We start from the raw sequence: 134,486 nt of genomic DNA, 5'->3' as shown, positions 1-134,486 counted from the left end.
CCTGTGCCTGGACGCTCCAACAGGGGCCAGACACAAGCAGAAGCAGAAGCAGCAGAAGCAGCAGCAGCACCACCTTTTGTTTTTTGGCTGCAGCAGCAGCAAGGCCCACAGGGCTGGCTAGCTGGCTAGCCAGCAAGCAGGTAGCAATGAAAGTAGGAATCTTTCTTTTTAACCCTGTAAGGGGGTGGTGCACTGTACCCGAAGATACTGCCATATCGGGTCAATGCATAGGGCGACGGAAGCAAGCTTCGAAATCGGCCCCCGTTCTCAAAAATCCATTTAATATATGGTCCCCAGATAGGGGACGTATCAGATATTAAACTGATAAGAACAGATACTACACTTGATCTTAGCCAAAAGGCCGAGAAGCGATAACCGTGAAAGGGGCGGGCCCAACAAGGTCCCCTTCATGGGCACTATCACTGCTTGCTGTCAGGGAGGCTGCCAGACAATTTTCCATGCACACTCTGGGCTGGGGGGCAGTTAACCACCAGTACACACAGCAGAACCTAAACCCATACCATTATTGCTAAGCAGCAAGACAGGGGCCCATTGCACTCCCACGGGGCCTTTTTAAATGCAATCCATAACCCGGATTTGCCAGGAACCCTTCTTACTCCTCCTACTTGCATGTGACACTGGGCTTAGGATCTGCATAGGAAACACACACACAAGCACACACCTACCTTTGTTGCCTGCAGATGCCTCCTTGGCTGTCCCCAAACGGTATCAAACCAACACCCACGGGAAGCTGTAAGCATAGAGGACATGCCTGCACCCCATTGGACTGACCTGTGTGGGTTAAATCCGGGTTATTTGACAACCTATGGCGGTGATGGTTCTGCTCAGGCAGAGCAGTGCTGATGCTCCTCATAAAGCTGTCGCTGCTGTGAAGGTTCTAGGTGACATCACAAATCCCTTTGGTTACATACACAACAAAGCTGGGTTGTTGTTGTTTACACTCTGCAAGGCCTGTGGAAGTGAGTGACATCATAGCACTGTAGTTCTGAGGGTTCAAGATGGATGCAACAATCTCCTGTTGCTTCTATGAAGGCCGTAATAGACGACATCACCAAACAGCTCCATAGTCACATACACAGCAAAGGAGAGATGTTGTTTACACCTAGTGATGTCAGTGGTATTGAGTGACATCACAGCACAGTGCTAAGGCTCCTGGGCCTGGACACAGCAGCGGCTGCAATATCTCAACGGAGAATACGTTTATATCTATGTGTGTGTGTGCGCATATATATATATATATATATATATATATATATATATATATATATATTTCTCCGCCGAAATCACTTTTAAACCCATTTCCACCTTTTTTTCCCTTCTCTTCCTCTTACTTTTTTTTCACGTTTTTTTACGTTTTTCTCCTTTTCGCCTCTTTTCTGGGCGTATTATTCTTCTTTTTCTTCTTTTTTTTCGTCTAATGCATACCCCATCAGTGCAGCAATGCTTATTCAATACCGCCAGCAGATGGAGACACTGGGGGATAATTTTCTAAGGATTTATACTGATTTTTCCTGTCTGAATTTGTCGCACAGAAAGTTGCAGGCCAAATATGTGTGACATTTCTGCGACTTTAGCTTCTAGAGCATTTTTACAACATTATACATAGGTGCTGAATACATAAAAAGCGACTGTTCAGCGACAGACAAGTCGCATCGGCTGAAAGTAGGCCAGAATGTCAGTCCATGTTGGAGCAGGTTTAGATACAGTCTAAAGCATAGATCTCAAAGTCTGTGCACAGAATTTAGCAAGGGCCTCGCACCTTCTGATGCATCAGGTAGGTGCACAATAGCATAGCCTAACCCTCTGTACTTTGGTCTATATTGATGCGGGACATAGACAGCCAGCTGATGACCAATCCATTAGTGCAATGGATGGCTGGAAGCATTTGTCTTTGCCTTTGCAATACCACAGAAGCAATGCATGGTCAATGTACAGCAATGACACACCTGTGTGAACAGCCAGGAGACCCCCCCCCCCCCCCCCCATGTTATGTTACATAGTTACATAGTTAGTACGGTCGAAAAAAGACATATGTCCATCACGTTCAACCAGGGAATTAAGGGGTAGGGGTGTGGCGCGATATTGGGGAAGGGATGAGATTTTATATTTCTTCATAAGCATTAATCTTATTTTGTCAATTAGGAACATTCAGCACCCACCCGCTATCAAGGCAGCTGCCTATCATGTCATGCCCTACCTGCACAGGTGTGCTGGCTACTCAAATGATCCAATTAAGGAGGCCATTTAGTCAGCAGCAGCAGAAGTCCTGTGCCTGGACGCTCCAACAGGGGCCAGACACAAGCAGAAGCAGAAGCAGCAGAAGCAGCAGCAGCACCACCTTTTGTTTTTTGGCTGCAGCAGCAGCAAGGCCCACAGGGCTGGCTAGCTAGCTAGCCAGCAAGCAGGTAGCAATGAAAGTAGGAATCTTTCTTTTTAACCCTGTAAGGGGGTGGTGCACTGTACCCGAAGATACTGCCATATCGGGTCAATGCATAGGGCGACGGAAGCAAGCTTCGAAATCGGCCCCCGTTCTCAAAAATCCATTTAATATATGGTCCCCAGATAGGGGACGTATCAGATATTAAACTGATAAGAACAGATACTACACTTGATCTTAGCCAAAAGGCCGAGAAGCGATAACCGTGAAAGGGGCGGGCCCAACAAGGTCCCCTTCATGGGCACTATCACTGCTTGCTGTCAGGGAGGCTGCCAGACAATTTTCCATGCACACTCTGGGCTGGGGGGCAGTCAACCACCAGTACACACAGCAGAACCTAAACCCATACCATTATTGCTAAGCAGCAAGACAGGGGCCCATTGCACTCCCACGGGGCCTTTTTAAATGCAATCCATAACCCGGATTTGCCAGGAACCCTTCTTACTCCTCCTACTTGCATGTGACACTGGGCTTAGGATCTGCATAGGAAACACACACACAAGCACACACCTACCTTTGTTGCCTGCAGATGCCTCCTTGGCTGTCCCCAAACGGTATCAAACCAACACCCACGGGAAGCTGTAAGCATAGAGGACATGCCTGCACCCCATTGGACTTACCTGTGTGGGTTAAATCCGGGTTATTTGACAACCTATGGCGGTGATGGTTCTGCTCAGGCAGAGAAGTGCTGATGCTCCTCATAAAGCTGTCGCTGCTGTGAAGGTTCTAGGTGACATCACAAATCCCTATGGTTACATACACAACAAAGCTGGGTTGTTGTTGTTTACACTCTGCAAGGCCTGTGGAAGTGAGTGACATCATAGCACTGTAGTTCTGAGGGTTCAAGATGGATGCAACAATCTCCTGTTGCTTCTATGAAGGCCGTAATAGACGACATCACCAAACAGCTCCATAGTCACATACACAGCAAAGGAGAGATGTTGTTTACACCTAGTGATGTCAGTGGTATTGAGTGACATCACAGCACAGTGCTAAGGCTCCTGGGCCTGGACACAGCAGCGGCTGCAATATCTCAACGGAGAATACGTTTATATCTATGTGTGTGTGTGCGCATATATATATATATATATATATATATATATATATATATATATTCTCCGCCGAAATCACTTTTAAACCCATTTCCACCTTTTTTTCCCTTCTCTTCCTCTTACTTTTTTTTCACGTTTTTTTACGTTTTTCTCCTTTTCGCCTCTTTTCTGGGCGTATTATTCTTCTTTTTCTTCTTTTTTTTCGTCTAATGCATACCCCATCAGTGCAGCAATGCTTATTCAATACCGCCAGCAGATGGAGACACTGGGGGATAATTTTCTAAGGATTTATACTGATTTTTCCTGTCTGAATTTGTCGCACAGAAAGTTGCAGGCCAAATATGTGTGACATTTCTGCGACTTTAGCTTCTAGAGCATTTTTACAACATTATACATAGGTGCTGAATACATAAAAAGCGACTGTTCAGCGACAGACAAGTCGCATCGGCTGAAAGTAGGCCAGAATGTCAGTCCATGTTGGAGCAGGTTTAGATACAGTCTAAAGCATAGATCTCAAAGTCTGTGCACAGAATTTAGCAAGGGCCTCGCACCTTCTGATGCATCAGGTAGGTGCACAATAGCATAGCCTAACCCTCTGTACTTTGGTCTATATTGATGCGGGACATAGGCAGCCAGCTGATGACCAATCCATTAGTGCAATGGATGGCTGGAAGCATTTGTCTTTGCCTTTGCAATACCACAGAAGCAATGCATGGTCAATGTACAGCAATGACACACCTGTGTGAACAGCCAGGAGACCCCCCCCCCCCCCCCCCCATGTTATGTTACATAGTTACATAGTTAGTACGGTCGAAAAAAGACATATGTCCATCACGTTCAACCAGGGAATTAAGGGGTAGGGGTGTGGCGCGATATTGGGGAAGGGATGAGATTTTATATTTCTTCATAAGCATTAATCTTATTTTGTCAATTAGGAACATTCAGCACCCACCCGCTATCAAGGCAGCTGCCTATCATGTCATGCCCTACCTGCACAGGTGTGCTGGCTACTCAAATGATCCAATTAAGGAGGCCATTTAGTCAGCAGCAGCAGAAGTCCTGTGCCTGGACGCTCCAACAGGGGCCAGACACAAGCAGAAGCAGAAGCAGCAGAAGCAGCAGCAGCACCACCTTTTGTTTTTTGGCTGCAGCAGCAGCAAGGCCCACAGGGCTGGCTAGCTGGCTAGCCAGCAAGCAGGTAGCAATGAAAGTAGGAATCTTTCTTTTTAACCCTGTAAGGGGGTGGTGCACTGTACCCGAAGATACTGCCATATCGGGTCAATGCATAGGGCGACGGAAGCAAGCTTCGAAATCGGCCCCCGTTCTCAAAAATCCATTTAATATATGGTCCCCAGATAGGGGACGTATCAGATATTAAACTGATAAGAACAGATTTTTTTTGATTGAAAGAGCTTTATTTTCCGTTCAGTCATTACAAGTCGTACAATAAATTACAGTCACACAAAGCATGATAGTACAATACACAGCAAAGGTTCCCTAAGCTATACATCGCACACCATGCTACTCTAACATTCAGCTCAATCCTGCAATAGAAAAGCACAAGAGATCAAACAAAAACCAAATAATACAATCTGTGATCGGGGTAGGGGTGTGGGCGACTATGTGGGGGTAGGGAGGGGGCGGATCACAGGGCCAAACTGTTGGGCTGTATCTTCAGGGAGACATGGGAGAAGGAGAGGGGTCTTCACTCCTCTTCTTCCTCATCAACGGCCGAGCTGTCCAAGATGGAATAGTCTCTAAGCAGGTTCTTGATGAACCTGCGGCAGTCCCGGACGGACATGTTTTCCCTGTTGATCACGAGGCGGTTCCTGGAGAGCCACACTGCGTCCTTAAAACAGTTCATAAGGCGCCAGGCCTCCTGGATGGCCTCCACGTCGTGGGTCCCAGGGAACAGGCCGTAAAGCACCGAATGGTACGATAGGCAGCTCCTGGGCACTGAGTCTCTGAGTTCCTGTTCTAGGGCGTCCAACAGACCCTGTGCAAAGGGGCACTGCCAAAACACGTGGAAAGATGTTTCCTCCACGTAGGGGCAACGGGGGCAGTACCGGGTCTTGCACAGGTTGCGGGCATGCATGAATGACCTGAGAGAGAGACCTCCCATGACGGCCATCCACGACAAGTCCTTGTGTCCATTGGTAAGCCGCTTTGAGGCCACATTGTTCCAAACTGTCTCTGCAGTGGCTGCGGGGAGTCCCGGAACCAGCTCGGTCGAGTCCTTAGCTCGGATGAGCTTGTGGATTGTCTTTGGCTTCCATAGGTCTGGTTTCAGTCCTTCCAGCTGGTGCTCCCTCACAAACCGGACAACATCCCCATAGAACCAGGGAGTGTTCCAGTTGTAAGGGATGGAGCTGTCCCACTTGTCCCAGCCCAGCTGTCTCCAGAGGGGCATGAGAAGCAAGCGAGACATGGACCTGCCCGCTGAGCCAGTCTTTTCTACAAGAGTCCGCTGCACCGTGACACATGCAAAGGAGGCCCTCAGCAGAGCGGGGATGTCGGGTATTCCCTTCCCACCCTTGCGGGGTTCCTTGTACATCACGGTCCTCTTGACTCTGTCCATTTTGCCCCAGACGAAGCCAAATACTGTCCGGGTGATGGCCTTGCAAACGGTGGTATGGGGAGGCCAGGCCTGTGCGGTATATTGGAGCACAGGCAAAACTTCACTCCGCAGGACAAGTGCCTTGCCTTCCATCGTGAGCTTTCTGGAGCTCCACAGTCCGATCTTTGAGTTTATCCTTCCTAGTCGGTCTTGCCAAGACTTAAGGGCCGCTCCTTCCTTCCCGAACCAGACTCCAAGAATTTGAATGAAGTCCGGCTTAATAGTAAAGGGGAAGGGGGCGGAAGAAGCCAGGTGCCACTCCCCGAAGAGCATGGCCTCCGACTTCCCGCAGTTGACTTTTGCCCCCGAAGCTCTGCCGAAGTCCTCGCAGGTCTGGACGAGTGCAGTCACCGAACGCTGGTCAGCGCAGAAGACGGTCACGTCGTCCATGTAGAGCGAGCACTTGACCTCGTGGCGATCTGGTCCTGGTGCGGTGATCCCTCTGATCTCTCCACTCTGCCGGATAGTCTCAGCGAAGAGCTCTATAACACAAACAAAAAGGAGAGGTGAAAGAGGGCAGCCTTGTCTAACCCCTGAAAGAATGGAAAAGGGGTCAGTCTTCCAGCCGTTCACCAACACCGTGCTGTAAATGTCAAAATACATAACGTTAACAAAAGAGCAAAACATCTTCCCCAGACCCAGCCTGCGCAAAACCCTGTCCATGAATGCGTGGGAGACACGGTCGAACGCCTTCTCCTGATCTAAGCTGACCAGGGCGGCGCGGCCCCCGCGGTCCTGGATGTAATGGACCGTGTCTCTCACAAGGGCAAGGCTGTCGGCAATCCTGCGGCCAGGAATGCTGCAGGTCTGGTCCGGATGGACGATCTGCCCCATGACAGGTTTCAGCCTGTTGGCCAGCACCTTGGCGAGGATCTTGTAGTCCACGTTCAGGAGAGAGATGGGACGCCAGTTTTTCAGGTCACATCTCTCCCCCTTCCGCTTATACAAGATCGTGATCATCCCTTCCCTCAACGACGGAGGCATTCTGCCCCCCACCACCATCTCCTCGTACACCTCCAACAGGTCCGGACAGGTCAGGTCACCCAGCGCTACGTAGAGCTCGGCCGGGAGACCGTCACTGCCCGGGGTCCTGCCGGGCTTAAAGGATTTAGCGGCAGAGAGCAGCTCCCCCACCGTCAAGGGATCGTCCATAGCCGCCGCACCTGCGGGATCAACAACGTTAGTGACACCTGACAGGAACCTCTCGGCGGCTTCGGGGTCGGATGACTTGGGGGCGTAGAGGTTGCTGTAGAAGTCGTGGACGACCCCCATCACTTCCTCCTTGCCGCTCCTCATGTGTCCGGTCTCATCTCGTAGCTCAGTCAGGGGCGTGTGGCCGGCATGGAGCTTCCTGAAAAAGAAAGAGTTACATTTCTCACCCTTCTCCAGGTTCTCCACCTTGGAACGAAAGACGATTCGCTTGGATTCCTCCTCAAAGTGCCTTTTCAAGCTCTTTTTGGTCTCCTCCAGCTCCTCCCTGCCGTCCCAGCCACACTGGAGCAGGTCCTGCAGGGACCGCAGCTCGCGCTGCAGTTTCCTCAAGTCCCACTTCTTCGCACACGCCTGTTGTCTGCCTTTTGCCTGAAAGAAACAACGGAATTCGACTTTAACATATTCCCACCAGTCGCTGATGCACTTGAACAGACATTTGTCATTTCGCCATACAAGGTACGCATCCCTAAGTTCCTCCATGACCTCCCTCTGCTCCAACAGGGCACAATTCAACTTCCAGGAGCCTGGGCCAGGTGGGAATCCATGGCCCAGAGTCCCCCGGAATCGAATGGCCCTGTGGTCAGAGAAGAAGCAGGGGACCATAGAGTACGACACCTTTCTGACTGCTCTCGAAGTGAAGATGAAGTCTATCCGAGAACGGAGCGAGCCATCGGGGCGGCTCCACGTATAGTTTACGGAGCCGTTCCCGATGGACCCGACAACGTCCTGCAAGGATGCCTCCGTCACCATCTCAATCAGCAGTTTAGACGTCACGTCCAGGTTGGCGGATGTGCCAGAACTGCGCCCGTCCACCTCAATGGGGCAGTTGAAGTCACCACCCAACACTACTGCCCTAGTGGTGGCGAGTTCAGCCCGCAGGGCCTGGAGAACCTCCAGTCGGACATCCCTCTCAGGGGAGGCGTACACGTTGATGAGCCGCACGGGCTCACCCGCCCAGGAACCGTCTGCGACAAGAAGTCTGCCACAGACGAGCTCCCGGACGGAATCAAGTGCAAAGTTACCTCCCCTGATCAGGATGGCCACCCCCGCAGACCTATTGTCGCCCCCACCAGACCAGTAGGAAGGGCCGTGAGGCCACTGCCTGGCCAGATGGTTGTAAGACCTAGAAGCAGACAAAGCACATTCCTGCAACATGTAAACATCACACCTCTGGGAATCTAAGAACGTAAGAACAGTCTGGAATCTAAACCAAGCTCTAATACTCCTCACATTAATGCAGAAGATGTTGAGATCAGCCATGGGAATAAAAAAGAGAGGTTAGTTCTGATACTAGTTACCAGTCTGGTCGGACGGGTCCTCTTCTCTGGCGCCTGTCGGCTCGTGTGGCTTCTCGTAGCGCCCTTCCAAGAACTCGTCGTAGACCGTGTTGGACGGAGTGTCCAGGATTTTCTTAACCTCTGGGTCCTGCAGCAGCTCCTCCATAGATTGAGCTTGGACTGGCTCTGCTTGGACCTGCTCCACTTGGGCCTGCTCCATCACCTCCTCTCCTTCTGAAGCCTCAGGGCTCTCGCAGACCTGCTCCATCTCCTCCTCCTCATCTGAAGCTTGAGGGGTTTCGCAGGTCTCGATTATCTTTCTTTTGTGGGACTCTTCTGATACGTTGTCCCTTCCTTTCCTCTTCCTCTGTATGGTACCTGGGGGAGGAAGCACAGGAAAGTCCTCCGAAGGGCGGGCACCAGCAGCTGGAGGGGGGTTAGGTGCTGCTGGGCCAGGAGAGAAAGGAGGCTGGGTGGGGCGGGGGGCAGGAGAGAGTGCCCGGGCAGGGGAGGACGGGGCAGGGGTGGGCCGGGCAGGGGAGGACGGGGCAGGGGTGGGCCGGGCAGGGGAGGACGGGGCAGGGGGGGGGCCGGGGTGGGGTACGGGGGGCAGGGGTGGGCCGGGGTGGGGTACGGGGGGCAGGGGTGGGGCGGGATGGGGCAGGAGGGGTGGGGGTGGGACGGGATGGGGCAGGAGGGGCAGGGGTGGGACGGGATGGGGCAGGAGGGGCAGGGGTGGGACGGGATGGGGCAGGGGTGGGACGGGATGGGGCAGGGGTGGGGCGGGATGGGGCAGGAGATGGGGCGGGAGGGGCAGGGGATGGGGCGGGAGGTGCAGGGGAGGGGCGGGACGGGGCAGGGGTGGTGGCTTTCGCCTTCTTACCCTCCTTGGTCGGCTTGGCCATCCGTGGTGTTGGCTCCGGAGCTGGGGCTGGCTTCGGTGCTCTCGCTGCCACAGATGCCCATGTTCTCTCCCTCTGGGGGCAGTCCTTGTAGCTGTGGGCTGCCAGTCCGCAGAGGTTGCAGGTCTTGCTCTTGGGGCAGTCCTTGGTCGTGTGACCTGTCACACGGCAATACCTGCAGGCATCCTCCGTACAGTCCTTGCCCTCGTGGCCCATCTTGCCACATCTCCTGCAGGTCTGCGGCATGTCCGGGTAGAAGATAAGTCCTGTGGAGTTGCCCAAGGAAAATGTCGTTGGCAGGTGCTGTAGTCCGTCTGGAGAAGCAGGGTTCTTGTTGAGTCTGACGACCACAGACCACTTGCAGGTCCAGTATCCGAGTGAGTTCAGGATGCGGGTGGGCTCCCTCACCACGGTGCAGAAGCGCTTCAGGAAGGTCGAGATGTCCGTGCCTGGGGTGTGTGGGTTCCGCATTGAGACCGTCACCCGCCTCTCCTCTCTTTGAATAAGGCAGTTGCCCACAAAGCGAGAGAAAGGGGATTCGGGACTCGCCGCTTTCACCACCTCCCAGTATCTTCTACAGGTCCCAATGGTGGCAAAGGTGATGTAGAAGATTCCCGAAAAGAAGGTTGCTATTCCCAGGGTGTCAGCCGTGGGGAAGCCTTGATCCGCCAGCATCTTCTTGCAGAACACGTCGTGGGACATGTCCGGCACCCTTCCGTCCACGGGCTTGAGCTTCAAGGCAACAGTCTGCCTCATCCAGGGCTCCAGGGTTGGAGCTTCCAGGTTAGGAATTCTGCCGCCCTTCTGCCTTGCCGTGGTGGAGGTTGAAGCTTGCTGTGGTTGGGGCTGGACCTCCAGGCCTTGCCCTGCAGCCTCCTGGGTGGACTTGCTGGTTGAGGCCATGGCTTCTTCCAGCAGGCTCTTTTCCGCTTCCTTGCTTGCTTGTGGAGAGAGGCTTCGCAAAGTCTTCTTTCCCGGGTGGGAGGAGCTATGCAGATCCGGTCCCGGTGGGAGGAGCTATGCAAATCCTTCTCCAGAGGCAGCGAGTTTCTTCGAAAAGATTCTGCGCCGCCTTCCTCTTCGCCGCTGTTCCGGAATTCACCGCCGATTCCCTTCTTCCAGGTTCTTCGTCGGCTTCTTCCGGAGCTGCAGTCTTCAAGATCTTCTCCTTCTTCAGATGTTCCGAGGCAGGCAGGAGACGATCTTCAGGTGGTATGCTCTAGAGAAATGCGGTTCTAATAAGAACGAAAAGTACTGCAATCGTACTACGCAAAATCTCTACCACAATGCTTGGAGTTCTTCAGACCGTAGCGATCATGGTATCTCCCCTGCCAGGTAAGTAAGAACAGATACTACACTTGATCTTAGCCAAAAGGCCGAGAAGCGATAACCGTGAAAGGGGCGGGCCCAACAAGGTCCCCTTCATGGGCACTATCACTGCTTGCTGTCAGGGAGGCTGCCAGACAATTTTCCATGCACACTCTGGGCTGGGGGGCAGTCAACCACCAGTACACACAGCAGAACCTAAACCCATACCATTATTGCTAAGCAGCAAGACAGGGGCCCATTGCACTCCCACGGGGCCTTTTTAAATGCAATCCATAACCCGGATTTGCCAGGAACCCTTCTTACTCCTCCTACTTGCATGTGACACTGGGCTTAGGATCTGCATAGGAAACACACACACAAGCACACACCTACCTTTGTTGCCTGCAGATGCCTCCTTGGCTGTCCCCAAACGGTATCAAACCAACACCCACGGGAAGCTGTAAGCATAGAGGACATGCCTGCACCCCATTGGACTTACCTGTGTGGGTTAAATCCGGGTTATTTGACAACCTATGGCGGTGATGGTTCTGCTCAGGCAGAGAAGTGCTGATGCTCCTCATAAAGCTGTCGCTGCTGTGAAGGTTCTAGGTGACATCACAAATCCCTATGGTTACATACACAACAAAGCTGGGTTGTTGTTGTTTACACTCTGCAAGGCCTGTGGAAGTGAGTGACATCATAGCACTGTAGTTCTGAGGGTTCAAGATGGATGCAACAATCTCCTGTTGCTTCTATGAAGGCCGTAATAGACGACATCACCAAACAGCTCCATAGTCACATACACAGCAAAGGAGAGATGTTGTTTACACCTAGTGATGTCAGTGGTATTGAGTGACATCACAGCACAGTGCTAAGGCTCCTGGGCCTGGACACAGCAGCGGCTGCAATATCTCAACGGAGAATACGTTTATATCTATGTGTGTGTGTGCGCATATATATATATATATATATATATATATATATATATATATATTTCTCCGCCGAAATCACTTTTAAACCCATTTCCACCTTTTTTTCCCTTCTCTTCCTCTTACTTTTTTTTCACGTTTTTTTACGTTTTTCTCCTTTTCGCCTCTTTTCTGGGCGTATTATTCTTCTTTTTCTTCTTTTTTTTCGTCTAATGCATACCCCATCAGTGCAGCAATGCTTATTCAATACCGCCAGCAGATGGAGACACTGGGGGATAATTTTCTAAGGATTTATACTGATTTGTCCTGTCTGAATTTGTCGCACAGAAAGTTGCAGGCCAAATATGTGTGACATTTCTGCGACTTTAGCTTCTAGAGCATTTTTACAACATTATACATAGGTGCTGAATACATAAAAAGCGACTGTTCAGCGACAGACAAGTCGCATCGGCTGAAAGTAGGCCAGAATGTCAGTCCATGTTGGAGCAGGTTTAGATACAGTCTAAAGCATAGATCTCAAAGTCTGTGCACAGAATTTAGCAAGGGCCTCGCACCTTCTGATGCATCAGGTAGGTGCACAATAGCATAGCCTAACCCTCTGTACTTTGGTCTATATTGATGCGGGACATAGACAGCCAGCTGATGACCAATCCATTAGTGCAATGGATGGCTGGAAGCATTTGTCTTTGCCTTTGCAATACCACAGAAGCAATGCATGGTCAATGTACAGCAATGACACACCTGTGTGAACAGCCAGGAGACCCCCCCCCCCCCCCCCCCATGTTATGTTACATAGTTACATAGTTAGTACGGTCGAAAAAAGACATATGTCCATCACGTTCAACCAGGGAATTAAGGGGTAGGGGTGTGGCGCGATATTGGGGAAGGGATGAGATTTTATATTTCTTCATAAGCATTAATCTTATTTTGTCAATTAGGAACATTCAGCACCCACCCGCTATCAAGGCAGCTGCCTATCATGTCATGCCCTACCTGCACAGGTGTGCTGGCTACTCAAATGATCCAATTAAGGAGGCCATTTAGTCAGCAGCAGCAGAAGTCCTGTGCCTGGACGCTCCAACAGGGGCCAGACACAAGCAGAAGCAGAAGCAGCAGCAGCACCACCTTTTGTTTTTTGGCTGCAGCAGCAGCAAGGCCCACAGGGCTGGCTAGCTGGCTAGCCAGCAAGCAGGTAGCAATGAAAGTAGGAATCTTTCTTTTTAACCCTGTAAGGGGGTGGTGCACTGTACCCGAAGATACTGCCATATCGGGTCAATGCATAGGGCGACGGAAGCAAGCTTCGAAATCGGCCCCCGTTCTCAAAAATCCATTTAATATATGGTCCCCAGATAGGGGACGTATCAGATATTAAACTGATAAGAACAGATACTACACTTGATCTTAGCCAAAAGGCCGAGAAGCGATAACCGTGAAAGGGGCGGGCCCAACAAGGTCCCCTTCATGGGCACTATCACTGCTTGCTGTCAGGGAGGCTGCCAGACAATTTTCCATGCACACTCTGGGCTGGGGGGCAGTCAACCACCAGTACACACAGCAGAACCTAAACCCATACCATTATTGCTAAGCAGCAAGACAGGGGCCCATTGCACTCCCACGGGGCCTTTTTAAATGCAATCCATAACCCGGATTTGCCAGGAACCCTTCTTACTCCTCCTACTTGCATGTGACACTGGGCTTAGGATCTGCATAGGAAACACACACACAAGCACACACCTACCTTTGTTGCCTGCAGATGCCTCCTTGGCTGTCCCCAAACGGTATCAAACCAACACCCACGGGAAGCTGTAAGCATAGAGGACATGCCTGCACCCCATTGGACTTACCTGTGTGGGTTAAATCCGGGTTATTTGACAACCTATGGCGGTGATGGTTCTGCTCAGGCAGAGCAGTGCTGATGCTCCTCATAAAGCTGTCGCTGCTGTGAAGGTTCTAGGTGACATCACAAATCCCTATGGTTACATACACAACAAAGCTGGGTTGTTGTTGTTTACACTCTGCAAGGCCTGTGGAAGTGAGTGACATCATAGCACTGTAGTTCTGAGGGTTCAAGATGGATGCAACAATCTCCTGTTGCTTCTATGAAGGCCGTAATAGACGACATCACCAAACAGCTCCATAGTCACATACACAGCAAAGGAGAGATGTTGTTTACACCTAGTGATGTCAGTGGTATTGAGTGACATCACAGCACAGTGCTAAGGCTCCTGGGCCTGGACACAGCAGCGGCTGCAATATCTCAACGGAGAATACGTTTATATCTATGTGTGTGTGTGCGCATATATATATATATATATATATATATATATATATATATATATTTCTCCGCCGAAATCACTTTTAAACCCATTTCCACCTTTTTTTCCCTTCTCTTCCTCTTACTTTTTTTTCACGTTTTTTTACGTTTTTCTCCTTTTCGCCTCTTTTCTGGGCGTATTATTCTTCTTTTTCTTCTTTTTTTTCGTCTAATGCATACCCCATCAGTGCAGCAATGCTTATTCAATACCGCCAGCAGATGGAGACACTGGGGGATAATTTTCTAAGGATTTATACTGATTTTTCCTGTCTGAATTTGTCGCACAGAAAGTTGCAGGCCAAATATGTGTGACATTTCTGCGACTTTAGCTTCTAGAGCATTTTTACAACATTATACATAGGTGCTGAATACATAAAAAGCGACTGTTCAGCGACAGACAAGTCGCATCGGCTGAAAGTAGGCCAGAATGTCAGTCCATGTTGGAGCAGGTTTAGATACAGTCTAAAGCATAGATCTCAAAGTCTGTGCACAGAATTTAGCAAGGGCCTCGCACCTTCTGATGCATCAGGTAGGTGCACAATAGCATAGCCTAACCCTCTGTACTTTGGTCTATATTGATGCGGGACATAGACAGCCAGCTGATGACCAATCCATTAGTGCAATGGATGGCTGGAAGCATTTGTCTTTGCCTTTGCAATACCACAGAAGCAATGCATGGTCAATGTACAGCAATGACACACCTGTGTGAACAGCCAGGAGACCCCCCCCCCCCCCCCCATGTTATGTTACATAGTTACATAGTTAGTACGGTCGAAAAAAGACATATGTCCATCACGTTCAACCAGGGAATTAAGGGGTAGGGGTGTGGCGCGATATTGGGGAAGGGATGAGATTTTATATTTCTTCATAAGCATTAATCTTATTTTGTCAATTAGGAACATTCAGCACCCACCCGCTATCAAGGCAGCTGCCTATCATGTCATGCCCTACCTGCACAGGTGTGCTGGCTACTCAAATGATCCAATTAAGGAGGCCATTTAGTCAGCAGCAGCAGAAGTCCTGTGCCTGGACGCTCCAACAGGGGCCAGACACAAGCAGAAGCAGAAGCAGCAGAAGCAGCAGCAGCACCACCTTTTGTTTTTTGGCTGCAGCAGCAGCAAGGCCCACAGGGCTGGCTAGCTGGCTAGCCAGCAAGCAGGTAGCAATGAAAGTAGGAATCTTTCTTTTTAACCCTGTAAGGGGGTGGTGCACTGTACCCGAAGATACTGCCATATCGGGTCAATGCATAGGGCGACGGAAGCAAGCTTCGAAATCGGCCCCCGTTCTCAAAAATCCATTTAATATATGGTCCCCAGATAGGGGACGTATCAGATATTAAACTGATAAGAACAGATACTACACTTGATCTTAGCCAAAAGGCCGAGAAGCGATAACCGTGAAAGGGGCGGGCCCAACAAGGTCCCCTTCATGGGCACTATCACTGCTTGCTGTCAGGGAGGCTGCCAGACAATTTTCCATGCACACTCTGGGCTGGGGGGCAGTCAACCACCAGTACACACAGCAGAACCTAAACCCATACCATTATTGCTAAGCAGCAAGACAGGGGCCCATTGCACTCCCACGGGGCCTTTTTAAATGCAATCCATAACCCGGATTTGCCAGGAACCCTTCTTACTCCTCCTACTTGCATGTGACACTGGGCTTAGGATCTGCATAGGAAACACACACACAAGCACACACCTACCTTTGTTGCCTGCAGATGCCTCCTTGGCTGTCCCCAAACGGTATCAAACCAACACCCACGGGAAGCTGTAAGCATAGAGGACATGCCTGCACCCCATTGGACTTACCTGTGTGGGTTAAATCCGGGTTATTTGACAACCTATGGCGGTGATGGTTCTGCTCAGGCAGAGCAGTGCTGATGCTCCTCATAAAGCTGTCGCTGCTGTGAAGGTTCTAGGTGACATCACAAATCCCTTTGGTTACATACACAACAAAGCTGGGTTGTTGTTGTTTACACTCTGCAAGGCCTGTGGAAGTGAGTGACATCATAGCACTGTAGTTCTGAGGGTTCAAGATGGATGCAACAATCTCCTGTTGCTTCTATGAAGGCCGTAATAGACGACATCACCAAACAGCTCCATAGTCACATACACAGCAAAGGAGAGATGTTGTTTACACCTAGTGATGTCAGTGGTATTGAGTGACATCACAGCACAGTGCTAAGGCTCCTGGGCCTGGACACAGCAGCGGCTGCAATATCTCAACGGAGAATACGTTTATATCTATGTGTGTGTGTGCGCATATATATATATATATATATATATATTAATCCGCCGAAATCACTTTTAAACCCATTTCCACCTTTTTTTCCCTTCTCTTCCTCTTACTTTTTTTTCACGTTTTTTTACGTTTTTCTCCTTTTCGCCTCTTTTCTGGGCGTATTATTCTTCTTTTTCTTCTTTTTTTTCGTCTAATGCATACCCCATCAGTGCAGCAATGCTTATTCAATACCGCCAGCAGATGGAGACACTGGGGGATAATTTTCTAAGGATTTATACTGATTTTTCCTGTCTGAATTTGTCGCACAGAAAGTTGCAGGCCAAATATGTGTGACATTTCTGCGACTTTAGCTTCTAGAGCATTTTTACAACATTATACATAGGTGCTGAATACATAAAAAGCGACTGTTCAGCGACAGACAAGTCGCATCGGCTGAAAGTAGGCCAGAATGTCAGTCCATGTTGGAGCAGGTTTAGATACAGTCTAAAGCATAGATCTCAAAGTCTGTGCACAGAATTTAGCAAGGGCCTCGCACCTTCTGATGCATCAGGTAGGTGCACAATAGCATAGCCTAACCCTCTGTACTTTGGTCTATATTGATGCGGGACATAGGCAGCCAGCTGATGACCAATCCATTAGTGCAATGGATGGCTGGAAGCATTTGTCTTTGCCTTTGCAATACCACAGAAGCAATGCATGGTCAATGTACAGCAATGACACACCTGTGTGAACAGCCAGGAGACCCCCCCCCCCCCCCCATGTTATGTTACATAGTTACATAGTTAGTACGGTCGAAAAAAGACATATGTCCATCACGTTCAACCAGGGAATTAAGGGGTAGGGGTGTGGCGCGATATTGGGGAAGGGATGAGATTTTATATTTCTTCATAAGCATTAATCTTATTTTGTCAATTAGGAACATTCAGCACCCACCCGCTATCAAGGCAGCTGCCTATCATGTCATGCCCTACCTGCACAGGTGTGCTGGCTACTCAAATGATCCAATTAAGGAGGCCATTTAGTCAGCAGCAGCAGAAGTCCTGTGCCTGGACGCTCCAACAGGGGCCAGACACAAGCAGAAGCAGAAGCAGCAGAAGCAGCAGCAGCACCACCTTTTGTTTTTTGGCTGCAGCAGCAGCAAGGCCCACAGGGCTGGCTAGCTGGCTAGCCAGCAAGCAGGTAGCAATGAAAGTAGGAATCTTTCTTTTTAACCCTGTAAGGGGGTGGTGCACTGTACCCGAAGATACTGCCATATCGGGTCAATGCATAGGGCGACGGAAGCAAGCTTCGAAATCGGCCCCCGTTCTCAAAAATCCATTTAATATATGGTCCCCAGATAGGGGACGTATCAGATATTAAACTGATAAGAACAGATTTTTTTTTTTTTTTTTTTTTTTTTAATAAACCTTCAGGTTTAGACTAAACACCACTTAGATAACGCGTCATTTTTGACTCATGGTGAAGTCTAACTCATCATTAGGTCATTCTTTATTTGTTCAAAGCAAATTCAAAACAAATTCAAATACCATCACCATTACACCCTTACAACATGTCTCCACTTCAAAAATTTCCATATCCCCTCTGCATCTATTTCACCTAATTTCTTTTTATCATGTAAATAAACGGTGTACAACCTATCCAGAATCATTCTTAAACTTCCTTCCACAGTCACATCTTTTCTCTTAAACACATATAAATTTCTAACATCCCACAAGACTTCCTTCACAATCGCCAACAACACAAACAACACTCTTTCATTCTTTCTTCCAATCATACTAAGACCAAACATCACAACCTCATATGACAACCTATTTATCCCAGTCAACTCCTTACACAACGGACCTATCCCTCTCCATACATTCTGAGCCATGTCACAATTCCAAATCACATGCATCACACTTTCAACCCCACTACAATCTTCCCTCGGACATATTTCACTCCTTCCAATACCTCTATTCCTTTGGAACTCTCTTACTGGTAAGGCTCCATGCAAACACTGCCATCCTATCTCTCTCTGTCTATTTGATATTCCATCTGTCATTAAACTCTTCCACACCTTAGACACATCCTGGCCTCTTACCATATTAATCGGACACTCCACCTCACTTGCGGCGACATACCCAAACACATTCTTCTTACTTTCAAACAACTCCTTTCTCACACCAATCAACCTATAACTCTCCAAAAACTTTTCCACATACAAATACCAACTCGGGCACACAAAAGCATAAGGCACTCTCAAATCTCTCTCCAGCCAACCTAATTTGCATAACACACGCCCACCTAAATATCTCAACATACATGCAAAATTCTTTTCTCCTCTCATCATCCTTCTAACCGCAAACACCACATTCACCCCCAAATACACATCTAGATTTGGAAATCCCATTCCACCCTTACTACCATCCTTCATCACAACTTCTCTCCTCACTCTTTCCACTTTTGTACCCCAAAAAAACACAAACAAAATTCTTTTTAACTTCCTTAAAACCATATAACTTGGCGGAAACACTATTGCCACATACAATAAAATAGGCAATATTACACTTTTCACAACCAGCACTTTCCCAACCATAGACAAATCTCTCAACCTCCAAAGACTCAATTTTTTGGACACTCTCTTCTCTACATCATCCCAACTTTCTCTCCCATCCAATCTTTCATCCATTTTAACACCTAAAACCTGAATACCACCTTCAATATTCTTCATACCCACATCCTCACTTCCTTGCATACTACCAAAACATTTATACTCACTTTTGTCCCAATTCACCTTAAACCCAGACGCTCCACAAAACAATCCAACTAGTAACTTTGCCCTTCTCATAACAGCCACAGACTCTCCCAAAATACACACATCATCCATGTAGGCCAAAACTTTGACTTCTCTCCCACCACTCCCTGGAATTTTTAACCCTCTAACACACTTATCCCGCCGCAACATCTCTAATAATGGCTCCATAGCACATATAAAAGCCATAGGGGACAACGGACAACCCTGCCTTACACCAGAACATACTTTCACCTTCTCAGACATCCAACCATTTATCAAAACCTTACTATATACTCCATCATACAGCATCCTTACAACATTTACAAAATCACCCGGGAATCCCATTCTCACTAATACTCTAAACAAAAACCTATGTGACAGACGATCAAACGCCTTTTCAAAATCTATCGACATCACTCTAACCTCCTGTTTCCTACTCATACTATCCCATAACAAATCTCTCAACAAACACAAATTTTCATTTATTCTTCTCCCAGGCACTCCACACACTTGTTCTTCTCCAATCACCTGCTCAACCACATCTCTCATCCTATTTGTAATTATTTTAGCAAACACCTTATAATCTACATTCAACAAAGTTATCGGCCTCCAATTCCTCACATCATTCACATCACCTTTCTTATAAATCAACACAACCACTCCACTCTTCATACTTTCCACCATTCTCTCATTCCTCCACATATACCTATACACTTCCACCAAATCATCCTTCACAACATCCCAAATCCAAGCATAAAATTCAACAGGCAACCCATCCTCTCCAGGCGTTTTATTTCTTGACATACTATCCACAGTCCTCTTCACTTCCTCCTCTCCAATCTCTCTCATCAGAGTCCCATATTCACTACCATCCACCCTCTTATCAAGCACTCTCAACACTTCATCCTGCAAGTCCTCTTCACAATCTTTTACCGCATACAACTCTTCATAAAAATTTTTAACCACTCCCAATACAGCTTTACCTTTAACCAGACAGCCATCATCATCATACACTCTTACCATATCCTCTCTCTTCCCAATAGCTTTTTTAAAGAAATATCTCGAACATTTCTCATCTTTCTCTAACTTATCAAGTTTTGCTTGATACATCAACTCTTTACCTTTCTCATTCAACCAATTTTTTAGATCACTCTTCACAACCTCAATCTGCTCACCCACACTCCAGCCATACTTCTTTAACTTATTGAGAAACACCAATCTTTTATTCAGCCATTCATACTTCTTCTTCCTCCCAGCATTCCGCTTATATCCCTCTCTTTTAAAGAAAACTTTTGTTTGACCCTTAACCCATTCCCACCAACACAATATATCAGGAAAATCATTCTTTTTCTTACACCAACCCCTATACTTATTAACATATCTATCATACACTCCTTCCACTTCCAACAATTTAACATTTAATTTCCATACACCCCTCCCACTCACACAATCTGCATCCAATACTAACTCACAACACACATACTCATGATCTGAATATCCTACTTTTTCTTGCATATAATTCTTACATAACACACCCTTAGACACAAAACACATATCAAGTCTGGAACTATGACTTCCACTATCAGAATAATATGTATCTAACAAAGGACACACTCCACACGCTTCAGCCACATCCTTTAACTTAAAGTCACACACCATACTTTTAAGAATATTCCCAGATACATCCACATTCCCCTTAATTTCACAGTTGAAATCCCCCACCCACACCAAAGGTATTTTACCCGGCAGAAACCTCTTAATTACCTCCAACAACCCCACCCGCTCCTCCCTCCTTACCGGCGCATACACATTTATCAACCTAAATTTAACCCCCTGCACCTTAACCTCCACCATGATACACCTCCCCTCCTCTATTACCGCATAACTACAAACTTCAAACTTAAAGCTCTTAAAAAGCACCCCTACCCCATCATTCCTATTATGCCCAGACACCGACCAAACAGCAGGACCATAAGCCCATTCTCCCTTCCCCGGAATATCATTTAGCCCACATTCCTGCAAACAAATAATGTCCGCTTTTTTCCCTGCCAAGTCCTCCAAAATTACTGTCCTTCTGACTTTACTTCTAAAGACTCTAACGTTTATAGAACCGACTAAAAAAGACATACCACCATCTTAACAACCCTAAGGAAGAATTTGACAGAAAAGAAGAAAGTTATTTAGGTAGCTTTCCTCAGCGGTGTGGGAGAAGCTTCTCCCGCAGAGCACGCATCCATGTCGCTCTCAGATAGCGGTTGATACCGATTGTCCGTAGCCACCAGCGTCGACTCCATCTGTCCACCAGAAAGCTTCCTGGCCGTCTTCTTGGGGGGACGAAAAAGATCAAAGTCATCCTCTCTCTCTCTATGTCTCTCCTCACGGTCTTCACCCTCAGAAGAAGACCACTCTTCAATTTGCGGCGACTCCTCAGCCGGGGGACTGGGAGCATCCTCAATCTCCCCTTCTTCCACTTGCACCGCCATTTGCTCCTCCTCCACCACCACTTGCTCCTCCACCACCTTCACTTGCTCCTCTACCACCACAGGACTCTGTACCTCTCCAATAATAACGCTCTCTCTTGCAGGAACCACTGCAGCCGCAGCTGCAGCTGCCCTCCTCCTCTCCACCATTTCCTCTTCCATTCTCCTCTCCTCCTCCCTCCTCTTCAACACTGGACAGTTCTTGTACACATGGCCAGCTTCCCCACATAGGTCACAGGTCCTCGGGTGTGGACATGCACCCGCCTCATGCCCCGGTTGCTTACAGTTCCTGCATTTCTTACTGCCAGGGCAGGCCTCCTTCACATGTCCAAACAATAGACAATTTCTACAGAAAGATGGCTGTCCGTAGTAATAGAGATAACCTCTGAAACCAGCAATGGTAAAGTTCGCCGGAGGGTGCTTAACGCCTCCAATGCAATCTCCATCAAGCCGCAACTTCACAAAGAACTTATACGTGCCATTAAATACACCAATGCTGCTTGTCTGCTTAGTACCACCAGCAATAGACTCACAATAGATGCTCAAGAAGTTCTTAATCATAGAGACATCAACAAACGGATTGTACATGTGGATAAACAAAGTCTTTGTCCCCATTTCAAAAAGGGGATAAAAGGACACATCCCGCAAAACCTCACTTCCACTGTTCCGTTTTAAGCACTCATAAAAGTTCTGGCAGTCAGCATCATATAAGAAGGACACGTCATAAATACCTTGGCGCTTGTTCTCCTGGACACAAAAGAGGTCGCTCAAGGAAAATCCTGCCAGTCGCTCCACAATGGTATGGCCGATGTATTCAATGCTGTTTCTTAGACGATCCGTGGTTAGCACCTTGATGCGTACGGTCTTCTCCACTGCAGACATGTTGGATCCAGCCATCTTTCCAAATCTGTCGGTAACGAGTACCACAGTCTTGATCACCTACGCAGCTAGTCGCGGCGCAGTTCACTCGCACCCTCAGCGCCGATCGAGGCAATAAACCCCGATCTTAGCCAAAAGGCCGAGAAGCGATAACCGTGAAAGGGGCGGGCCCAACAAGGTCCCCTTCATGGGCACTATCACTGCTTGCTGTCAGGGAGGCTGCCAGACAATTTTCCATGCACACTCTGGGCTGGGGGGCAGTCAACCACCAGTACACACAGCAGAACCTAAACCCATACCATTATTGCTAAGCAGCAAGACAGGGGCCCATTGCACTCCCACGGGGCCTTTTTAAATGCAATCCATAACCCGGATTTGCCAGGAACCCTTCTTACTCCTCCTACTTGCATGTGACACTGGGCTTAGGATCTGCATAGGAAACACACACACAAGCACACACCTACCTTTGTTGCCTGCAGATGCCTCCTTGGCTGTCCCCAAACGGTATCAAACCAACACCCACGGGAAGCTGTAAGCATAGAGGACATGCCTGCACCCCATTGGACTTACCTGTGTGGGTTAAATCCGGGTTATTTGACAACCTATGGCGGTGATGGTTCTGCTCAGGCAGAGCAGTGCTGATGCTCCTCATAAAGCTGTCGCTGCTGTGAAGGTTCTAGGTGACATCACAAATCCCTATGGTTACATACACAACAAAGCTGGGTTGTTGTTGTTTACACTCTGCAAGGCCTGTGGAAGTGAGTGACATCATAGCACTGTAGTTCTGAGGGTTCAAGATGGATGCAACAATCTCCTGTTGCTTCTATGAAGGCCGTAATAGACGACATCACCAAACAGCTCCATAGTCACATACACAGCAAAGGAGAGATGTTGTTTACACCTAGTGATGTCAGTGGTATTGAGTGACATCACAGCACAGTGCTAAGGCTCCTGGGCCTGGACACAGCAGCGGCTGCAATATCTCAACGGAGAATACGTTTATATCTATGTGTGTGTGTGCGCATATATATATATATATATATATATATATATATATATATATATATATATATTTCTCCGCCGAAATCACTTTTAAACCCATTTCCACCTTTTTTTCCCTTCTCTTCCTCTTACTTTTTTTTCACGTTTTTTTACGTTTTTCTCCTTTTCGCCTCTTTTCTGGGCGTATTATTCTTCTTTTTCTTCTTTTTTTTCGTCTAATGCATACCCCATCAGTGCAGCAATGCTTATTCAATACCGCCAGCAGATGGAGACACTGGGGGATAATTTTCTAAGGATTTATACTGATTTTTCCTGTCTGAATTTGTCGCACAGAAAGTTGCAGGCCAAATATGTGTGACATTTCTGCGACTTTAGCTTCTAGAGCATTTTTACAACATTATACATAGGTGCTGAATACATAAAAAGCGACTGTTCAGCGACAGACAAGTCGCATCGGCTGAAAGTAGGCCAGAATGTCAGTCCATGTTGGAGCAGGTTTAGATACAGTCTAAAGCATAGATCTCAAAGTCTGTGCACAGAATTTAGCAAGGGCCTCGCACCTTCTGATGCATCAGGTAGGTGCACAATAGCATAGCCTAACCCTCTGTACTTTGGTCTATATTGATGCGGGACATAGACAGCCAGCTGATGACCAATCCATTAGTGCAATGGATGGCTGGAAGCATTTGTCTTTGCCTTTGCAATACCACAGAAGCAATGCATGGTCAATGTACAGCAATGACACACCTGTGTGAACAGCCAGGAGACCCCCCCCCCCCCCCCCCCCATGTTATGTTACATAGTTACATAGTTAGTACGGTCGAAAAAAGACATATGTCCATCACGTTCAACCAGGGAATTAAGGGGTAGGGGTGTGGCGCGATATTGGGGAAGGGATGAGATTTTATATTTCTTCATAAGCATTAATCTTATTTTGTCAATTAGGAACATTCAGCACCCACCCGCTATCAAGGCAGCTGCCTATCATGTCATGCCCTACCTGCACAGGTGTGCTGGCTACTCAAATGATCCAATTAAGGAGGCCATTTAGTCAGCAGCAGCAGAAGTCCTGTGCCTGGACGCTCCAACAGGGGCCAGACACAAGCAGAAGCAGAAGCAGCAGAAGCAGCAGCAGCACCACCTTTTGTTTTTTGGCTGCAGCAGCAGCAAGGCCCACAGGGCTGGCTAGCTGGCTAGCCAGCAAGCAGGTAGCAATGAAAGTAGGAATCTTTCTTTTTAACCCTGTAAGGGGGTGGTGCACTGTACCCGAAGATACTGCCATATCGGGTCAATGCATAGGGCGACGGAAGCAAGCTTCGAAATCGGCCCCCGTTCTCAAAAATCCATTTAATATATGGTCCCCAGATAGGGGACGTATCAGATATTAAACTGATAAGAACAGATTTTTTTTTTTTTTTTTTTTCCTCAGTTACAGACTTGTTCAAGCGATCATCAGGTCACCTACCAAAACTCATCACTTCTAAACAAAGTCTGAAAAAACATCATGCGGAAAAATATCTCAATAAGAAAACTATAAGAGAAGCACAAATTCAAAACCTTGATCAGGATACTTACAACTTTCTCCATTCCTTGTATCTCCAAATCTTTTCAGCCTCTTCCTCTCCCATTCTCTTCTTGTCAAATAGAAAAATAATAAACAACCTTCCAAAAAAAAGTCTCTTCAACTCCCTTGGAGAAATACACACATTTTTAAAAACAAGCAGGTTTCTAGAATCCCATAAAACTTCTTTAAAAACAGAAAATACAATCCAGCTTTCACGAGTGTCCTCTCTCCTGCTAAAATCCTGACCAATAAAAATCTTCTCAAAATTAAAATCAACATATCCCGTGATTGCAGAAAAAAACCTCTGTAGAAGCATAAAAAATTCTCTTGCATAAAAACAGTTCCAAAATAAGTGCACTGTATCCTCCCTGCCTCCACAACCCTCTCTTGGACATTTCTCACTCACTCTTATTCCTCGTCCATTCAGGAAAGCTCTGGTTGGGAGGCAGCCATGAAAAGTCATCCAGTTTACATCTCTCTGTCTATTCGATAATCCTCTAACATTAAAAAGATTCCAGATCTTCACAGACTGAGCAGTAGTGCAGAATGGTACTTCATATAATCTCTCATTTTTTCTTATTTCATTTTCAATTTTCTTTTTCTCAGGTTTTCCCAGGGAACTCAAACCAAATTGATCACTGAAAGACCTGAGAACCACATAGAAGGTAGGTATAACTTGCGCTATTGGTCTCCTCAGATCCTTCTCACACCAGCCCCATTTGGAAAACAACCATCCTGCCAAATACCTGCTCATGTCTGCCACCCAATTATTGCACTGAGACACTTTATAAATTAAAAGAAAGTAATGAGTCTTTAAAAACAGATTAATATCCGGGAAATTATATCCGCCTTTCTTCACGCTCTTCATCACTTCCTCCCTCTTCATCTTTTCCATCTTTGAACCCCAGAAAAAAATAAACAACTTCCTTGTCATCCTTCTGGTCCATAATTTGCCGGGTGGGAAAACCATTGCAGTATATAATAGTAGTGGCAAAATGACTGCCTTTAAAATCAGAACTTTACCTTTAAGAGACAAGTTTCTCAATTTCCAAAAAGATAATTTCTTCTCTATCTTCTCCTCCAACTTCTCATAACTTTTCCCTCCTTTTAGATTTTTTTCAAAAACAACCCCTAACACTTCAATATCTTCCTTCTCATCCACGCCATCCACCACCACTTTTCCTTGCTTTCCAAAATTACTCAATTGGCACTTCCCCCAATTGACTTTCATACCAGCAATACAACAAAAAATCTTTACATGCAAATTCACTCTGTTAAGATCAGCTTGGGAAGTGCAAGTAAAAACCACATCATCCATGTAACTTAAAACCTTCAAATTCCTTCCATTACTTCCCGGGATAAAAACACCACTCACACATTTGTCCTTCTGTACATTTTTGAGCAAGGCCTCAATGACACAAATGAATAAAATTGGGGAGAGTGGGCATCCCTGTCGTACTCCTGATAAAATATTAAAACCCGGCCCCACATGTCCATTGACTAAAATCTGACTTGTTGCCCCATAATAAAAACTTTTAATCACAAACAGTAGCTTCTCAGGAATACCCATATGCTTTAAAACCATAAACATAAAATCATGAGCAACTCTGTCATAAGCTTTTTCAAAATCAATGGATTCCACAAAAAGTGCATTCTTATTAAAATTACTATAATAAATAGAGTCTCTTAAAACTAATAAATTATCAGTTATTCTCCTATTTGGCACTGCACAAACTTGGTATTCTCCAACAAGGTGCTCAACTATGTCACTCATCCTGTTCGCCACAATCTTTGCAATGATCTTATAATCTGTATTCAATAATGTGATCGGCCTCCAGTTTTTCAAATCTCTTTCATCACCTTTCTTATGTATCAAGGTAATAACTCCTTTCTTCATAGACTCCGCTAAAATACCTGAGTTAAAAACATATTGCACCACCCGTGTAAAATCTTGCTTTAAAATATGCCAAAAAACTGAATAAAACTCAAAGGGGAGGCCATCACAGCCCGGTGTCTTCCCTTTCGCTGTCATGTCCAGAGCCTGCTTGATCTCCCCTTCACAAACTTCCTCAATTAAAAATGCACTTTTTCCTTCAGGGACATTATTCTCTAAAATATTACAATAATTATTCATCTCCGTCTCACTGGCTCTGCTCTTATTACTAAAATGTGTTTCATAAAATCTGCCAATCTCCTTCACCATCTCATCACCAACAACTTCCCCTGTAGGAGTTAAAACAGACTTAAAAACACCCCTAGCATTAAAACATTTTTTAAAGAAATATCTTGTACATTGTTCATTTTCCTCCAAATGTTGAACTTTGGATTTAAAAACAATATTTCTACCTCTTTCCAACAACCTGTTCTTCATCTCAATTTTCACCTTCTCAATTTCCTCCTCCACCTCCACACCAACATGTTTAAACTTAAAGAGAGTTTCTAAACGTGAGATAAGCCTTTCATAACCCCTCCTCTTTTCTTGTGCCCTCCTTATGCAAATGAACTTAAAATACTTAGCAAACTCACTTTTTGCCCAATCCCACCAAGCTAAAACATTACTAAAAACAGATTGTTTAGAAGTACAAGATAAAAAAAAATCTTTAAAACCGGCCATTACTTCTTCATCTTCTAATAGACTTACATTTAATTTCCAGAGCCCTCTACCAAAATGAAAGGACTCTGCAATACTTATTTCTGCCGACACCATCTTATGATCTGAGAAAGTTGACATCATTTGATTGCACCGGACCACCTTAATCCCCTCAGAGACAAGAATGTAATCAATCCGGGATTTACAGCGGCCACTATCTGATATATAGGTGTATCTTTCATCAGTGCTAACCATCAGTCCCACATCAGAATAATGTAAGTCTTGAATAATTTGGTTTAAAACATTTGAAGTAATATCAGTTCTAACCTTAGCAGAGCTCTCACGATCATTGACGGATCTAATGCAGTTAAAATCACCAACAATAATAGTACCATCACGACCAGGAATAAAAAGTTTAAGAGACTCTAAAAATAACACACGTGCCTGTTTTTCTGCTGGCGCATATACATTAAAAACTCTCATTCTCTGGCCTAAAAACTCAAAATTTAAAACCATACAACGACCTGGTACTAAAACTTGGCAATTTAAAACTTTAATGTCCCTGTTACACAATAAAATCCCCACACCTTCATTTTTATTCTCTGTGCATGTAGACCAAAAAGACTGCCCTCTCTTCCATTCATCTACACAAGGTGCAGACTTAATTGCACACTCCTGTAAACAAAATATATCTCCCTTCACATTCTCCAAAAAATCAAAAACTGCTGCTCTTCTGATGGTTGTTCCTATACTCCGAACATTAAGAGTAGCCACAACCAATGCCATTAAAAAGGAAAGAAGGCAATCCATTTTCTTAACATCCATTTTAACTAGAAGTTAGTATTCTGACCTTCAACCTTCCTTAGCAGCATCCCATAGCAATCAGGCGACCCCACTTGAGAGTCCCTGTCCATCATTTCCTCACCTCCATACACAGGATCCGTCTGATCCCCTGACCAACTCCCTTTCTTACACCTTTTACTTTTACCTTGAAAGCCTCCATTTGCATCTTCATCTTCATCTTCCCCCTCCTCCTCCTCCTTCTCCTCCTCTTCAGATGTTACATTCTCCTCCCCACTAATCACCCTCTGCCCAGGTGTTAGGGATCTCCCACTCTCATTCTCCTGAAACTCCATCCCCTCCTCTTCCCCCACCACTGGGTTTGGGCATTCAAAATCCTCAATTGTTTCTTCACATGGGGGAACCTCCCTACACACAGTCTCCACACTCTCCACCACTTTCTCTTTTTTCCCTTTACGTGCTTTCTTCTTACTGACCTCAGTAAACTCTTCACCAACACCAGTCTCCTCACAATGCACACCAGTGGAGTCACCCTCCTCCCCTTTTCCAGATTTTTCCTGAGTATTCATGTGCTGCACTGTCACACCTGCTGCACTCCCTTTTACAGAGTTCTCGTCAATCACCTGAGTCACCTCAGCATTCACACCAAAAACACGTGGAAATGGCCTTTCTCCTCTTTCCTCTCTTCTATTTCCTGCTGCGTCAGCATAGCTCATTTTCTTTCTATACCATAAACTGCATCCTCTAGCCAAATGCTCCTCACTACCACAGATATCACACGTTTTCTTCTCAGTACATTCACCCGAGTTGTGACCTGATTTCCCACAATTCCTGCAGCATACTCCTTGCTCAGGGCAAGACTCCTGTACATGTCCATAAGCGTGACAACGTCTACAGTACTGCAACTGTCCTTCATAAAAACAAAAACCTCTTTCTCCTCCAATAGAAAATACCTGTGGTATACTCTTCCTTCCCTCTTCCATTCCTTCGTCCTTTTTAAATTTTACAACAAATTTCCTTTTACAATTAAAGTACCCATGTCTGTTCTTGAGTCTTCCAAGAAATTTAACTTCATCACAATATCGGTACAAAAAATTGGTCACCATCTCATCCGAAACCTTCGGGTTGTACATATGGACTATAACAACCTTAGACATATTCATGAATAATGGTTCCACTTTCACCTTACTCATTATAGCTGGCTCATTCCTCCTCTTCATCACTTCTAAGTCCATGTAGACCCTCTGGCAAACCTCAGAATCATAAAAGGTTATATCGTAAATCCCTTGCCTAGGGAAATCTTGCATAGCGATTACATGCCATACCTGAAGGTACTGGAGCTTGCGAAGAATCTCCAGCACAACTTGATCCAATCCAATCGTCCCCCGGTGTTCGCCAGGAACGTAAATCCGCATCGTATCCTCGAGTCCTCGAGTCCTCTCTCCGCTCATTTTTGCAGGTTAAGATACCCACTATCGCAACCCAGTAACAATCCAGGGCCCCCCGCAAAAGAGGGCCCCGATCACCACCCCTTCCGACTCCTACCCTGCCCGGTAAACCGCACAGGATCGAAGCCAAAAGGCCGAGAAGCGATAACCGTGAAAGGGGCGGGCCCAACAAGGTCCCCTTCATGGGCACTATCACTGCTTGCTGTCAGGGAGGCTGCCAGACAATTTTCCATGCACACTCTGGGCTGGGGGGCAGTCAACCACCAGTACACACAGCAGAACCTAAACCCATACCATTATTGCTAAGCAGCAAGACAGGGGCCCATTGCACTCCCACGGGGCCTTTTTAAATGCAATCCATAACCCGGATTTGCCAGGAACCCTTCTTACTCCTCCTACTTGCATGTGACACTGGGCTTAGGATCTGCATAGGAAACACACACACAAGCACACACCTACCTTTGTTGCCTGCAGATGCCTCCTTGGCTGTCCCCAAACGGTATCAAACCAACACCCACGGGAAGCTGTAAGCATAGAGGACATGCCTGCACCCCATTGGACTTACCTGTGTGGGTTAAATCCGGGTTATTTGACAACCTATGGCGGTGATGGTTCTGCTCAGGCAGAGCAGTGCTGATGCTCCTCATAAAGCTGTCGCTGCTGTGAAGGTTCTAGGTGACATCACAAATCCCTATGGTTACATACACAACAAAGCTGGGTTGTTGTTGTTTACACTCTGCAAGGCCTGTGGAAGTGAGTGACATCATAGCACTGTAGTTCTGAGGGTTCAAGATGGATGCAACAATCTCCTGTTGCTTCTATGAAGGCCGTAATAGACGACATCACCAAACAGCTCCATAGTCACATACACAGCAAAGGAGAGATGTTGTTTACACCTAGTGATGTCAGTGGTATTGAGTGACATCACAGCACAGTGCTAAGGCTCCTGGGGCTGGACACAGCAGCGGCTGCAATATCTCAACGGAGAATACGTTTATATCTATGTGTGTGTGTGCGCATATATATATATATATATATATATATATATATATATATATATATTTCTCCGCCGAAATCACTTTTAAACCCATTTCCACCTTTTTTTCCCTTCTCTTCCTCTTACTTTTTTTTCACGTTTTTTTACGTTTTTCTCCTTTTCGCCTCTTTTCTGGGCGTATTATTCTTCTTTTTCTTCTTTTTTTTCGTCTAATGCATACCCCATCAGTGCAGCAATGCTTATTCAATACCGCCAGCAGATGGAGACACTGGGGGATAATTTTCTAAGGATTTATACTGATTTTTCCTGTCTGAATTTGTCGCACAGAAAGTTGCAGGCCAAATATGTGTGACATTTCTGCGACTTTAGCTTCTAGAGCATTTTTACAACATTATACATAGGTGCTGAATACATAAAAAGCGACTGTTCAGCGACAGACAAGTCGCATCGGCTGAAAGTAGGCCAGAATGTCAGTCCATGTTGGAGCAGGTTTAGATACAGTCTAAAGCATAGATCTCAAAGTCTGTGCACAGAATTTAGCAAGGGCCTCGCACCTTCTGATGCATCAGGTAGGTGCACAATAGCATAGCCTAACCCTCTGTACTTTGGTCTATATTGATGCGGGACATAGACAGCCAGCTGATGACCAATCCATTAGTGCAATGGATGGCTGGAAGCATTTGTCTTTGCCTTTGCAATACCACAGAAGCAATGCATGGTCAATGTACAGCAATGACACACCTGTGTGAACAGCCAGGAGACCCCCCCCCCCCCCCCCATGTTATGTTACATAGTTACATAGTTAGTACGGTCGAAAAAAGACATATGTCCATCACGTTCAACCAGGGAATTAAGGGGTAGGGGTGTGGCGCGATATTGGGGAAGGGATGAGATTTTATATTTCTTCATAAGCATTAATCTTATTTTGTCAATTAGGAACATTCAGCACCCACCCGCTATCAAGGCAGCTGCCTATCATGTCATGCCCTACCTGCACAGGTGTGCTGGCTACTCAAATGATCCAATTAAGGAGGCCATTTAGTCAGCAGCAGCAGAAGTCCTGTGCCTGGACGCTCCAACAGGGGCCAGACACAAGCAGAAGCAGAAGCAGCAGAAGCAGCAGCAGCACCACCTTTTGTTTTTTGGCTGCAGCAGCAGCAAGGCCCACAGGGCTGGCTAGCTGGCTAGCCAGCAAGCAGGTAGCAATGAAAGTAGGAATCTTTCTTTTTAACCCTGTAAGGGGGTGGTGCACTGTACCCGAAGATACTGCCATATCGGGTCAATGCATAGGGCGACGGAAGCAAGCTTCGAAATCGGCCCCCGTTCTCAAAAATCCATTTAATATATGGTCCCCAGATAGGGGACGTATCAGATATTAAACTGATAAGAACAGATTTTTTTTTTTTTTTTTTTTTAAGCCGAGGAACGTGCTTTCGATTCACCCAAAGTGCAAGAAAAAGTGCAAACGTGTTACACTAAAAAAAAAACGTGCACAAAGGATGCGGTCTATCGCAAGCCCTTCTCCGATAGGAGAGAGGCCCCCCAACAAACCTTACCCTTCGCCTCCGGACCAAAAGGTACCTGCGAGGTTCCAGGTTCGATGTCCCTTTTCGCCGAAGCTACTAGGGGACCACAAATGCTCCCGGCATCCCCCTTGGCGTTAGCCAAGGTATCTGCCCGCAGAGCCGATTACGGTAGGTACCCTGCCAAAGCAGGAGTACCCGGGGTGTTTGCAGGGAGGTGCGGAACCTAATGGCCACACACACCTCCCCTAGACCGCCAGGAGGGACACCCAGAAGGGCTACCGCATCCTGACAAATCCTGTGAACACACAACACGCAAAAAGTGACACAGTGAGACAAAAAAAGAAATAAATAAGTGAATGTGTGCAGATATACTGCCCGGACATCCGGCCGGATCTATAAAAATTTCTCTGATCCTAGCCAGAAGGCCGGGAATCAAGAGGTGAGTGCCACAAGGTGAAGAGATTATGGTGCCCGTGCTTCAACTCAGTGAGTCTATTCTCCCAGTGAGTTTCGGCACCTCGGGGTCACCACTCCCCGAGGCACAAAAGTACCTCGGCTCTAGACCCTCTCAGCCTCATGGCGAGACCCGGAGGGAACAGGTCACATCGGGGCAGCCGTCGAGCTGATTCCTCAGAACCAGCCCCGGAAAGCCCTGGTACACCTGCATCCTCCATGCAGCACCCATCCCCACCAGCATGAAAACTGATAAGAACAGATACTACACTTGATCTTAGCCAAAAGGCCGAGAAGCGATAACCGTGAAAGGGGCGGGCCCAACAAGGTCCCCTTCATGGGCACTATCACTGCTTGCTGTCAGGGAGGCTGCCAGACAATTTTCCATGCACACTCTGGGCTGGGGGGCAGTCAACCACCAGTACACACAGCAGAACCTAAACCCATACCATTATTGCTAAGCAGCAAGACAGGGGCCCATTGCACTCCCACGGGGCCTTTTTAAATGCAATCCATAACCCGGATTTGCCAGGAACCCTTCTTACTCCTCCTACTTGCATGTGACACTGGGCTTAGGATCTGCATAGGAAACACACACACAAGCACACACCTACCTTTGTTGCCTGCAGATGCCTCCTTGGCTGTCCCCAAACGGTATCAAACCAACACCCACGGGAAGCTGTAAGCATAGAGGACATGCCTGCACCCCATTGGACTTACCTGTGTGGGTTAAATCCGGGTTATTTGACAACCTATGGCGGTGATGGTTCTGCTCAGGCAGAGCAGTGCTGATGCTCCTCATAAAGCTGTCGCTGCTGTGAAGGTTCTAGGTGACATCACAAATCCCTATGGTTACATACACAACAAAGCTGGGTTGTTGTTGTTTACACTCTGCAAGGCCTGTGGAAGTGAGTGACATCATAGCACTGTAGTTCTGAGGGTTCAAGATGGATGCAACAATCTCCTGTTGCTTCTATGAAGGCCGTAATAGACGACATCACCAAACAGCTCCATAGTCACATACACAGCAAAGGAGAGATGTTGTTTACACCTAGTGATGTCAGTGGTATTGAGTGACATCACAGCACAGTGCTAAGGCTCCTGGGCCTGGACACAGCAGCGGCTGCAATATCTCAACGGAGAATACGTTTATATCTATGTGTGTGTGTGCGCATATATATATATATATATATATATATATATATATATATGTATATATATATATATATATTTCTCCGCCGAAATCACTTTTAAACCCATTTCCACCTTTTTTTCCCTTCTCTTCCTCTTACTTTTTTTTCACGTTTTTTTACGTTTTTCTCCTTTTCGCCTCTTTTCTGGGCGTATTATTCTTCTTTTTCTTCTTTTTTTTCGTCTAATGCATACCCCATCAGTGCAGCAATGCTTATTCAATACCGCCAGCAGATGGAGACACTGGGGGATAATTTTCTAAGGATTTATACTGATTTTTCCTGTCTGAATTTGTCGCACAGAAAGTTGCAGGCCAAATATGTGTGACATTTCTGCGACTTTAGCTTCTAGAGCATTTTTACAACATTATACATAGGTGCTGAATACATAAAAAGCGACTGTTCAGCGACAGACAAGTCGCATCGGCTGAAAGTAGGCCAGAATGTCAGTCCATGTTGGAGCAGGTTTAGATACAGTCTAAAGCATAGATCTCAAAGTCTGTGCACAGAATTTAGCAAGGGCCTCGCACCTTCTGATGCATCAGGTAGGTGCACAATAGCATAGCCTAACCCTCTGTACTTTGGTCTATATTGATGCGGGACATAGACAGCCAGCTGATGACCAATCCATTAGTGCAATGGATGGCTGGAAGCATTTGTCTTTGCCTTTGCAATACCACAGAAGCAATGCATGGTCAATGTACAGCAATGACACACCTGTGTGAACAGCCAGGAGACCCCCCCCCCCCCCCCCATGTTATGTTACATAGTTACATAGTTAGTACGGTCGAAAAAAGACATATGTCCATCACGTTCAACCAGGGAATTAAGGGGTAGGGGTGTGGCGCGATATTGGGGAAGGGATGAGATTTTATATTTCTTCATAAGCATTAATCTTATTTTGTCAATTAGGAACATTCAGCACCCACCCGCTATCAAGGCAGCTGCCTATCATGTCATGCCCTACCTGCACAGGTGTGCTGGCTACTCAAATGATCCAATTAAGGAGGCCATTTAGTCAGCAGCAGCAGAAGTCCTGTGCCTGGACGCTCCAACAGGGGCCAGACACAAGCAGAAGCAGAAGCAGCAGAAGCACCACCTTTTGTTTTTTGGCTGCAGCAGCAGCAAGGCCCACAGGGCTGGCTAGCTGGCTAGCCAGCAAGCAGGTAGCAATGAAAGTAGGAATCTTTCTTTTTAACCCTGTAAGGGGGTGGTGCACTGTACCCGAAGATACTGCCATATCGGGTCAATGCATAGGGCGACGGAAGCAAGCTTCGAAATCGGCCCCCGTTCTCAAAAATCCATTTAATATATGGTCCCCAGATAGGGGACGTATCAGATATTAAACTGATAAGAACAGATTTTTTTTTTTTTTTTTTTTTTTTTTTTTTAATAAACCTTCAGGTTTAGACTAAACACCACTTAGATAACGCGTCATTTTTGACTCATGGTGAAGTCTAACTCATCATTAGGTCATTCTTTATTTGTTCAAAGCAAATTCAAAACAAATTCAAATACCATCACCATTACACCCTTACAACATGTCTCCACTTCAAAAATTTCCATATCCCCTCTGCATCTATTTCACCTAATTTCTTTTTATCATGTAAATAAACGGTGTACAACCTATCCAGAATCATTCTTAAACTTCCTTCCACAGTCACATCTTTTCTCTTAAACACATATAAATTTCTAACATCCCACAAGACTTCCTTCACAATCGCCAACAACACAAACAACACTCTTTCATTCTTTCTTCCAATCATACTAAGACCAAACATCACAACCTCATATGACAACCTATTTATCCCAGTCAACTCCTTACACAACGGACCTATCCCTCTCCATACATTCTGAGCCATGTCACAATTCCAAATCACATGCATCACACTTTCAACCCCACTACAATCTTCCCTCGGACATATTTCACTCCTTCCAATACCTCTATTCCTTTGGAACTCTCTTACTGGTAAGGCTCCATGCAAACACTGCCATCCTATCTCTCTCTGTCTATTTGATATTCCATCTGTCATTAAACTCTTCCACACCTTAGACACATCCTGGCCTCTTACCATATTAATCGGACACTCCACCTCACTTGCGGCGACATACCCAAACACATTCTTCTTACTTTCAAACAACTCCTTTCTCACACCAATCAACCTATAACTCTCCAAAAACTTTTCCACATACAAATACCAACTCGGGCACACAAAAGCATAAGGCACTCTCAAATCTCTCTCCAGCCAACCTAATTTGCATAACACACGCCCACCTAAATATCTCAACATACATGCAAAATTCTTTTCTCCTCTCATCATCCTTCTAACCGCAAACACCACATTCACCCCCAAATACACATCTAGATTTGGAAATCCCATTCCACCCTTACTACCATCCTTCATCACAACTTCTCTCCTCACTCTTTCCACTTTTGTACCCCAAAAAAACACAAACAAAATTCTTTTTAACTTCCTTAAAACCATATAACTTGGCGGAAACACTATTGCCACATACAATAAAATAGGCAATATTACACTTTTCACAACCAGCACTTTCCCAACCATAGACAAATCTCTCAACCTCCAAAGACTCAATTTTTTGGACACTCTCTTCTCTACATCATCCCAACTTTCTCTCCCATCCAATCTTTCATCCATTTTAACACCTAAAACCTGAATACCACCTTCAATATTCTTCATACCCACATCCTCACTTCCTTGCATACTACCAAAACATTTATACTCACTTTTGTCCCAATTCACCTTAAACCCAGACGCTCCACAAAACAATCCAACTAGTAACTTTGCCCTTCTCATAACAGCCACAGACTCTCCCAAAATACACACATCATCCATGTAGGCCAAAACTTTGACTTCTCTCCCACCACTCCCTGGAATTTTTAACCCTCTAACACACTTATCCCGCCGCAACATCTCTAATAATGGCTCCATAGCACATATAAAAGCCATAGGGGACAACGGACAACCCTGCCTTACACCAGAACATACTTTCACCTTCTCAGACATCCAACCATTTATCAAAACCTTACTATATACTCCATCATACAGCATCCTTACAACATTTACAAAATCACCCGGGAATCCCATTCTCACTAATACTCTAAACAAAAACCTATGTGACAGACGATCAAACGCCTTTTCAAAATCTATCGACATCACTCCAACCTCCTGTTTCCTACTCATACTATCCCATAACAAATCTCTCAACAAACACAAATTTTCATTTTTTCTTCTCCCAGGCACTCCACACACTTGTTCTTCTCCAATCACCTGCTCAACCACATCTCTCATCCTATTTGTAATTATTTTAGCAAACACCTTATAATCTACATTCAACAAAGTTATCGGCCTCCAATTCCTCACATCATTCACATCACCTTTCTTATAAATCAACACAACCACTCCACTCTTCATACTTTCCACCATTCTCTCATTCCTCCACATATACCTATACACTTCCACCAAATCATCCTTCACAACATCCCAAATCCAAGCATAAAATTCAACAGGCAACCCATCCTCTCCAGGCGTTTTATTTCTTGACATACTATCCACAGTCCTCTTCACTTCCTCCTCTCCAATCTCTCTCATCAGAGTCCCATATTCACTACCATCCACCCTCTTATCAAGCACTCTCAACACTTCATCCTGCAAGTCCTCTTCACAATCTTTTACCGCATACAACTCTTCATAAAAATTTTTAACCACTCCCAATACAGCTTTACCTTTAACCAGACAGCCATCATCATCATACACTCTTACCATATCCTCTCTCTTCCCAATAGCTTTTTTAAAGAAATATCTCGAACATTTCTCATCTTTCTCTAACTTATCAAGTTTTGCTTGATACATCAACTCTTTACCTTTCTCATTCAACCAATTTTTTAGATCACTCTTCACAACCTCAATCTGCTCACCCACACTCCAGCCATACTTCTTTAACTTATTGAGAAACACCAATCTTTTATTCAGCCATTCATACTTCTTCTTCCTCCCAGCATTCCGCTTATATCCCTCTCTTTTAAAGAAAACTTTTGTTTGACCCTTAACCCATTCCCACCAACACAATATATCAGGAAAATCATTCTTTTTCTTACACCAACCCCTATACTTATTAACATATCTATCATACACTCCTTCCACTTCCAACAATTTAACATTTAATTTCCATACACCCCTCCCACTCACACAATCTGCATCCAATACTAACTCACAACACACATACTCATGATCTGAATATCCTACTTTTTCTTGCATATAATTCTTACATAACACACCCTTAGACACAAAACACATATCAAGTCTGGAACTATGACTTCCACTATCAGAATAATATGTATCTAACAAAGGACACACTCCACACGCTTCAGCCACATCCTTTAACTTAAAGTCACACACCATACTTTTAAGAATATTCCCAGATACATCCACATTCCCCTTAATTTCACAGTTGAAATCCCCCACCCACACCAAAGGTATTTTACCCGGCAGAAACCTCTTAATTACCTCCAACAACCCCACCCGCTCCTCCCTCCTTACCGGCGCATACACATTTATCAACCTAAATTTAACCCCCTGCACCTTAACCTCCACCATGATACACCTCCCCTCCTCTATTACCACATAACTACAAACTTCAAACTTAAAGCTCTTAAAAAGCACCCCTACCCCATCATTCCTATTATGCCCAGACACCGACCAAACAGCAGGACCATAAGCCCATTCTCCCTTCCCCGGAATATCATTTAGCCCACATTCCTGCAAACAAATAATGTCCGCTTTTTTCCCTGCCAAGTCCTCCAAAATTACTGTCCTTCTGACTTTACTTCTAAAGACTCTAACGTTTATAGAACCGACTAAAAAAGACATACCACCATCTTAACAACCCTAAGGAAGAATTTGACAGAAAAGAAGAAAGTTATTTAGGTAGCTTTCCTCAGCGGTGTGGGAGAAGCTTCTCCCGCAGAGCACGCATCCATGTCGCTCTCAGATAGCGGTTGATACCGATTGTCCGTAGCCACCAGCGTCGACTCCATCTGTCCACCAGAAAGCTTCCTGGCCGTCTTCTTGGGGGGACGAAAAAGATCAAAGTCATCCTCTCTCTCTCTATGTCTCTCCTCACGGTCTTCACCCTCAGAAGAAGACCACTCTTCAATTTGCGGCGACTCCTCAGCCGGGGGACTGGGAGCATCCTCAATCTCCCCTTCTTCCACTTGCACCGCCATTTGCTCCTCCTCCACCACCACTTGCTCCTCCACCACCTTCACTTGCTCCTCTACCACCACAGGACTCTGTACCTCTCCAATAATAACGCTCTCTCTTGCAGGAACCACTGCAGCCGCAGCTGCAGCTGCCCTCCTCCTCTCCACCATTTCCTCTTCCATTCTCCTCTCCTCCTCCCTCCTCTTCAACACTGGACAGTTCTTGTACACATGGCCAGCTTCCCCACATAGGTCACAGGTCCTCGGGTGTGGACATGCACCCGCCTCATGCCCCGGTTGCTTACAGTTCCTGCATTTCTTACTGCCAGGGCAGGCCTCCTTCACATGTCCAAACAATAGACAATTTCTACAGAAAGATGGCTGTCCGTAGTAATAGAGATAACCTCTGAAACCAGCAATGGTAAAGTTCGCCGGAGGGTGCTTAACGCCTCCAATGCAATCTCCATCAAGCCGCAACTTCACAAAGAACTTATACGTGCCATTAAATACACCAATGCTGCTTGTCTGCTTAGTACCACCAGCAATAGACTCACAATAGATGCTCAAGAAGTTCTTAATCATAGAGACATCAACAAACGGATTGTACATGTGGATAAACAAAGTCTTTGTCCCCATTTCAAAAAGGGGATAAAAGGACACATCCCGCAAAACCTCACTTCCACTGTTCCGTTTTAAGCACTCATAAAAGTTCTGGCAGTCAGCATCATATAAGAAGGACACGTCATAAATACCTTGGCGCTTGTTCTCCTGGACACAAAAGAGGTCGCTCAAGGAAAATCCTGCCAGTCGCTCCACAATGGTATGGCCGATGTATTCAATGCTGTTTCTTAGACGATCCGTGGTTAGCACCTTGATGCGTACGGTCTTCTCCACTGCAGACATGTTGGATCCAGCCATCTTTCCAAATCTGTCGGTAACGAGTACCACAGTCTTGATCACCTACGCAGCTAGTCGCGGCGCAGTTCACTCGCACCCTCAGCGCCGATCGAGGCAATAAACCCCGATCTTAGCCAAAAGGCCGAGAAGCGATAACCGTGAAAGGGGCGGGCCCAACAAGGTCCCCTTCATGGGCACTATCACTGCTTGCTGTCAGGGAGGCTGCCAGACAATTTTCCATGCACACTCTGGGCTGGGGGGCAGTCAACCACCAGTACACACAGCAGAACCTAAACCCATACCATTATTGCTAAGCAGCAAGACAGGGGCCCATTGCACTCCCACGGGGCCTTTTTAAATGCAATCCATAACCCGGATTTGCCAGGAACCCTTCTTACTCCTCCTACTTGCATGTGACACTGGGCTTAGGATCTGCATAGGAAACACACACACAAGCACACACCTACCTTTGTTGCCTGCAGATGCCTCCTTGGCTGTCCCCAAACGGTATCAAACCAACACCCACGGGAAGCTGTAAGCATAGAGGACATGCCTGCACCCCATTGGACTTACCTGTGTGGGTTAAATCCGGGTTATTTGACAACCTATGGCGGTGATGGTTCTGCTCAGGCAGAGCAGTGCTGATGCTCCTCATAAAGCTGTCGCTGCTGTGAAGGTTCTAGGTGACATCACAAATCCCTTTGGTTACATACACAACAAAGCTGGGTTGTTGTTGTTTACACTCTGCAAGGCCTGTGGAAGTGAGTGACATCATAGCACTGTAGTTCTGAGGGTTCAAGATGGATGCAACAATCTCCTGTTGCTTCTATGAAGGCCGTAATAGACGACATCACCAAACAGCTCCATAGTCACATACACAGCAAAGGAGAGATGTTGTTTACACCTAGTGATGTCAGTGGTATTGAGTGACATCACAGCACAGTGCTAAGGCTCCTGGGCCTGGACACAGCAGCGGCTGCAATATCTCAACGGAGAATACGTTTATATCTATGTGTGTGTGTGCGCATATATATATATATATATATATATATATATATATATATATATATATTTCTCCGCCGAAATCACTTTTAAACCCATTTCCACCTTTTTTTCCCTTCTCTTCCTCTTACTTTTTTTTCACGTTTTTTTACGTTTTTCTCCTTTTCGCCTCTTTTCTGGGCGTATTATTCTTCTTTTTCTTCTTTTTTTTCGTCTAATGCATACCCCATCAGTGCAGCAATGCTTATTCAATACCGCCAGCAGATGGAGACACTGGGGGATAATTTTCTAAGGATTTATACTGATTTTTCCTGTCTGAATTTGTCGCACAGAAAGTTGCAGGCCAAATATGTGTGACATTTCTGCGACTTTAGCTTCTAGAGCATTTTTACAACATTATACATAGGTGCTGAATACATAAAAAGCGACTGTTCAGCGACAGACAAGTCGCATCGGCTGAAAGTAGGCCAGAATGTCAGTCCATGTTGGAGCAGGTTTAGATACAGTCTAAAGCATAGATCTCAAAGTCTGTGCACAGAATTTAGCAAGGGCCTCGCACCTTCTGATGCATCAGGTAGGTGCACAATAGCATAGCCTAACCCTCTGTACTTTGGTCTATATTGATGCGGGACATAGACAGCCAGCTGATGACCAATCCATTAGTGCAATGGATGGCTGGAAGCATTTGTCTTTGCCTTTGCAATACCACAGAAGCAATGCATGGTCAATGTACAGCAATGACACACCTGTGTGAACAGCCAGGAGACCCCCCCCCCCCCCCCCCCCATGTTATGTTACATAGTTACATAGTTAGTACGGTCGAAAAAAGACATATGTCCATCACGTTCAACCAGGGAATTAAGGGGTAGGGGTGTGGCGCGATATTGGGGAAGGGATGAGATTTTATATTTCTTCATAAGCATTAATCTTATTTTGTCAATTAGGAACATTCAGCACCCACCCGCTATCAAGGCAGCTGCCTATCATGTCATGCCCTACCTGCACAGGTGTGCTGGCTACTCAAATGATCCAATTAAGGAGGCCATTTAGTCAGCAGCAGCAGAAGTCCTGTGCCTGGACGCTCCAACAGGGGCCAGACACAAGCAGAAGCAGAAGCAGCAGAAGCAGCAGCAGCACCACCTTTTGTTTTTTGGCTGCAGCAGCAGCAAGGCCCACAGGGCTGGCTAGCTGGCTAGCCAGCAAGCAGGTAGCAATGAAAGTAGGAATCTTTCTTTTTAACCCTGTAAGGGGGTGGTGCACTGTACCCGAAGATACTGCCATATCGGGTCAATGCATAGGGCGACGGAAGCAAGCTTCGAAATCGGCCCCCGTTCTCAAAAATCCATTTAATATATGGTCCCCAGATAGGGGACGTATCAGATATTAAACTGATAAGAACAGATACTTTTTTTTTTGTTTTTTATCTAAAGCCGAGGAACGTGCTTTCGATTCACCCAAAGTGCAAGAAAAAGTGCAAACGTGTTACACTAAAAAAACGTGCACAAAGGATGCGGTCTATCGCAAGCCCTTCTCCGATAGGAGAGAGGCCCCCCAACAAACCTTACCCTTCGCCTCCGGACCAAAAGGTACCTGCGAGGTTCCAGGTTCGATGTCCCTTTTCGCCGAAGCTACTAGGAGACCACAAATGCTCCCGGCATCCCCCTTGGCGTTAGCCAAGGTATCTGCCCGCAGAGCCGATTACGGTAGGTACCCTGCGAAGCAGGAGTACCCGGGGTGTTTGCAGGGAGGTGCGGAACCTAATGGCCACACACACCTCCCCTAGACCGCCAGGAGGGACACCCAGAAGGGCTACCGCATCCTGACAAATCCTGTGAACACACAACACGCAAAAAGTGACACAGTGAGACAAAAAATAAATAAATAAGTGAATGTGTGCAGATATACTGCCCGGACATCCGGCCGGATCTATAAAAATTTCTCTGATCCTAGCCAGAAGGCCGGGAATCAAGAGGTGAGTGCCACAAGGTGAAGAGATTATGGTGCCCGTGCTTCAACTCAGTGAGCCTATTCTCCCAGTGAGTTTCGGCACCTCGGGGTCACCACTCCCCGAGGCACAAAAGTACCTCGGCTCTAGACCCTCTCAGCCTCATGGCGAGACCCGGAGGGAACAGGTCACATCGGGGCAGCCGTCGAGCTGATTCCTCAGAACCAGCCCCGGAAAGCCCTGGTACACCTGCATCCTCCATGCAGCACCCATCCCCACCAGCATGAAAACTGATAAGAACAGATACTACACTTGATCTTAGCCAAAAGGCCGAGAAGCGATAACCGTGAAAGGGGCGGGCCCAACAAGGTCCCCTTCATGGGCACTATCACTGCTTGCTGTCAGGGAGGCTGCCAGACAATTTTCCATGCACACTCTGGGCTGGGGGGCAGTCAACCACCAGTACACACAGCAGAACCTAAACCCATACCATTATTGCTAAGCAGCAAGACAGGGGCCCATTGCACTCCCACGGGGCCTTTTTAAATGCAATCCATAACCCGGATTTGCCAGGAACCCTTCTTACTCCTCCTACTTGCATGTGACACTGGGCTTAGGATCTGCATAGGAAACACACACACAAGCACACACCTACCTTTGTTGCCTGCAGATGCCTCCTTGGCTGTCCCCAAACGGTATCAAACCAACACCCACGGGAAGCTGTAAGCATAGAGGACATGCCTGCACCCCATTGGACTTACCTGTGTGGGTTAAATCCGGGTTATTTGACAACCTATGGCGGTGATGGTTCTGCTCAGGCAGAGAAGTGCTGATGCTCCTCATAAAGCTGTCGCTGCTGTGAAGGTTCTAGGTGACATCACAAATCCCTATGGTTACATACACAACAAAGCTGGGTTGTTGTTGTTTACACTCTGCAAGGCCTGTGGAAGTGAGTGACATCATAGCACTGTAGTTCTGAGGGTTCAAGATGGATGCAACAATCTCCTGTTGCTTCTATGAAGGCCGTAATAGACGACATCACCAAACAGCTCCATAGTCACATACACAGCAAAGGAGAGATGTTGTTTACACCTAGTGATGTCAGTGGTATTGAGTGACATCACAGCACAGTGCTAAGGCTCCTGGGCCTGGACACAGCAGCGGCTGCAATATCTCAACGGAGAATACGTTTATATCTATGTGTGTGTGTGCGCATATATATATATATATATATATATATATATATTTCTCCGCCGAAATCACTTTTAAACCCATTTCCACCTTTTTTTCCCTTCTCTTCCTCTTACTTTTTTTTCACGTTTTTTTACGTTTTTCTCCTTTTCGCCTCTTTTCTGGGCGTATTATTCTTCTTTTTCTTCTTTTTTTTCGTCTAATGCATACCCCATCAGTGCAGCAATGCTTATTCAATACCGCCAGCAGATGGAGACACTGGGGGATAATTTTCTAAGGATTTATACTGATTTTTCCTGTCTGAATTTGTCGCACAGAAAGTTGCAGGCCAAATATGTGTGACATTTCTGCGACTTTAGCTTCTAGAGCATTTTTACAACATTATACATAGGTGCTGAATACATAAAAAGCGACTGTTCAGCGACAGACAAGTCGCATCGGCTGAAAGTAGGCCAGAATGTCAGTCCATGTTGGAGCAGGTTTAGATACAGTCTAAAGCATAGATCTCAAAGTCTGTGCACAGAATTTAGCAAGGGCCTCGCACCTTCTGATGCATCAGGTAGGTGCACAATAGCATAGCCTAACCCTCTGTACTTTGGTCTATATTGATGCGGGACATAGACAGCCAGCTGATGACCAATCCATTAGTGCAATGGATGGCTGGAAGCATTTGTCTTTGCCTTTGCAATACCACAGAAGCAATGCATGGTCAATGTACAGCAACGACACACCTGTGTGAACAGCCAGGAGACCCCCCCCCCCCATGTTATGTTACATAGTTACATAGTTAGTACGGTCGAAAAAAGACATATGTCCATCACGTTCAACCAGGGAATTAAGGGGTAGGGGTGTGGCGCGATATTGGGGAAGGGATGAGATTTTATATTTCTTCATAAGCATTAATCTTATTTTGTCAATTAGGAACATTCAGCACCCACCCGCTATCAAGGCAGCTGCCTATCATGTCATGCCCTACCTGCACAGGTGTGCTGGCTACTCAAATGATCCAATTAAGGAGGCCATTTAGTCAGCAGCAGCAGAAGTCCTGTGCCTGGACGCTCCAACAGGGGCCAGACACAAGCAGAAGCAGAAGCAGCAGAAGCAGCAGCAGCACCACCTTTTGTTTTTTGGCTGCAGCAGCAGCAAGGCCCACAGGGCTGGCTAGCTGGCTAGCCAGCAAGCAGGTAGCAATGAAAGTAGGAATCTTTCTTTTTAACCCTGTAAGGGGGTGGTGCACTGTACCCGAAGATACTGCCATATCGGGTCAATGCATAGGGCGACGGAAGCAAGCTTTGAAATCGGCCCCCGTTCTCAAAAATCCATTTAATATATGGTCCCCAGATAGGGGACGTATCAGATATTAAACTGATAAGAACAGATACTACACTTGATCTTAGCCAAAAGGCCGAGAAGCGATAACCGTTAAAGGGGCGGGCCCAACAAGGTCCCCTTCATGGGCACTATCACTGCTTGCTGTCAGGGAGGCTGCCAGACAATTTTCCATGCACACTCTGGGCTGGGGGGCAGTCAACCACCAGTACACACAGCAGAACCTAAACCCATACCATTATTGCTAAGCAGCAAGACAGGGGCCCATTGCACTCCCACGGGGCCTTTTTAAATGCAATCCATAACCCGGATTTGCCAGGAACCCTTCTTACTCCTCCTACTTGCATGTGACACTGGGCTTAGGATCTGCATAGGAAACACACACACAAGCACACACCTACCTTTGTTGCCTGCAGATGCCTCCTTGGCTGTCCCCAAACGGTATCAAACCAACACCCACGGGAAGCTGTAAGCATAGAGGACATGCCTGCACCCCATTGGACTTACCTGTGTGGGTTAAATCCGGGTTATTTGACAACCTATGGCGGTGATGGTTCTGCTCAGGCAGAGCAGTGCTGATGCTCCTCATAAAGCTGTCGCTGCTGTGAAGGTTCTAGGTGACATCACAAATCCCTTTGGTTACATACACAACAAAGCTGGGTTGTTGTTGTTTACACTCTGCAAGGCCTGTGGAAGTGAGTGACATCATAGCACTGTAGTTCTGAGGGTTCAAGATGGATGCAACAATCTCCTGTTGCTTCTATGAAGGCCGTAATAGACGACATCACCAAACAGCTCCATAGTCACATACACAGCAAAGGAGAGATGTTGTTTACACCTAGTGATGTCAGTGGTATTGAGTGACATCACAGCACAGTGCTAAGGCTCCTGGGCCTGGACACAGCAGCGGCTGCAATATCTCAACGGAGAATACGTTTATATCTATGTGTGTGTGTGCGCATATATATATATATATATATATATATATATATATATATTTCTCCGCCGAAATCACTTTTAAACCCATTTCCACCTTTTTTTCCCTTCTCTTCCTCTTACTTTTTTTTCACGTTTTTTTACGTTTTTCTCCTTTTCGCCTCTTTTCTGGGCGTATTATTCTTCTTTTTCTTCTTTTTTTTCGTCTAATGCATACCCCATCAGTGCAGCAATGCTTATTCAATACCGCCAGCAGATGGAGACACTGGGGGATAATTTTCTAAGGATTTATACAGATTTTTCCTGTCTGAATTTGTCGCACAGAAAGTTGCAGGCCAAATATGTGTGACATTTCTGCGACTTTAGCTTCTAGAGCATTTTTACAACATTATACATAGGTGCTGAATACATAAAAAGCGACTGTTCAGCGACAGACAAGTCGCATCGGCTGAAAGTAGGCCAGAATGTCAGTCCATGTTGGAGCAGGTTTAGATACAGTCTAAAGCATAGATCTCAAAGTCTGTGCACAGAATTTAGCAAGGGCCTCGCACCTTCTGATGCATCAGGTAGGTGCACAATAGCATAGCCTAACCCTCTGTACTTTGGTCTATATTGATGCGGGACATAGACAGCCAGCTGATGACCAATCCATTAGTGCAATGGATGGCTGGAAGCATTTGTCTTTGCCTTTGCAATACCACAGAAGCAATGCATGGTCAATGTACAGCAATGACACACCTGTGTGAACAGCCAGGAGACACCCCCCCCCCCCCCATGTTATGTTACATAGTTACATAGTTAGTACGGTCGAAAAAAGACATATGTCCATCACGTTCAACCAGGGAATTAAGGGGTAGGGGTGTGGCGCGATATTGGGGAAGGGATGAGATTTTATATTTCTTCATAAGCATTAATCTTATTTTGTCAATTAGGAACATTCAGCACCCACCCGCTATCAAGGCAGCTGCCTATCATGTCATGCCCTACCTGCACAGGTGTGCTGGCTACTCAAATGATCCAATTAAGGAGGCCATTTAGTCAGCAGCAGCAGAAGTCCTGTGCCTGGACGCTCCAACAGGGGCCAGACACAAGCAGAAGCAGAAGCAGCAGAAGCAGCAGCAGCACCACCTTTTGTTTTTTGGCTGCAGCAGCAGCAAGGCCCACAGGGCTGGCTAGCTGGCTAGCCAGCAAGCAGGTAGCAATGAAAGTAGGAATCTTTCTTTTTAACCCTGTAAGGGGGTGGTGCACTGTACCCGAAGATACTGCCATATCGGGTCAATGCATAGGGCGACGGAAGCAAGCTTCGAAATCGGCCCCCGTTCTCAAAAATCCATTTAATATATGGTCCCCAGATAGGGGACGTATCAGATATTAAACTGATAAGAACAGATACTACACTTGATCTTAGCCAAAAGGCCGAGAAGCGATAACCGTGAAAGGGGCGGGCCCAACAAGGTCCCCTTCATGGGCACTATCACTGCTTGCTGTCAGGGAGGCTGCCAGACAATTTTCCATGCACACTCTGGGCTGGGGGGCAGTCAACCACCAGTACACACAGCAGAACCTAAACCCATACCATTATTGCTAAGCAGCAAGACAGGGGCCCATTGCACTCCCACGGGGCCTTTTTAAATGCAATCCATAACCCGGATTTGCCAGGAACCCTTCTTACTCCTCCTACTTGCATGTGACACTGGGCTTAGGATCTGCATAGGAAACACACACACAAGCACACACCTACCTTTGTTGCCTGCAGATGCCTCCTTGGCTGTCCCCAAACGGTATCAAACCAACACCCACGGGAAGCTGTAAGCATAGAGGACATGCCTGCACCCCATTGGACTTACCTGTGTGGGTTAAATCCGGGTTATTTGACAACCTATGGCGGTGATGGTTCTGCTCAGGCAGAGCAGTGCTGATGCTCCTCATAAAGCTGTCGCTGCTGTGAAGGTTCTAGGTGACATCACAAATCCCTATGGTTACATACACAACAAAGCTGGGTTGTTGTTGTTTACACTCTGCAAGGCCTGTGGAAGTGAGTGACATCATAGCACTGTAGTTCTGAGGGTTCAAGATGGATGCAACAATCTCCTGTTGCTTCTATGAAGGCCGTAATAGACGACATCACCAAACAGCTCCATAGTCACATACACAGCAAAGGAGAGATGTTGTTTACACCTAGTGATGTCAGTGGTATTGAGTGACATCACAGCACAGTGCTAAGGCTCCTGGGCCTGGACACAGCAGCGGCTGCAATATCTCAACGGAGAATACGTTTATATCTATGTGTGTGTGTGCGCATATATATATATATATATATATATATATATATATATATATATATTTCTCCGCCGAAATCACTTTTAAACCCATTTCCACCTTTTTTTCCCTTCTCTTCCTCTTACTTTTTTTTCACGTTTTTTTACGTTTTTCTCCTTTTCGCCTCTTTTCTGGGCGTATTATTCTTCCTTTTTCTTCTTTTTTTTCGTCTAATGCATACCCCATCAGTGCAGCAATGCTTATTCAATACCGCCAGCAGATGGAGACACTGGGGGATAATTTTCTAAGGATTTATACTGATTTTTCCTGTCTGAATTTGTCGCACAGAAAGTTGCAGGCCAAATATGTGTGACATTTCTGCGACTTTAGCTTCTAGAGCATTTTTACAACATTATACATAGGTGCTGAATACATAAAAAGCGACTGTTCAGCGACAGACAAGTCGCATCGGCTGAAAGTAGGCCAGAATGTCAGTCCATGTTGGAGCAGGTTTAGATACAGTCTAAAGCATAGATCTCAAAGTCTGTGCACAGAATTTAGCAAGGGCCTCGCACCTTCTGATGCATCAGGTAGGTGCACAATAGCATAGCCTAACCCTCTGTACTTTGGTCTATATTGATGCGGGACATAGACAGCCAGCTGATGACCAATCCATTAGTGCAATGGATGGCTGGAAGCATTTGTCTTTGCCTTTGCAATACCACAGAAGCAATGCATGGTCAATGTACAGCAATGACACACCTGTGTGAACAGCCAGGAGACCCCCCCCCCCCCATGTTATGTTACATAGTTACATAGTTAGTACGGTCGAAAAAAGACATATGTCCATCACGTTCAACCAGGGAATTAAGGGGTAGGGGTGTGGCGCGATATTGGGGAAGGGATGAGATTTTATATTTCTTCATAAGCATTAATCTTATTTTGTCAATTAGGAACATTCAGCACCCACCCGCTATCAAGGCAGCTGCCTATCATGTCATGCCCTACCTGCACAGGTGTGCTGGCTACTCAAATGATCCAATTAAGGAGGCCATTTAGTCAGCAGCAGCAGAAGTCCTGTGCCTGGACGCTCCAACAGGGGCCAGACACAAGCAGAAGCAGAAGCAGCAGAAGCAGCAGCAGCACCACCTTTTGTTTTTTGGCTGCAGCAGCAGCAAGGCCCACAGGGCTGGCTAGCTGGCTAGCCAGCAAGCAGGTAGCAATGAAAGTAGGAATCTTTCTTTTTAACCCTGTAAGGGGGTGGTGCACTGTACCCGAAGATACTGCCATATCGGGTCAATGCATAGGGCGACGGAAGCAAGCTTCGAAATCGGCCCCCGTTCTCAAAAATCCATTTAATATATGGTCCCCAGATAGGGGACGTATCAGATATTAAACTGATAAGAACAGATTTTTTTTTTTTTTTATTGAAAAGGAAATATACAATACATAACCAAGTAAATCATTCAAAAAATTACATATTCATCTGAAAACACATGAAAAACACATATTTGACATATACAATATATACAGGAAGCATGTCTTTACATGTACATATAACAAAAAGCTTTCCCTTCATGACTTTCCCTCAGAAAAAATAAATTGCAGCGGATTCTGTCCCTCCAACTGTCCCTTCATATCAGGATATAATCTGTAAGAAAAGAAAAAGAAAGACAAATAAGAATACAATCATAACCAGTACTTCCATTTTTTGTGTTTCCAGATCCCCTCTGCATCATCAGAACCATAGTTTTTCCTATCACATAATACGTAAAGGTAAATTTTACCACGGATCATGCCCAGACACTCCTTCACACTTACTTCAGTTTGATTGAAAATCCTAATATTCCTTACATCCCACAGAACCTCTTTTACACAATTTACTATGAACCATAACACTCTTGCCTTCTCTCTCTCCACTGCACACAAACCAAACATCATCATATTAAAGGATAAGATTTCAATTCCAGTAAGATTTTTAATTAGACCAGACATTTTTCTCCACACAGACTTCGCATAACCACACTCCCAAAACACATGTACATAATTCTCACATCCACCGCAACCATCCCTGGGACACACTTCACTGTCTACCAATCTCCTTCTCCTCTGAAATTCCCTTGTTGGCAGACACCCATGAGCTAACATCCAAGACAAGTCCTTTTGTTTATTTGTCAGTTCCTTGTGACTGACATTTTTCCACACTACCTTACAATCCTTCTCAGACAGACCTCCCACACATTCCACTGTTTCTCTCTGCTCCAACACTTTCATCACCTTCTTACTATCATTCCATTCAGTCACACATTCCAGATTATTTTTCCTGACACACCGCCCTATTCTCTGATAGAACCAAGAAACCTCAAAACTTACAGGTACCCTTAAGTCCCTTTCCATTAGCTTATATTTCAACAACACATTACCAGCCAAATACCTTACCATGCACCCAAACACACATTCCTTCTTACTTACAGCGAGACAAAAACTGACATACTTCACAGCCAGGAACACTTCCACATTCATCATTCCTTTCCCACCATGCATTCTGCTTTTCACCACCTTCCCACGACTCAATTTCTCCATCCTTGAATTCCATAAGAAAACAAAGATCTGCCTGATAATTCTTGCCAGACACCTATCCGGTGGAGGAAACACATAATTAACATAAAGCAAAATAGGAATTATAACAGCTTTAATAACCAGAATCCTTCCCTCAATCGATAAAGTCCTTAAAGACCAGAAGTTTATTTTATTCCCCACCCTCCCCAAAACCCTCTCCCAACTTTCTTTCCCATACAAATCATTATCAAACACCACCCCAAGCACTTCCACACCCCCCTCTCTCACAGGCCACTCGCACAACCCACTCTCTCCCCACCCCTCAAAAAATTTACAACCACTCTTCCCAACATTAAGCTTAAACCCACTCATTAAACAGAAACACTCAATCAATAACTTAGCACGCCTTACCCCTGCCATTGACTTACATACAACAGTAACATCATCCATGTAACCAATCACTCGCATATCCTTCCCATGACTACCAGGTATTTCTATACCCCGCATCACCTTATCTCTCCTAATCATCCCCAACAAAGGCTCAATCATACAAATAAAAAGAATTGGCGACAGGGGACACCCCTGCCGCACTCCAGATTTTATACTCACCTCCCTACTCAGAAAACCATTGACCTGAATCTTACTATAAATGTCCCTATACAAACATTCAATCCACTTCACCATTCTGTCCGGCACATTCATCCTCCTCAAAACCCTAAACAATAAATCATGCACCACCCTATCATAAGCTTTTTCAAAATCCACCGTAACAACAGCCACACCTTGCTTCCTAGTTTTACAGTCCCACAATACATCCCTCAGACCTAACAGACATTCAGAAATCCTACGATCAGGCACTGCACACATTTGCTCCTCACCTACCATACAATCAATCACATCCTTTAACCTATTCGCAATAACTTTAGCAATAATTTTGTAATCACAATTCAAGAGCGCTATAGGCCTCCAATTTTTAAGATCCCTCTTATCCCCTTTTTTAAACAATAACACAGTCACACTCTCACTCATACTTTTAGATAACTTCCCTCTCCTAAGTACTTCCTTACACACCTCCCATACATAATCCCCTAACATATCCCAAAACACAAGATAAAATTCCACAGGCAAACCATCACTCCCTGCCACCTTTCCTTTCTTCATCCCATTCACAGCATCCTCCACCTCACTCTTCCTCACATCCTCTTCCATAAAGAACCCATCAATTTCATCCAAACGCTTATCCACATATCCCAAACATTCCTTCTCTAGAGTCACGTCCCGCTCCTTCTCCGTGAATAAATCAGAATAAAACTTCCACACTTCCTCTAACACCTCATCCTTACCAAAGACCTCTACCCCATCATTCTTAAAAACACTCATCATCTCAGTTTTTTTACTGAATGCCTTTTTAAAGAAAAATTTGCTACATTTCTCATCCTTCTCTTTCACTTCAACCCTAGCCTGTGCAATAATCTTCCTTCCATTCCTCTCCAGACACTCATTCACACTTCCACGAGCTTCCTCAATCTCCTTCTCAACACTCATCCCCAAACGCCTCAATTCATACAAATACTCTAACCTTCTTTGCCATCTCTCATACTCTTCTCTATCTTTCCTCCCTTTCTCACACCCTTTTTTAATAAAAAACCTTTTAGTCTCTAACTTCACCCACTCCCACCACTCAACCACACTATAAAATGCATCCTTCCTCAACACCCATCCATCAAAACGCTCCCTATATTCTTGTAATACACATTCATTATCCAATAAAGACACATTCAACTTCCAAACACCCTTTCCATACTCACTTAGACCACCACCTTTTACCACACACTCAATCCAGGCATGATCCGTGAACGGTAACCTCCTCCGTCTGAAATTAGAAACAGACATTAGTTTTGAGACAAAAATGAAATCAATACGCGAACTTGTATTGTTAGAAAAATATGTATAACCGATAGTACCATCATTATGGGCAACAAAGGAATCCTTTAACCCGAATAAATTTACAATCTCTTTAAGCTGCTTACTAGTACTGTCTAAACCAGACCCACCACCCACCGTAGTACTACTCCTATCCCCCTCTGTTATTATACAATTGAAATCCCCTATAAGGAACACATCATCCCTCCCACTCAAAAAGAAATATAATTTCTCAAACACCTCCCCTCTTTCCTTCCTCCCAGTTGGAGCATAAACATTAATTACTTTATATGTGAAACCCCTGAAAATAAAATGCACTAATAATACCCTACCCGGAACAATATGGACAACTTTTTTAACAACAAACTCATTACTTTTGAACAAAATCCCCACCCCCGAATTACGTTCCATTGAACCAGACCATACCGATTGCCCATAAGGCCAGGAGATATTTGGCTCCCCATCCAAGCAGCACTCCTGGAGACCTAGAACATCAAAAGAATATCTAGAAAGTAAATCAAAAATGGCGGATCTCCTTTCTAAAGATCTAATACTGCGGACATTTAGAGAACCAATTGTTAAACTCATTCAAACATTTGAAGGAAAAAAAGGAAATACAAAATCAAGCATTATCAAAAGGAGGCCTAGCCTTTCCCCGACCTCTACCCTTATTTTTTGCCTCCCCTTCCTTAAACTTAAGAGTCTTTGTCAAATTTTTGACTGAACATTCCTCCAAATAACCTGTGCCCAGGGAGGATAAAGAGGAGTCAGAATCAATCTGACATGACGACCCTCCACCTGCCTCCTCCCTTCCCGGGCTAGGAAAGTCCTCAATCCTTTGACTCTGAGGAGTCGGACAGTCATCCTCCGATTCTTCCACCGGCATCTTTCTCTTCAAGGATTCTTTGTCCACAGTCATCTCCTCTGGGGGATCAGAGGCCTCCGAAACAGATGCCCCTGAAACAGACTCCGCCTTCTCCCCCTCTGCCACCAAAGCATCCGGAACAGACCTAGAAATGGAAGGAAAAACAGGGGCAGACTCTGCTTCACTGGTCAGCACGCTAACCTCTGCATCGCCTGCCCTGGCAGCATTGGAGTCCTCAGGAACTGTCCCACCTCGAAGAGCCATTGCATATGATCGGGGTGCCCCGGACTGGTAAGTGGGGCAACTCCTAGCCAGGTGATCCGAAGAACCACAGAAATGACACTTGCGTTTCTCGGGACAGTCTGCAGTGCGGTGATCAGGCTTGTGGCAGTTCCTGCAAACCTGCCCGGTTGTACAGTTCTCTCTGGTATGACCAAAGCAAAAACAGTCCCGGCAAAAACTTGGCATCCCCGGGTAGTGCAGAAACCCCCTGTTGTTCCCTATCGCAAAGTTCTGCGGGGGGTGACAAAAACCTTCAGCACCACCCTCGGGGGCAGGCCTAAACTCCACCCAAAAACGTCTCATGCCTGTGAAAGTCCCCAGGATGTTATTTTTCCTCTCCGCACCAGAAACAGACACACAATACCTTCTTAGAAAGGTCTGGATCTCCTCATCCCGCACAAAAGGGTTGTACATATGCACTACCACTGGAACTTTCTTAGGCCGAGCCTCGCAGGAAATGAATCGGATCCCTTGTAGGTCAGGGTGAGAAGCATTCTCCTTACTCCGGTAGAGACAGGTACGGAGATCATCCAGGTTGTAGAAGGTCACGTCAAAGAATCCTTGGCTGGGAAAGACCTGGACACAGAAGATGGAAGCATGCGGCATCCTCAGCACTCCCTCCACGACCTTCTGCTGGACATGCAAAATCCCGTAGGCACTCCTCTTTTCCTCCTCGATAAACAGCCGTACTGTATTAGGAGCGTTCGGCGCATTAGCCATCCTCTCCGGCAGACCCGTCCTCCGATGATCACCTTCCCGTTATCCTGGGACTAAGCCCTCTCCCCAATAGCAGCAGGTGGGTGAAGCCCAGGCAATAAACCTGGGCGATCCCACAAGGCCGAGGAGAGGCGTACCCGAATACCTTAGGGCAAGACACTTGATCTTAGCCAAAAGGCCGAGAAGCGATAACCGTTAAAGGGGCGGGCCCAACAAGGTCCCCTTCATGGGCACTATCACTGCTTGCTGTCAGGGAGGCTGCCAGACAATTTTCCATGCACACTCTGGGCTGGGGGGCAGTCAACCACCAGTACACACAGCAGAACCTAAACCCATACCATTATTGCTAAGCAGCAAGACAGGGGCCCATTGCACTCCCACGGGGCCTTTTTAAATGCAATCCATAACCCGGATTTGCCAGGAACCCTTCTTACTCCTCCTACTTGCATGTGACACTGGGCTTAGGATCTGCATAGGAAACACACACACAAGCACACACCTACCTTTGTTGCCTGCAGATGCCTCCTTGGCTGTCCCCAAACGGTATCAAACCAACACCCACGGGAAGCTGTAAGCATAGAGGACATGCCTGCACCCCATTGGACTTACCTGTGTGGGTTAAATCCGGGTTATTTGACAACCTATGGCGGTGATGGTTCTGCTCAGGCAGAGCAGTGCTGATGCTCCTCATAAAGCTGTCGCTGCTGTGAAGGTTCTAGGTGACATCACAAATCCCTTTGGTTACATACACAACAAAGCTGGGTTGTTGTTGTTTACACTCTGCAAGGCCTGTGGAAGTGAGTGACATCATAGCACTGTAGTTCTGAGGGTTCAAGATGGATGCAACAATCTCCTGTTGCTTCTATGAAGGCCGTAATAGACGACATCACCAAACAGCTCCATAGTCACATACACAGCAAAGGAGAGATGTTGTTTACACCTAGTGATGTCAGTGGTATTGAGTGACATCACAGCACAGTGCTAAGGCTCCTGGGCCTGGACACAGCAGCGGCTGCAATATCTCAACGGAGAATACGTTTATATCTATGTGTGTGTGTGCGCATATATATATATATATATATATATATATATATATATATATATATATATTCTCCGCCGAAATCACTTTTAAACCCATTTCCACCTTTTTTTCCCTTCTCTTCCTCTTACTTTTTTTTCACGTTTTTTTACGTTTTTCTCCTTTTCGCCTCTTTTCTGGGCGTATTATTCTTCTTTTTCTTCTTTTTTTTCGTCTAATGCATACCCCATCAGTGCAGCAATGCTTATTCAATACCGCCAGCAGATGGAGACACTGGGGGATAATTTTCTAAGGATTTATACAGATTTTTCCTGTCTGAATTTGTCGCACAGAAAGTTGCAGGCCAAATATGTGTGACATTTCTGCGACTTTAGCTTCTAGAGCATTTTTACAACATTATACATAGGTGCTGAATACATAAAAAGCGACTGTTCAGCGACAGACAAGTCGCATCGGCTGAAAGTAGGCCAGAATGTCAGTCCATGTTGGAGCAGGTTTAGATACAGTCTAAAGCATAGATCTCAAAGTCTGTGCACAGAATTTAGCAAGGGCCTCGCACCTTCTGATGCATCAGGTAGGTGCACAATAGCATAGCCTAACCCTCTGTACTTTGGTCTATATTGATGCGGGACATAGACAGCCAGCTGATGACCAATCCATTAGTGCAATGGATGGCTGGAAGCATTTGTCTTTGCCTTTGCAATACCACAGAAGCAATGCATGGTCAATGTACAGCAATGACACACCTGTGTGAACAGCCAGGAGACACCCCCCCCCCCCCCATGTTATGTTACATAGTTACATAGTTAGTACGGTCGAAAAAAGACATATGTCCATCACGTTCAACCAGGGAATTAAGGGGTAGGGGTGTGGCGCGATATTGGGGAAGGGATGAGATTTTATATTTCTTCATAAGCATTAATCTTATTTTGTCAATTAGGAACATTCAGCACCCACCCGCTATCAAGGCAGCTGCCTATCATGTCATGCCCTACCTGCACAGGTGTGCTGGCTACTCAAATGATCCAATTAAGGAGGCCATTTAGTCAGCAGCAGCAGAAGTCCTGTGCCTGGACGCTCCAACAGGGGCCAGACACAAGCAGAAGCAGAAGCAGCAGAAGCAGCAGCAGCACCACCTTTTGTTTTTTGGCTGCAGCAGCAGCAAGGCCCACAGGGCTGGCTAGCTGGCTAGCCAGCAAGCAGGTAGCAATGAAAGTAGGAATCTTTCTTTTTAACCCTGTAAGGGGGTGGTGCACTGTACCCGAAGATACTGCCATATCGGGTCAATGCATAGGGCGACGGAAGCAAGCTTCGAAATCGGCCCCCGTTCTCAAAAATCCATTTAATATATGGTCCCCAGATAGGGGACGTATCAGATATTAAACTGATAAGAACAGATACTACACTTGATCTTAGCCAAAAGGCCGAGAAGCGATAACCGTGAAAGGGGCGGGCCCAACAAGGTCCCCTTCATGGGCACTATCACTGCTTGCTGTCAGGGAGGCTGCCAGACAATTTTCCATGCACACTCTGGGCTGGGGGGCAGTCAACCACCAGTACACACAGCAGAACCTAAACCCATACCATTATTGCTAAGCAGCAAGACAGGGGCCCATTGCACTCCCACGGGGCCTTTTTAAATGCAATCCATAACCCGGATTTGCCAGGAACCCTTCTTACTCCTCCTACTTGCATGTGACACTGGGCTTAGGATCTGCATAGGAAACACACACACAAGCACACACCTACCTTTGTTGCCTGCAGATGCCTCCTTGGCTGTCCCCAAACGGTATCAAACCAACACCCACGGGAAGCTGTAAGCATAGAGGACATGCCTGCACCCCATTGGACTTACCTGTGTGGGTTAAATCCGGGTTATTTGACAACCTATGGCGGTGATGGTTCTGCTCAGGCAGAGCAGTGCTGATGCTCCTCATAAAGCTGTCGCTGCTGTGAAGGTTCTAGGTGACATCACAAATCCCTATGGTTACATACACAACAAAGCTGGGTTGTTGTTGTTTACACTCTGCAAGGCCTGTGGAAGTGAGTGACATCATAGCACTGCAGTTCTGAGGGTTCAAGATGGATGCAACAATCTCCTGTTGCTTCTATGAAGGCCGTAATAGACGACATCACCAAACAGCTCCATAGTCACATACACAGCAAAGGAGAGATGTTGTTTACACCTAGTGATGTCAGTGGTATTGAGTGACATCACAGCACAGTGCTAAGGCTCCTGGGCCTGGACACAGCAGCGGCTGCAATATCTCAACGGAGAATACGTTTATATCTATGTGTGTGTGTGCGCGTATATATATATATATATATATATATATATATATATATATATATATATATTTCTCCGCCGAAATCACTTTTAAACCCATTTCCACCTTTTTTTCCCTTCTCTTCCTCTTACTTTTTTTTCACGTTTTTTTACGTTTTTCTCCTTTTCGCCTCTTTTCTGGGCGTATTATTCTTCTTTTTCTTCTTTTTTTTCGTCTCTAATGCATACCCCATCAGTGCAGCAATGCTTATTCAATACCGCCAGCAGATGGAGACACTGGGGGATAATTTTCTAAGGATTTATACTGATTTTTCCTGTCTGAATTTGTCGCACAGAAAGTTGCAGGCCAAATATGTGTGACATTTCTGCGACTTTAGCTTCTAGAGCATTTTTACAACATTATACATAGGTGCTGAATACATAAAAAGCGACTGTTCAGCGACAGACAAGTCGCATCGGCTGAAAGTAGGCCAGAATGTCAGTCCATGTTGGAGCAGGTTTAGATACAGTCTAAAGCATAGATCTCAAAGTCTGTGCACAGAATTTAGCAAGGGCCTCGCACCTTCTGATGCATCAGGTAGGTGCACAATAGCATAGCCTAACCCTCTGTACTTTGGTCTATATTGATGCGGGACATAGACAGCCAGCTGATGACCAATCCATTAGTGCAATGGATGGCTGGAAGCATTTGTCTTTGCCTTTGCAATACCACAGAAGCAATGCATGGTCAATGTACAGCAATGACACACCTGTGTGAACAGCCAGGAGACCCCCCCCCCCCCCCCCCATGTTATGTTACATAGTTACATAGTTAGTACGGTCGAAAAAAGACATATGTCCATCACGTTCAACCAGGGAATTAAGGGGTAGGGGTGTGGCGCGATATTGGGGAAGGGATGAGATTTTATATTTCTTCATAAGCATTAATCTTATTTTGTCAATTAGGAACATTCAGCACCCACCCGCTATCAAGGCAGCTGCCTATCATGTCATGCCCTACCTGCACAGGTGTGCTGGCTACTCAAATGATCCAATTAAGGAGGCCATTTAGTCAGCAGCAGCAGAAGTCCTGTGCCTGGACGCTCCAACAGGGGCCAGACACAAGCAGAAGCAGCAGAAGCAGCAGCAGCACCACCTTTTGTTTTTTGGCTGCAGCAGCAGCAAGGCCCACAGGGCTGGCTAGCTGGCTAGCCAGCAAGCAGGTAGCAATGAAAGTAGGAATCTTTCTTTTTAACCCTGTAAGGGGGTGGTGCACTGTACCCGAAGATACTGCCATATCGGGTCAATGCATAGGGCGACGGAAGCAAGCTTCGAAATCGGCCCCCGTTCTCAAAAATCCATTTAATATATGGTCCCCAGATAGGGGACGTATCAGATATTAAACTGATAAGAACAGATAAGGTTTCAACAAAATTTTATTGAATAAATAAGAAACCATACAAAATTTAAAATGCAAAATAATAAAAGGTTCACAAAAGTTTTAAAATACAAATAATAAAACCAGTAATAAAAGGAGAAAAAATAAAAATGGCAGGATAAAACATTATACAAATGTCATAAAAACTGATTATACTGTTATTTCGTTCCATAGAGGCAGACACCACATGGATGCTGCCTCGCTGGCCCCCAACTGTTTCTTGTCTCTTAGGTAATAGATGTACATCTCACTCAGGGCCAGCTTTATACAGTTTTTAACATCAATAAAATCATGTTTAAAAAGTAAGATGTTCCTAACTTTCCAGATGGCATTTTTAAAACAATTAATAATCATCCAGCAGATCATCTGCTGTTTAAAATTGGGGCAGTTAAAAAGACCGTAAAAGACACATTCGTGATTAAAATCTTTTAGGCCGCAGGCCCACTTCAAAAGTGGGCCTACCTTCCTCCAAAGCTCCCGTGCAAAAGGGCAGTTCCAAAATATGTGCAGCACCGTTTCGTCCACTCCGCAGCCATCTCTCGGGCACTTGGCTCTCGCCACCAGTCCTCGCCTGTGCTGAAACTCACGAGTAGGGAGGCACTGGTGGACGATTGCCCAGGCAAGATCCCTGTGTACATTCGCCAGAAACTTCCCGTACACGTTCCGCCATACCTTTTTGGATCTTGCCTGTGTGAAATTGGACACTGCCAGGGTAACCTCACTCCGCCTGAGGACCTTTGATACCTTTCTCTGGTCCCCCAGTATGTCAGGCTCCAAATCTTGGAGACCTAGGAGCCTGACTGTCTTTTCCAACACCACATAATGTTTTGGGGGACACAGAAGCACCGGAGCGTTCAGAGGGATGCGCAACCATCTTTTAAAAACCATGCCCGCAGCGTACCTTAAAAAGCAGCTAAAAATGCCATCGGATTTAATAATTTTAAAACAGAAACAGAAATACTTTATGTAAAAGAAAGTAAAAAGGTTAGGAACATCTTTCCCGCCATTATCTTTACTTTTGTACATAAAATCACGCTTTAATTTCTCCATTTTTGAACCCCATAAAAAAGTAAAAACAATTCTAGTTACTTTTTTAATGTATAAAATAGATGGAGGAAATACCATGGCAATGTATAGCATAATAGGGAGTAAAACCATCTTTATTATTAAAATCTTCCCCTCCATGGTAAGGTTTCTAAGATTCCACATTAAAATCTTCTTCTCCATCTTAGCTATAGCTGAATCCCAGTTAGGGCTCCCATCATTGACCTGGTTAAAAACAATACCTAAAACTTTAATTTGATCCTGTTGCATTGTGACTCCTGGGGTGATGGATGAATCCCAGGAGCCAATATAAAAACAGTCACATTTATCTGTGTTTAGCTTAAAACCAGAGACCTCGCAGAAATAGCTGGTGTTCCTCAATGCCCCCCTCATGGATGGAGAGTCCGGGCACAGTATGGTGACATCATCCATGTACCCCAACACCTTTAGATGGGTCCCTCCTCCACCAGGTATCGGTACGCCTCTTACTACCCGGTCTTTTCTGAGGAGGGCCATCAGTGGTTCGATTGCGCAAATAAAAAGGAGTGGGGACAGGGGGCAGCCCTGTTTGACACCTGATAAAAGAGGAACACCGCTGGTTAAAAAGCCATTAACAGAGACTTGACTAAAACAGGATCGGTATAAAAGCATGATTCGGCTTAAAATCGTTTCAGGCACTGCCATCTTTTTAAGAACTAAAAACAGGTATTCATGGGAGACCCTATCAAAGGCTTTTTCAAAGTCTAAGGATAAAATTGCTACAGTTTGATTTCTATCCTTAAAATACCATAAAACATCTCTTAAAATATTTAGGGATTCAGCTATAGACCTTCCAGGTACCCCACAAACCTGATTTGGGTGAATTAATTTATGAATAAAAGGTTTAAAACGGACAGCTAATAACTTGGCTAAAACTTTATAATCAACATTTAAAAGTGTGATGGGGCGCCAATTTTTTAGCATATCCTTTTCACCCTTTTTAAAAAGTAATGATACAATCCCCCTCCTCCAGGAAGGGGGAAGTTCATTAACAATAAAAGTTTCTTTATACAATAAAACCATATCATCCTTTAAAATATCCCAAAAAGCTAAATAAAATTCGATGGGTAAACCATCTTCCCCAGGGGCCTTCCCACTAGAAAAACTTTTAAAAACAAATAAAAGTTCATCTAAGTTAAGATCACGGGATAAAACCTCCTGGTCTAAAACATCTAGCTTAAAATCAAGGGAATTAAGAACATGTTCTAAAAAGGATGGATTAAGATCTTTCTTATTAAAAAGAAGCTGGTAGAAGTTAAAAACTGCATCTAACATGCCTTTTGGAGTGGATTCACCCTCAAGGTTTTGGATGATATCCCTCCTATTCATCACTTTTTTAAAAAAGAAACGGGAACATTTCTCGCCCTCCTCCAGGTGCTGCACATGTGAGTTAAAAATGATTTGTTTCCCTTTCTTTTCTATGGCATGTTTTATTTCAGTTTTAAGGTTTAAAATATCATTTTCTACATCCATACCAGCTTCTTTCAATTTAAAAAGTACATTTAAACGCATGTTAAGAACATAAAACCACTGTTTTTCCATTTTTGCCTTCTTCTTACCTGCTTTGATAAAAAAAAATCTGATTTTAGATTTGGTGCCCTCCCACCAGTGCAGCATAGGCTCGTGGGGTTTTCTTTGTGATTGCCAGCATTGGTAGGTCCGCACAAACTCCTCTTTTATCTCAGGGTCCTCTAGGAGTGTGGTGTTTAATCTCCAGAGGCCCCTTTTTGCTTTTTGCTCCCCCTCTAGCTCCAGGCCCACCAAGAGGAGCTTATGATCAGAGAAGATATTCTGCTCGAGCGTGCATTTCAGGGGTTTAAAAGCTCTAGAGGAAAAAATAAAATCGATTCTGGAGCTCACTCTTCCATTGGACCATGTGGCGCCTGGGTCCTCCGGCAAGAGATCCTTCCAGCAATCTTTCAAATTAAAATCATCAATAAAATTTTTAAGCAGGTAAGAAGTGCGGTCTTTACGATTAATATCCCCACCCTGCCGGTGTTCCCCATCACGTATGCAGTTAAAATCACCTCCCACCAGCAGGGGGGAAGACCCAACACAAAACAGTGGTAAAATTTCAAATAGTTCTGCCCGCTCCTGTTTATCAGGAGGGGCATACACATTTAAAACACGAATTAAAAGTCCATTAAAATATAGATGAATTAAAAGAGCTCTGCCAGGCACAATCTCAGTTACTGTATGAATAGAAAAGGACTGGCCTCGGCAGAGCAGCCCAACACCCACAGAACGACAGTCATTTGCACCGGACCATATGGATGGGCCCAGCTTCCAGTCTTCTTTTAAGTCTTTATAGTCCATTTTACTAGGGATTCCACATTCTTGTAGCAGGCAAAGGTCAAAGTCACATGTCTCTAGATAAGAAAATAAAGCAGCCCTGCGATCAGGGCTCTTTAAGGACCTCACATTGAGTGAGGCAATTTTTACAGGGATAGGCATAGTTTATGGAGAGTCCGTGCTTGGAGAATCAAAGTCAATAATAAGCTGCGTACCGTCATCCCCCGCCTGCGGGGTCATCAGCTCCTTGATGTTCTGAGGGTCGGAGCTTGAGATCGATGATGCCCCGACCCTGAGCTCGCTCTCGTCCGAACTACGGCACGCCGCTTTCCTTTGAATGTCTTCCTCTTCTTCTTCTCTTTGTCTTTTAAATGTCACACTGCTGTCCATATCCTCTGTGTTGCTCTCACTCGATGTAATCTCTGGCCCCCGGCTGATGGATCTGCGTCTTCTTTCATCATTTGACGACTGGAACTGCTGCACAGGGGCCTGTGAGGCCTCTTTTCCGGAACCTTTGCCGCTACCTTGGGAAGTTTTCATCGCTTGTTCCCCAGCAAGCGTTGCTGAGGACTGTTGCTCCAACTTCCCCATCGATCGACGATGGCCAGTTTTACCCACCGGGTCCACTGCTGGCGGGGCAGCAAACCCTGGTTTGGCGCCACTTGTCTTCTTGGCCCTGTCCTGTATAGGCGGAGTAACAGGACCGGGCACAGACCTGGCCACCTGGCTCCCCTTCCGGCGGGCTTTCACCGGGGCCTCTTCGTCCGGAGCAGGGCGACCCTGGGCCAAGCCAGTACCTGGCTTATGCTGCAATTTTGGGTCCACTTTTGCCCCCACCGAGGCCCGTCGGCTGCCACCCGCCACAGGTGAGCCCCCTTCAGAAGTTTCGGCGGGCTCTTGAGCCAGGTAGGAAGTCGATCGACGTCTTTCAATTTCCCGGGCAGTAAACTCGATCACCCGCCCGGGCTTCGTGGAATCCCCATGGCCTCCCCCTAGCACTACCACCGGTGGGCCCCCCGATGGAGCACCAGAGGTCTTGGGCCTGGACCCATCAGTACCTGCCATCTGGGGTTTGGGCATCTTAAAAAAAGGACGTCTTTTGTCCTGTCCCCTCTTTGGGTGGGCCCAGCCTTGACCCACCCATCGTAGTTTTTGCTTTATGGGGACAGGAATTAAAATCGTGATTTTCCTCTCCGCAGAGGTTGCACCTTATCGTATGGCTACATCTTGAGGCTATGTGACCTTCTTGGCCACACCTATTGCAGCGAATCACACGCTCCGCGCCGCAGGTCTCCTGGGTGTGGCCAAACCTCAAGCAATTTCGGCAATACATAGGCATTTGAGGATAGAACAGGAAGCCCCGAACTCTCCCGATGGCAAAATTTGGGGGCGGATGGCAAAGACCCCCAATACCACCGGGATCCTTACGGAGCTTGACCCAGAACTTCCTCTTGCCGTTCCAGAACCGCACGGAGTTCAAGATTTTGTTTGCGAATCGCACCTCTTCGCAGTATCGCCGAAGAAAAGTGGCTATATCCTCCGTGGTCACATGAGGGCTGTGCATAGCCACCACCAACGGTATATGTTCCTCACCATAGAGGAACTGGAACGAAAGACCGTCGAGTCGATCGTCCCTCTGGTCCGCACCAGACAAGGTTGCATAGATGTTATCGCAACACGCCGTGGCCGTGAAGGTGACGGTATACAGGCCACGGCTTTCCTGGTCATTTAGACACAGGATGTCCTCCCTATTGAGGCGGAAGTAGTCAAGAAGAATCACCTCCGCAATGAAGCGGAGGTTCTTCAACTGACGATGGCTCTCCGACACCTCTATGCGGATGGTATTTCGCATCGACATTTCCCCAGAGGGGAAAGCCCAGGAGAACGGCATCTTCCACACCCAGGGACTAAGCCCCTTCCCCAATAGCAGCAGGGGCTCGGAATCCCGCTATAAAAGCGGAACCCTTACCCAAGGCAGAGGTCGGGGGTACCCTAGGTGCTTCCGAAGCTACAGGTAACGCTCAACGTACCGAAAATGCCTTCTGAGACACAAGGTCCCAGAGACAGGGGGATCGCAACCCGTTGTCCGTGGACTAAGCCCGCTCCCCAATAGCAGCAAGGGGGTGAAGTCCCTCCGTAAGGAGAGACAATCCCCCAAGGCCGAGAAGCGGGGTACCACAGACACCTTCCGACCAGACCAAATGCAGATACTACACTTGATCTTAGCCAAAAGGCCGAGAAGCGATAACCGTGAAAGGGGCGGGCCCAACAAGGTCCCCTTCATGGGCACTATCACTGCTTGCTGTCAGGGAGGCTGCCAGACAATTTTCCATGCACACTCTGGGCTGGGGGGCAGTCAACCACCAGTACACACAGCAGAACCTAAACCCATACCATTATTGCTAAGCAGCAAGACAGGGGCCCATTGCACTCCCACGGGGCCTTTTTAAATGCAATCCATAACCCGGATTTGCCAGGAACCCTTCTTACTCCTCCTACTTGCATGTGACACTGGGCTTAGGATCTGCATAGGAAACACACACACAAGCACACACCTACCTTTGTTGCCTGCAGATGCCTCCTTGGCTGTCCCCAAACGGTATCAAACCAACACCCACGGGAAGCTGTAAGCATAGAGGACATGCCTGCACCCCATTGGACTTACCTGTGTGGGTTAAATCCGGGTTATTTGACAACCTATGGCGGTGATGGTTCTGCTCAGGCAGAGCAGTGCTGATGCTCCTCATAAAGCTGTCGCTGCTGTGAAGGTTCTAGGTGACATCACAAATCCCTATGGTTACATACACAACAAAGCTGGGTTGTTGTTGTTTACACTCTGCAAGGCCTGTGGAAGTGAGTGACATCATAGCACTGTAGTTCTGAGGGTTCAAGATGGATGCAACAATCTCCTGTTGCTTCTATGAAGGCCGTAATAGACGACATCACCAAACAGCTCCATAGTCACATACACAGCAAAGGAGAGATGTTGTTTACACCTAGTGATGTCAGTGGTATTGAGTGACATCACAGCACAGTGCTAAGGCTCCTGGGCCTGGACACAGCAGCGGCTGCAATATCTCAACGGAGAATACGTTTATATCTATGTGTGTGTGTGCGCATATATATATATATATATATATATATATATATATATATATATATATTTCTCCGCCGAAATCACTTTTAAACCCATTTCCACCTTTTTTTCCCTTCTCTTTCTCTTACTTTTTTTTCACGTTTTTTTACGTTTTTCTCCTTTTCGCCTCTTTTCTGGGCGTATTATTCTTCTTTTTCTTCTTTTTTTTCGTCTAATGCATACCCCATCAGTGCAGCAATGCTTATTCAATACCGCCAGCAGATGGAGACACTGGGGGATAATTTTCTAAGGATTTATACTGATTTTTCCTGTCTGAATTTGTCGCACAGAAAGTTGCAGGCCAAATATGTGTGACATTTCTGCGACTTTAGCTTCTAGAGCATTTTTACAACATTATACATAGGTGCTGAATACATAAAAAGCGACTGTTCAGCGACAGACAAGTCGCATCGGCTGAAAGTAGGCCAGAATGTCAGTCCATGTTGGAGCAGGTTTAGATACAGTCTAAAGCATAGATCTCAAAGTCTGTGCACAGAATTTAGCAAGGGCCTCGCACCTTCTGATGCATCAGGTAGGTGCACAATAGCATAGCCTAACCCTCTGTACTTTGGTCTATATTGATGCGGGACATAGACAGCCAGCTGATGACCAATCCATTAGTGCAATGGATGGCTGGAAGCATTTGTCTTTGCCTTTGCAATACCACAGAAGCAATGCATGGTCAATGTACAGCAATGACACACCTGTGTGAACAGCCAGGAGACCCCCCCCCCCCCCCCCATGTTATGTTACATAGTTACATAGTTAGTACGGTCGAAAAAAGACATATGTCCATCACGTTCAACCAGGGAATTAAGGGGTAGGGGTGTGGCGCGATATTGGGGAAGGGATGAGATTTTATATTTCTTCATAAGCATTAATCTTATTTTGTCAATTAGGAACATTCAGCACCCACCCGCTATCAAGGCAGCTGCCTATCATGTCATGCCCTACCTGCACAGGTGTGCTGGCTACTCAAATGATCCAATTAAGGAGGCCATTTAGTCAGCAGCAGCAGAAGTCCTGTGCCTGGACGCTCCAACAGGGGCCAGACACAAGCAGAAGCAGAAGCAGCAGAAGCAGCAGCAGCACCACCTTTTGTTTTTTGGCTGCAGCAGCAGCAAGGCCCACAGGGCTGGCTAGCTGGCTAGCCAGCAAGCAGGTAGCAATGAAAGTAGGAATCTTTCTTTTTAACCCTGTAAGGGGGTGGTGCACTGTACCCGAAGATACTGCCATATCGGGTCAATGCATAGGGCGACGGAAGCAAGCTTCGAAATCGGCCCCCGTTCTCAAAAATCCATTTAATATATGGTCCCCAGATAGGGGACGTATCCGATATTAAACTGATAAGAACAGATACTACACTTGATCTTAGCCAAAAGGCCGAGAAGCGATAACCGTGAAAGGGGCGGGCCCAACAAGGTCCCCTTCATGGGCACTATCACTGCTTGCTGTCAGGGAGGCTGCCAGACAATTTTCCATGCACACTCTGGGCTGGGGGGCAGTCAACCACCAGTACACACAGCAGAACCTAAACCCATACCATTATTGCTAAGCAGCAAGACAGGGGCCCATTGCACTCCCACGGGGCCTTTTTAAATGCAATCCATAACCCGGATTTGCCAGGAACCCTTCTTACTCCTCCTACTTGCATGTGACACTGGGCTTAGGATCTGCATAGGAAACACACACACAAGCACACACCTACCTTTGTTGCCTGCAGATGCCTCCTTGGCTGTCCCCAAACGGTATCAAACCAACACCCACGGGAAGCTGTAAGCATAGAGGACATGCCTGCACCCCATTGGACTTACCTGTGTGGGTTAAATCCGGGTTATTTGACAACCTATGGCGGTGATGGTTCTGCTCAGGCAGAGCAGTGCTGATGCTCCTCATAAAGCTGTCGCTGCTGTGAAGGTTCTAGGTGACATCACAAATCCCTATGGTTACATACACAACAAAGCTGGGTTGTTGTTGTTTACACTCTGCAAGGCCTGTGGAAGTGAGTGACATCATAGCACTGTAGTTCTGAGGGTTCAAGATGGATGCAACAATCTCCTGTTGCTTCTATGAAGGCCGTAATAGACGACATCACCAAACAGCTCCATAGTCACATACACAGCAAAGGAGAGATGTTGTTTACACCTAGTGATGTCAGTGGTATTGAGTGACATCACAGCACAGTGCTAAGGCTCCTGGGCCTGGACACAGCAGCGGCTGCAATATCTCAACGGAGAATACGTTTATATCTATGTGTGTGTGTGCGCATATATATATATATATATATATATATATATATATATATATATATATATTTCTCCGCCGAAATCACTTTTAAACCCATTTCCACCTTTTTTTCCCTTCTCTTTCTCTTACTTTTTTTTCACGTTTTTTTACGTTTTTCTCCTTTTCGCCTCTTTTCTGGGCGTATTATTCTTCTTTTTCTTCTTTTTTTTCGTCTAATGCATACCCCATCAGTGCAGCAATGCTTATTCAATACCGCCAGCAGATGGAGACACTGGGGGATAATTTTCTAAGGATTTATACTGATTTTTCCTGTCTGAATTTGTCGCACAGAAAGTTGCAGGCCAAATATGTGTGACATTTCTGCGACTTTAGCTTCTAGAGCATTTTTACAACATTATACATAGGTGCTGAATACATAAAAAGCGACTGTTCAGCGACAGACAAGTCGCATCGGCTGAAAGTAGGCCAGAATGTCAGTCCATGTTGGAGCAGGTTTAGATACAGTCTAAAGCATAGATCTCAAAGTCTGTGCACAGAATTTAGCAAGGGCCTCGCACCTTCTGATGCATCAGGTAGGTGCACAATAGCATAGCCTAACCCTCTGTACTTTGGTCTATATTGATGCGGGACATAGACAGCCAGCTGATGACCAATCCATTAGTGCAATGGATGGCTGGAAGCATTTGTCTTTGCCTTTGCAATACCACAGAAGCAATGCATGGTCAATGTACAGCAATGACACACCTGTGTGAACAGCCAGGAGACCCCCCCCCCCCCCCCATGTTATGTTACATAGTTACATAGTTAGTACGGTCGAAAAAAGACATATGTCCATCACGTTCAACCAGGGAATTAAGGGGTAGGGGTGTGGCGCGATATTGGGGAAGGGATGAGATTTTATATTTCTTCATAAGCATTAATCTTATTTTGTCAATTAGGAACATTCAGCACCCACCCGCTATCAAGGCAGCTGCCTATCATGTCATGCCCTACCTGCACAGGTGTGCTGGCTACTCAAATGATCCAATTAAGGAGGCCATTTAGTCAGCAGCAGCAGAAGTCCTGTGCCTGGACGCTCCAACAGGGGCCAGACACAAGCAGAAGCAGAAGCAGCAGAAGCAGCAGCAGCACCACCTTTTGTTTTTTGGCTGCAGCAGCAGCAAGGCCCACAGGGCTGGCTAGCTGGCTAGCCAGCAAGCAGGTAGCAATGAAAGTAGGAATCTTTCTTTTTAACCCTGTAAGGGGGTGGTGCACTGTACCCGAAGATACTGCCATATCGGGTCAATGCATAGGGCGACGGAAGCAAGCTTCGAAATCGGCCCCCGTTCTCAAAAATCCATTTAATATATGGTCCCCAGATAGGGGACGTATCCGATATTAAACTGATAAGAACAGATACTACACTTGATCTTAGCCAAAAGGCCGAGAAGCGATAACCGTGAAAGGGGCGGGCCCAACAAGGTCCCCTTCATGGGCACTATCACTGCTTGCTGTCAGGGAGGCTGCCAGACAATTTTCCATGCACACTCTGGGCTGGGGGGCAGTCAACCACCAGTACACACAGCAGAACCTAAACCCATACCATTATTGCTAAGCAGCAAGACAGGGGCCCATTGCACTCCCACGGGGCCTTTTTAAATGCAATCCATAACCCGGATTTGCCAGGAACCCTTCTTACTCCTCCTACTTGCATGTGACACTGGGCTTAGGATCTGCATAGGAAACACACACACAAGCACACACCTACCTTTGTTGCCTGCAGATGCCTCCTTGGCTGTCCCCAAACGGTATCAAACCAACACCCACGGGAAGCTGTAAGCATAGAGGACATGCCTGCACCCCATTGGACTTACCTGTGTGGGTTAAATCCGGGTTATTTGACAACCTATGGCGGTGATGGTTCTGCTCAGGCAGAGCAGTGCTGATGCTCCTCATAAAGCTGTCGCTGCTGTGAAGGTTCTAGGTGACATCACAAATCCCTATGGTTACATACACAACAAAGCTGGGTTGTTGTTGTTTACACTCTGCAAGGCCTGTGGAAGTGAGTGACATCATAGCACTGTAGTTCTGAGGGTTCAAGATGGATGCAACAATCTCCTGTTGCTTCTATGAAGGCCGTAATAGACGACATCACCAAACAGCTCCATAGTCACATACACAGCAAAGGAGAGATGTTGTTTACACCTAGTGATGTCAGTGGTATTGAGTGACATCACAGCACAGTGCTAAGGCTCCTGGGCCTGGACACAGCAGCGGCTGCAATATCTCAACGGAGAATACGTTTATATCTATGTGTGTGTGTGCGCATATATATATATATATATATATATATATATATATATATATATATATATTTCTCCGCCGAAATCACTTTTAAACCCATTTCCACCTTTTTTTCCCTTCTCTTCCTCTTACTTTTTTTTCACGTTTTTTTACGTTTTTCTCCTTTTCGCCTCTTTTCTGGGCGTATTATTCTTCTTTTTCTTCTTTTTTTTCGTCTAATGCATACCCCATCAGTGCAGCAATGCTTATTCAATACCGCCAGCAGATGGAGACACTGGGGGATAATTTTCTAAGGATTTATACTGATTTTTCCTGTCTGAATTTGTCGCACAGAAAGTTGCAGGCCAAATATGTGTGACATTTCTGCGACTTTAGCTTCTAGAGCATTTTTACAACATTATACATAGGTGCTGAATACATAAAAAGCGACTGTTCAGCGACAGACAAGTCGCATCGGCTGAAAGTAGGCCAGAATGTCAGTCCATGTTGGAGCAGGTTTAGATACAGTCTAAAGCATAGATCTCAAAGTCTGTGCACAGAATTTAGCAAGGGCCTCGCACCTTCTGATGCATCAGGTAGGTGCACAATAGCATAGCCTAACCCTCTGTACTTTGGTCTATATTGATGCGGGACATAGACAGCCAGCTGATGACCAATCCATTAGTGCAATGGATGGCTGGAAGCATTTGTCTTTGCCTTTGCAATACCACAGAAGCAATGCATGGTCAATGTACAGCAATGACACACCTGTGTGAACAGCCAGGAGACACCCCCCCCCCCCCCATGTTATGTTACATAGTTACATAGTTAGTACGGTCGAAAAAAGACATATGTCCATCACGTTCAACCAGGGAATTAAGGGGTAGGGGTGTGGCGCGATATTGGGGAAGGGATGAGATTTTATATTTCTTCATAAGCATTAATCTTATTTTGTCAATTAGGAACATTCAGCACCCACCCGCTATCAAGGCAGCTGCCTATCATGTCATGCCCTACCTGCACAGGTGTGCTGGCTACTCAAATGATCCAATTAAGGAGGCCATTTAGTCAGCAGCAGCAGAAGTCCTGTGCCTGGACGCTCCAACAGGGGCCAGACACAAGCAGAAGCAGAAGCAGCAGAAGCAGCAGCAGCACCACCTTTTGTTTTTTGGCTGCAGCAGCAGCAAGGCCCACAGGGCTGGCTAGCTGGCTAGCCAGCAAGCAGGTAGCAATGAAAGTAGGAATCTTTCTTTTTAACCCTGTAAGGGGGTGGTGCACTGTACCCGAAGATACTGCCATATCGGGTCAATGCATAGGGCGACGGAAGCAAGCTTCGAAATCGGCCCCCGTTCTCAAAAATCCATTTAATATATGGTCCCCAGATAGGGGACGTATCAGATATTAAACTGATAAGAACAGATACTACACTTGATCTTAGCCAAAAGGCCGAGAAGCGATAACCGTGAAAGGGGCGGGCCCAACAAGGTCCCCTTCATGGGCACTATCACTGCTTGCTGTCAGGGAGGCTGCCAGACAATTTTCCATGCACACTCTGGGCTGGGGGGCAGTCAACCACCAGTACACACAGCAGAACCTAAACCCATACCATTATTGCTAAGCAGCAAGACAGGGGCCCATTGCACTCCCACGGGGCCTTTTTAAATGCAATCCATAACCCGGATTTGCCAGGAACCCTTCTTACTCCTCCTACTTGCATGTGACACTGGGCTTAGGATCTGCATAGGAAACACACACACAAGCACACACCTACCTTTGTTGCCTGCAGATGCCTCCTTGGCTGTCCCCAAACGGTATCAAACCAACACCCACGGGAAGCTGTAAGCATAGAGGACATGCCTGCACCCCATTGGACTTACCTGTGTGGGTTAAATCCGGGTTATTTGACAACCTATGGCGGTGATGGTTCTGCTCAGGCAGAGCAGTGCTGATGCTCCTCATAAAGCTGTCGCTGCTGTGAAGGTTCTAGGTGACATCACAAATCCCTTTGGTTACATACACAACAAAGCTGGGTTGTTGTTGTTTACACTCTGCAAGGCCTGTGGAAGTGAGTGACATCATAGCACTGTAGTTCTGAGGGTTCAAGATGGATGCAACAATCTCCTGTTGCTTCTATGAAGGCCGTAATAGACGACATCACCAAACAGCTCCATAGTCACATACACAGCAAAACAGCAAAGGAGAGATGTTGTTTACACCTAGTGATGTCAGTGGTATTGAGTGACATCACAGCACAGTGCTAAGGCTCCTGGGCCTGGACACAGCAGCGGCTGCAATATCTCAACGGAGAATACGTTTATATCTATGTGTGTGTGTGCGCATATATATATATATATATATATATATATATATATATATATATATATTTCTCCGCCGAAATCACTTTTAAACCCATTTCCACCTTTTTTTCCCTTCTCTTCCTCTTACTTTTTTTTCACGTTTTTTTACGTTTTTCTCCTTTTCGCCTCTTTTCTGGGCGTATTATTCTTCTTTTTCTTCTTTTTTTTCGTCTAATGCATACCCCATCAGTGCAGCAATGCTTATTCAATACCGCCAGCAGATGGAGACACTGGGGGATAATTTTCTAAGGATTTATACAGATTTTTCCTGTCTGAATTTGTCGCACAGAAAGTTGCAGGCCAAATATGTGTGACATTTCTGCGACTTTAGCTTCTAGAGCATTTTTACAACATTATACATAGGTGCTGAATACATAAAAAGCGACTGTTCAGCGACAGACAAGTCGCATCGGCTGAAAGTAGGCCAGAATGTCAGTCCATGTTGGAGCAGGTTTAGATACAGTCTAAAGCATAGATCTCAAAGTCTGTGCACAGAATTTAGCAAGGGCCTCGCACCTTCTGATGCATCAGGTAGGTGCACAATAGCATAGCCTAACCCTCTGTACTTTGGTCTATATTGATGCGGGACATAGACAGCCAGCTGATGACCAATCCATTAGTGCAATGGATGGCTGGAAGCATTTGTCTTTGCCTTTGCAATACCACAGAAGCAATGCATGGTCAATGTACAGCAATGACACACCTGTGTGAACAGCCAGGAGACCCCCCCCCCCCCCCCCCATGTTATGTTACATAGTTACATAGTTAGTACGGTCGAAAAAAGACATATGTCCATCACGTTCAACCAGGGAATTAAGGGGTAGGGGTGTGGCGCGATATTGGGGAAGGGATGAGATTTTATATTTCTTCATAAGCATTAATCTTATTTTGTCAATTAGGAACATTCAGCACCCACCCGCTATCAAGGCAGCTGCCTATCATGTCATGCCCTACCTGCACAGGTGTGCTGGCTACTCAAATGATCCAATTAAGGAGGCCATTTAGTCAGCAGCAGCAGAAGTCCTGTGCCTGGACGCTCCAACAGGGGCCAGACACAAGCAGAAGCAGAAGCAGCAGAAGCAGCAGCAGCACCACCTTTTGTTTTTTGGCTGCAGCAGCAGCAAGGCCCACAGGGCTGGCTAGCTGGCTAGCCAGCAAGCAGGTAGCAATGAAAGTAGGAATCTTTCTTTTTAACCCTGTAAGGGGGTGGTGCACTGTACCCGAAGATACTGCCATATCGGGTCAATGCATAGGGCGACGGAAGCAAGCTTCGAAATCGGCCCCCGTTCTCAAAAATCCATTTAATATATGGTCCCCAGATAGGGGACGTATCAGATATTAAACTGATAAGAACAGATACTACACTTGATCTTAGCCAAAAGGCCGAGAAGCGATAACCGTGAAAGGGGCGGGCCCAACAAGGTCCCCTTCATGGGCACTATCACTGCTTGCTGTCAGGGAGGCTGCCAGACAATTTTCCATGCACACTCTGGGCTGGGGGGCAGTCAACCACCAGTACACACAGCAGAACCTAAACCCATACCATTATTGCTAAGCAGCAAGACAGGGGCCCATTGCACTCCCACGGGGCCTTTTTAAATGCAATCCATAACCCGGATTTGCCAGGAACCCTTCTTACTCCTCCTACTTGCATGTGACACTGGGCTTAGGATCTGCATAGGAAACACACACACAAGCACACACCTACCTTTGTTGCCTGCAGATGCCTCCTTGGCTGTCCCCAAACGGTATCAAACCAACACCCACGGGAAGCTGTAAGCATAGAGGACATGCCTGCACCCCATTGGACTTACCTGTGTGGGTTAAATCCGGGTTATTTGACAACCTATGGCGGTGATGGTTCTGCTCAGGCAGAGCAGTGCTGATGCTCCTCATAAAGCTGTCGCTGCTGTGAAGGTTCTAGGTGACATCACAAATCCCTATGGTTACATACACAACAAAGCTGGGTTGTTGTTGTTTACACTCTGCAAGGCCTGTGGAAGTGAGTGACATCATAGCACTGTAGTTCTGAGGGTTCAAGATGGATGCAACAATCTCCTGTTGCTTCTATGAAGGCCGTAATAGACGACATCACCAAACAGCTCCATAGTCACATACACAGCAAAGGAGAGATGTTGTTTACACCTAGTGATGTCAGTGGTATTGAGTGACATCACAGCACAGTGCTAAGGCTCCTGGGCCTGGACACAGCAGCGGCTGCAATATCTCAACGGAGAATACGTTTATATCTATGTGTGTGTGTGCGCATATATATATATATATATATATATATATATATATATATATATATATTTCTCCGCCGAAATCACTTTTAAACCCATTTCCACCTTTTTTTCCCTTCTCTTCCTCTTACTTTTTTTTCACGTTTTTTTACGTTTTTCTCCTTTTCGCCTCTTTTCTGGGCGTATTATTCTTCTTTTTCTTCTTTTTTTTCGTCTAATGCATACCCCATCAGTGCAGCAATGCTTATTCAATACCGCCAGCAGATGGAGACACTGGGGGATAATTTTCTAAGGATTTATACTGATTTTTCCTGTCTGAATTTGTCGCACAGAAAGTTGCAGGCCAAATATGTGTGACATTTCTGCGACTTTAGCTTCTAGAGCATTTTTACAACATTATACATAGGTGCTGAATACATAAAAAGCGACTGTTCAGCGACAGACAAGTCGCATCGGCTGAAAGTAGGCCAGAATGTCAGTCCATGTTGGAGCAGGTTTAGATACAGTCTAAAGCATAGATCTCAAAGTCTGTGCACAGAATTTAGCAAGGGCCTCGCACCTTCTGATGCATCAGGTAGGTGCACAATAGCATAGCCTAACCCTCTGTACTTTGGTCTATATTGATGCGGGACATAGACAGCCAGCTGATGACCAATCCATTAGTGCAATGGATGGCTGGAAGCATTTGTCTTTGCCTTTGCAATACCACAGAAGCAATGCATGGTCAATGTACAGCAATGACACACCTGTGTGAACAGCCAGGAGACCCCCCCCCCCCCCCCCATGTTATGTTACATAGTTACATAGTTAGTACGGTCGAAAAAAGACATATGTCCATCACGTTCAACCAGGGAATTAAGGGGTAGGGGTGTGGCGCGATATTGGGGAAGGGATGAGATTTTATATTTCTTCATAAGCATTAATCTTATTTTGTCAATTAGGAACATTCAGCACCCACCCGCTATCAAGGCAGCTGCCTATCATGTCATGCCCTACCTGCACAGGTGTGCTGGCTACTCAAATGATCCAATTAAGGAGGCCATTTAGTCAGCCAGCAGAAGTCCTGTGCCTGGACGCTCCAACAGGGGCCAGACACAAGCAGAAGCAGAAGCAGCAGAAGCAGCAGCAGCACCACCTTTTGTTTTTTGGCTGCAGCAGCAGCAAGGCCCACAGGGCTGGCTAGCTGGCTAGCCAGCAAGCAGGTAGCAATGAAAGTAGGAATCTTTCTTTTTAACCCTGTAAGGGGGTGGTGCACTGTACCCGAAGATACTGCCATATCGGGTCAATGCATAGGGCGACGGAAGCAAGCTTCGAAATCGGCCCCCGTTCTCAAAAATCCATTTAATATATGGTCCCCAGATAGGGGACGTATCAGATATTAAACTGATAAGAACAGATACTACACTTGATCTTAGCCAAAAGGCCGAGAAGCGATAACCGTGAAAGGGGCGGGCCCAACAAGGTCCCCTTCATGGGCACTATCACTGCTTGCTGTCAGGGAGGCTGCCAGACAATTTTCCATGCACACTCTGGGCTGGGGGGCAGTCAACCACCAGTACACACAGCAGAACCTAAACCCATACCATTATTGCTAAGCAGCAAGACAGGGGCCCATTGCACTCCCACGGGGCCTTTTTAAATGCAATCCATAACCCGGATTTGCCAGGAACCCTTCTTACTCCTCCTACTTGCATGTGACACTGGGCTTAGGATCTGCATAGGAAACACACACACAAGCACACACCTACCTTTGTTGCCTGCAGATGCCTCCTTGGCTGTCCCCAAACGGTATCAAACCAACACCCACGGGAAGCTGTAAGCATAGAGGACATGCCTGCACCCCATTGGACTTACCTGTGTGGGTTAAATCCGGGTTATTTGACAACCTATGGCGGTGATGGTTCTGCTCAGGCAGAGCAGTGCTGATGCTCCTCATAAAGCTGTCGCTGCTGTGAAGGTTCTAGGTGACATCACAAATCCCTTTGGTTACATACACAACAAAGCTGGGTTGTTGTTGTTTACACTCTGCAAGGCCTGTGGAAGTGAGTGACATCATAGCACTGTAGTTCTGAGGGTTCAAGATGGATGCAACAATCTCCTGTTGCTTCTATGAAGGCCGTAATAGACGACATCACCAAACAGCTCCATAGTCACATACACAGCAAAGGAGAGATGTTGTTTACACCTAGTGATGTCAGTGGTATTGAGTGACATCACAGCACAGTGCTAAGGCTCCTGGGCCTGGACACAGCAGCGGCTGCAATATCTCAACGGAGAATACGTTTATATCTATGTGTGTGTGTGCGCATATATATATATATATATATATATATATATATATATATATATATATATATATATATTTCTCCGCCGAAATCACTTTTAAACCCATTTCCACCTTTTTTTCCCTTCTCTTCCTCTTACTTTTTTTTCAAGTTTTTTTACGTTTTTCTCCTTTTCGCCTCTTTTCTGGGCGTATTATTCTTCTTTTTCTTCTTTTTTTTCGTCTAATGCATACCCCATCAGTGCAGCAATGCTTATTCAATACCGCCAGCAGATGGAGACACTGGGGGATAATTTTCTAAGGATTTATACTGATTTTTCCTGTCTGAATTTGTCGCACAGAAAGTTGCAGGCCAAATATGTGTGACATTTCTGCGACTTTAGCTTCTAGAGCATTTTTACAACATTATACATAGGTGCTGAATACATAAAAAGCGACTGTTCAGCGACAGACAAGTCGCATCGGCTGAAAGTAGGCCAGAATGTCAGTCCATGTTGGAGCAGGTTTAGATACAGTCTAAAGCATAGATCTCAAAGTCTGTGCACAGAATTTAGCAAGGGCCTCGCACCTTCTGATGCATCAGGTAGGTGCACAATAGCATAGCCTAACCCTCTGTACTTTGGTCTATATTGATGCGGGACATAGACAGCCAGCTGATGACCAATCCATTAGTGCAATGGATGGCTGGAAGCATTTGTCTTTGCCTTTGCAATACCACAGAAGCAATGCATGGTCAATGTACAGCAATGACACACCTGTGTGAACAGCCAGGAGACACCCCCCCCCCCCCCCCCCATGTTATGTTACATAGTTACATAGTTAGTACGGTCGAAAAAAGACATATGTCCATCACGTTCAACCAGGGAATTAAGGGGTAGGGGTGTGGCGCGATATTGGGGAAGGGATGAGATTTTATATTTCTTCATAAGCATTAATCTTATTTTGTCAATTAGGAACATTCAGCACCCACCCGCTATCAAGGCAGCTGCCTATCATGTCATGCCCTACCTGCACAGGTGTGCTGGCTACTCAAATGATCCAATTAAGGAGGCCATTTAGTCAGCAGCAGCAGAAGTCCTGTGCCTGGACGCTCCAACAGGGGCCAGACACAAGCAGAAGCAGAAGCAGCAGAAGCAGCAGCAGCACCACCTTTTGTTTTTTGGCTGCAGCAGCAGCAAGGCCCACAGGGCTGGCTAGCTGGCTAGCCAGCAAGCAGGTAGCAATGAAAGTAGGAATCTTTCTTTTTAACCCTGTAAGGGGGTGGTGCACTGTACCCGAAGATACTGCCATATCGGGTCAATGCATAGGGCGACGGAAGCAAGCTTCGAAATCGGCCCCCGTTCTCAAAAATCCATTTAATATATGGTCCCCAGATAGGGGACGTATCAGATATTAAACTGATAAGAACAGATACTACACTTGATCTTAGCCAAAAGGCCGAGAAGCGATAACCGTGAAAGGGGCGGGCCCAACAAGGTCCCCTTCATGGGCACTATCACTGCTTGCTGTCAGGGAGGCTGCCAGACAATTTTCCATGCACACTCTGGGCTGGGGGGCAGTCAACCACCAGTACACACAGCAGAACCTAAACCCATACCATTATTGCTAAGCAGCAAGACAGGGGCCCATTGCACTCCCACGGGGCCTTTTTAAATGCAATCCATAACCCGGATTTGCCAGGAACCCTTCTTACTCCTCCTACTTGCATGTGACACTGGGCTTAGGATCTGCATAGGAAACACACACACAAGCACACACCTACCTTTGTTGCCTGCAGATGCCTCCTTGGCTGTCCCCAAACGGTATCAAACCAACACCCACGGGAAGCTGTAAGCATAGAGGACATGCCTGCACCCCATTGGACTTACCTGTGTGGGTTAAATCCGGGTTATTTGACAACCTATGGCGGTGATGGTTCTGCTCAGGCAGAGCAGTGCTGATGCTCCTCATAAAGCTGTCGCTGCTGTGAAGGTTCTAGGTGACATCACAAATCCCTTTGGTTACATACACAACAAAGCTGGGTTGTTGTTGTTTACACTCTGCAAGGCCTGTGGAAGTGAGTGACATCATAGCACTGTAGTTCTGAGGGTTCAAGATGGATGCAACAATCTCCTGTTGCTTCTATGAAGGCCGTAATAGACAACATCACCAAACAGCTCCATAGTCACATACACAGCAAAGGAGAGATGTTGTTTACACCTAGTGATGTCAGTGGTATTGAGTGACATCACAGCACAGTGCTAAGGCTCCTGGGCCTGGACACAGCAGCGGCTGCAATATCTCAACGGAGAATACGTTTATATCTATGTGTGTGTGTGCGCATATATATATATATATATATATATATTAATCCGCCGAAATCACTTTTAAACCCATTTCCACCTTTTTTTCCCTTCTCTTCCTCTTACTTTTTTTTCACGTTTTTTTACGTTTTTCTCCTTTTCGCCTCTTTTCTGGGCGTATTATTCTTCTTTTTCTTCTTTTTTTTCGTCTAATGCATACCCCATCAGTGCAGCAATGCTTATTCAATACCGCCAGCAGATGGAGACACTGGGGGATAATTTTCTAAGGATTTATACTGATTTTTCCTGTCTGAATTTGTCGCACAGAAAGTTGCAGGCCAAATATGTGTGACATTTCTGCGACTTTAGCTTCTAGAGCATTTTTACAACATTATACATAGGTGCTGAATACATAAAAAGCGACTGTTCAGCGACAGACAAGTCGCATCGGCTGAAAGTAGGCCAGAATGTCAGTCCATGTTGGAGCAGGTTTAGATACAGTCTAAAGCATAGATCTCAAAGTCTGTGCACAGAATTTAGCAAGGGCCTCGCACCTTCTGATGCATCAGGTAGGTGCACAATAGCATAGCCTAACCCTCTGTACTTTGGTCTATATTGATGCGGGACATAGACAGCCAGCTGATGACCAATCCATTAGTGCAATGGATGGCTGGAAGCATTTGTCTTTGCCTTTGCAATACCACAGAAGCAATGCATGGTCAATGTACAGCAATGACACACCTGTGTGAACAGCCAGGAGACCCCCCCCCCCCCCCCCCCATGTTATGTTACATAGTTACATAGTTAGTACGGTCGAAAAAAGACATATGTCCATCACGTTCAACCAGGGAATTAAGGGGTAGGGGTGTGGCGCGATATTGGGGAAGGGATGAGATTTTATATTTCTTCATAAGCATTAATCTTATTTTGTCAATTAGGAACATTCAGCACCCACCCGCTATCAAGGCAGCTGCCTATCATGTCATGCCCTACCTGCACAGGTGTGCTGGCTACTCAAATGATCCAATTAAGGAGGCCATTTAGTCAGCAGCAGCAGAAGTCCTGTGCCTGGACGCTCCAACAGGGGCCAGACACAAGCAGAAGCAGAAGCAGCAGAAGCAGCAGCAGCACCACCTTTTGTTTTTTGGCTGCAGCAGCAGCAAGGCCCACAGGGCTGGCTAGCTGGCTAGCCAGCAAGCAGGTAGCAATGAAAGTAGGAATCTTTCTTTTTAACCCTGTAAGGGGGTGGTGCACTGTACCCGAAGATACTGCCATATCGGGTCAATGCATAGGGCGACGGAAGCAAGCTTCGAAATCGGCCCCCGTTCTCAAAAATCCATTTAATATATGGTCCCCAGATAGGGGACGTATCAGATATTAAACTGATAAGAACAGATACTACACTTGATCTTAGCCAAAAGGCCGAGAAGCGATAACCGTGAAAGGGGCGGGCCCAACAAGGTCCCCTTCATGGGCACTATCACTGCTTGCTGTCAGGGAGGCTGCCAGACAATTTTCCATGCACACTCTGGGCTGGGGGGCAGTCAACCACCAGTACACACAGCAGAACCTAAACCCATACCATTATTGCTAAGCAGCAAGACAGGGGCCCATTGCACTCCCACGGGGCCTTTTTAAATGCAATCCATAACCCGGATTTGCCAGGAACCCTTCTTACTCCTCCTACTTGCATGTGACACTGGGCTTAGGATCTGCATAGGAAACACACACACAAGCACACACCTACCTTTGTTGCCTGCAGATGCCTCCTTGGCTGTCCCCAAACGGTATCAAACCAACACCCACGGGAAGCTGTAAGCATAGAGGACATGCCTGCACCCCATTGGACTTACCTGTGTGGGTTAAATCCGGGTTATTTGACAACCTATGGCGGTGATGGTTCTGCTCAGGCAGAGCAGTGCTGATGCTCCTCATAAAGCTGTCGCTGCTGTGAAGGTTCTAGGTGACATCACAAATCCCTTTGGTTACATACACAACAAAGCTGGGTTGTTGTTGTTTACACTCTGCAAGGCCTGTGGAAGTGAGTGACATCATAGCACTGTAGTTCTGAGGGTTCAAGATGGATGCAACAATCTCCTGTTGCTTCTATGAAGGCCGTAATAGACGACATCACCAAACAGCTCCATAGTCACATACACAGCAAAGGAGAGATGTTGTTTACACCTAGTGATGTCAGTGGTATTGAGTGACATCACAGCACAGTGCTAAGGCTCCTGGGCCTGGACACAGCAGCGGCTGCAATATCTCAACGGAGAATACGTTTATATCTATGTGTGTGTGTGCGCATATATATATATATATATATATATATATATATATATATATATATATATTTCTCCGCCGAAATCACTTTTAAACCCATTTCCACCTTTTTTTCCCTTCTCTTCCTCTTACTTTTTTTTCACGTTTTTTTACGTTTTTCTCCTTTTCGCCTCTTTTCTGGGCGTATTATTCTTCTTTTTCTTCTTTTTTTTCGTCTAATGCATACCCCATCAGTGCAGCAATGCTTATTCAATACCGCCAGCAGATGGAGACACTGGGGGATAATTTTCTAAGGATTTATACTGATTTTTCCTGTCTGAATTTGTCGCACAGAAAGTTGCAGGCCAAATATGTGTGACATTTCTGCGACTTTAGCTTCTAGAGCATTTTTACAACATTATACATAGGTGCTGAATACATAAAAAGCGACTGTTCAGCGACAGACAAGTCGCATCGGCTGAAAGTAGGCCAGAATGTCAGTCCATGTTGGAGCAGGTTTAGATACAGTCTAAAGCATAGATCTCAAAGTCTGTGCACAGAATTTAGCAAGGGCCTCGCACCTTCTGATGCATCAGGTAGGTGCACAATAGCATAGCCTAACCCTCTGTACTTTGGTCTATATTGATGCGGGACATAGACAGCCAGCTGATGACCAATCCATTAGTGCAATGGATGGCTGGAAGCATTTGTCTTTGCCTTTGCAATACCACAGAAGCAATGCATGGTCAATGTACAGCAATGACACACCTGTGTGAACAGCCAGGAGACCCCCCCCCCCCCCCCATGTTATGTTACATAGTTACATAGTTAGTACGGTCGAAAAAAGACATATGTCCATCACGTTCAACCAGGGAATTAAGGGGTAGGGGTGTGGCGCGATATTGGGGAAGGGATGAGATTTTATATTTCTTCATAAGCATTAATCTTATTTTGTCAATTAGGAACATTCAGCACCCACCCGCTATCAAGGCAGCTGCCTATCATGTCATGCCCTACCTGCACAGGTGTGCTGGCTACTCAAATGATCCAATTAAGGAGGCCATTTAGTCAGCAGCAGCAGAAGTCCTGTGCCTGGACGCTCCAACAGGGGCCAGACACAAGCAGAAGCAGAAGCAGCAGAAGCAGCAGCAGCACCACCTTTTGTTTTTTGGCTGCAGCAGCAGCAAGGCCCACAGGGCTGGCTAGCTGGCTAGCCAGCAAGCAGGTAGCAATGAAAGTAGGAATCTTTCTTTTTAACCCTGTAAGGGGGTGGTGCACTGTACCCGAAGATACTGCCATATCGGGTCAATGCATAGGGCGACGGAAGCAAGCTTCGAAATCGGCCCCCGTTCTCAAAAATCCATTTAATATATGGTCCCCAGATAGGGGACGTATCAGATATTAAACTGATAAGAACAGATAAGGTTTCAACAAAATTTTATTCAATAAATAAGAAACCATACAAAATTTAAAATGCAAAATAATAAAAGGTTCACAAAAGTTTTAAAATACAAATAATAAAACCAGTAATAAAAGGAGAAAAAATAAAAATGGCAGGATAAAACATTATACAAATGTCATAAAAACTGATTATATTGTTATTTCGTTCCATAGAGGCAGACACCACATGGATGCTGCCTCGCTGGCCCCCAACTGTTTCTTGTCTCTTAGGTAATAGATGTACATCTCACTCAGGGCCAGCTTTATACAGTTTTTAACATCAATAAAATCATGTTTAAAAAGTAAGATGTTCCTAACTTTCCAGATGGCATTTTTAAAACAATTAATAATCATCCAGCAGATCATCTGCTGTTTAAAATTGGGGCAGTTAAAAAGACCGTAAAAGACACATTCGTGATTAAAATCTTTTAGGCCGCAGGCCCACTTCAAAAGTGGGCCTACCTTCCTCCAAAGCTCCCGTGCAAAAGGGCAGTTCCAAAATATGTGCAGCACCGTTTCGTCCACTCCGCAGCCATCTCTCGGGCACTTGGCTCTCGCCACCAGTCCTCGCCTGTGCTGGAACTCACGAGTAGGGAGGCACTGGTGGACGATTGCCCAGGCAAGATCCCTGTGTACATTCGCCAGAAACTTCCCGTACACGTTCCGCCATACCTTTTTGGATCTTGCCTGTGTGAAATTGGACACTGCCAGGGTAACCTCACTCCGCCTGAGGACCTTTGATACCTTTCTCTGGTCCCCCAGTATGTCAGGCTCCAAATCTTGGAGACCTAGGAGCCTGACTGTCTTTTCCAACACCACATAATGTTTTGGGGGACACAGAAGCACCGGAGCGTTCAGAGGGATGCGCAACCATCTTTTAAAAACCATGCCCGCAGCGTACCTTAAAAAGCAGCTAAAAATGCCATCGGATTTAATAATTTTAAAACAGAAACAGAAATACTTTATGTAAAAGAAAGTAAAAAGGTTAGGAACATCTTTCCCGCCATTATCTTTACTTTTGTACATAAAATCACGCTTTAATTTCTCCATTTTTGAACCCCATAAAAAAGTAAAAACAATTCTAGTTACTTTTTTTATGTATAAAATAGATGGAGGAAATACCATGGCAATGTATAGCATAATAGGGAGTAAAACCATCTTTATTATTAAAATCTTCCCCTCCATGGTAAGGTTTCTAAGATTCCACATTAAAATCTTCTTCTCCATCTTAGCTATAGCTGAATCCCAGTTAGGGCTCCCATCATTGACCTGGTTAAAAACAATACCTAAAACTTTAATTTGATCCTGTTGCATTGTGACTCCTGGGGTGATGGATGAATCCCAGGAGCCAATATAAAAACAGTCACATTTATCTGTGTTTAGCTTAAAACCAGAGACCTCGCAGAAATAGCTGGTGTTCCTCAATGCCCCCCTCATGGATGGAGAGTCCGGGCACAGTATGGTGACATCATCCATGTACCCCAACACCTTTAGATGGGTCCCTCCTCCACCAGGTATCGGTACGCCTCTTACTACCCGGTCTTTTCTGAGGAGGGCCATCAGTGGTTCGATTGCGCAAATAAAAAGGAGTGGGGACAGGGGGCAGCCCTGTTTGACACCTGATAAAAGAGGAACACCGCTGGTTAAAAAGCCATTAACAGAGACTTGACTAAAACAGGATCGGTATAAAAGCATGATTCGGCTTAAAATCGTTTCAGGCACTGCCATCTTTTTAAGAACTAAAAACAGGTATTCATGGGAGACCCTATCAAAGGCTTTTTCAAAGTCTAAGGATAAAATTGCTACAGTTTGATTTCTATCCTTAAAATACCATAAAACATCTCTTAAAATATTTAGGGATTCAGCTATAGACCTTCCAGGTACCCCACAAACCTGATTTGGGTGAATTAATTTATGAATAAAAGGTTTAAAACGGACAGCTAATAACTTGGCTAAAACTTTATAATCGACATTTAAAAGTGTGATGGGGCGCCAATTTTTTAGCATATCCTTTTCACCCTTTTTAAAAAGTAATGATACAATCCCCCTCCTCCAGGAAGGGGGAAGTTCATTAACAATAAAAGTTTCTTTATACAATAAAACCATATCATCCTTTAAAATATCCCAAAAAGCTAAATAAAATTCGATGGGTAAACCATCTTCCCCAGGGGCCTTCCCACTAGAAAAACTTTTAAAAACAAATAAAAGTTCATCTAAGTTAAGATCACGGGATAAAACCTCCTGGTCTAAAACATCTAGCTTAAAATCAAGGGAATTAAGAACATGTTCTAAAAAGGATGGATTAAGATCTTTCTTATTAAAAAGAAGCTGGTAGAAGTTAAAAACTGCATCTAACATGCCTTTTGGAGTGGATTCACCCTCAAGGTTTTGGATGATATCCCTCCTATTCATCACTTTTTTAAAAAAGAAACGGGAACATTTCTCGCCCTCCTCCAGGTGCTGCACATGTGAGTTAAAAATGATTTGTTTCCCTTTCTTTTCTATGGCATGTTTTATTTCAGTTTTAAGGTTTAAAATATCATTTTCTACATCCATACCAGCTTCTTTCAATTTAAAAAGTACATTTAAACGCATGTTAAGAACATAAAACCACTGTTTTTCCATTTTTGCCTTCTTCTTACCTGCTTTGATAAAAAAAAATCTGATTTTAGATTTGGTGCCCTCCCACCAGTGCAGCATAGGCTCGTGGGGTTTTCTTTGTGATTGCCAGCATTGGTAGGTCCGCACAAACTCCTCTTTTATCTCAGGGTCCTCTAGGAGTGTGGTGTTTAATCTCCAGAGGCCCCTTTTTGCTTTTTGCTCCCCCTCTAGCTCCAGGCCCACCAAGAGGAGCTTATGATCAGAGAAGATATTCTGCTCGAGCGTGCATTTCAGGGGTTTAAAAGCTCTAGAGGAAAAAATAAAATCGATTCTGGAGCTCACTCTTCCATTGGACCATGTGGCGCCCGGGTCCTCCGGCAAGAGATCCTTCCAGCAATCTTTCAAATTAAAATCATCAATAACATTTTTAAGCAGGTAAGAAGTGCGGTCTTTACGATTAATATCCCCACCCTGCCGGTGTTCCCCATCACGTATGCAGTTAAAATCACCTCCCACCAGCAGGGGGGAAGACCCAACACAAAACAGTGGTAAAATTTCAAATAGTTCTGCCCGCTCCTGTTTATCAGGAGGGGCATACACATTTAAAACACAAATTAAAAGTCCATTAAAATATAGATGAATTAAAAGAGCTCTGCCAGGCACAATCTCAGTTACTGTATGAATAGAAAAGGACTGGCCTCGGCAGAGCAGCCCAACACCCACAGAACGACAGTCATTTGCACCGGACCATATGGATGGGCCCAGCTTCCAGTCTTCTTTTAAGTCTTTATAGTCCATTTTACTAGGGATTCCACATTCTTGTAGCAGGCAAAGGTCAAAGTCACATGTCTCTAGATAAGAAAATAAAGCAGCCCTGCGATCAGGGCTCTTTAAGGACCTCACATTGAGTGAGGCAATTTTTACAGGGATAGGCATAGTTTATGGAGAGTCCGTGCTTGGAGAATCAAAGTCAATAATAAGCTGCGTACCGTCATCCCCCGCCTGCGGGGTCATCAGCTCCTTGATGTTCTGAGGGTCGGAGCTTGAGATCGATGATGCCCCGACCCTGAGCTCGCTCTCGTCCGAACTACGGCACGCCGCTTTCCTTTGAATGTCTTCCTCTTCTTCTTCTCTTTGTCTTTTAAATGTCACACTGCTATCCATATCCTCTGTGTTGCTCTCACTCGATGTAATCTCTGGCCCCCGGCTGATGGATCTGCGTCTTCTTTCATCTTTTGACGACTGGAACTGCTGCACAGGGGCCTGTGAGGCCTCTTTTCCGGAACCTTTGCCGCTACCTTGGGAAGTTTTCATCGCTTGTACCCCAGCAAGCGTTGCTGAGGACTGTTGCTCCAACTTCCCCATCGATCGACGATGGCCAGTTTTACCCACCGGGTCCACTGCTGGCGGGGCAGCAAACCCTGGTTTGGCGCCACTTGTCTTCTTGGCCCTGTCCTGTATAGGCGGAGTAACAGGACCAGGCTCAGACCTGGCCACCTGGCTCCCCTTCCGGCGGGCTTTCACCGGGGCCTCTTCGTCCGGAGCAGGGCGACCCTGGGCCAAGCCAGTACCTGGCTTATGCTGCAATTTTGGGTCCACCTCTGCCCCCACCGAGGCCCGTCGGCTGCCACCCGCCACAGGTGAGCCCCCTTCAGAAGTTTCGGCGGGCTCTTGAGCCAGGTAGGAAGTCGATCGACGTCTTTCAATTTCCCGGGCAGTAAACTCGATCACCCGCCCGGGCTTCGTGGAATCCCCATGGCCTCCCCCTAGCACTACCACCGGTGGGCCCCCCGATGGAGCACCAGAGGTCTTGGGCCTGGACCCATCAGTACCTGCCATCTGGGGTTTGGGCATCTTAAAAAAGGACGTCTTTTGTCCTGTCCCCTCTTTGGGTGGGCCCAGCCTTGACCCACCCATCGTAGTTTTTGCTTTATGGGGACAGGAATTAAAATCGTGATTTTCCTCTCCACAGAGGTTGCACCTTATCGTATGGCTACATCTTGAGGCTATGTGACCTTCTTGGCCACACCTATTGCAGCGAATCACACGCTCCGCGCCGCAGGTCTCCTGGGTGTGGCCAAACCTCAAGCAATTTCGGCAATACATAGGCATTTGAGGATAGAACAGGAAGCCCCGAACTCTCCCGATGGCAAAATTTGGGGGCGGATGGCAAAGACCCCCAATACCACCGGGATCCTTACGGAGCTTGACCCAGAACTTCCTCTTGCCGTTCCAGAACCGCACGGAGTTCAAGATTTTGTTTGCGAATCGCACCTCTTCGCAGTATCGCTGAAGAAAAGTGGCTATATCCTCCGTGGTCACATGAGGGCTGTGCATAGCCACCACCAACGGTATATGTTCCTCACCATAGAGGAACTGGAACGAAAGACCGTCGAGTCGATCGTCCCTCTGGTCCGCACCAGACAAGGTTGCATAGATGTTATCGCAACACGCCGTGGCCGTGAAGGTGACGGTATACAGGCCACGGCTTTCCTGGTCATTTAGACACAGGATGTCCTCCCTATTGAGGCGGAAGTAGTCAAGAAGAATCACCTCCGCAATGAAGCGGAGGTTCTTCAACTGACGATGGCTCTCCGACACCTCTATGCGGATGGTATTTCGCATCGACATTTCCCCAGAGGGGAAAGCCCAGGAGAACGGCATCTTCCACACCCAGGGACTAAGCCCCTTCCCCAATAGCAGCAGGGGCTCGGAATCCCGCTATAAAAGCGGAACCCTTACCCAAGGCAGAGGTCGGGGGTACCCTAGGTGCTTCCGAAGCTACAGGTAACGCTCAACGTACCGAAAATGCCTTCTGAGACACAAGGTCCCAGAGACAGGGGGATCGCAACTCGTTGTCTGTGGACTAAGCCCGCTCCCCAATAGCAGCAAGGGGTTGAAGTCCCTCCGTAAGGAGAGACAATCCCCCAAGGCCGAGAAGCGGGGTACCACAGACACCTTCCGACCAGACCAAATGCAGATACTACACTTGATCTTAGCCAAAAGGCCGAGAAGCGATAACCGTGAAAGGGGCGGGCCCAACAAGGTCCCCTTCATGGGCACTATCACTGCTTGCTGTCAGGGAGGCTGCCAGACAATTTTCCATGCACACTCTGGGCTGGGGGGCAGTCAACCACCAGTACACACAGCAGAACCTAAACCCATACCATTATTGCTAAGCAGCAAGACAGGGGCCCATTGCACTCCCACGGGGCCTTTTTAAATGCAATCCATAACCCGGATTTGCCAGGAACCCTTCTTACTCCTCCTACTTGCATGTGACACTGGGCTTAGGATCTGCATAGGAAACACACACACAAGCACACACCTACCTTTGTTGCCTGCAGATGCCTCCTTGGCTGTCCCCAAACGGTATCAAACCAACACCCACGGGAAGCTGTAAGCATAGAGGACATGCCTGCACCCCATTGGACTTACCTGTGTGGGTTAAATCCGGGTTATTTGACAACCTATGGCGGTGATGGTTCTGCTCAGGCAGAGCAGTGCTGATGCTCCTCATAAAGCTGTCGCTGCTGTGAAGGTTCTAGGTGACATCACAAATCCCTTTGGTTACATACACAACAAAGCTGGGTTGTTGTTGTTTACACTCTGCAAGGCCTGTGGAAGTGAGTGACATCATAGCACTGTAGTTCTGAGGGTTCAAGATGGATGCAACAATCTCCTGTTGCTTCTATGAAGGCCGTAATAGACGACATCACCAAACAGCTCCATAGTCACATACACAGCAAAGGAGAGATGTTGTTTACACCTAGTGATGTCAGTGGTATTGAGTGACATCACAGCACAGTGCTAAGGCTCCTGGGCCTGGACACAGCAGCGGCTGCAATATCTCAACGGAGAATACGTTTATATCTATGTGTGTGTGTGCGCATATATATATATATATATATATATATATATATATATATATATATATTTCTCCGCCGAAATCACTTTTAAACCCATTTCCACCTTTTTTTCCCTTCTCTTCCTCTTACTTTTTTTTCAAGTTTTTTTACGTTTTTCTCCTTTTCGCCTCTTTTCTGGGCGTATTATTCTTCTTTTTCTTCTTTTTTTTCGTCTAATGCATACCCCATCAGTGCAGCAATGCTTATTCAATACCGCCAGCAGATGGAGACACTGGGGGATAATTTTCTAAGGATTTATACTGATTTTTCCTGTCTGAATTTGTCGCACAGAAAGTTGCAGGCCAAATATGTGTGACATTTCTGCGACTTTAGCTTCTAGAGCATTTTTACAACATTATACATAGGTGCTGAATACATAAAAAGCGACTGTTCAGCGACAGACAAGTCGCATCGGCTGAAAGTAGGCCAGAATGTCAGTCCATGTTGGAGCAGGTTTAGATACAGTCTAAAGCATAGATCTCAAAGTCTGTGCACAGAATTTAGCAAGGGCCTCGCACCTTCTGATGCATCAGGTAGGTGCACAATAGCATAGCCTAACCCTCTGTACTTTGGTCTATATTGATGCGGGACATAGACAGCCAGCTGATGACCAATCCATTAGTGCAATGGATGGCTGGAAGCATTTGTCTTTGCCTTTGCAATACCACAGAAGCAATGCATGGTCAATGTACAGCAATGACACACCTGTGTGAACAGCCAGGAGACACCCCCCCCCCCCCCATGTTATGTTACATAGTTACATAGTTAGTACGGTCGAAAAAAGACATATGTCCATCACGTTCAACCAGGGAATTAAGGGGTAGGGGTGTGGCGCGATATTGGGGAAGGGATGAGATTTTATATTTCTTCATAAGCATTAATCTTATTTTGTCAATTAGGAACATTCAGCACCCACCCGCTATCAAGGCAGCTGCCTATCATGTCATGCCCTACCTGCACAGGTGTGCTGGCTACTCAAATGATCCAATTAAGGAGGCCATTTAGTCAGCAGCAGCAGAAGTCCTGTGCCTGGACGCTCCAACAGGGGCCAGACACAAGCAGAAGCAGAAGCAGCAGAAGCAGCAGCAGCACCACCTTTTGTTTTTTGGCTGCAGCAGCAGCAAGGCCCACAGGGCTGGCTAGCTGGCTAGCCAGCAAGCAGGTAGCAATGAAAGTAGGAATCTTTCTTTTTAACCCTGTAAGGGGGTGGTGCACTGTACCCGAAGATACTGCCATATCGGGTCAATGCATAGGGCGACGGAAGCAAGCTTCGAAATCGGCCCCCGTTCTCAAAAATCCATTTAATATATGGTCCCCAGATAGGGGACGTATCAGATATTAAACTGATAAGAACAGATACTACACTTGATCTTAGCCAAAAGGCCGAGAAGCGATAACCGTGAAAGGGGCGGGCCCAACAAGGTCCCCTTCATGGGCACTATCACTGCTTGCTGTCAGGGAGGCTGCCAGACAATTTTCCATGCACACTCTGGGCTGGGGGGCAGTCAACCACCAGTACACACAGCAGAACCTAAACCCATACCATTATTGCTAAGCAGCAAGACAGGGGCCCATTGCACTCCCACGGGGCCTTTTTAAATGCAATCCATAACCCGGATTTGCCAGGAACCCTTCTTACTCCTCCTACTTGCATGTGACACTGGGCTTAGGATCTGCATAGGAAACACACACACAAGCACACACCTACCTTTGTTGCCTGCAGATGCCTCCTTGGCTGTCCCCAAACGGTATCAAACCAACACCCACGGGAAGCTGTAAGCATAGAGGACATGCCTGCACCCCATTGGACTTACCTGTGTGGGTTAAATCCGGGTTATTTGACAACCTATGGCGGTGATGGTTCTGCTCAGGCAGAGCAGTGCTGATGCTCCTCATAAAGCTGTCGCTGCTGTGAAGGTTCTAGGTGACATCACAAATCCCTTTGGTTACATACACAACAAAGCTGGGTTGTTGTTGTTTACACTCTGCAAGGCCTGTGGAAGTGAGTGACATCATAGCACTGTAGTTCTGAGGGTTCAAGATGGATGCAACAATCTCCTGTTGCTTCTATGAAGGCCGTAATAGACGACATCACCAAACAGCTCCATAGTCACATACACAGCAAAGGAGAGATGTTGTTTACACCTAGTGATGTCAGTGGTATTGAGTGACATCACAGCACAGTGCTAAGGCTCCTGGGCCTGGACACAGCAGCGGCTGCAATATCTCAACGGAGAATACGTTTATATCTATGTGTGTGTGTGCGCATATATATATATATATATATATATATATATATATATATATATATATATCTCCGCCGAAATCACTTTTAAACCCATTTCCACCTTTTTTTCCCTTCTCTTCCTCTTACTTTTTTTTCACGTTTTTTTACGTTTTTCTCCTTTTCGCCTCTTTTCTGGGCGTATTATTCTTCTTTTTCTTCTTTTTTTTCGTCTAATGCATACCCCATCAGTGCAGCAATGCTTATTCAATACCGCCAGCAGATGGAGACACTGGGGGATAATTTTCTAAGGATTTATACTGATTTTTCCTGTCTGAATTTGTCGCACAGAAAGTTGCAGGCCAAATATGTGTGACATTTCTGCGACTTTAGCTTCTAGAGCATTTTTACAACATTATACATAGGTGCTGAATACATAAAAAGCGACTGTTCAGCGACAGACAAGTCGCATCGGCTGAAAGTAGGCCAGAATGTCAGTCCATGTTGGAGCAGGTTTAGATACAGTCTAAAGCATAGATCTCAAAGTCTGTGCACAGAATTTAGCAAGGGCCTCGCACCTTCTGATGCATCAGGTAGGTGCACAATAGCATAGCCTAACCCTCTGTACTTTGGTCTATATTGATGCGGGACATAGACAGCCAGCTGATGACCAATCCATTAGTGCAATGGATGGCTGGAAGCATTTGTCTTTGCCTTTGCAATACCACAGAAGCAATGCATGGTCAATGTACAGCAATGACACACCTGTGTGAACAGCCAGGAGACCCCCCCCCCCCCCCCATGTTATGTTACATAGTTACATAGTTAGTACGGTCGAAAAAAGACATATGTCCATCACGTTCAACCAGGGAATTAAGGGGTAGGGGTGTGGCGCGATATTGGGGAAGGGATGAGATTTTATATTTCTTCATAAGCATTAATCTTATTTTGTCAATTAGGAACATTCAGCACCCACCCGCTATCAAGGCAGCTGCCTATCATGTCATGCCCTACCTGCACAGGTGTGCTGGCTACTCAAATGATCCAATTAAGGAGGCCATTTAGTCAGCAGCAGCAGAAGTCCTGTGCCTGGACGCTCCAACAGGGGCCAGACACAAGCAGAAGCAGAAGCAGCAGAAGCAGCAGCAGCACCACCTTTTGTTTTTTGGCTGCAGCAGCAGCAAGGCCCACAGGGCTGGCTAGCTGGCTAGCCAGCAAGCAGGTAGCAATGAAAGTAGGAATCTTTCTTTTTAACCCTGTAAGGGGGTGGTGCACTGTACCCGAAGATACTGCCATATCGGGTCAATGCATAGGGCGACGGAAGCAAGCTTCGAAATCGGCCCCCGTTCTCAAAAATCCATTTAATATATGGTCCCCAGATAGGGGACGTATCAGATATTAAACTGATAAGAACAGATAAGGTTTCAACAAAATTTTATTCAATAAATAAGAAACCATACAAAATTTAAAATGCAAAATAATAAAAGGTTCACAAAAGTTTTAAAATACAAATAATAAAACCAGTAATAAAAGGAGAAAAAATAAAAATGGCAGGATAAAACATTATACAAATGTCATAAAAACTGATTATATTGTTATTTCGTTCCATAGAGGCAGACACCACATGGATGCTGCCTCGCTGGCCCCCAACTGTTTCTTGTCTCTTAGGTAATAGATGTACATCTCACTCAGGGCCAGCTTTATACAGTTTTTAACATCAATAAAATCATGTTTAAAAAGTAAGATGTTCCTAACTTTCCAGATGGCATTTTTAAAACAATTAATAATCATCCAGCAGATCATCTGCTGTTTAAAATTGGGGCAGTTAAAAAGACCGTAAAAGACACATTCGTGATTAAAATCTTTTAGGCCGCAGGCCCACTTCAAAAGTGGGCCTACCTTCCTCCAAAGCTCCCGTGCAAAAGGGCAGTTCCAAAATATGTGCAGCACCGTTTCGTCCACTCCGCAGCCATCTCTCGGGCACTTGGCTCTCGCCACCAGTCCTCGCCTGTGCTGGAACTCACGAGTAGGGAGGCACTGGTGGACGATTGCCCAGGCAAGATCCCTGTGTACATTCGCCAGAAACTTCCCGTACACGTTCCGCCATACCTTTTTGGATCTTGCCTGTGTGAAATTGGACACTGCCAGGGTAACCTCACTCCGCCTGAGGACCTTTGATACCTTTCTCTGGTCCCCCAGTATGTCAGGCTCCAAATCTTGGAGACCTAGGAGCCTGACTGTCTTTTCCAACACCACATAATGTTTTGGGGGACACAGAAGCACCGGAGCGTTCAGAGGGATGCGCAACCATCTTTTAAAAACCATGCCCGCAGCGTACCTTAAAAAGCAGCTAAAAATGCCATCGGATTTAATAATTTTAAAACAGAAACAGAAATACTTTATGTAAAAGAAAGTAAAAAGGTTAGGAACATCTTTCCCGCCATTATCTTTACTTTTGTACATAAAATCACGCTTTAATTTCTCCATTTTTGAACCCCATAAAAAAGTAAAAACAATTCTAGTTACTTTTTTTATGTATAAAATAGATGGAGGAAATACCATGGCAATGTATAGCATAATAGGGAGTAAAACCATCTTTATTATTAAAATCTTCCCCTCCATGGTAAGGTTTCTAAGATTCCACATTAAAATCTTCTTCTCCATCTTAGCTATAGCTGAATCCCAGTTAGGGCTCCCATCATTGACCTGGTTAAAAACAATACCTAAAACTTTAATTTGATCCTGTTGCATTGTGACTCCTGGGGTGATGGATGAATCCCAGGAGCCAATATAAAAACAGTCACATTTATCTGTGTTTAGCTTAAAACCAGAGACCTCGCAGAAATAGCTGGTGTTCCTCAATGCCCCCCTCATGGATGGAGAGTCCGGGCACAGTATGGTGACATCATCCATGTACCCCAACACCTTTAGATGGGTCCCTCCTCCACCAGGTATCGGTACGCCTCTTACTACCCGGTCTTTTCTGAGGAGGGCCATCAGTGGTTCGATTGCGCAAATAAAAAGGAGTGGGGACAGGGGGCAGCCCTGTTTGACACCTGATAAAAGAGGAACACCGCTGGTTAAAAAGCCATTAACAGAGACTTGACTAAAACAGGATCGGTATAAAAGCATGATTCGGCTTAAAATCGTTTCAGGCACTGCCATCTTTTTAAGAACTAAAAACAGGTATTCATGGGAGACCCTATCAAAGGCTTTTTCAAAGTCTAAGGATAAAATTGCTACAGTTTGATTTCTATCCTTAAAATACCATAAAACATCTCTTAAAATATTTAGGGATTCAGCTATAGACCTTCCAGGTACCCCACAAACCTGATTTGGGTGAATTAATTTATGAATAAAAGGTTTAAAACGGACAGCTAATAACTTGGCTAAAACTTTATAATCGACATTTAAAAGTGTGATGGGGCGCCAATTTTTTAGCATATCCTTTTCACCCTTTTTAAAAAGTAATGATACAATCCCCCTCCTCCAGGAAGGGGGAAGTTCATTAACAATAAAAGTTTCTTTATACAATAAAACCATATCATCCTTTAAAATATCCCAAAAAGCTAAATAAAATTCGATGGGTAAACCATCTTCCCCAGGGGCCTTCCCACTAGAAAAACTTTTAAAAACAAATAAAAGTTCATCTAAGTTAAGATCACGGGATAAAACCTCCTGGTCTAAAACATCTAGCTTAAAATCAAGGGAATTAAGAACATGTTCTAAAAAGGATGGATTAAGATCTTTCTTATTAAAAAGAAGCTGGTAGAAGTTAAAAACTGCATCTAACATGCCTTTTGGAGTGGATTCACCCTCAAGGTTTTGGATGATATCCCTCCTATTCATCACTTTTTTAAAAAAGAAACGGGAACATTTCTCGCCCTCCTCCAGGTGCTGCACATGTGAGTTAAAAATGATTTGTTTCCCTTTCTTTTCTATGGCATGTTTTATTTCAGTTTTAAGGTTTAAAATATCATTTTCTACATCCATACCAGCTTCTTTCAATTTAAAAAGTACATTTAAACGCATGTTAAGAACATAAAACCACTGTTTTTCCATTTTTGCCTTCTTCTTACCTGCTTTGATAAAAAAAAATCTGATTTTAGATTTGGTGCCCTCCCACCAGTGCAGCATAGGCTCGTGGGGTTTTCTTTGTGATTGCCAGCATTGGTAGGTCCGCACAAACTCCTCTTTTATCTCAGGGTCCTCTAGGAGTGTGGTGTTTAATCTCCAGAGGCCCCTTTTTGCTTTTTGCTCCCCCTCTAGCTCCAGGCCCACCAAGAGGAGCTTATGATCAGAGAAGATATTCTGCTCGAGCGTGCATTTCAGGGGTTTAAAAGCTCTAGAGGAAAAAATAAAATCGATTCTGGAGCTCACTCTTCCATTGGACCATGTGGCGCCCGGGTCCTCCGGCAAGAGATCCTTCCAGCAATCTTTCAAATTAAAATCATCAATAACATTTTTAAGCAGGTAAGAAGTGCGGTCTTTACGATTAATATCCCCACCCTGCCGGTGTTCCCCATCACGTATGCAGTTAAAATCACCTCCCACCAGCAGGGGGGAAGACCCAACACAAAACAGTGGTAAAATTTCAAATAGTTCTGCCCGCTCCTGTTTATCAGGAGGGGCATACACATTTAAAACACGAATTAAAAGTCCATTAAAATATAGATGAATTAAAAGAGCTCTGCCAGGCACAATCTCAGTTACTGTATGAATAGAAAAGGACTGGCCTCGGCAGAGCAGCCCAACACCCACAGAACGACAGTCATTTGCACCGGACCATATGGATGGGCCCAGCTTCCAGTCTTCTTTTAAGTCTTTATAGTCCATTTTACTAGGGATTCCACATTCTTGTAGCAGGCAAAGGTCAAAGTCACATGTCTCTAGATAAGAAAATAAAGCAGCCCTGCGATCAGGGCTCTTTAAGGACCTCACATTGAGTGAGGCAATTTTTACAGGGATAGGCATAGTTTATGGAGAGTCCGTGCTTGGAGAATCAAAGTCAATAATAAGCTGCGTACCGTCATCCCCCGCCTGCGGGGTCATCAGCTCCTTGATGTTCTGAGGGTCGGAGCTTGAGATCGATGATGCCCCGACCCTGAGCTCGCTCTCGTCCGAACTACGGCACGCCGCTTTCCTTTGAATGTCTTCCTCTTCTTCTTCTCTTTGTCTTTTAAATGTCACACTGCTATCCATATCCTCTGTGTTGCTCTCACTCGATGTAATCTCTGGCCCCCGGCTGATGGATCTGCGTCTTCTTTCATCTTTTGACGACTGGAACTGCTGCACAGGGGCCTGTGAGGCCTCTTTTCCGGAACCTTTGCCGCTACCTTGGGAAGTTTTCATCGCTTGTTCCCCAGCAAGCGTTGCTGAGGACTGTTGCTCCAACTTCCCCATCGATCGACGATGGCCAGTTTTACCCACCGGGTCCACTGCTGGCGGGGCAGCAAACCCTGGTTTGGCGCCACTTGTCTTCTTGGCCCTGTCCTGTATAGGCGGAGTAACAGGACCAGGCTCAGACCTGGCCACCTGGCTCCCCTTCCGGCGGGCTTTCACCGGGGCCTCTTCGTCCGGAGCAGGGCGACCCTGGGCCAAGCCAGTACCTGGCTTATGCTGCAATTTTGGGTCCACCTCTGCCCCCACCGAGGCCCGTCGGCTGCCACCCGCCACAGGTGAGCCCCCTTCAGAAGTTTCGGCGGGCTCTTGAGCCAGGTAGGAAGTCGATCGACGTCTTTCAATTTCCCGGGCAGTAAACTCGATCACCCGCCCGGGCTTCGTGGAATCCCCATGGCCTCCCCCTAGCACTACCACCGGTGGGCCCCCCGATGGAGCACCAGAGGTCTTGGGCCTGGACCCATCAGTACCTGCCATCTGGGGTTTGGGCATCTTAAAAAAGGACGTCTTTTGTCCTGTCCCCTCTTTGGGTGGGCCCAGCCTTGACCCACCCATCGTAGTTTTTGCTTTATGGGGACAGGAATTAAAATCGTGATTTTCCTCTCCGCAGAGGTTGCACCTTATCGTATGGCTACATCTTGAGGCTATGTGACCTTCTTGGCCACACCTATTGCAGCGAATCACACGCTCCGCGCCGCAGGTCTCCTGGGTGTGGCCAAACCTCAAGCAATTTCGGCAATACATAGGCATTTGAGGATAGAACAGGAAGCCCCGAACTCTCCCGATGGCAAAATTTGGGGGCGGATGGCAAAGACCCCCAATACCACCGGGATCCTTACGGAGCTTGACCCAGAACTTCCTCTTGCCGTTCCAGAACCGCACGGAGTTCAAGATTTTGTTTGCGAATCGCACCTCTTCGCAGTATCGCTGAAGAAAAGTGGCTATATCCTCCGTGGTCACATGAGGGCTGTGCATAGCCACCACCAACGGTATATGTTCCTCACCATAGAGGAACTGGAACGAAAGACCGTCGAGTCGATCGTCCCTCTGGTCCGCACCAGACAAGGTTGCATAGATGTTATCGCAACACGCCGTGGCCGTGAAGGTGACGGTATACAGGCCACGGCTTTCCTGGTCATTTAGACACAGGATGTCCTCCCTATTGAGGCGGAAGTAGTCAAGAAGAATCACCTCCGCAATGAAGCGGAGGTTCTTCAACTGACGATGGCTCTCCGACACCTCTATGCGGATGGTATTTCGCATCGACATTTCCCCAGAGGGGAAAGCCCAGGAGAACGGCATCTTCCACACCCAGGGACTAAGCCCCTTCCCCAATAGCAGCAGGGGCTCGGAATCCCGCTATAAAAGCGGAACCCTTACCCAAGGCAGAGGTCGGGGGTACCCTAGGTGCTTCCGAAGCTACAGGTAACGCTCAACGTACCGAAAATGCCTTCTGAGACACAAGGTCCCAGAGACAGGGGGATCGCAACCCGTTGTCTGTGGACTAAGCCCGCTCCCCAATAGCAGCAAGGGGGTGAAGTCCCTCCGTAAGGAGAGACAATCCCCCAAGGCCGAGAAGCGGGGTACCACAGACACCTTCCGACCAGACCAAATGCAGATACTACACTTGATCTTAGCCAAAAGGCCGAGAAGCGATAACCGTGAAAGGGGCGGGCCCAACAAGGTCCCCTTCATGGGCACTATCACTGCTTGCTGTCAGGGAGGCTGCCAGACAATTTTCCATGCACACTCTGGGCTGGGGGGCAGTCAACCACCAGTACACACAGCAGAACCTAAACCCATACCATTATTGCTAAGCAGCAAGACAGGGGCCCATTGCACTCCCACGGGGCCTTTTTAAATGCAATCCATAACCCGGATTTGCCAGGAACCCTTCTTACTCCTCCTACTTGCATGTGACACTGGGCTTAGGATCTGCATAGGAAACACACACACAAGCACACACACCTACCTTTGTTGCCTGCAGATGCCTCCTTGGCTGTCCCCAAACGGTATCAAACCAACACCCACGGGAAGCTGTAAGCATAGAGGACATGCCTGCACCCCATTGGACTTACCTGTGTGGGTTAAATCCGGGTTATTTGACAACCTATGGCGGTGATGGTTCTGCTCAGGCAGAGCAGTGCTGATGCTCCTCATAAAGCTGTCGCTGCTGTGAAGGTTCTAGGTGACATCACAAATCCCTTTGGTTACATACACAACAAAGCTGGGTTGTTGTTGTTTACACTCTGCAAGGCCTGTGGAAGTGAGTGACATCATAGCACTGTAGTTCTGAGGGTTCAAGATGGATGCAACAATCTCCTGTTGCTTCTATGAAGGCCGTAATAGACGACATCACCAAACAGCTCCATAGTCACATACACAGCAAAGGAGAGATGTTGTTTACACCTAGTGATGTCAGTGGTATTGAGTGACATCACAGCACAGTGCTAAGGCTCCTGGGCCTGGACACAGCAGCGGCTGCAATATCTCAACGGAGAATACGTTTATATCTATGTGTGTGTGTGCGCATATATATATATATATATATATATATATATATATATATATATTTCTCCGCCGAAATCACTTTTAAACCCATTTCCACCTTTTTTTCCCTTCTCTTCCTCTTACTTTTTTTTCACGTTTTTTTACGTTTTTCTCCTTTTCGCCTCTTTTCTGGGCGTATTATTCTTCTTTTTCTTCTTTTTTTTCGTCTAATGCATACCCCATCAGTGCAGCAATGCTTATTCAATACCGCCAGCAGATGGAGACACTGGGGGATAATTTTCTAAGGATTTATACTGATTTTTCCTGTCTGAATTTGTCGCACAGAAAGTTGCAGGCCAAATATGTGTGACATTTCTGCGACTTTAGCTTCTAGAGCATTTTTACAACATTATACATAGGTGCTGAATACATAAAAAGCGACTGTTCAGCGACAGACAAGTCGCATCGGCTGAAAGTAGGCCAGAATGTCAGTCCATGTTGGAGCAGGTTTAGATACAGTCTAAAGCATAGATCTCAAAGTCTGTGCACAGAATTTAGCAAGGGCCTCGCACCTTCTGATGCATCAGGTAGGTGCACAATAGCATAGCCTAACCCTCTGTACTTTGGTCTATATTGATGCGGGACATAGACAGCCAGCTGATGACCAATCCATTAGTGCAATGGATGGCTGGAAGCATTTGTCTTTGCCTTTGCAATACCACAGAAGCAATGCATGGTCAATGTACAGCAATGACACACCTGTGTGAACAGCCAGGAGACCCCCCCCCCCCCCATGTTATGTTACATAGTTACATAGTTAGTACGGTCGAAAAAAGACATATGTCCATCACGTTCAACCAGGGAATTAAGGGGTAGGGGTGTGGCGCGATATTGGGGAAGGGATGAGATTTTATATTTCTTCATAAGCATTAATCTTATTTTGTCAATTAGGAACATTCAGCACCCACCCGCTATCAAGGCAGCTGCCTATCATGTCATGCCCTACCTGCACAGGTGTGCTGGCTACTCAAATGATCCAATTAAGGAGGCCATTTAGTCAGCAGCAGCAGAAGTCCTGTGCCTGGACGCTCCAACAGGGGCCAGACACAAGCAGAAGCAGAAGCAGCAGAAGCAGCAGCAGCACCACCTTTTGTTTTTTGGCTGCAGCAGCAGCAAGGCCCACAGGGCTGGCTAGCTGGCTAGCCAGCAAGCAGGTAGCAATGAAAGTAGGAATCTTTCTTTTTAACCCTGTAAGGGGGTGGTGCACTGTACCCGAAGATACTGCCATATCGGGTCAATGCATAGGGCGACGGAAGCAAGCTTCGAAATCGGCCCCCGTTCTCAAAAATCCATTTAATATATGGTCCCCAGATAGGGGACGTATCAGATATTAAACTGATAAGAACAGATACTACACTTGATCTTAGCCAAAAGGCCGAGAAGCGATAACCGTGAAAGGGGCGGGCCCAACAAGGTCCCCTTCATGGGCACTATCACTGCTTGCTGTCAGGGAGGCTGCCAGACAATTTTCCATGCACACTCTGGGCTGGGGGGCAGTCAACCACCAGTACACACAGCAGAACCTAAACCCATACCATTATTGCTAAGCAGCAAGACAGGGGCCCATTGCACTCCCACGGGGCCTTTTTAAATGCAATCCATAACCCGGATTTGCCAGGAACCCTTCTTACTCCTCCTACTTGCATGTGACACTGGGCTTAGGATCTGCATAGGAAACACACACACAAGCACACACCTACCTTTGTTGCCTGCAGATGCCTCCTTGGCTGTCCCCAAACGGTATCAAACCAACACCCACGGGAAGCTGTAAGCATAGAGGACATGCCTGCACCCCATTGGACTTACCTGTGTGGGTTAAATCCGGGTTATTTGACAACCTATGGCGGTGATGGTTCTGCTCAGGCAGAGCAGTGCTGATGCTCCTCATAAAGCTGTCGCTGCTGTGAAGGTTCTAGGTGACATCACAAATCCCTTTGGTTACATACACAACAAAGCTGGGTTGTTGTTGTTTACACTCTGCAAGGCCTGTGGAAGTGAGTGACATCATAGCACTGTAGTTCTGAGGGTTCAAGATGGATGCAACAATCTCCTGTTGCTTCTATGAAGGCCGTAATAGACGACATCACCAAACAGCTCCATAGTCACATACACAGCAAAGGAGAGATGTTGTTTACACCTAGTGATGTCAGTGGTATTGAGTGACATCACAGCACAGTGCTAAGGCTCCTGGGCCTGGACACAGCAGCGGCTGCAATATCTCAACGGAGAATACGTTTATATCTATGTGTGTGTGTGCGCATATATATATATATATATATATATATATATATATATATATATATATTTCTCCGCCGAAATCACTTTTAAACCCATTTCCACCTTTTTTTCCCTTCTCTTCCTCTTACTTTTTTTTCACGTTTTTTTACGTTTTTCTCCTTTTCGCCTCTTTTCTGGGCGTATTATTCTTCTTTTTCTTCTTTTTTTTCGTCTAATGCATACCCCATCAGTGCAGCAATGCTTATTCAATACCGCCAGCAGATGGAGACACTGGGGGATAATTTTCTAAGGATTTATACTGATTTTTCCTGTCTGAATTTGTCGCACAGAAAGTTGCAGGCCAAATATGTGTGACATTTCTGCGACTTTAGCTTCTAGAGCATTTTTACAACATTATACATAGGTGCTGAATACATAAAAAGCGACTGTTCAGCGACAGACAAGTCGCATCGGCTGAAAGTAGGCCAGAATGTCAGTCCATGTTGGAGCAGGTTTAGATACAGTCTAAAGCATAGATCTCAAAGTCTGTGCACAGAATTTAGCAAGGGCCTCGCACCTTCTGATGCATCAGGTAGGTGCACAATAGCATAGCCTAACCCTCTGTACTTTGGTCTATATTGATGCGGGACATAGACAGCCAGCTGATGACCAATCCATTAGTGCAATGGATGGCTGGAAGCATTTGTCTTTGCCTTTGCAATACCACAGAAGCAATGCATGGTCAATGTACAGCAATGACACACCTGTGTGAACAGCCAGGAGACCCCCCCCCCCCCCCCCCCATGTTATGTTACATAGTTACATAGTTAGTACGGTCGAAAAAAGACATATGTCCATCACGTTCAACCAGGGAATTAAGGGGTAGGGGTGTGGCGCGATATTGGGGAAGGGATGAGATTTTATATTTCTTCATAAGCATTAATCTTATTTTGTCAATTAGGAACATTCAGCACCCACCCGCTATCAAGGCAGCTGCCTATCATGTCATGCCCTACCTGCACAGGTGTGCTGGCTACTCAAATGATCCAATTAAGGAGGCCATTTAGTCAGCAGCAGCAGAAGTCCTGTGCCTGGACGCTCCAACAGGGGCCAGACACAAGCAGAAGCAGAAGCAGCAGAAGCAGCAGCAGCACCACCTTTTGTTTTTTGGCTGCAGCAGCAGCAAGGCCCACAGGGCTGGCTAGCTGGCTAGCCAGCAAGCAGGTAGCAATGAAAGTAGGAATCTTTCTTTTTAACCCTGTAAGGGGGTGGTGCACTGTACCCGAAGATACTGCCATATCGGGTCAATGCATAGGGCGACGGAAGCAAGCTTCGAAATCGGCCCCCGTTCTCAAAAATCCATTTAATATATGGTCCCCAGATAGGGGACGTATCAGATATTAAACTGATAAGAACAGATACTACACTTGATCTTAGCCAAAAGGCCGAGAAGCGATAACCGTGAAAGGGGCGGGCCCAACAAGGTCCCCTTCATGGGCACTATCACTGCTTGCTGTCAGGGAGGCTGCCAGACAATTTTCCATGCACACTCTGGGCTGGGGGGCAGTCAACCACCAGTACACACAGCAGAACCTAAACCCATACCATTATTGCTAAGCAGCAAGACAGGGGCCCATTGCACTCCCACGGGGCCTTTTTAAATGCAATCCATAACCCGGATTTGCCAGGAACCCTTCTTACTCCTCCTACTTGCATGTGACACTGGGCTTAGGATCTGCATAGGAAACACACACACAAGCACACACCTACCTTTGTTGCCTGCAGATGCCTCCTTGGCTGTCCCCAAACGGTATCAAACCAACACCCACGGGAAGCTGTAAGCATAGAGGACATGCCTGCACCCCATTGGACTTACCTGTGTGGGTTAAATCCGGGTTATTTGACAACCTATGGCGGTGATGGTTCTGCTTCTGCTCAGGCAGAGCAGTGCTGATGCTCCTCATAAAGCTGTCGCTGCTGTGAAGGTTCTAGGTGACATCACAAATCCCTTTGGTTACATACACAACAAAGCTGGGTTGTTGTTGTTTACACTCTGCAAGGCCTGTGGAAGTGAGTGACATCATAGCACTGTAGTTCTGAGGGTTCAAGATGGATGCAACAATCTCCTGTTGCTTCTATGAAGGCCGTAATAGACGACATCACCAAACAGCTCCATAGTCACATACACAGCAAAGGAGAGATGTTGTTTACACCTAGTGATGTCAGTGGTATTGAGTGACATCACAGCACAGTGCTAAGGCTCCTGGGCCTGGACACAGCAGCGGCTGCAATATCTCAACGGAGAATACGTTTATATCTATGTGTGTGTGTGCGCATATATATATATATATATATATATATATATATATATATATATATATTTCTCCGCCGAAATCACTTTTAAACCCATTTCCACCTTTTTTTCCCTTCTCTTCCTCTTACTTTTTTTTCACGTTTTTTTACGTTTTTCTCCTTTTCGCCTCTTTTCTGGGCGTATTATTCTTCTTTTTCTTCTTTTTTTTCGTCTAATGCATACCCCATCAGTGCAGCAATGCTTATTCAATACCGCCAGCAGATGGAGACACTGGGGGATAATTTTCTAAGGATTTATACTGATTTTTCCTGTCTGAATTTGTCGCACAGAAAGTTGCAGGCCAAATATGTGTGACATTTCTGCGACTTTAGCTTCTAGAGCATTTTTACAACATTATACATAGGTGCTGAATACATAAAAAGCGACTGTTCAGCGACAGACAAGTCGCATCGGCTGAAAGTAGGCCAGAATGTCAGTCCATGTTGGAGCAGGTTTAGATACAGTCTAAAGCATAGATCTCAAAGTCTGTGCACAGAATTTAGCAAGGGCCTCGCACCTTCTGATGCATCAGGTAGGTGCACAATAGCATAGCCTAACCCTCTGTACTTTGGTCTATATTGATGCGGGACATAGACAGCCAGCTGATGACCAATCCATTAGTGCAATGGATGGCTGGAAGCATTTGTCTTTGCCTTTGCAATACCACAGAAGCAATGCATGGTCAATGTACAGCAATGACACACCTGTGTGAACAGCCAGGAGACCCCCCCCCCCCCCCCATGTTATGTTACATAGTTACATAGTTAGTACGGTCGAAAAAAGACATATGTCCATCACGTTCAACCAGGGAATTAAGGGGTAGGGGTGTGGCGCGATATTGGGGAAGGGATGAGATTTTATATTTCTTCATAAGCATTAATCTTATTTTGTCAATTAGGAACATTCAGCACCCACCCGCTATCAAGGCAGCTGCCTATCATGTCATGCCCTACCTGCACAGGTGTGCTGGCTACTCAAATGATCCAATTAAGGAGGCCATTTAGTCAGCAGCAGCAGAAGTCCTGTGCCTGGACGCTCCAACAGGGGCCAGACACAAGCAGAAGCAGAAGCAGCAGAAGCAGCAGCAGCACCACCTTTTGTTTTTTGGCTGCAGCAGCAGCAAGGCCCACAGGGCTGGCTAGCTGGCTAGCCAGCAAGCAGGTAGCAATGAAAGTAGGAATCTTTCTTTTTAACCCTGTAAGGGGGTGGTGCACTGTACCCGAAGATACTGCCATATCGGGTCAATGCATAGGGCGACGGAAGCAAGCTTCGAAATCGGCCCCCGTTCTCAAAAATCCATTTAATATATGGTCCCCAGATAGGGGACGTATCAGATATTAAACTGATAAGAACAGATACTACACTTGATCTTAGCCAAAAGGCCGAGAAGCGATAACCGTGAAAGGGGCGGGCCCAACAAGGTCCCCTTCATGGGCACTATCACTGCTTGCTGTCAGGGAGGCTGCCAGACAATTTTCCATGCACACTCTGGGCTGGGGGGCAGTCAACCACCAGTACACACAGCAGAACCTAAACCCATACCATTATTGCTAAGCAGCAAGACAGGGGCCCATTGCACTCCCACGGGGCCTTTTTAAATGCAATCCATAACCCGGATTTGCCAGGAACCCTTCTTACTCCTCCTACTTGCATGTGACACTGGGCTTAGGATCTGCATAGGAAACACACACACAAGCACACACCTACCTTTGTTGCCTGCAGATGCCTCCTTGGCTGTCCCCAAACGGTATCAAACCAACACCCACGGGAAGCTGTAAGCATAGAGGACATGCCTGCACCCCATTGGACTTACCTGTGTGGGTTAAATCCGGGTTATTTGACAACCTATGGCGGTGATGGTTCTGCTCAGGCAGAGCAGTGCTGATGCTCCTCATAAAGCTGTCGCTGCTGTGAAGGTTCTAGGTGACATCACAAATCCCTTTGGTTACATACACAACAAAGCTGGGTTGTTGTTGTTTACACTCTGCAAGGCCTGTGGAAGTGAGTGACATCATAGCACTGTAGTTCTGAGGGTTCAAGATGGATGCAACAATCTCCTGTTGCTTCTATGAAGGCCGTAATAGACGACATCACCAAACAGCTCCATAGTCACATACACAGCAAAGGAGAGATGTTGTTTACACCTAGTGATGTCAGTGGTATTGAGTGACATCACAGCACAGTGCTAAGGCTCCTGGGCCTGGACACAGCAGCGGCTGCAATATCTCAACGGAGAATACGTTTATATCTATGTGTGTGTGTGCGCATATATATATATATATATATATATATATATATATATATATATATATTCTCCGCCGAAATCACTTTTAAACCCATTTCCACCTTTTTTTCCCTTCTCTTCCTCTTACTTTTTTTTCACGTTTTTTTACGTTTTTCTCCTTTTCGCCTCTTTTCTGGGCGTATTATTCTTCTTTTTCTTCTTTTTTTTCGTCTAATGCATACCCCATCAGTGCAGCAATGCTTATTCAATACCGCCAGCAGATGGAGACACTGGGGGATAATTTTCTAAGGATTTATACTGATTTTTCCTGTCTGAATTTGTCGCACAGAAAGTTGCAGGCCAAATATGTGTGACATTTCTGCGACTTTAGCTTCTAGAGCATTTTTACAACATTATACATAGGTGCTGAATACATAAAAAGCGACTGTTCAGCGACAGACAAGTCGCATCGGCTGAAAGTAGGCCAGAATGTCAGTCCATGTTGGAGCAGGTTTAGATACAGTCTAAAGCATAGATCTCAAAGTCTGTGCACAGAATTTAGCAAGGGCCTCGCACCTTCTGATGCATCAGGTAGGTGCACAATAGCATAGCCTAACCCTCTGTACTTTGGTCTATATTGATGCGGGACATAGACAGCCAGCTGATGACCAATCCATTAGTGCAATGGATGGCTGGAAGCATTTGTCTTTGCCTTTGCAATACCACAGAAGCAATGCATGGTCAATGTACAGCAATGACACACCTGTGTGAACAGCCAGGAGACCCCCCCCCCCCCCCATGTTATGTTACATAGTTACATAGTTAGTACGGTCGAAAAAAGACATATGTCCATCACGTTCAACCAGGGAATTAAGGGGTAGGGGTGTGGCGCGATATTGGGGAAGGGATGAGATTTTATATTTCTTCATAAGCATTAATCTTATTTTGTCAATTAGGAACATTCAGCACCCACCCGCTATCAAGGCAGCTGCCTATCATGTCATGCCCTACCTGCACAGGTGTGCTGGCTACTCAAATGATCCAATTAAGGAGGCCATTTAGTCAGCAGCAGCAGAAGTCCTGTGCCTGGACGCTCCAACAGGGGCCAGACACAAGCAGAAGCAGAAGCAGCAGAAGCAGCAGCAGCACCACCTTTTGTTTTTTGGCTGCAGCAGCAGCAAGGCCCACAGGGCTGGCTAGCTGGCTAGCCAGCAAGCAGGTAGCAATGAAAGTAGGAATCTTTCTTTTTAACCCTGTAAGGGGGTGGTGCACTGTACCCGAAGATACTGCCATATCGGGTCAATGCATAGGGCGACGGAAGCAAGCTTCGAAATCGGCCCCCGTTCTCAAAAATCCATTTAATATATGGTCCCCAGATAGGGGACGTATCAGATATTAAACTGATAAGAACAGATACTACACTTGATCTTAGCCAAAAGGCCGAGAAGCGATAACCGTGAAAGGGGCGGGCCCAACAAGGTCCCCTTCATGGGCACTATCACTGCTTGCTGTCAGGGAGGCTGCCAGACAATTTTCCATGCACACTCTGGGCTGGGGGGCAGTCAACCACCAGTACACACAGCAGAACCTAAACCCATACCATTATTGCTAAGCAGCAAGACAGGGGCCCATTGCACTCCCACGGGGCCTTTTTAAATGCAATCCATAACCCGGATTTGCCAGGAACCCTTCTTACTCCTCCTACTTGCATGTGACACTGGGCTTAGGATCTGCATAGGAAACACACACACAAGCACACACCTACCTTTGTTGCCTGCAGATGCCTCCTTGGCTGTCCCCAAACGGTATCAAACCAACACCCACGGGAAGCTGTAAGCATAGAGGACATGCCTGCACCCCATTGGACTTACCTGTGTGGGTTAAATCCGGGTTATTTGACAACCTATGGCGGTGATGGTTCTGCTCAGGCAGAGCAGTGCTGATGCTCCTCATAAAGCTGTCGCTGCTGTGAAGGTTCTAGGTGACATCACAAATCCCTTTGGTTACATACACAACAAAGCTGGGTTGTTGTTGTTTACACTCTGCAAGGCCTGTGGAAGTGAGTGACATCATAGCACTGTAGTTCTGAGGGTTCAAGATGGATGCAACAATCTCCTGTTGCTTCTATGAAGGCCGTAATAGACGACATCACCAAACAGCTCCATAGTCACATACACAGCAAAGGAGAGATGTTGTTTACACCTAGTGATGTCAGTGGTATTGAGTGACATCACAGCACAGTGCTAAGGCTCCTGGGCCTGGACACAGCAGCGGCTGCAATATCTCAACGGAGAATACGTTTATATCTATGTGTGTGTGTGCGCATATATATATATATATATATATATATATATATTTCTCCGCCGAAATCACTTTTAAACCCATTTCCACCTTTTTTTCCCTTCTCTTCCTCTTACTTTTTTTTCACGTTTTTTTACGTTTTTCTCCTTTTCGCCTCTTTTCTGGGCGTATTATTCTTCTTTTTCTTCTTTTTTTTCGTCTAATGCATACCCCATCAGTGCAGCAATGCTTATTCAATACCGCCAGCAGATGGAGACACTGGGGGATAATTTTCTAAGGATTTATACTGATTTTTCCTGTCTGAATTTGTCGCACAGAAAGTTGCAGGCCAAATATGTGTGACATTTCTGCGACTTTAGCTTCTAGAGCATTTTTACAACATTATACATAGGTGCTGAATACATAAAAAGCGACTGTTCAGCGACAGACAAGTCGCATCGGCTGAAAGTAGGCCAGAATGTCAGTCCATGTTGGAGCAGGTTTAGATACAGTCTAAAGCATAGATCTCAAAGTCTGTGCACAGAATTTAGCAAGGGCCTCGCACCTTCTGATGCATCAGGTAGGTGCACAATAGCATAGCCTAACCCTCTGTACTTTGGTCTATATTGATGCGGGACATAGACAGCCAGCTGATGACCAATCCATTAGTGCAATGGATGGCTGGAAGCATTTGTCTTTGCCTTTGCAATACCACAGAAGCAATGCATGGTCAATGTACAGCAATGACACACCTGTGTGAACAGCCAGGAGACCCCCCCCCCCCCCCCATGTTATGTTACATAGTTACATAGTTAGTACGGTCGAAAAAAGACATATGTCCATCACGTTCAACCAGGGAATTAAGGGGTAGGGGTGTGGCGCGATATTGGGGAAGGGATGAGATTTTATATTTCTTCATAAGCATTAATCTTATTTTGTCAATTAGGAACATTCAGCACCCACCCGCTATCAAGGCAGCTGCCTATCATGTCATGCCCTACCTGCACAGGTGTGCTGGCTACTCAAATGATCCAATTAAGGAGGCCATTTAGTCAGCAGCAGCAGAAGTCCTGTGCCTGGACGCTCCAACAGGGGCCAGACACAAGCAGAAGCAGAAGCAGCAGAAGCAGCAGCAGCACCACCTTTTGTTTTTTGGCTGCAGCAGCAGCAAGGCCCACAGGGCTGGCTAGCTGGCTAGCCAGCAAGCAGGTAGCAATGAAAGTAGGAATCTTTCTTTTTAACCCTGTAAGGGGGTGGTGCACTGTACCCGAAGATACTGCCATATCGGGTCAATGCATAGGGCGACGGAAGCAAGCTTCGAAATCGGCCCCCGTTCTCAAAAATCCATTTAATATATGGTCCCCAGATAGGGGACGTATCAGATATTAAACTGATAAGAACAGATACTACACTTGATCTTAGCCAAAAGGCCGAGAAGCGATAACCGTGAAAGGGGCGGGCCCAACAAGGTCCCCTTCATGGGCACTATCACTGCTTGCTGTCAGGGAGGCTGCCAGACAATTTTCCATGCACACTCTGGGCTGGGGGGCAGTCAACCACCAGTACACACAGCAGAACCTAAACCCATACCATTATTGCTAAGCAGCAAGACAGGGGCCCATTGCACTCCCACGGGGCCTTTTTAAATGCAATCCATAACCCGGATTTGCCAGGAACCCTTCTTACTCCTCCTACTTGCATGTGACACTGGGCTTAGGATCTGCATAGGAAACACACACACAAGCACACACCTACCTTTGTTGCCTGCAGATGCCTCCTTGGCTGTCCCCAAACGGTATCAAACCAACACCCACGGGAAGCTGTAAGCATAGAGGACATGCCTGCACCCCATTGGACTTACCTGTGTGGGTTAAATCCGGGTTATTTGACAACCTATGGCGGTGATGGTTCTGCTCAGGCAGAGCAGTGCTGATGCTCCTCATAAAGCTGTCGCTGCTGTGAAGGTTCTAGGTGACATCACAAATCCCTTTGGTTACATACACAACAAAGCTGGGTTGTTGTTGTTTACACTCTGCAAGGCCTGTGGAAGTGAGTGACATCATAGCACTGTAGTTCTGAGGGTTCAAGATGGATGCAACAATCTCCTGTTGCTTCTATGAAGGCCGTAATAGACGACATCACCAAACAGCTCCATAGTCACATACACAGCAAAGGAGAGATGTTGTTTACACCTAGTGATGTCAGTGGTATTGAGTGACATCACAGCACAGTGCTAAGGCTCCTGGGCCTGGACACAGCAGCGGCTGCAATATCTCAACGGAGAATACGTTTATATCTATGTGTGTGTGTGCGCATATATATATATATATATATATATATATATATATATATATATATATTCTCCGCCGAAATCACTTTTAAACCCATTTCCACCTTTTTTTCCCTTCTCTTCCTCTTACTTTTTTTTCACGTTTTTTTACGTTTTTCTCCTTTTCGCCTCTTTTCTGGGCGTATTATTCTTCTTTTTCTTCTTTTTTTTCGTCTAATGCATACCCCATCAGTGCAGCAATGCTTATTCAATACCGCCAGCAGATGGAGACACTGGGGGATAATTTTCTAAGGATTTATACTGATTTTTCCTGTCTGAATTTGTCGCACAGAAAGTTGCAGGCCAAATATGTGTGACATTTCTGCGACTTTAGCTTCTAGAGCATTTTTACAACATTATACATAGGTGCTGAATACATAAAAAGCGACTGTTCAGCGACAGACAAGTCGCATCGGCTGAAAGTAGGCCAGAATGTCAGTCCATGTTGGAGCAGGTTTAGATACAGTCTAAAGCATAGATCTCAAAGTCTGTGCACAGAATTTAGCAAGGGCCTCGCACCTTCTGATGCATCAGGTAGGTGCACAATAGCATAGCCTAACCCTCTGTACTTTGGTCTATATTGATGCGGGACATAGACAGCCAGCTGATGACCAATCCATTAGTGCAATGGATGGCTGGAAGCATTTGTCTTTGCCTTTGCAATACCACAGAAGCAATGCATGGTCAATGTACAGCAATGACACACCTGTGTGAACAGCCAGGAGACCCCCCCCCCCCCCATGTTATGTTACATAGTTACATAGTTAGTACGGTCGAAAAAAGACATATGTCCATCACGTTCAACCAGGGAATTAAGGGGTAGGGGTGTGGCGCGATATTGGGGAAGGGATGAGATTTTATATTTCTTCATAAGCATTAATCTTATTTTGTCAATTAGGAACATTCAGCACCCACCCGCTATCAAGGCAGCTGCCTATCATGTCATGCCCTACCTGCACAGGTGTGCTGGCTACTCAAATGATCCAATTAAGGAGGCCATTTAGTCAGCAGCAGCAGAAGTCCTGTGCCTGGACGCTCCAACAGGGGCCAGACACAAGCAGAAGCAGAAGCAGCAGAAGCAGCAGCAGCACCACCTTTTGTTTTTTGGCTGCAGCAGCAGCAAGGCCCACAGGGCTGGCTAGCTGGCTAGCCAGCAAGCAGGTAGCAATGAAAGTAGGAATCTTTCTTTTTAACCCTGTAAGGGGGTGGTGCACTGTACCCGAAGATACTGCCATATCGGGTCAATGCATAGGGCGACGGAAGCAAGCTTCGAAATCGGCCCCCGTTCTCAAAAATCCATTTAATATATGGTCCCCAGATAGGGGACGTATCAGATATTAAACTGATAAGAACAGATACTACACTTGATCTTAGCCAAAAGGCCGAGAAGCGATAACCGTGAAAGGGGCGGGCCCAACAAGGTCCCCTTCATGGGCACTATCACTGCTTGCTGTCAGGGAGGCTGCCAGACAATTTTCCATGCACACTCTGGGCTGGGGGGCAGTCAACCACCAGTACACACAGCAGAACCTAAACCCATACCATTATTGCTAAGCAGCAAGACAGGGGCCCATTGCACTCCCACGGGGCCTTTTTAAATGCAATCCATAACCCGGATTTGCCAGGAACCCTTCTTACTCCTCCTACTTGCATGTGACACTGGGCTTAGGATCTGCATAGGAAACACACACACAAGCACACACCTACCTTTGTTGCCTGCAGATGCCTCCTTGGCTGTCCCCAAACGGTATCAAACCAACACCCACGGGAAGCTGTAAGCATAGAGGACATGCCTGCACCCCATTGGACTTACCTGTGTGGGTTAAATCCGGGTTATTTGACAACCTATGGCGGTGATGGTTCTGCTCAGGCAGAGCAGTGCTGATGCTCCTCATAAAGCTGTCGCTGCTGTGAAGGTTCTAGGTGACATCACAAATCCCTTTGGTTACATACACAACAAAGCTGGGTTGTTGTTGTTTACACTCTGCAAGGCCTGTGGAAGTGAGTGACATCATAGCACTGTAGTTCTGAGGGTTCAAGATGGATGCAACAATCTCCTGTTGCTTCTATGAAGGCCGTAATAGACGACATCACCAAACAGCTCCATAGTCACATACACAGCAAAGGAGAGATGTTGTTTACACCTAGTGATGTCAGTGGTATTGAGTGACATCACAGCACAGTGCTAAGGCTCCTGGGCCTGGACACAGCAGCGGCTGCAATATCTCAACGGAGAATACGTTTATATCTATGTGTGTGTGTGCGCATATATATATATATATATATATATATATATATATATATATATATTTCTCCGCCGAAATCACTTTTAAACCCATTTCCACCTTTTTTTCCCTTCTCTTCCTCTTACTTTTTTTTCACGTTTTTTTACGTTTTTCTCCTTTTCGCCTCTTTTCTGGGCGTATTATTCTTCTTTTTCTTCTTTTTTTTCGTCTAATGCATACCCCATCAGTGCAGCAATGCTTATTCAATACCGCCAGCAGATGGAGACACTGGGGGATAATTTTCTAAGGATTTATACTGATTTTTCCTGTCTGAATTTGTCGCACAGAAAGTTGCAGGCCAAATATGTGTGACATTTCTGCGACTTTAGCTTCTAGAGCATTTTTACAACATTATACATAGGTGCTGAATACATAAAAAGCGACTGTTCAGCGACAGACAAGTCGCATCGGCTGAAAGTAGGCCAGAATGTCAGTCCATGTTGGAGCAGGTTTAGATACAGTCTAAAGCATAGATCTCAAAGTCTGTGCACAGAATTTAGCAAGGGCCTCGCACCTTCTGATGCATCAGGTAGGTGCACAATAGCATAGCCTAACCCTCTGTACTTTGGTCTATATTGATGCGGGACATAGACAGCCAGCTGATGACCAATCCATTAGTGCAATGGATGGCTGGAAGCATTTGTCTTTGCCTTTGCAATACCACAGAAGCAATGCATGGTCAATGTACAGCAATGACACACCTGTGTGAACAGCCAGGAGACCCCCCCCCCCCCCCCCATGTTATGTTACATAGTTACATAGTTAGTACGGTCGAAAAAAGACATATGTCCATCACGTTCAACCAGGGAATTAAGGGGTAGGGGTGTGGCGCGATGGCGCGATATTGGGGAAGGGATGAGATTTTATATTTCTTCATAAGCATTAATCTTATTTTGTCAATTAGGAACATTCAGCACCCACCCGCTATCAAGGCAGCTGCCTATCATGTCATGCCCTACCTGCACAGGTGTGCTGGCTACTCAAATGATCCAATTAAGGAGGCCATTTAGTCAGCAGCAGCAGAAGTCCTGTGCCTGGACGCTCCAACAGGGGCCAGACACAAGCAGAAGCAGCAGAAGCAGCAGCAGCACCACCTTTTGTTTTTTGGCTGCAGCAGCAGCAAGGCCCACAGGGCTGGCTAGCTGGCTAGCCAGCAAGCAGGTAGCAATGAAAGTAGGAATCTTTCTTTTTAACCCTGTAAGGGGGTGGTGCACTGTACCCGAAGATACTGCCATATCGGGTCAATGCATAGGGCGACGGAAGCAAGCTTCGAAATCGGCCCCCGTTCTCAAAAATCCATTTAATATATGGTCCCCAGATAGGGGACGTATCAGATATTAAACTGATAAGAACAGATACTACACTTGATCTTAGCCAAAAGGCCGAGAAGCGATAACCGTGAAAGGGGCGGGCCCAACAAGGTCCCCTTCATGGGCACTATCACTGCTTGCTGTCAGGGAGGCTGCCAGACAATTTTCCATGCACACTCTGGGCTGGGGGGCAGTCAACCACCAGTACACACAGCAGAACCTAAACCCATACCATTATTGCTAAGCAGCAAGACAGGGGCCCATTGCACTCCCACGGGGCCTTTTTAAATGCAATCCATAACCCGGATTTGCCAGGAACCCTTCTTACTCCTCCTACTTGCATGTGACACTGGGCTTAGGATCTGCATAGGAAACACACACACAAGCACACACCTACCTTTGTTGCCTGCAGATGCCTCCTTGGCTGTCCCCAAACGGTATCAAACCAACACCCACGGGAAGCTGTAAGCATAGAGGACATGCCTGCACCCCATTGGACTTACCTGTGTGGGTTAAATCCGGGTTATTTGACAACCTATGGCGGTGATGGTTCTGCTCAGGCAGAGCAGTGCTGATGCTCCTCATAAAGCTGTCGCTGCTGTGAAGGTTCTAGGTGACATCACAAATCCCTTTGGTTACATACACAACAAAGCTGGGTTGTTGTTGTTTACACTCTGCAAGGCCTGTGGAAGTGAGTGACATCATAGCACTGTAGTTCTGAGGGTTCAAGATGGATGCAACAATCTCCTGTTGCTTCTATGAAGGCCGTAATAGACGACATCACCAAACAGCTCCATAGTCACATACACAGCAAAGGAGAGATGTTGTTTACACCTAGTGATGTCAGTGGTATTGAGTGACATCACAGCACAGTGCTAAGGCTCCTGGGCCTGGACACAGCAGCGGCTGCAATATCTCAACGGAGAATACGTTTATATCTATGTGTGTGTGTGCGCATATATATATATATATATATATATATATATATATATATATATATATCTCCGCCGAAATCACTTTTAAACCCATTTCCACCTTTTTTTCCCTTCTCTTCCTCTTACTTTTTTTTCACGTTTTTTTACGTTTTTCTCCTTTTCGCCTCTTTTCTGGGCGTATTATTCTTCTTTTTCTTCTTTTTTTTCGTCTAATGCATACCCCATCAGTGCAGCAATGCTTATTCAATACCGCCAGCAGATGGAGACACTGGGGGATAATTTTCTAAGGATTTATACTGATTTTTCCTGTCTGAATTTGTCGCACAGAAAGTTGCAGGCCAAATATGTGTGACATTTCTGCGACTTTAGCTTCTAGAGCATTTTTACAACATTATACATAGGTGCTGAATACATAAAAAGCGACTGTTCAGCGACAGACAAGTCGCATCGGCTGAAAGTAGGCCAGAATGTCAGTCCATGTTGGAGCAGGTTTAGATACAGTCTAAAGCATAGATCTCAAAGTCTGTGCACAGAATTTAGCAAGGGCCTCGCACCTTCTGATGCATCAGGTAGGTGCACAATAGCATAGCCTAACCCTCTGTACTTTGGTCTATATTGATGCTGGACATAGACAGCCAGCTGATGACCAATCCATTAGTGCAATGGATGGCTGGAAGCATTTGTCTTTGCCTTTGCAATACCACAGAAGCAATGCATGGTCAATGTACAGCAATGACACACCTGTGTGAACAGCCAGGAGACCCCCCCCCCCCCCCCCCATGTTATGTTACATAGTTACATAGTTAGTACGGTCGAAAAAAGACATATGTCCATCACGTTCAACCAGGGTATTAAGGGGTAGGGGTGTGGCGCGATATTGGGGAAGGGATGAGATTTTATATTTCTTCATAAGCATTAATCTTATTTTGTCAATTAGGAACATTCAGCACCCACCCGCTATCAAGGCAGCTGCCTATCATGTCATGCCCTACCTGCACAGGTGTGCTGGCTACTCAAATGATCCAATTAAGGAGGCCATTTAGTCAGCAGCAGCAGAAGTCCTGTGCCTGGACGCTCCAACAGGGGCCAGACACAAGCAGAAGCAGAAGCAGCAGAAGCAGCAGCAGCACCACCTTTTGTTTTTTGGCTGCAGCAGCAGCAAGGCCCACAGGGCTGGCTAGCTGGCTAGCCAGCAAGCAGGTAGCAATGAAAGTAGGAATCTTTCTTTTTAACCCTGTAAGGGGGTGGTGCACTGTACCCGAAGATACTGCCATATCGGGTCAATGCATAGGGCGACGGAAGCAAGCTTCGAAATCGGCCCCCGTTCTCAAAAATCCATTTAATATATGGTCCCCAGATAGGGGACGTATCAGATATTAAACTGATAAGAACAGATACTACACTTGATCTTAGCCAAAAGGCCGAGAAGCGATAACCGTGAAAGGGGCGGGCCCAACAAGGTCCCCTTCATGGGCACTATCACTGCTTGCTGTCAGGGAGGCTGCCAGACAATTTTCCATGCACACTCTGGGCTGGGGGGCAGTCAACCACCAGTACACACAGCAGAACCTAAACCCATACCATTATTGCTAAGCAGCAAGACAGGGGCCCATTGCACTCCCACGGGGCCTTTTTAAATGCAATCCATAACCCGGATTTGCCAGGAACCCTTCTTACTCCTCCTACTTGCATGTGACACTGGGCTTAGGATCTGCATAGGAAACACACACACAAGCACACACCTACCTTTGTTGCCTGCAGATGCCTCCTTGGCTGTCCCCAAACGGTATCAAACCAACACCCACGGGAAGCTGTAAGCATAGAGGACATGCCTGCACCCCATTGGACTTACCTGTGTGGGTTAAATCCGGGTTATTTGACAACCTATGGCGGTGATGGTTCTGCTCAGGCAGAGCAGTGCTGATGCTCCTCATAAAGCTGTCGCTGCTGTGAAGGTTCTAGGTGACATCACAAATCCCTTTGGTTACATACACAACAAAGCTGGGTTGTTGTTGTTTACACTCTGCAAGGCCTGTGGAAGTGAGTGACATCATAGCACTGTAGTTCTGAGGGTTCAAGATGGATGCAACAATCTCCTGTTGCTTCTATGAAGGCCGTAATAGACGACATCACCAAACAGCTCCATAGTCACATACACAGCAAAGGAGAGATGTTGTTTACACCTAGTGATGTCAGTGGTATTGAGTGACATCACAGCACAGTGCTAAGGCTCCTGGGCCTGGACACAGCAGCGGCTGCAATATCTCAACGGAGAATACGTTTATATCTATGTGTGTGTGTGCGCATATATATATATATATATATATATATATATATATATATATATATATTCTCCGCCGAAATCACTTTTAAACCCATTTCCACCTTTTTTTCCCTTCTCTTCCTCTTACTTTTTTTTCAAGTTTTTTTACGTTTTTCTCCTTTTCGCCTCTTTTCTGGGCGTATTATTCTTCTTTTTCTTCTTTTTTTTCGTCTAATGCATACCCCATCAGTGCAGCAATGCTTATTCAATACCGCCAGCAGATGGAGACACTGGGGGATAATTTTCTAAGGATTTATACTGATTTTTCCTGTCTGAATTTGTCGCACAGAAAGTTGCAGGCCAAATATGTGTGACATTTCTGCGACTTTAGCTTCTAGAGCATTTTTACAACATTATACATAGGTGCTGAATACATAAAAAGCGACTGTTCAGCGACAGACAAGTCGCATCGGCTGAAAGTAGGCCAGAATGTCAGTCCATGTTGGAGCAGGTTTAGATACAGTCTAAAGCATAGATCTCAAAGTCTGTGCACAGAATTTAGCAAGGGCCTCGCACCTTCTGATGCATCAGGTAGGTGCACAATAGCATAGCCTAACCCTCTGTACTTTGGTCTATATTGATGCGGGACATAGACAGCCAGCTGATGACCAATCCATTAGTGCAATGGATGGCTGGAAGCATTTGTCTTTGCCTTTGCAATACCACAGAAGCAATGCATGGTCAATGTACAGCAATGACACACCTGTGTGAACAGCCAGGAGACCCCCCCCCCCCCCCCATGTTATGTTACATAGTTACATAGTTAGTACGGTCGAAAAAAGACATATGTCCATCACGTTCAACCAGGGAATTAAGGGGTAGGGGTGTGGCGCGATATTGGGGAAGGGATGAGATTTTATATTTCTTCATAAGCATTAATCTTATTTTGTCAATTAAGAACATTCAGCACCCACCCGCTATCAAGGCAGCTGCCTATCATGTCATGCCCTACCTGCACAGGTGTGCTGGCTACTCAAATGATCCAATTAAGGAGGCCATTTAGTCAGCAGCAGCAGAAGTCCTGTGCCTGGACGCTCCAACAGGGGCCAGACACAAGCAGAAGCAGAAGCAGCAGAAGCAGCAGCAGCACCACCTTTTGTTTTTTGGCTGCAGCAGCAGCAAGGCCCACAGGGCTGGCTAGCTGGCTAGCCAGCAAGCAGGTAGCAATGAAAGTAGGAATCTTTCTTTTTAACCCTGTAAGGGGGTGGTGCACTGTACCCGAAGATACTGCCATATCGGGTCAATGCATAGGGCGACGGAAGCAAGCTTCGAAATCGGCCCCCGTTCTCAAAAATCCATTTAATATATGGTCCCCAGATAGGGGACGTATCAGATATTAAACTGATAAGAACAGATTTTTTTTTTAAGTTAGCCCTCAGAACTCAATCAGAGCTCCAAGATCTTATATGGACTCGATTGTTTTGTTCATCATCAGGTAACACTTTTATTTATTCCTAAAAAAAGACAAATTGAAATAAAATATTATAACAACAATAAAAATAATAAACATTCCAAAATTATAACAAATTCATTCCCTTTCTCCGGGCGTAAACTGCCAAGTAATCAATTAAACCATAGGTTAAGCTTCCTTTTTCCATTTCCCTTTTTACTGGGATGGCCAACCAGGCCGGTATTTTATAAGTTACCATAAATCGATCCACGTCAGGGCGAAAAGAATCATAAACTTTGTTTCTTACTGCAGGCAACTGGGCTTTAAAGGTGGATAATAGATTATCCAGGTCCTGTAAGAACAATTCTCTTTCCTCATCTGGAGCTCTCTCCAAAATAGTTTGGAAAGACCCTGAATATCCTCTTAAATCTCTCACCGGCTCTTCATTTTTCTTTTTACTCTTATGCTCTCCAATGTTCTTTTCTTCTACTATCATCTCTTTTCCAACAATTTTTGGCTCTTGGGTTACCACAGATCTTTTAATTTCTGGCTCTTGTTCAGAAACTTCTTCTTCTCTTTTCTTCTTCCTCTTTGGACAGTTCACATACATGTGACCAATTTTGTTACATAAATTACATTTACTTTTTTGGCTACAGGATTCGATTTCATGACCTTCTTTTTGGCATTTTTGGCACCACATTGAGGTGCACTCTTCCTTTAAATGGCCATATTTCTTGCATTTTCTACAGAAATTCTGCATACCTGCAAAAAACATATCTCCATTGATAACCCCTATTTTAAAACGGGCAGGGGGATAAAGAACTCTTCCATCTGCGTCTTCCTTGAACTTTACTTTAAATCTCCACTTTGTTGTCCAGACTCCATACTGATTATAAATTTTCCCAAGTGGCGCAATTTCCTCACAAAATTGGGTCAAAAGAATTATAATATCCTCCTCAGGGACGTAAGGACTATACATCCTCACCGTTAAAATTCTTTCTCTCCTGGGAAAGTGGGGAATGACTTCCACGCCCTCCCACACTGGATCAGACTTGATTGTCTCAAATTTCTTCCAAAATAAATCATAATCCTCTTCGGAAACCAAAATAACATCAAAGCACCCTTTCTTTGGAAATTCCAACATGGAAAGGATTTGTGTCTTTGCAATTTCCAAAACTCCAAAAAGAATTTCCTCCATTACAAAGGAAAGTCCTCTTCTTTTCTTCTCAAGGTCTTTCAGCAGGATCCGGACCCCATTCTTGATCTTCCCAAAAAAAGGAACCTCCTCTCCAACAGATTGAGAGGTGTCCATGATCTCTTCCATCTTCAATAGGCGTGTCCAGGCAGGGACAGAAAAACACTCCCCCACCAAAGAGTGGGCAGTGAAGGGTGATCGCCTCCCGTTGTCTGGGGACTAAGCCGGCTCCCTAATAGCAGCAGGGGGGTGAAGTCCCTCCGTTAAGAAGGACGATCCCCCCAGGCCAAGGAGCCGGGTACCCCAGACACCCTCTGACCAGACCAAGTGAGCAGATACTACACTTGATCTTAGCCAAAAGGCCGAGAAGCGATAACCGTGAAAGGGGCGGGCCCAACAAGGTCCCCTTCATGGGCACTATCACTGCTTGCTGTCAGGGAGGCTGCCAGACAATTTTCCATGCACACTCTGGGCTGGGGGGCAGTCAACCACCAGTACACACAGCAGAACCTAAACCCATACCATTATTGCTAAGCAGCAAGACAGGGGCCCATTGCACTCCCACGGGGCCTTTTTAAATGCAATCCATAACCCGGATTTGCCAGGAACCCTTCTTACTCCTCCTACTTGCATGTGACACTGGGCTTAGGATCTGCATAGGAAACACACACACAAGCACACACCTACCTTTGTTGCCTGCAGATGCCTCCTTGGCTGTCCCCAAACGGTATCAAACCAACACCCACGGGAAGCTGTAAGCATAGAGGACATGCCTGCACCCCATTGGACTTACCTGTGTGGGTTAAATCCGGGTTATTTGACAACCTATGGCGGTGATGGTTCTGCTCAGGCAGAGCAGTGCTGATGCTCCTCATAAAGCTGTCGCTGCTGTGAAGGTTCTAGGTGACATCACAAATCCCTTTGGTTACATACACAACAAAGCTGGGTTGTTGTTGTTTACACTCTGCAAGGCCTGTGGAAGTGAGTGACATCATAGCACTGTAGTTCTGAGGGTTCAAGATGGATGCAACAATCTCCTGTTGCTTCTATGAAGGCCGTAATAGACGACATCACCAAACAGCTCCATAGTCACATACACAGCAAAGGAGAGATGTTGTTTACACCTAGTGATGTCAGTGGTATTGAGTGACATCACAGCACAGTGCTAAGGCTCCTGGGCCTGGACACAGCAGCGGCTGCAATATCTCAACGGAGAATACGTTTATATCTATGTGTGTGTGTGCGCATATATATATATATATATATATATATATATATATATATATATATTTCTCCGCCGAAATCACTTTTAAACCCATTTCCACCTTTTTTTCCCTTCTCTTCCTCTTACTTTTTTTTCACGTTTTTTTACGTTTTTCTCCTTTTCGCCTCTTTTCTGGGCGTATTATTCTTCTTTTTCTTCTTTTTTTTCGTCTAATGCATACCCCATCAGTGCAGCAATGCTTATTCAATACCGCCAGCAGATGGAGACACTGGGGGATAATTTTCTAAGGATTTATACTGATTTTTCCTGTCTGAATTTGTCGCACAGAAAGTTGCAGGCCAAATATGTGTGACATTTCTGCGACTTTAGCTTCTAGAGCATTTTTACAACATTATACATAGGTGCTGAATACATAAAAAGCGACTGTTCAGCGACAGACAAGTCGCATCGGCTGAAAGTAGGCCAGAATGTCAGTCCATGTTGGAGCAGGTTTAGATACAGTCTAAAGCATAGATCTCAAAGTCTGTGCACAGAATTTAGCAAGGGCCTCGCACCTTCTGATGCATCAGGTAGGTGCACAATAGCATAGCCTAACCCTCTGTACTTTGGTCTATATTGATGCGGGACATAGACAGCCAGCTGATGACCAATCCATTAGTGCAATGGATGGCTGGAAGCATTTGTCTTTGCCTTTGCAATACCACAGAAGCAATGCATGGTCAATGTACAGCAATGACACACCTGTGTGAACAGCCAGGAGACCCCCCCCCCCCCCCCCCCCATGTTATGTTACATAGTTACATAGTTAGTACGGTCGAAAAAAGACATATGTCCATCACGTTCAACCAGGGAATTAAGGGGTAGGGGTGTGGCGCGATATTGGGGAAGGGATGAGATTTTATATTTCTTCATAAGCATTAATCTTATTTTGTCAATTAGGAACATTCAGCACCCACCCGCTATCAAGGCAGCTGCCTATCATGTCATGCCCTACCTGCACAGGTGTGCTGGCTACTCAAATGATCCAATTAAGGAGGCCATTTAGTCAGCAGCAGCAGAAGTCCTGTGCCTGGACGCTCCAACAGGGGCCAGACACAAGCAGAAGCAGAAGCAGCAGAAGCAGCAGCAGCACCACCTTTTGTTTTTTGGCTGCAGCAGCAGCAAGGCCCACAGGGCTGGCTAGCTGGCTAGCCAGCAAGCAGGTAGCAATGAAAGTAGGAATCTTTCTTTTTAACCCTGTAAGGGGGTGGTGCACTGTACCCGAAGATACTGCCATATCGGGTCAATGCATAGGGCGACGGAAGCAAGCTTCGAAATCGGCCCCCGTTCTCAAAAATCCATTTAATATATGGTCCCCAGATAGGGGACGTATCAGATATTAAACTGATAAGAACAGATACTACACTTGATCTTAGCCAAAAGGCCGAGAAGCGATAACCGTGAAAGGGGCGGGCCCAACAAGGTCCCCTTTATGGGCACTATCACTGCTTGCTGTCAGGGAGGCTGCCAGACAATTTTCCATGCACACTCTGGGCTGGGGGGCAGTCAACCACCAGTACACACAGCAGAACCTAAACCCATACCATTATTGCTAAGCAGCAAGACAGGGGCCCATTGCACTCCCACGGGGCCTTTTTAAATGCAATCCATAACCCGGATTTGCCAGGAACCCTTCTTACTCCTCCTACTTGCATGTGACACTGGGCTTAGGATCTGCATAGGAAACACACACACAAGCACACACCTACCTTTGTTGCCTGCAGATGCCTCCTTGGCTGTCCCCAAACGGTATCAAACCAACACCCACGGGAAGCTGTAAGCATAGAGGACATGCCTGCACCCCATTGGACTTACCTGTGTGGGTTAAATCCGGGTTATTTGACAACCTATGGCGGTGATGGTTCTGCTCAGGCAGAGCAGTGCTGATGCTCCTCATAAAGCTGTCGCTGCTGTGAAGGTTCTAGGTGACATCACAAATCCCTTTGGTTACATACACAACAAAGCTGGGTTGTTGTTGTTTACACTCTGCAAGGCCTGTGGAAGTGAGTGACATCATAGCACTGTAGTTCTGAGGGTTCAAGATGGATGCAACAATCTCCTGTTGCTTCTATGAAGGCCGTAATAGACGACATCACCAAACAGCTCCATAGTCACATACACAGCAAAGGAGAGATGTTGTTTACACCTAGTGATGTCAGTGGTATTGAGTGACATCACAGCACAGTGCTAAGGCTCCTGGGCCTGGACACAGCAGCGGCTGCAATATCTCAACGGAGAATACGTTTATATCTATGTGTGTGTGTGCGCATATATATATATATATATATATATATATATATATATATATATATATATATATTTCTCCGCCGAAATCACTTTTAAACCCATTTCCACCTTTTTTTCCCTTCTCTTCCTCTTACTTTTTTTTCACGTTTTTTTACGTTTTTCTCCTTTTCGCCTCTTTTCTGGGCGTATTATTCTTCTTTTTCTTCTTTTTTTTCGTCTAATGCATACCCCATCAGTGCAGCAATGCTTATTCAATACCGCCAGCAGATGGAGACACTGGGGGATAATTTTCTAAGGATTTATACTGATTTTTCCTGTCTGAATTTGTCGCACAGAAAGTTGCAGGCCAAATATGTGTGACATTTCTGCGACTTTAGCTTCTAGAGCATTTTTACAACATTATACATAGGTGCTGAATACATAAAAAGCGACTGTTCAGCGACAGACAAGTCGCATCGGCTGAAAGTAGGCCAGAATGTCAGTCCATGTTGGAGCAGGTTTAGATACAGTCTAAAGCATAGATCTCAAAGTCTGTGCACAGAATTTAGCAAGGGCCTCGCACCTTCTGATGCATCAGGTAGGTGCACAATAGCATAGCCTAACCCTCTGTACTTTGGTCTATATTGATGCGGGACATAGACAGCCAGCTGATGACCAATCCATTAGTGCAATGGATGGCTGGAAGCATTTGTCTTTGCCTTTGCAATACCACAGAAGCAATGCATGGTCAATGTACAGCAATGACACACCTGTGTGAACAGCCAGGAGACCCCCCCCCCCCCCCCATGTTATGTTACATAGTTACATAGTTAGTACGGTCGAAAAAAGACATATGTCCATCACGTTCAACCAGGGAATTAAGGGGTAGGGGTGTGGCGCGATATTGGGGAAGGGATGAGATTTTATATTTCTTCATAAGCATTAATCTTATTTTGTCAATTAGGAACATTCAGCACCCACCCGCTATCAAGGCAGCTGCCTATCATGTCATGCCCTACCTGCACAGGTGTGCTGGCTACTCAAATGATCCAATTAAGGAGGCCATTTAGTCAGCAGCAGCAGAAGTCCTGTGCCTGGACGCTCCAACAGGGGCCAGACACAAGCAGAAGCAGAAGCAGCAGAAGCAGCAGCAGCACCACCTTTTGTTTTTTGGCTGCAGCAGCAGCAAGGCCCACAGGGCTGGCTAGCTGGCTAGCCAGCAAGCAGGTAGCAATGAAAGTAGGAATCTTTCTTTTTAACCCTGTAAGGGGGTGGTGCACTGTACCCGAAGATACTGCCATATCGGGTCAATGCATAGGGCGACGGAAGCAAGCTTCGAAATCGGCCCCCGTTCTCAAAAATCCATTTAATATATGGTTCCCAGATAGGGGACGTATCAGATATTAAACTGATAAGAACAGATACTACACTTGATCTTAGCCAAAAGGCCGAGAAGCGATAACCGTGAAAGGGGCGGGCCCAACAAGGTCCCCTTCATGGGCACTATCACTGCTTGCTGTCAGGGAGGCTGCCAGACAATTTTCCATGCACACTCTGGGCTGGGGGGCAGTCAACCACCAGTACACACAGCAGAACCTAAACCCATACCATTATTGCTAAGCAGCAAGACAGGGGCCCATTGCACTCCCACGGGGCCTTTTTAAATGCAATCCATAACCCGGATTTGCCAGGAACCCTTCTTACTCCTCCTACTTGCATGTGACACTGGGCTTAGGATCTGCATAGGAAACACACACACAAGCACACACCTACCTTTGTTGCCTGCAGATGCCTCCTTGGCTGTCCCCAAACGGTATCAAACCAACACCCACGGGAAGCTGTAAGCATAGAGGACATGCCTGCACCCCATTGGACTTACCTGTGTGGGTTAAATCCGGGTTATTTGACAACCTATGGCGGTGATGGTTCTGCTCAGGCAGAGCAGTGCTGATGCTCCTCATAAAGCTGTCGCTGCTGTGAAGGTTCTAGGTGACATCACAAATCCCTTTGGTTACATACACAACAAAGCTGGGTTGTTGTTGTTTACACTCTGCAAGGCCTGTGGAAGTGAGTGACATCATAGCACTGTAGTTCTGAGGGTTCAAGATGGATGCAACAATCTCCTGTTGCTTCTATGAAGGCCGTAATAGACGACATCACCAAACAGCTCCATAGTCACATACACAGCAAAGGAGAGATGTTGTTTACACCTAGTGATGTCAGTGGTATTGAGTGACATCACAGCACAGTGCTAAGGCTACTGGGCCTGGACACAGCAGCGGCTGCAATATCTCAACGGAGAATACGTTTATATCTATGTGTGTGTGTGCGCATATATATATATATATATATATATATATATATATATATATATTTCTCCGCCGAAATCACTTTTAAACCCATTTCCACCTTTTTTTCCCTTCTCTTCCTCTTACTTTTTTTCACGTTTTTTTACGTTTTTCTCCTTTTCGCCTCTTTTCTGGGCGTATTATTCTTCTTTTTCTTCTTTTTTTTCGTCTAATGCATACCCCATCAGTGCAGCAATGCTTATTCAATACCGCCAGCAGATGGAGACACTGGGGGATAATTTTCTAAGGATTTATACTGATTTTTCCTGTCTGAATTTGTCGCACAGAAAGTTGCAGGCCAAATATGTGTGACATTTCTGCGACTTTAGCTTCTAGAGCATTTTTACAACATTATACATAGGTGCTGAATACATAAAAAGCGACTGTTCAGCGACAGACAAGTCGCATCGGCTGAAAGTAGGCCAGAATGTCAGTCCATGTTGGAGCAGGTTTAGATACAGTCTAAAGCATAGATCTCAAAGTCTGTGCACAGAATTTAGCAAGGGCCTCGCACCTTCTGATGCATCAGGTAGGTGCACAATAGCATAGCCTAACCCTCTGTACTTTGGTCTATATTGATGCGGGACATAGACAGCCAGCTGATGACCAATCCATTAGTGCAATGGATGGCTGGAAGCATTTGTCTTTGCCTTTGCAATACCACAGAAGCAATGCATGGTCAATGTACAGCAATGACACACCTGTGTGAACAGCCAGGAGACCCCCCCCCCCCCCCATGTTATGTTACATAGTTACATAGTTAGTACGGTCGAAAAAAGACATATGTCCATCACGTTCAACCAGGGAATTAAGGGGTAGGGGTGTGGCGCGATATTGGGGAAGGGATGAGATTTTATATTTCTTCATAAGCATTAATCTTATTTTGTCAATTAGGAACATTCAGCACCCACCCGCTATCAAGGCAGCTGCCTATCATGTCATGCCCTACCTGCACAGGTGTGCTGGCTACTCAAATGATCCAATTAAGGAGGCCATTTAGTCAGCAGCAGCAGAAGTCCTGTGCCTGGACGCTCCAACAGGGGCCAGACACAAGCAGAAGCAGAAGCAGCAGAAGCAGCAGCAGCACCACCTTTTGTTTTTTGGCTGCAGCAGCAGCAAGGCCCACAGGGCTGGCTAGCTGGCTAGCCAGCAAGCAGGTAGCAATGAAAGTAGGAATCTTTCTTTTTAACCCTGTAAGGGGGTGGTGCACTGTACCCGAAGATACTGCCATATCGGGTCAATGCATAGGGCGACGGAAGCAAGCTTCGAAATCGGCCCCCGTTCTCAAAAATCCATTTAATATATGGTTCCCAGATAGGGGACGTATCAGATATTAAACTGATAAGAACAGATACTACACTTGATCTTAGCCAAAAGGCCGAGAAGCGATAACCGTGAAAGGGGCGGGCCCAACAAGGTCCCCTTCATGGGCACTATCACTGCTTGCTGTCAGGGAGGCTGCCAGACAATTTTCCATGCACACTCTGGGCTGGGGGGCAGTCAACCACCAGTACACACAGCAGAACCTAAACCCATACCATTATTGCTAAGCAGCAAGACAGGGGCCCATTGCACTCCCACGGGGCCTTTTTAAATGCAATCCATAACCCGGATTTGCCAGGAACCCTTCTTACTCCTCCTACTTGCATGTGACACTGGGCTTAGGATCTGCATAGGAAACACACACACAAGCACACACCTACCTTTGTTGCCTGCAGATGCCTCCTTGGCTGTCCCCAAACGGTATCAAACCAACACCCACGGGAAGCTGTAAGCATAGAGGACATGCCTGCACCCCATTGGACTTACCTGTGTGGGTTAAATCCGGGTTATTTGACAACCTATGGCGGTGATGGTTCTGCTCAGGCAGAGCAGTGCTGATGCTCCTCATAAAGCTGTCGCTGCTGTGAAGGTTCTAGGTGACATCACAAATCCCTTTGGTTACATACACAACAAAGCTGGGTTGTTGTTGTTTACACTCTGCAAGGCCTGTGGAAGTGAGTGACATCATAGCACTGTAGTTCTGAGGGTTCAAGATGGATGCAACAATCTCCTGTTGCTTCTATGAAGGCCGTAATAGACGACATCACCAAACAGCTCCATAGTCACATACACAGCAAAGGAGAGATGTTGTTTACACCTAGTGATGTCAGTGGTATTGAGTGACATCACAGCACAGTGCTAAGGCTCCTGGGCCTGGACACAGCAGCGGCTGCAATATCTCAACGGAGAATACGTTTATATCTATGTGTGCGCATATATATATATATATATATATATATATATATATATATATTCTCCGCCGAAATCACTTTTAAACCCATTTCCACCTTTTTTTCCCTTCTCTTCCTCTTACTTTTTTTTCACGTTTTTTTACGTTTTTCTCCTTTTCGCCTCTTTTCTGGGCGTATTATTCTTCTTTTTCTTCTTTTTTTTCGTCTAATGCATACCCCATCAGTGCAGCAATGCTTATTCAATACCGCCAGCAGATGGAGACACTGGGGGATAATTTTCTAAGGATTTATACTGATTTTTCCTGTCTGAATTTGTCGCACAGAAAGTTGCAGGCCAAATATGTGTGACATTTCTGCGACTTTAGCTTCTAGAGCATTTTTACAACATTATACATAGGTGCTGAATACATAAAAAGCGACTGTTCAGCGACAGACAAGTCGCATCGGCTGAAAGTAGGCCAGAATGTCAGTCCATGTTGGAGCAGGTTTAGATACAGTCTAAAGCATAGATCTCAAAGTCTGTGCACAGAATTTAGCAAGGGCCTCGCACCTTCTGATGCATCAGGTAGGTGCACAATAGCATAGCCTAACCCTCTGTACTTTGGTCTATATTGATGCGGGACATAGACAGCCAGCTGATGACCAATCCATTAGTGCAATGGATGGCTGGAAGCATTTGTCTTTGCCTTTGCAATACCACAGAAGCAATGCATGGTCAATGTACAGCAATGACACACCTGTGTGAACAGCCAGGAGACCCCCCCCCCCATGTTATGTTACATAGTTACATAGTTAGTACGGTCGAAAAAAGACATATGTCCATCACGTTCAACCAGGGAATTAAGGGGTAGGGGTGTGGCGCGATATTGGGGAAGGGATGAGATTTTATATTTCTTCATAAGCATTAATCTTATTTTGTCAATTAGGAACATTCAGCACCCACCCGCTATCAAGGCAGCTGCCTATCATGTCATGCCCTACCTGCACAGGTGTGCTGGCTACTCAAATGATCCAATTAAGGAGGCCATTTAGTCAGCAGCAGCAGAAGTCCTGTGCCTGGACGCTCCAACAGGGGCCAGACACAAGCAGAAGCAGAAGCAGCAGAAGCAGCAGCAGCACCACCTTTTGTTTTTTGGCTGCAGCAGCAGCAAGGCCCACAGGGCTGGCTAGCTGGCTAGCCAGCAAGCAGGTAGCAATGAAAGTAGGAATCTTTCTTTTTAACCCTGTAAGGGGGTGGTGCACTGTACCCGAAGATACTGCCATATCGGGTCAATGCATAGGGCGACGGAAGCAAGCTTCGAAATCGGCCCCCGTTCTCAAAAATCCATTTAATATATGGTCCCCAGATAGGGGACGTATCAGATATTAAACTGATAAGAACAGATACTACACTTGATCTTAGCCAAAAGGCCGAGAAGCGATAACCGTGAAAGGGGCGGGCCCAACAAGGTCCCCTTCATGGGCACTATCACTGCTTGCTGTCAGGGAGGCTGCCAGACAATTTTCCATGCACACTCTGGGCTGGGGGGCAGTCAACCACCAGTACACACAGCAGAACCTAAACCCATACCATTATTGCTAAGCAGCAAGACAGGGGCCCATTGCACTCCCACGGGGCCTTTTTAAATGCAATCCATAACCCGGATTTGCCAGGAACCCTTCTTACTCCTCCTACTTGCATGTGACACTGGGCTTAGGATCTGCATAGGAAACACACACACAAGCACACACCTACCTTTGTTGCCTGCAGATGCCTCCTTGGCTGTCCCCAAACGGTATCAAACCAACACCCACGGGAAGCTGTAAGCATAGAGGACATGCCTGCACCCCATTGGACTTACCTGTGTGGGTTAAATCCGGGTTATTTGACAACCTATGGCGGTGATGGTTCTGCTCAGGCAGAGCAGTGCTGATGCTCCTCATAAAGCTGTCGCTGCTGTGAAGGTTCTAGGTGACATCACAAATCCCTTTGGTTACATACACAACAAAGCTGGGTTGTTGTTGTTTACACTCTGCAAGGCCTGTGGAAGTGAGTGACATCATAGCACTGTAGTTCTGAGGGTTCAAGATGGATGCAACAATCTCCTGTTGCTTCTATGAAGGCCGTAATAGACGACATCACCAAACAGCTCCATAGTCACATACACAGCAAAGGAGAGATGTTGTTTACACCTAGTGATGTCAGTGGTATTGAGTGACATCACAGCACAGTGCTAAGGCTCCTGGGCCTGGACACAGCAGCGGCTGCAATATCTCAACGGAGAATACGTTTATATCTATGTGTGCGCATATATATATATATATATATATATATATATATATATATATATATATATATATTTCTCCGCCGAAATCACTTTTAAACCCATTTCCACCTTTTTTTCCCTTCTCTTCCTCTTACTTTTTTTTCACGTTTTTTTACGTTTTTCTCCTTTTCGCCTCTTTTCTGGGCGTATTATTCTTCTTTTTCTTCTTTTTTTTCGTCTAATGCATACCCCATCAGTGCAGCAATGCTTATTCAATACCGCCAGCAGATGGAGACACTGGGGGATAATTTTCTAAGGATTTATACTGATTTTTCCTGTCTGAATTTGTCGCACAGAAAGTTGCAGGCCAAATATGTGTGACATTTCTGCGACTTTAGCTTCTAGAGCATTTTTACAACATTATACATAGGTGCTGAATACATAAAAAGCGACTGTTCAGCGACAGACAAGTCGCATCGGCTGAAAGTAGGCCAGAATGTCAGTCCATGTTGGAGCAGGTTTAGATACAGTCTAAAGCATAGATCTCAAAGTCTGTGCACAGAATTTAGCAAGGGCCTCGCACCTTCTGATGCATCAGGTAGGTGCACAATAGCATAGCCTAACCCTCTGTACTTTGGTCTATATTGATGCGGGACATAGACAGCCAGCTGATGACCAATCCATTAGTGCAATGGATGGCTGGAAGCATTTGTCTTTGCCTTTGCAATACCACAGAAGCAATGCATGGTCAATGTACAGCAATGACACACCTGTGTGAACAGCCAGGAGACCCCCCCCCCCATGTTATGTTACATAGTTACATAGTTAGTACGGTCGAAAAAAGACATATGTCCATCACGTTCAACCAGGGAATTAAGGGGTAGGGGTGTGGCGCGATATTGGGGAAGGGATGAGATTTTATATTTCTTCATAAGCATTAATCTTATTTTGTCAATTAGGAACATTCAGCACCCACCCGCTATCAAGGCAGCTGCCTATCATGTCATGCCCTACCTGCACAGGTGTGCTGGCTACTCAAATGATCCAATTAAGGAGGCCATTTAGTCAGCAGCAGCAGAAGTCCTGTGCCTGGACGCTCCAACAGGGGCCAGACACAAGCAGAAGCAGAAGCAGCAGAAGCAGCAGCAGCACCACCTTTTGTTTTTTGGCTGCAGCAGCAGCAAGGCCCACAGGGCTGGCTAGCTGGCTAGCCAGCAAGCAGGTAGCAATGAAAGTAGGAATCTTTCTTTTTAACCCTGTAAGGGGGTGGTGCACTGTACCCGAAGATACTGCCATATCGGGTCAATGCATAGGGCGACGGAAGCAAGCTTCGAAATCGGCCCCCGTTCTCAAAAATCCATTTAATATATGGTCCCCAGATAGGGGACGTATCAGATATTAAACTGATAAGAACAGATACTACACTTGATCTTAGCCAAAAGGCCGAGAAGCGATAACCGTGAAAGGGGCGGGCCCAACAAGGTCCCCTTCATGGGCACTATCACTGCTTGCTGTCAGGGAGGCTGCCAGACAATTTTCCATGCACACTCTGGGCTGGGGGGCAGTCAACCACCAGTACACACAGCAGAACCTAAACCCATACCATTATTGCTAAGCAGCAAGACAGGGGCCCATTGCACTCCCACGGGGCCTTTTTAAATGCAATCCATAACCCGGATTTGCCAGGAACCCTTCTTACTCCTCCTACTTGCATGTGACACTGGGCTTAGGATCTGCATAGGAAACACACACACAAGCACACACCTACCTTTGTTGCCTGCAGATGCCTCCTTGGCTGTCCCCAAACGGTATCAAACCAACACCCACGGGAAGCTGTAAGCATAGAGGACATGCCTGCACCCCATTGGACTTACCTGTGTGGGTTAAATCCGGGTTATTTGACAACCTATGGCGGTGATGGTTCTGCTCAGGCAGAGCAGTGCTGATGCTCCTCATAAAGCTGTCGCTGCTGTGAAGGTTCTAGGTGACATCACAAATCCCTTTGGTTACATACACAACAAAGCTGGGTTGTTGTTGTTTACACTCTGCAAGGCCTGTGGAAGTGAGTGACATCATAGCACTGTAGTTCTGAGGGTTCAAGATGGATGCAACAATCTCCTGTTGCTTCTATGAAGGCCGTAATAGACGACATCACCAAACAGCTCCATAGTCACATACACAGCAAAGGAGAGATGTTGTTTACACCTAGTGATGTCAGTGGTATTGAGTGACATCACAGCACAGTGCTAAGGCTCCTGGGCCTGGACACAGCAGCGGCTGCAATATCTCAACGGAGAATACGTTTATATCTATGTGTGTGTGTGCGCATATATATATATATATATATATATATATATATATATATATATATATTCTCCGCCGAAATCACTTTTAAACCCATTTCCACCTTTTTTTCCCTTCTCTTCCTCTTACTTTTTTTTCACGTTTTTTTACGTTTTTCTCCTTTTCGCCTCTTTTCTGGGCGTATTATTCTTCTTTTTCTTCTTTTTTTTCGTCTAATGCATACCCCATCAGTGCAGCAATGCTTATTCAATACCGCCAGCAGATGGAGACACTGGGGGATAATTTTCTAAGGATTTATACTGATTTTTCCTGTCTGAATTTGTCGCACAGAAAGTTGCAGGCCAAATATGTGTGACATTTCTGCGACTTTAGCTTCTAGAGCATTTTTACAACATTATACATAGGTGCTGAATACATAAAAAGCGACTGTTCAGCGACAGACAAGTCGCATCGGCTGAAAGTAGGCCAGAATGTCAGTCCATGTTGGAGCAGGTTTAGATACAGTCTAAAGCATAGATCTCAAAGTCTGTGCACAGAATTTAGCAAGGGCCTCGCACCTTCTGA

General features: G+C 46.0%; 36 non-coding genes and 10 pseudogenes across 36 annotated transcripts; all 46 read right to left on the bottom strand.

Moving 5' to 3' along the window:
- Positions 1 to 182: 182 nt before the first annotated feature.
- Positions 183 to 373, bottom strand: LOC130351801 (U2 spliceosomal RNA). Its single transcript, XR_008888351.1, has one exon. It is a non-coding gene; the product is annotated as a U2 spliceosomal RNA (small nuclear RNA).
- Positions 374 to 2,468: 2,095 nt separating this feature from the next.
- On the bottom strand, positions 2,469 to 2,659 carry LOC130351800 (U2 spliceosomal RNA). Its single transcript, XR_008888350.1, has one exon. It is a non-coding gene; the product is annotated as a U2 spliceosomal RNA (small nuclear RNA).
- A 2,091-nt stretch (positions 2,660 to 4,750) lies between these two features.
- LOC130351811 (U2 spliceosomal RNA) lies at positions 4,751 to 4,926 on the bottom strand (annotated as a pseudogene).
- Positions 4,927 to 10,745: 5,819 nt separating this feature from the next.
- On the bottom strand, positions 10,746 to 10,906 carry LOC130351825 (U2 spliceosomal RNA; annotated as a pseudogene).
- A 2,083-nt stretch (positions 10,907 to 12,989) lies between these two features.
- LOC130351799 (U2 spliceosomal RNA) lies at positions 12,990 to 13,180 on the bottom strand. Its single transcript, XR_008888349.1, has one exon. It is a non-coding gene; the product is annotated as a U2 spliceosomal RNA (small nuclear RNA).
- A 2,090-nt stretch (positions 13,181 to 15,270) lies between these two features.
- Positions 15,271 to 15,461, bottom strand: LOC130351798 (U2 spliceosomal RNA). Its single transcript, XR_008888348.1, has one exon. It is a non-coding gene; the product is annotated as a U2 spliceosomal RNA (small nuclear RNA).
- Positions 15,462 to 17,534: 2,073 nt separating this feature from the next.
- Positions 17,535 to 17,722, bottom strand: LOC130351820 (U2 spliceosomal RNA). The gene has a single exon (XR_008888366.1). It is a non-coding gene; the product is annotated as a U2 spliceosomal RNA (small nuclear RNA).
- Positions 17,723 to 24,697: 6,975 nt separating this feature from the next.
- On the bottom strand, positions 24,698 to 24,897 carry LOC130351816 (U2 spliceosomal RNA). Its single transcript, XR_008888362.1, has one exon. It is a non-coding gene; the product is annotated as a U2 spliceosomal RNA (small nuclear RNA).
- A 7,191-nt stretch (positions 24,898 to 32,088) lies between these two features.
- On the bottom strand, positions 32,089 to 32,308 carry LOC130351819 (U2 spliceosomal RNA; annotated as a pseudogene).
- A 659-nt stretch (positions 32,309 to 32,967) lies between these two features.
- On the bottom strand, positions 32,968 to 33,127 carry LOC130351823 (U2 spliceosomal RNA; annotated as a pseudogene).
- A 2,097-nt stretch (positions 33,128 to 35,224) lies between these two features.
- LOC130351821 (U2 spliceosomal RNA) lies at positions 35,225 to 35,417 on the bottom strand. The gene has a single exon (XR_008888367.1). It is a non-coding gene; the product is annotated as a U2 spliceosomal RNA (small nuclear RNA).
- Positions 35,418 to 42,388: 6,971 nt separating this feature from the next.
- LOC130351812 (U2 spliceosomal RNA) lies at positions 42,389 to 42,574 on the bottom strand. Its single transcript, XR_008888359.1, has one exon. It is a non-coding gene; the product is annotated as a U2 spliceosomal RNA (small nuclear RNA).
- Positions 42,575 to 43,266: 692 nt separating this feature from the next.
- Positions 43,267 to 43,426, bottom strand: LOC130351822 (U2 spliceosomal RNA; annotated as a pseudogene).
- A 2,075-nt stretch (positions 43,427 to 45,501) lies between these two features.
- LOC130351803 (U2 spliceosomal RNA) lies at positions 45,502 to 45,692 on the bottom strand. The gene has a single exon (XR_008888352.1). It is a non-coding gene; the product is annotated as a U2 spliceosomal RNA (small nuclear RNA).
- Positions 45,693 to 47,777: 2,085 nt separating this feature from the next.
- LOC130351797 (U2 spliceosomal RNA) lies at positions 47,778 to 47,968 on the bottom strand. The gene has a single exon (XR_008888347.1). It is a non-coding gene; the product is annotated as a U2 spliceosomal RNA (small nuclear RNA).
- Positions 47,969 to 50,057: 2,089 nt separating this feature from the next.
- LOC130351809 (U2 spliceosomal RNA) lies at positions 50,058 to 50,238 on the bottom strand (annotated as a pseudogene).
- A 7,191-nt stretch (positions 50,239 to 57,429) lies between these two features.
- LOC130351796 (U2 spliceosomal RNA) lies at positions 57,430 to 57,620 on the bottom strand. The gene has a single exon (XR_008888346.1). It is a non-coding gene; the product is annotated as a U2 spliceosomal RNA (small nuclear RNA).
- Positions 57,621 to 59,715: 2,095 nt separating this feature from the next.
- Positions 59,716 to 59,901, bottom strand: LOC130351810 (U2 spliceosomal RNA). The gene has a single exon (XR_008888358.1). It is a non-coding gene; the product is annotated as a U2 spliceosomal RNA (small nuclear RNA).
- Positions 59,902 to 65,291: 5,390 nt separating this feature from the next.
- Positions 65,292 to 65,509, bottom strand: LOC130351827 (U2 spliceosomal RNA; annotated as a pseudogene).
- Positions 65,510 to 67,603: 2,094 nt separating this feature from the next.
- LOC130351808 (U2 spliceosomal RNA) lies at positions 67,604 to 67,794 on the bottom strand. The gene has a single exon (XR_008888357.1). It is a non-coding gene; the product is annotated as a U2 spliceosomal RNA (small nuclear RNA).
- Positions 67,795 to 69,889: 2,095 nt separating this feature from the next.
- On the bottom strand, positions 69,890 to 70,080 carry LOC130351807 (U2 spliceosomal RNA). Its single transcript, XR_008888356.1, has one exon. It is a non-coding gene; the product is annotated as a U2 spliceosomal RNA (small nuclear RNA).
- A 2,095-nt stretch (positions 70,081 to 72,175) lies between these two features.
- LOC130351795 (U2 spliceosomal RNA) lies at positions 72,176 to 72,366 on the bottom strand. Its single transcript, XR_008888345.1, has one exon. It is a non-coding gene; the product is annotated as a U2 spliceosomal RNA (small nuclear RNA).
- Positions 72,367 to 74,469: 2,103 nt separating this feature from the next.
- On the bottom strand, positions 74,470 to 74,660 carry LOC130351794 (U2 spliceosomal RNA). The gene has a single exon (XR_008888344.1). It is a non-coding gene; the product is annotated as a U2 spliceosomal RNA (small nuclear RNA).
- Positions 74,661 to 76,752: 2,092 nt separating this feature from the next.
- On the bottom strand, positions 76,753 to 76,943 carry LOC130351792 (U2 spliceosomal RNA). Its single transcript, XR_008888342.1, has one exon. It is a non-coding gene; the product is annotated as a U2 spliceosomal RNA (small nuclear RNA).
- A 2,107-nt stretch (positions 76,944 to 79,050) lies between these two features.
- LOC130351790 (U2 spliceosomal RNA) lies at positions 79,051 to 79,241 on the bottom strand. The gene has a single exon (XR_008888341.1). It is a non-coding gene; the product is annotated as a U2 spliceosomal RNA (small nuclear RNA).
- Positions 79,242 to 81,317: 2,076 nt separating this feature from the next.
- Positions 81,318 to 81,508, bottom strand: LOC130351789 (U2 spliceosomal RNA). Its single transcript, XR_008888340.1, has one exon. It is a non-coding gene; the product is annotated as a U2 spliceosomal RNA (small nuclear RNA).
- A 2,095-nt stretch (positions 81,509 to 83,603) lies between these two features.
- LOC130351815 (U2 spliceosomal RNA) lies at positions 83,604 to 83,797 on the bottom strand. Its single transcript, XR_008888361.1, has one exon. It is a non-coding gene; the product is annotated as a U2 spliceosomal RNA (small nuclear RNA).
- Positions 83,798 to 89,178: 5,381 nt separating this feature from the next.
- Positions 89,179 to 89,396, bottom strand: LOC130351828 (U2 spliceosomal RNA; annotated as a pseudogene).
- Positions 89,397 to 91,489: 2,093 nt separating this feature from the next.
- LOC130351788 (U2 spliceosomal RNA) lies at positions 91,490 to 91,680 on the bottom strand. Its single transcript, XR_008888339.1, has one exon. It is a non-coding gene; the product is annotated as a U2 spliceosomal RNA (small nuclear RNA).
- A 2,093-nt stretch (positions 91,681 to 93,773) lies between these two features.
- LOC130351814 (U2 spliceosomal RNA) lies at positions 93,774 to 93,967 on the bottom strand. Its single transcript, XR_008888360.1, has one exon. It is a non-coding gene; the product is annotated as a U2 spliceosomal RNA (small nuclear RNA).
- Positions 93,968 to 99,348: 5,381 nt separating this feature from the next.
- On the bottom strand, positions 99,349 to 99,566 carry LOC130351830 (U2 spliceosomal RNA; annotated as a pseudogene).
- A 2,089-nt stretch (positions 99,567 to 101,655) lies between these two features.
- Positions 101,656 to 101,846, bottom strand: LOC130351787 (U2 spliceosomal RNA). Its single transcript, XR_008888338.1, has one exon. It is a non-coding gene; the product is annotated as a U2 spliceosomal RNA (small nuclear RNA).
- Positions 101,847 to 103,942: 2,096 nt separating this feature from the next.
- LOC130351786 (U2 spliceosomal RNA) lies at positions 103,943 to 104,133 on the bottom strand. Its single transcript, XR_008888337.1, has one exon. It is a non-coding gene; the product is annotated as a U2 spliceosomal RNA (small nuclear RNA).
- Positions 104,134 to 106,232: 2,099 nt separating this feature from the next.
- LOC130351785 (U2 spliceosomal RNA) lies at positions 106,233 to 106,423 on the bottom strand. The gene has a single exon (XR_008888336.1). It is a non-coding gene; the product is annotated as a U2 spliceosomal RNA (small nuclear RNA).
- A 2,091-nt stretch (positions 106,424 to 108,514) lies between these two features.
- LOC130351784 (U2 spliceosomal RNA) lies at positions 108,515 to 108,705 on the bottom strand. The gene has a single exon (XR_008888335.1). It is a non-coding gene; the product is annotated as a U2 spliceosomal RNA (small nuclear RNA).
- A 2,079-nt stretch (positions 108,706 to 110,784) lies between these two features.
- On the bottom strand, positions 110,785 to 110,975 carry LOC130351783 (U2 spliceosomal RNA). Its single transcript, XR_008888334.1, has one exon. It is a non-coding gene; the product is annotated as a U2 spliceosomal RNA (small nuclear RNA).
- Positions 110,976 to 113,065: 2,090 nt separating this feature from the next.
- On the bottom strand, positions 113,066 to 113,256 carry LOC130351782 (U2 spliceosomal RNA). Its single transcript, XR_008888333.1, has one exon. It is a non-coding gene; the product is annotated as a U2 spliceosomal RNA (small nuclear RNA).
- Positions 113,257 to 115,350: 2,094 nt separating this feature from the next.
- LOC130351829 (U2 spliceosomal RNA) lies at positions 115,351 to 115,541 on the bottom strand. The gene has a single exon (XR_008888368.1). It is a non-coding gene; the product is annotated as a U2 spliceosomal RNA (small nuclear RNA).
- Positions 115,542 to 117,634: 2,093 nt separating this feature from the next.
- LOC130351817 (U2 spliceosomal RNA) lies at positions 117,635 to 117,825 on the bottom strand. Its single transcript, XR_008888363.1, has one exon. It is a non-coding gene; the product is annotated as a U2 spliceosomal RNA (small nuclear RNA).
- A 2,092-nt stretch (positions 117,826 to 119,917) lies between these two features.
- On the bottom strand, positions 119,918 to 120,102 carry LOC130351818 (U2 spliceosomal RNA). The gene has a single exon (XR_008888364.1). It is a non-coding gene; the product is annotated as a U2 spliceosomal RNA (small nuclear RNA).
- Positions 120,103 to 121,537: 1,435 nt separating this feature from the next.
- Positions 121,538 to 121,674, bottom strand: LOC130351826 (U2 spliceosomal RNA; annotated as a pseudogene).
- Positions 121,675 to 123,769: 2,095 nt separating this feature from the next.
- On the bottom strand, positions 123,770 to 123,960 carry LOC130351805 (U2 spliceosomal RNA). The gene has a single exon (XR_008888354.1). It is a non-coding gene; the product is annotated as a U2 spliceosomal RNA (small nuclear RNA).
- Positions 123,961 to 126,059: 2,099 nt separating this feature from the next.
- On the bottom strand, positions 126,060 to 126,250 carry LOC130351806 (U2 spliceosomal RNA). The gene has a single exon (XR_008888355.1). It is a non-coding gene; the product is annotated as a U2 spliceosomal RNA (small nuclear RNA).
- A 2,087-nt stretch (positions 126,251 to 128,337) lies between these two features.
- LOC130351804 (U2 spliceosomal RNA) lies at positions 128,338 to 128,528 on the bottom strand. The gene has a single exon (XR_008888353.1). It is a non-coding gene; the product is annotated as a U2 spliceosomal RNA (small nuclear RNA).
- Positions 128,529 to 130,603: 2,075 nt separating this feature from the next.
- On the bottom strand, positions 130,604 to 130,794 carry LOC130351793 (U2 spliceosomal RNA). Its single transcript, XR_008888343.1, has one exon. It is a non-coding gene; the product is annotated as a U2 spliceosomal RNA (small nuclear RNA).
- Positions 130,795 to 132,882: 2,088 nt separating this feature from the next.
- LOC130351781 (U2 spliceosomal RNA) lies at positions 132,883 to 133,073 on the bottom strand. Its single transcript, XR_008888332.1, has one exon. It is a non-coding gene; the product is annotated as a U2 spliceosomal RNA (small nuclear RNA).
- Positions 133,074 to 134,486: the final 1,413 nt, after the last annotated feature.

This window comes from Hyla sarda, unplaced genomic scaffold (assembly GCF_029499605.1).
Source record: "Hyla sarda isolate aHylSar1 unplaced genomic scaffold, aHylSar1.hap1 scaffold_998, whole genome shotgun sequence".
NCBI lineage: Eukaryota > Metazoa > Chordata > Amphibia > Anura > Hylidae > Hyla > Hyla sarda.
This window is presented reverse-complemented; position numbering and strand designations above follow the sequence as displayed.